Genomic DNA, 143872 nt, shown 5'->3' with positions numbered 1-143872 from the left:
CCCACCGAGATGTGGTCCACAAATCCAGCCCATTCATTATATGTGTGCCACTTGGATGAGGGGTCATACTAAGTTTCAGATGCATCCAAATTTCAGGGGGGCCCACCAAGTGCTTTTATATGTTTTAAGCATGTCTTCACATGATTTTAGATGGTATGGCCCACCGGAGTTCCGTATACAGTTGATTTTTGGGATATCCCATAATTTAAAGGGGACCCATCAAATGCATGGTGTTGATGTTTGGCACATGTCATGGTGGGGCCCACACAGCTTGACCTCATGGGGATGACATGGATTAAACACAAAGGTCAAGCTGTGTGGGCCCCACCATGACATGTGTCAAACATCAACACCGTGCACTTGATGGGGCCCCTTTAAATTATGGGATATCCCAAAAGTCAGCCGTATACGGAACTTGGGTGGGCCATACCATCTAAAATCATGTGAAGAAATGCCTAAAACATATAAAAGCACTTGGTGGGGCCCACCTGAAATTTTTATGCATATGAAACTTGGTCTGACTCCTCATCCAAGTGGGACACACATGATGGATGGGCTAGATTTGTGAACCCCATCTCGGTGGGCCTAACAAATGATTATGAATATTTTAATGGAGGGTAACCCCTCTCAACTTTTGTATGTGGTGTGGCCCAAAAAAGTCACAGATTGACTTGATTTTTAAGCCTTAGGCCCACCAAGGAATGGTGCATCTGATTGATGGGGTAGATGTGGGCCCACTTTGATTTATATATTGTATATCCATATGATCCATTTATTTTGCCAACTCATTGTTGGATATGAGCCCAAAAATGAAACATATTCAAAGATCTGGTGGACTACACCACATGAAAGCAATAGTGATTGGTTATCCATTTTTAAAATCGTCGTAAGGTCAATTGTATTGTTTATTTGACATCCAGTCTGTTTATTAGGTCATACGGGCCTAGATGAAGGGGAAAAACAAAAATCATCTCGATCCAAAACTTTTATGGCCTCCAAAATGTTTTAAACGATTGACGCTCATTCAACACTGTTTCCTATAATGTGGTCTATTTCATATTAGGATATGCCTCATTTTTTGTCTCATGCCATAAAATGATCTTTAAAAATCGATGGATGGCATAGATTAAACACATACATCATGGTGGGGCCCGCAGAGCACTAACCACCAATCATTGGATGGTGTCAGGGGGAGTAGCCAATCTGTTGCCCTTATTTGTAATGTGGTCCATTTAATCTTTCGATATGATTATTTTTTGAAAAATTTCTAAAATGATCTCGAAAAATGGATGAACGAGGTGGGTTGATCCCGAATTTTCAATAAAATTTTCTCAATAATTTCAAAATGCTGATTTTTTTCATCAAAAGCATCATTTTGTTTTCAAAATTTTTCTCAAACGTTGTTAAAAATTTTCAACTTCTCAATATTCTTTTTCATGTGATATTACAAATCATTTAAATATATTACTTTTTGATTATAAAAAAAAAAAAAAAAAAAATCACTCATATAATATAAAAACTATATATATTCAGAATATCAAAAAGATATAAATGAAAAGAAAACACAAACATCAGCTTGATCCAAAACTTCTATGAATGTTATTTTTAATGGCGGACGTTCAATCCCCACTTTGTAGTCCAATTAAGCCTTGGACCCGCCCTATTTTTTAGTTAATATCTTAAAATGATCCGATAAAGGCGTTGAACGATATGGAGAAAGTCAATCCATGACTTGGGTGGGCCAAGAGCTTAAAAATAAAGTCAATCCATGACTTAGGTGGGCTACACCACATAATATAGTGGAGAGGGGTTTCCTTAAAACATTCATAATCATATATCATATATTGGGCCTGCCTAAATGTGATTCACATATCCAACCCACTCATTATGTGTGTCCCACTTGGATAAGGGGTCAGACCAAGTTTTAGCCTCATCCAAAACTCATGTGCGCCCCACTAAGTGCTTTTATATTTTTTAAGGTGTCTTGACATGGTTTTAGATGGTATGGCCCACTTGAGTTTCGTTTACGGATGATTTTTGAGATATCTCATAACCTAAAGGAGACACATTAAATGCATGGCGTTGATGTTCGACACACATCATGATGGGGCCCACAACTTATTAACATCAATTCTTAGGTTCTCGCAGGGTTAATAAGTTGGGTCACAATTTTGACAACAATATTTAGCCCATTTTACGTCTAGCCCATTCACTCTATTTTACTAATTAATACCCTCAATTTAACTAGTTACTCACCCCAATCAGGCTAACTACATGTGAGAAAGACAATGGGCATACAAGATTAATCAACAATTTAAGTGAAATTTGATTTAAACATATGAAGTTATTTACTCTTCAAGCTCGACTAATTCGATTATCTGAAATGGTTAAATGTTCAATTAGTGGATGTGCCTAATAATTTATTAATTTTTTTCACAAATAAATTTCAATTTCCATTTAAAAATAACATTTTTTTCAAAATGTATATTTTTACTCTTAATTTTTCTTTGAAAACTTTTAACAAAATATCATTTTTATTATAAAATATTTCAAAAATAATAATATACAAATTCTTAATCATAAATTTTCACAAATTTTATTTTATTTTTCCCAAAAATTCCAAAATGCCGATTTTTTTCTTCAAAAGCATCATGTTGTTTTCAACTTTTCAATTTTTTAAAAAAATTATATATATTTTTTCAAAATTTAGTGCTTTTATAAATAACTTTTTCTTTTAATTTCGAATGTTGAAAATTTTTAATTAATTTTCAAAATCACAAAATTATTCAACTTATTTATTTTTTGTTTCAAAATGTTTGTTTTTTGATATAGTATTGATTTTTTAATATCATTTTATTTTATTTTTCACTCAAATTTTATTTTGAGTGAAAATAAAATAAAATTTCATATTTAAATTTAATTTTCAAATTTCAAACTCTCATTATCTTTTTTAAAATATTTTCATTTTTCAACATTGTGAAAATTTTAAAATTTTTAAAAATATTTTTAATTTTCTTTTTAGGATATTATTTTTTCTAAAAATAAAATTCTTTTTTTTTTTTTCAAATTTATCAATTTTATTCAAAATTCTTTTTTGTTCCCACAAAATAGATTTTTATTAAATTACGATTTTTATTTTTTCAAAATCTATTCTTTTTCTCAAACATTATTAAATTTTTTTGACTTCTCAATATTCTTTTTCATGTTATATTACAAACCATTTAAATATTAATTTTAAATTAAAAAATAAAAATAAAAATTCCACTCAATTGATATAAAAATAGAATAAAATTTTTTTTTGCATTCAATCAATTGTTAAAAAATAATCTTAGATACAAATATGTACAATTAAACCACCGAAATTCTATTTAAAAACAATTATTAGACTATAAAAAAACTTAATTTTCCATATTCTTAAAAAAATGAAAAATATTAATGTTAAGGCAAAAGCCCTTTTACGACGGACCATGATCCGTCGCAAAAGCAACTGAAAAGCGCGCCATTTGGTGTTTTGGGCGGGAATTTAGGGCGGGCATAAAGGCAAATTTTGCGACGGATTTCGACCGTCGCCTATTAACGACGGACCAAAATCCGTCGTAAATACGTCGTAAATCAGATTTTAGCGACGGATTTTGGTCCGTCGCTAAATTTAGCGACGTTCAAACTACGGATTTTCGACAAACACGGGGTTAGCGACGGACTTTTTCTGTTAGCGACGGATGAAATCCGTCGTTAAACCAAGAGATTTTAACGACGGACGAAGTCCGTCGCAAAAGTACGTCGCAAATTGGCCAATTTGGCGTAGTGAGATGAAATCCTTCATCTTTCCCAGCCTACCCATGGAAGTAATCGGTGGTGCTCTTCACCAATGACCGTATCCTCTTCTCCTCTATAAGCAGCCAATGAGCGAATTCTTATCTGGTTAAAAAGATCTTAGAATTTTAGAGTTGCCAACGAGCAGAATTAGGTACCATCATAAGCAGCTAATTACCAAGATAGCAGGAAAAAAAAAAAGAACCCTAGAAAAAATAGCCTCGTACAAATATTAAAGAGAAATATGCAACAGACAGGTATATTCCCCCACACACTAAATTCTGATAATGACAGCCTCTTACTCTTAGAAATGTTGCAGGGAAAAAGAAGGTGAAAATTGGCATGAAACCAATCATGATAGTTTATAAGAATGTAACAGACAGGTGTATTCCCCCACACACAAACTTATAAGAATGTTGTCTGCGAGTTTAACTTACCGAAAGTCAATCAAAGAGGACATACTCAAACACATATAAAGCATGTTTTGATATATTATGGCCCATGACATTGAAATACAACAGAAAGAAGTTGAAGAAAGAAATATATATGTATATGTATATACTTTTCACCTTTTTCTATTTTTCTCTCAAAATGGTTGATTTCACTTCAATCTATCAAATATCACTCAAATCTTGTGTTTTGATCCAAAATAAGCCTAGATCTAGTATAAATTTAGTTTTTAAGCTTCCTTTATAGCTGTATCAGCCCTGTATCAGTGTCAATGTGGGGTGTATCAACCTGTATCAACTGATATGGGCTGATTTAGCCCTTTTTCTCTGGCACAACCCTCTATCACTTAACAGGGTGGCTTATGATATAGCCAAAACCAAGAGCAACTTACCTATGAAAAGGGGAAATGAATCAAGCAGCTGCATGTCAACATTTTAGAACACAAACACTAAAACCTTAAAAACTGGTCAGTTACAGAGGTAACTACTTGGTGAAATAAAAAGGTACCGAATCTGACTGACCTTGAACTTACAACTTCTACTTGGAAACCAAACACCCTAACCACTAGGCTAACAGCAGATTAGTTGTTAAATTGCCTCTTTTTCTTTTTCTTTTTTTTAATTATTAGAAAGAGGTAGATTTTGGGCCAAAACAGTCCAAGAGGGCCCGACCTAGGACCGGTAGTCAAACCAAGTCATGTTAAACAGTTGTCTTTCTTTTAACTAGGAAAGCAATGCCAAAAAGGTGCCATGGTCAATAAATAGTAATAACCATAAGGTGTGGTCCATCGTACTCAAATCTTACTAAGAAAGGTAAAATATAATCCTTGTTAAAGCATGCACAGAACTTCATGACTAAATGCTCAATGGCAATAGACTCTTAAGAGTTTTGTAGAAGTACAATTTAAAAATCAAAAATGACCAAGCACCTCCAAAAGGCTACAGCAGATAAGCTCATTCATAGGTAGCAATCATGCTAACTTTAGAGGCCATAAAAGCACTCCTTGGCCAGTGGTTCACACAAAGCTTACAACAATGAGTTTGATTTTTTGGTGAACTGCAAAGGGAATACTTCACAAAGTAACTTATAGCTTCTTAGCATTAGGGGAAAAAAAAAATACAATACAACTATAACACACATTGAAAAAAATAAAATAAAAAAATACAACTACCATCATTAACGAGGGAAGGAACATCAAAAGGCAATTTGACAAAGAATGATAAGAAAACAATCACAAGAAATTTCCATTGGCACCTTATCAACATTGTCCCTAGCAAATTGATGTTAGCTTTACAGATCCTATTCTTCAAATCATTTCTATTATATATAACAGGAGGAGAAAATGGACATTTTTGCCCAAGCAATTAGTTTTTAGGAGAGTCATGGCCATCAACATTCTACAAGGCTTTAAATGAGATTTTCAATATGGTCGGAGGTACTTGTGGAATTTTGAAAATCTGCAAGCTTATAAATGGACAGTTGGGATTTTAGCCGCATCAACGTATAGAATGGATTTCCTAAAAAAATTGTTACAACCAAACGCACCCTAAGGGCCTGTTTGGACGCATGCTTTTGCTACTCAGCATTTTAGCGCTACTTTATCAAGTGGGAGATGACCATAATAGCCATCACCATTACCATTCCGGTATGGGCCGTAATGGCTTTTATGGTGCTCTTTTAAAAGGATAGCCTTTAAATATGCAGTATGTATGCTCATATCGATCAGTACATTTTTCCCACAAACCAGGTTTTGTTACATAAAATAGCACTGTTACTTTATCCTTAAAACACTAAAAATGCAGCAAAATAACGTAAAAAAGGCAAAATATTTGATAACATATTTACCTTGCTTGTTGCATCTTTTGGATCCTTTGGGAATCTCTTAGTGATCTCTCGCAGACCTTGACAGATTGAAATCAAACCAACAACAAATGAATAATTAAATGAAGCATTTGTTGTGCCAACTTACCAACTAATAAATGGGAAAATAAAAAAGGACAGGGCCATTTTAATGGCCAGCAATAATGTTCAAACTAACCTGGAATTTATTGCCTTCCGCCACGACTGTGAGCTCTGTCAGACTGGAAAAAAGATAGTACAACTTTTAGCACAATCTTCTAATAAATTACAAAATGGGGGAAAAAAGGGTCAATGTAAAATAAAATAGAAGGCAAGGACACAACTCACCTTAAGCCCTTTTCCCTCCTCCTTTACCCCGGCTTGGGACCGGCAATGCAAGAAGTTGCATTGGCGGAGTTAAAAAAGGGCTTAAGCTCCATTTGGTTTGAGAAAAAAAATTATATTCATAAAGATTGATGTGATGACCAAATGGTGCCTAAGACTTATTATATGCAAATTTACTAAAAGGTATGATAGGAACTCTTACACTACAAATATGATGACCAAGTGACCACCTGTAAAAAGAAAAGAAACGGAATGATTTTACAAAGTGTATTGGTGCCAAAAGGATGGAGAACATATAAATACTCACCAATCAACATAGGCTGGAATCGTCGAGCTAATGCTTTACCCTTTTCAAAATGCATCCTGTGTTCATAAATAGAACCTGAAGGTTCCTAGTGTGTGCCGCCCTGCAATTGGATGAGCTCAAGTGTATTGTGCAAATTTCAAAACAGAGTAATGGGTGTAAATCTTGAAATTTGCATAATACAAACACAAACAGTAAAGCAGGTATAAGTCATAAAACCATCTTTGCCCGAGCCTCGACAATTCAACCAAACAACCTAAACAAAAATAAAAATAAAAATCAATGAGCCTACATGCTCAGGCATGTCAGTAAGACAATTGATATAAGATGGGGACATTTGAGCTGTGAATAAGGTGGGCCGAAGGTGGGGACATTTGAGCTGTGAATAAGGTGGGCCTAGCATGCAGAGCAGGTGCAAATTAAGATGTATTGAAAATAGTCTGATTTAATTTCCAATCAAGGATGACCTGTAACATACACCTGATGGAACAGGTTCTGCCTGTGGGGGCCAGTAGACCTCTTACATGTATAATTAATGGGTTGGGCAATACCAACCAACGGCATCAGGATTCATATTACATTCTCTAATTTTGGGGAGAGAGAAGAGAGAGGGTGAGGGAGGAAAGATGTGATTATATACTTTGCACCTTTTCACCACTAAAAACTAGCAGTGCATTGATGAACAACATTAAAACAATCGGTGCATAACATTGGCAGCGCCACTGCTGCTGCCATCTAAAAGGCCTCAGAAATAACCGTAATTATGAACCCCACAATGCTCCTCCCCCTTTTCCACCATAATTAATGGCCAAGAGAAAGCTGCCCCTGTAGTTAATTTCTTTGGAGATTTTTTTAGTCATGAGATTCTTCTCAGGATATTGTAAGGAAAATCTCACCTTTTACACACACACACACACACACACGTGTGTGTGTGTGCATACATATACACATACACACACACATATACGTACACACACACACACACAGAGACACACACACACACTTTTTCTTAAAAACTTCAACATATAATTATAAAATGAATTACTTAAAATTCTAAATTTTATAGGATACACTACAAGAAAATAGGCCTTTAGCCACAATTTTTTAACCTCGGTTGAAAAAATGGAGGCTAAATGTGTCTTTTAGCCTCGGTTGTTAAGGAACTGAGGCTAAAAGTTCATCTTTCACCTCAGTTGCATAGGAATTGAAGCAAAAAGTCTACCTTTTAGCCTCAGTTGCATAGGAACCGAGGCGAAAAGTCTACCTTTTAGCCTCAGTTGCTTAGGAACTAAGGCGAAAAGTCTAGGTTTTAGCCTCAGTTGCATAGGAACCGAGGCAAAAAGTCTACCTTTTAGCCTCAGTTACATAGGAACTGAGGTGAAAAGTCTACCTTTTAACCTCATTTGCATAGGAACCGAGGTGAAAAGTCACCTTTTAGCCTCAATTGTATAGGAACCGAGGCGAAAAGTCTACCTTTTAGCCTCGGTTGCATAGGAACTGAGGTGAAAGGTCTACTTTTTAGCCTCAGTTGCATAGGAACTAAGGCGAAAGGTCTACTTTTTAGCCTCAGTTGCATCGGAACCGAGGCAAAAAATTTACTTTTTAGCCTCAGTTGCATAGGAACCGAGGCCAAAAGTCTACTTTTTAGCCTCCGTTTTATAAGAACCGAGGCCAAAAGTCTATATTTAAGAATATTGAAAAAAAATTGAGAATATTGAAAGAATTAATAATTTTTAAAATTTTTGACAATTGTGAAAAAATTGAGATTTTTGAAAAAAAAATGGAGCCAATTGGGAAAAAATTGAGAATTTTGAAAAAAAAAATTGAGAGTTTTGAAAAAGATTTGAATTTTGAATTTTTTAAGAACTAAGAATTTTTAAAATTTTTGAGAACTTTTAAAAAATTGAGAAATTTTTTTTTTGAAAAATTAAGAATAAAAAAAATGATAATTATGAAAAAGTATGAATTTTTAAAAAAATTAAGAATTTTGAAAATTTTTGAAATTTTTTTTAAAAAAAAAAGAATTTTGGATTTGAAAATCTTGAAAAAGTTTGAAAATTTTTAGAAATTTGAAAATTTTCAAATAATTAAAAATTCTGAAAAAAATTAAGAAATTTCAAATGAAATCGGATGGGCAGAAGAAAGATTTCACACGAACTTTTTAGCCTCGGTTGCATACAAACCGAGGCTAAAAGTCTAATTCAAAAATATAAATTCGACGGGCGTGAATGGTTGCTTTTTCCCTGACTCCTTTTCTCACTCGCTGTGCGAGCGAGCGAGAGAGATATTCGTTCTCTTTCTAGGAATTTCCCCTGGGATTTTCACACCTCGATCGTCCTTCCTTTTTTTTTTTTTTTTTCATTTAATTTTCTACAAATCTCTTTGATTTCTTCTATCTTTGAAGAACCTGTCAAGACCTCGATCTCTTTCTTCGCTTTTTCGCCTAGGGTTTCTGCTCCCGATTCGTAGATTTTACTCCTTTTTTTTTTTCTCGTTTTCTCAGCTTCAATCTCTGTAAAAGAGCTGGAATCCTTCTTCGCCGCTCCTTTCCAGGGTTCCTGCCCGAGATTTGCTGTTTTGTCCGTTGGGTTCCTGGACAATACATTCAAGAAGGTTGGGAGAATGCAGCAGAGATTGAAGCAGCAGCAATAGCAACAAGCCCTGATGTAGTAGGCGTTGCTACATAAGTAGCAACTCTACCATCCCGGCGTCCTCGCGGCTGCCACGTCTCAGGTACCATTCTAGGATCAAATTTCCCCCCAAATTTCTCAGTTTTCGTGCCTAATGCATGTCTGTGTCATGATTTGCTCAAAAATGCATTTTCTAAAAATCTCGTTTTGTACGTTTTGATTCTCATAATAAATTCCATTATTTCGCTTTGATATTCCTTTTGGGAAGAAATTCCCAAATTCGACCTGTAATGGGATTTCCTAAACTCTGTAATGGGACCAATGATCTAGATGGCCTGGGTTGCTATAGATGTATGCCATGTATACAATGGATGTAGACATAAAATAGTCTTGTCATTCATTATTTGTTGTGAATGTTTAAGGTGTGCACAAGATGTGTTTGATGAAATGTCTCAGGGGAAGAGCTGCGAGACTTGGAGAATGCACGACATTGTTGTTGTGGTGGTGCCAAGCTCTGTATCCCTTTGTTGTTATTTTTATTCTCTGCCCAATTGCGACTTGAAGCCATTAGATTATCAATCGTTTCTGCAACCAAAAGCCAACATTATTAATAAAGAAAATGCTACAAATGATGCAATGTTCAATGTTAAAAGCTGAGAAAATATGAAAACAGACACATGGCATGCAAGCTGACTGTTAGTCGTCCAGGCTAAAAAATCTGGCTAGTCCGCTCATTATATAAGGTAGGCCAAAATATAGAGAAGAAATGGCAATTTGCATTAAATATACACAAGTGTTCTCAACCTGATTAGTGGACCAACCTGCTTTTCTTGGCCAAGGAAACTGCACGTTATGTATGATCTATGTGAATCATGTGATGGATCTATTACATTTGTCACATGAATATTGTGGTTATAAATGAGTGGAATTATCAAATGTCCTTGTCACAAAAAATAAAATAAATTCAAACATCCATGTCACAGAGATAAATATCATTCTCAGTAATTTCTCTGCTAGTAGAATTCAGGGGAGATTTTAGATTTTGAGGTTTTCTCAGGATATTATTGGGAATATCTTGGTGAAACTAAAAAGATTTTAAAAATGTTTGTCACATGAATACTGTGTTACAAATTCGTGGAATTTCAAATGTCCTTCTCAGCAATTTCTCAGCCAGCCAGTCCCCAGACCAAGTAAAAGGAGGGTTGATGTCATGTAGGTAGCTGGCCTGAAGTTCTGTCAAGCAGTCATGAGAATTCCTGTTTCAAATCTTGATAGAAGAAACACTATTTGAGTCATGGAACAACTTTAAATTTTATTTTTATTTTTATTTTTATGCAATCTGTTCATGTATGACAAACATAATTATTGGTCTTTCATCATGGACCTGATGGGAGCAAAAGCCCAAAGTGACCATGTTCTCATACAACTAGAATGCTAAGGTTAATAACATAAAATTCCAAGTTTCTGCACGCTCAATTGACTTTCTAGTCTAACAATCTTATTATATCTCTTTCTTCAAGTCATTTTGAGTCCTTGATCGAATTTGTTGAGTTTTGAAAGCTTTTGCATGATCTTATTTTCTCAACTTTCAAAGACAAGATCAAGTTTTCGAGTACTTGATTTCTCGTGTGATCTTATCAACTTCTCTTTCTTTTTCTTATAACTAAAACTCCCCCTTTAGCATTTCTTAAGACGAGTTGAATCTCCTCAGCTTTCTTAGGCACTAAACACTGTTGTTTTTAGATGTAAATTCTCACTAAAGATTCACAGTCTTCTTGAAAAATAATGTAAAACCAACCCCAAATAAAGGACCCAAAATGAAACACCCACATTTGTTTGAAAAGTTATGTTTGCTGATAATATGAAAAATTTCGGGGTTTTTTCTTCATTCTAGGGGAGATTTATTCATATGTATTTTCTAATTTGCCAAGAGCTAAAACATTTTAAGTTAGTGGGAAGATTTTGATGAGGACATCAAAGCACCATTCATTAGGCTTTGGTTGGAGGAGGGAGGCAAACTGCCTTAGTGGGAATTTAAATGCTGCCAACTCTCTACGAAGCTCTGAGTTCTAACATGAACTGGTTGGTCTTTACTTTGTTCTACTTATTCTAATGTTCCGAAAAATAATTGACATTTTTCTAATGCTATCTATCTCTGAATCAGGTCAAAGCATCCAAAATCTGTGTTGATTATGGACGAGGTTGATGGTATGTCTGCTAGTATTAAGATTTCCAAAATTCCTATCATTTGTATCTGTAATGACCGCTACAGTCAGAAGCTAAAAAGTCTTGTTAACTACTGTTTGCTTCTCAACTTCAGGAAACCTATGAAACAACAGGTTCTTTGTTTGCTTGATGTTGATGCAGAATAGCCTGTGAAGACTTTTCTAACCTCACTTTCATCTTTTTCTACCTTTTTTTCTACCTTTTTAGGCTTGCTTCTTAAAGGTGTCACCGAAGCAGTAGAAGAAGAAGCAGAAGCGGTAGGTATGTATGTACATGCTTTTCCCTTGTCATTCTTGGCTCAAATACATTCAGGCAATCTTAGTTGTCTAGAAAACATTACAAATGCCACATATTTTGTGTATAGACCCAGTACTGATTCGATAAATACCCCCATAAGTTGTGCTTTTAGCCATATAATAATTCTAAACTAACAGTCCCCAAAAGAAAAATGGTCAATGGCCCACATTTGGTTAGAGGAGGAGAATAAATTTAGGCTAGGATTACCTCAAAAAATAAAAATCTTTTTGTCAACATCAAATATTGCATTGTTCAAAGTAATGATTCACCTGGATTGGAATTGCTTAAAGTTACACATGCACATGTTCCTTTTGTGAGACTATTTTGTTGGTCTACTCTTTCCAAATGAGCATTAGGGAAAAGAAAGACTATTTTGTTGGTTTGCTCTTTCCAAATTAGCATAAGGGAAAGGAAAGGTATCTTCTTCTTCTTCTTTTTTTGGGTGGACGCAAGGTCCCCAGATTTATGGATGGGGTTTAGAATCAATGTTCAGCTTATTCAGTGAACCACTACTGCTTGAATTTGTATTAACAGCCCAATTTCTGTTCTTGCACCACTATTACAAATCATCTTGACTCATTGGTATCTCAAATATTTAAACTGACTTTTTTTAATAAATAGTTTCTACCCATGTTATGTGGGTCCTTCAAAAGTGGAGTACCTGAGTTGGATACTCAAACAGCAGGATAAGGTATGGATAAGAGACCTGCCTTCACAAGACTTGAAATGCAGATCCATTCTGTTTTTAAACTGTTGAGCTATCAGTTATTTAGAATTTTAAATGAATATTACCAATTGGGTTGCAAGTCCAGCTTGCTTGATATTGTTGGGGCATCATTTGAACTTGGCTATCTTTTTTGAACAGTAACACAAGAAAATTTTATTAGAACAACTGAAAAGAGGGAAAAATGAGAATAAGCAATGTGGGATGAAGAGAGATCATTGCATTCACCCCTAAAGATGGCATTAAGGAAGAAAAAGACCCAACAACCCAATAATTCCTCCTTTTTTACTTCTAAACTGTAGGCAAACCCATTGCCCAAGACGGATCCAACTGTTTAGCTTATGAAAGATCTCTTCCACAGATTCCAAGCAATTGCTGAAGTACCTGTTGTTTCTTCCTTTCTAGATTGACCACAGCACTGCTAGAAAGGAGAGACACCATATAAATGTTTTCCTGTTGCCTTTCTTTCATCTGTTCTAGGCAAGGTAGAAAGCATCAATCAAACATGGTGCAATCCATAACATGATTATCTTATGAGTTCTGACCAATCCCTTGCTGTATTTGTCATGAAAATTTGGATTTAGGGGATCCGCCGTACCTGATCTTTGCTGTATCCATACTCAGGTACTGTATTTTTATACAATTTTCTCCAAGAAGATAGTCATGCATGTGATTTAGCAATGGTAAGAACTTTTCTTTGACTTACTTCACCAATTTGCTACTGAGCCATTGAATTGCCTATGGATGCGCTGGTAACTTTGAAATCTTTTGCCAAAGAAGAAGAAAAAGAAGGAGACAAGTTTTATTCTTTTGCCAGAGAAGAAGAAGGTGACAAGTTTTATTCTTTTGCCAGAGAAGAAGGTGACAAGTTTTATTATTTATAGGTATGGTTAGGATGTGTTTGGATGATGCTTGTAAATGGGGTTAACTGTAAATGATTTACAGGTAAATGGTTTATAGTCTGTGTTTGGATGCTGAAAATTGCCTGTAAATGCTTTTCTATGGCTTGTAGGTTTTGACCCTTCCACTTTCATGCCTGATTAAAGTTCTCCTCTGGCCTTTGATTTTACAAATGCGGATTGGCTTGTTACCTGAGGTAGATGGTGGAAAAGCTATTTTATTTGATTGCATGTGCTGTACTAATGTTCTGCATTTTTGGAGTCATATCATTTCCAGCAAGCTTATGTTTTTTAATGCTATAAATTTCAGGTTGTATCGTGGTGATCCAGTGCTAAATCCTCTTACACCTTGGGATAGACCTCCATTGAAAAACATTTTCTGTATATATGGGATAGATATGAAGACTGAGGTAATGTGCTATTTTATTTGAATAATAATTATTTCTAAATTCTTCTTTTTAAAAAAATTGTAATTTGTTATGGCTGAGCCAATTGTGGCACTGCATCTGTCTAATCCTGACATTCCTGAGTTAATTTTTGGATTCTCATTGGGTATGAGTGAAGTTTGTGAGTGTTTAACTCCTGATACTATAAATAATAAGTATCATGGATGTGAAGACTGGTGGAGGCAAGTTTTTTTTAGCACAAGGCTTATTGTGAAAAGCATAGCTTGGATCAGAAAAAGGTCATATCAATTGCTTTTGAAGAATGAATATCTTATGATGCATTGTCTTTCATAGGGTAAAAGTCTTATGTTACAATGCATAAGTTTATTTCCCCTGCCTCATCTTGGTTTTTATCAATTTCTACAGGCTGAGAGTCTGCAACATGGACCTGATGAGGTCCGCCGCATTAAGCAAATCCGGGTCAGTGAGAATGTACTATAATCTACATCTTGTCTGTTTTCTCATTCATTATCGGATCCTCTTTTTGGGTTTCCTTTCCAGCACTTCCAACTCTTAATTCTACTCTCTTTCCTTTCCCTACACACATCCATCTGCATTTAATTTCTTATTTGAGAGTTTCATTTCATGTGTTGCAGCCAGCAGGCCAGAGCTACCTATTGAGGTTGCAGGGCCTGCTACACACAATTTGAATGGAGAATGCTAGTGGAGGCAATGATGACGTTGGCCTGGAAGCAGCAGAAGATGGACGGGTAGTGTTATCTCAGGGTTCGCCAAGCACGATGGCACCGGTGATGACGGGCGTAACCATGACTTTGTATTATTTGTAGAACCTAGTGTTGTGTAACAGTTTGATTGAGTTAAACTTTAAATAAACTATCGTTAATTGTTTTGTTGGTAATGTGGCTTTCATGATTGATTGTTTCATGAGTGGATTGAATGAATGAATTAGTAGTTTAAATAAATATTAAAAAATTAAAAAACATTTTTAGCCTCAATTTGTAACTGAGGCTTGAATTTAGCCTCAGTTGTTGATAACCAAGGTTGAAATTCCAGTGGTTAAAGGCTTTAGCCTCGGTTGTTGAGAACCGAGGTTAAAAATAGATTTAGCTTCGGTTGAACGCAATTGAGGCTAAAATTCGGATTTAATCTCAGTTGAAAACAATGGAGGCTAAAATTTTGATTTAGCCTCATTTCAAGAAAATTGAAGCTAAAAAGGTTTTTAGCCTCACTTGAAGAACCGAGGCTATAAAAGTCATTTTAACCTCAGTTGCTAAAACTGAGGCTAAAGCCTTTAGCCACAGGGGTTTCAACCTTGGTTTGGATAACTGAGGCAAAACTGAAGCTAAAGACTTTAGCCTCATTTTTTAACCTTTTTAGCCACAGTTTTAAACCGAGGCTAAAACCCACTTTTCTTGTAGTGATATTCACAATAAAATCTCAAATTCTTACTTTCTTCATTTGCTAATGGAAAAAATAAAATAAAAATAAATCTACAAATTCTTTTTAATAACAAAAACTAATTTAAGGGTCGTTTGGATGGTGCTAAATGGGGCAAGTAATAAATGATTTACTAGCAAATCATTTACAATTGTTTGGATGCTCTAATTTGCTAGTAAATCATTTTATTTTATTTTTTAATCTAAATGCATCCTATGAGAACAAAACATCATACGAGGCGGAGATCCAAAATAATCGCGGTTTTACTATTGCCAAACACTAATCGACCATGAAAGCTAGCTAACCACCAAAAATCTGATGGCAGCAAGCAAAAACCAAGACTTCAACAAACCAATCCTCAACCAAATAAAGATTAACCACTCCTACACAATGGCATTCGCGGCACTTGCAATTTGCTAGTAAATCATTTTCCACTTGTTGTAAATGATTTACTAACAAAGCCCCCTTCTCATTTTCCAGCAAAAAAATTGAGTTTTTATTTACTAGTAAATGAGGAAATGACAACGGCCTTTTTTTTTTAAATTATTATTATTATTATTTTTTGAATGAAAGCCTATAAAGTAGATTTCATTTACCATTTACAGGCTATCTTAACACTATAAATGATTCGCTAATAAATCATTTACAACTTAAAGCCAAACAGACAGGCTATAAATCATTTACAGCCTTTAAGTAATTTACTAGTAAATCATTTACGATGTAAAACATTTACCACCATCCAAATGACCCCTTAAGAAATGATGGTGCCAAATTTGGAGCCTTCATTTAGAACCATGTGATCCATCACTTAGCTTTAGCAGTTGACATTAACGGTAAAAAAATCCTCCATATGTCAAGCAAATCCAGCCATTGCTTGGCCATAGACATGGAAAACACTAAAGACAAGGTGATCTAAACATATGGTTGCTTGGTTGATACAGTACGCATTAACATGCAAAAGTCCTCCTGTTCATTGGCATAATCATCCAATCAGAACCATTCTTACTCTGCATCCAATCCATACTCGGGCTTCTGGATTGATGGCCCAAATCACAGACATCAACTTGGGGCGTACGTCATGTGGGTGAGCCCAATCATGGAGTGCTAACTTAAGCATCCCAATATTTAGGAAATGATCAAGGTGAACTACATATGGCAAAATTCCACTACAATTGATGGGAGAAGATGGGAAGTGGGGCATCTTGTACATTTTTGAAGGCAGCCTTCTTGAAAGAGTCCACTCCCTATCACCAGCTGTTCTATTGATCAGACAACAATAGGATTCGACCATAGCTAGTGGCATTTAAAAGTATCCACAAGTCTAATTGGATTCACCACTGGCAAAGGTAGCATATGATAGTACCTAAAACTCCAATACAATGGGTTGTAGCTAAGGTAGCATTTACAACTAGCCACAGACCAACATTTAGTTGAATGGTGGAGTGGCTTTGTTTTGAAATTACTGAACATTTTAGACAGAGTGGAAATCCAAACCTGAAGCTTCTATCTTAAGATCATTGATCGAATGGTCAGGATATCATCCAACCAGTCTGGCTTTTGGATCATAACCATCCACGGTAAAAGTGGGCACATGCACCTTGTGGACCACTCGAGGATCATCCACAATCTCACACACGTCACATGAGCACATGGTGTGTTTTTTGTTTAGTGTTTGAAGAAGGTGAACCTGTAATTAGCATTCCTCAACCATAAGACATCTGGAAAAATCAATCTTGGGAACCATCACTCTGGAATCGTGTTCCAAGGATCCAAGTGGGGCACCAGTCGACTTACTCTATTTAACGTTGAAGCCAATTGTCTCAAGAAGCCATAAAGGAATGGGCGATTAGCCTTTTCTCAAATCAATCTTGATGACCATAGGACACATATCCATCCACTAATTTCATTATCTGTCACAAAGCAAGCCTAACCAAAGTCTAGACTAAGAGATTTTAGGTTGGATACAAACCAACTTACAATTGAGAGAATTTGAACAGACCATTCTACAAAAGCTTCAACCATTACTGATGAATTGCCAAAACTGCAATATGAAATGTTAAAGAGTGTTGCAGAAATTGCATATATCATGCATCAAATTAGATTGACTGCCCGCCCATCCCATTTGAATTGATGAATTAGCAAGATTTGCAACCTATATATGACTGTGAAAATATAAAACATAGTCTGAAAAACTGACCCAATCACTAGATAGAGAAAGCTACCGAGAAGAAATCATGTCATGTGCAAATTCCTGTCTTCTACAAGGACATGGAAGCAGCAAAGTCTTGAAAGAAGCTGAACTGAATTCAGAAAGAAAATTGTGTAGCATGACTGAAGATACACATTTCCCAGGATCTCCCATGCTAGACTTCGATTCCATGAGAAAATTGTCCATTAATTCTGCATATGTTTCCGAATAGATAAATGCCAAATCATAATGGAGGAGGGAGGATTGACGGATCAAGCATCTGCTCTAGCATGGAAACTCTAATTAATTTCAAAAACGTTAACAGGCATCTAAATAAAAGTGTGGCTTCATAGCTTCTCTTTTTTATCATTTGCCCACTCTCAAATATTTTTATTTCTTGACAAATTTATTCATGAGGAGGATGTCTTCTTACAAGGAGAATCGATGATGCATGGTTATGGATATTGTTATGGACATGGACATGAGGAATGGGGTTAGAATTCCCCAGATAATGCAAAATACTTGTTAAGGTTCACATTTAATATCATCTTCATTACCTTTTCTTTATACTTTATAAAAAAAAAAAAAAAAATTAAAAAAAAAAAATCCTAGTGGTTTTCACAAAAAAACATAACAAAACCAAAAACCACACCACTTGCAAGATGCAGATCAGATTTTTCCACCATGTATGACATGTATGCAATTTCTAAGTGCCTACGTATCATCCATCACACTCTACAAGATATTTCAGACATGATGAAACCCAGAGAGAGAGAGAGAGAGAGAGAGAGGGAGAGAGAGAGAGAGAGAGAGAGAGAGAGAGAGAGAGAGAGAGAGAGAGAGAGAAGCATACTGTTGCAGCTATTGCTGGTGCTTCTTCCTCTTGTGGGCCTTCTTGGACTTTGGCATGTTCTAGCAAGGAGGGCAACGACTAAGAGATCAGCGTCTTCAACAAGCAATGGAAATGGAAGCCATATCAAAAGAGGCTGGAGTGCAGGGACGTTGGGGAGAGAGAGAGACTTTCGGGATTTGGGGATGGGGGGTGCGATTTGGGAGAGAAGAGAGAAGAAGGGTTTTCGGAGAGAAATATTGGCACGCGCGCGATTTGGGGATGGTGAGATTTGGGAGAGGAGGGAAAAAGGGTTCTGGGAGAGAGATTTGGCAGGTGCGATTTGGGGATGCTATTCGGGAGGGGAAAAGCCCTATTTTATTTTTTGCAGCAGCGGTGGCTTATCTGTACACTGGTGGCCACGTAAAAACGCCACTCATTTTACATCTACACTGGTGGTTCATTGTGGCCGCCAGTGACAATGCGCTACTGATACAGAGATTTCTTGTAGTGGGTTCAATTGGTTACACCAAATATTATAAAATTTCATGATATCTTTGTTAGGGGCTGTTGCACAAAACCTTAGGATCTAGCCTCCTAAATACACAAGAATTATAAGATAATAAAGCAATGAAATAAATCAAAGCATAAACCACATAACATAAGAGACTTTTACATGGAAAACCATCAAAGAGGTAAAAACCACAGGATTTCGTCTAGATCAACAATCCACTATGAAGTACAACGTTACAACCGATTACAAGCATACACTGCTTGGATCAAACCTTCTTCACTCACACAAGAGTGAATAAACAATAAGAGAATAAAGAAAAACAGAGATATCTCACTGATTATGAGGATGTAGAAGCGCTGAGATGTTGAGTGCAAATAGATCACCTCTAGGAGCATAACTTCCCTTCCACAAGCTTCCTCTCTCTCTTTCTCTCACACCTTTTATAGCTCTAAACCCTTTAACAAACCCTTGTAAAGCTTTAGGAAAACCTCTTACATTACCTAGAAAGCCCTAGGTAGCTCTAATTTAGAGTTTAGGAAACTCCCTTTCGGATAGGTGCGAAAACCGCCTCAAAATTCTGCAATCCGCATAAAATTGTGGAAGTGAATCTACATAACCTCGGCTGGTCGAGCAGGGTCCTTGACTGGTCAAACGGACCCTCAACCGGTCGAGTAGACCCCTCAACTAGTAAAGCAGCGCAGAGAAAATTAAACCCGAAGTCGCTAGAGTTCGAGTCAAGCCAGGCTTCGACTGGTCAAGCCTCACCCTCGATCAGTCGAGCCAGGCTCTTATCCGGTTGAGCCTGGGAGGAAAAATCTCATAAAATCTGCCCCTTTCTGACTCAAGAGAGATCCACATTATTCAACTAAGCCAGGTTTCTACAAACCTCAAACTTGCCCTTGAGCAATACCTTGGTCATCATATCTGATCCATTATCGTTCGTGTGGACACTCTCAAGCTATAACACCTTCTGTTCCAAAGTATCCCTGATTTAGTGGTACCGAATCTCCATGTGCTTTGACTTGGAGTGTTGACTTGGATTCTTTCTCAAGCGTACAACACTTTGAATATCGCAATAGACCATGTGTTGTTCCTGCTTCAGGCTAAGTTCCTATAGGAACCTCTTTATCCAAAGCATCTCTTTACATGCCTCTGTAACTGCAATATACCCGACCTCTATCATCGACAATGCTATGACCTTCTATAGCTTACTCTACCAAGAGACTGCTCCCCCTACAAATGTGAACATGAACATCGATATAGACTTCCTGGAGTCTATGTCACTTGTCATATTTGCATCTGTATAGCCCTCTAATACAGGTTTTCCATCACCATAGTATAGGCTCAACCTGGATGAGCCTCTTAGATACCGCAGTATCCACTTCACCAATGCCCAATGATCTGTGCCAGGATTGATAAGTTACCGGTTGACAACACCATCCACATGTTATGTCTAGGGGTGTACACACCATAACATATATCAAACTTCATACTGCTGAGGCGTATGGTATCTTCTGCATCTCATCCACCTCTGCATTCGTCTTGGGACACTGCCTGTCGCTCAATTTGAAGTGACCATCGAGTGAAGTATTGATAAGCTTCGCTGCATTCATATTGAACTGCTCTATGACTTTCTCAATATACCGCTCTTGTGACGACCAAAGCTTCCTGCTGCTTCTATCACGGGTTATCTCTATTCCTATGATTTGCTTAGCTAGGCCCAAGTCTTTCATCATGAACGACTTGTCCAATTCATATTTCAGTCTATCAATCTTCTTGATGTCTTTTCATATGATGAGCATGTCATCAGCGTATAATAGCAGAATTAAGAAATCACCATCTGAGAACTTGTGCATGAACATACAATGGTTCGACTTCATTCTTTCATACCCATGGTTTAACATGAATGAGTTGAACTTCTTGTACCATTGCCTTGGAGTTTGTTTCATCCTATATAAGATCTTCCTCAGCCTACACACCATATGCTCTTTGCCTTTGACTTTGAACCCCACTGGTTGGTGCATGTATATCTCTTCTTCTAAGTCACCATGGAGAAAGGCAGTTTTAACATCTAACTACTCTATCTCTAGATCCATGCGAGCCGCCAACCCAAGCAACACCTGTATGGATGTCATCTCCACCACTAATGAGAATATCTCCTCAAAGTCTATACCTTTCCTCTGACCGAACCCTTTCACCACAAGTATAGCCTTGAACCTTATCTGTGAATTCTTCTGCTCAATCTTCATTCTGAACACCCATTTGTTGCTCAGTGTTTTCTTGCCCTTAGGCAGTTTCACCATATCATATGTGTGGTTCTTATGCAAGAATTCCATCACCTCTTGTATAGCTTTCAACCACTCCCCCTTATTCTCATCGGCTAGGGTCTCAGAATAATCTTCTGACTCTCCCCCGTTAGTGAACATAATGTACTCATGCGACAAGTACCTTTTGGATGACTGTTTGTCCCTAAATGACCTCCTCACCCGTGGCTTAATAGGTGGATCAAGTGGGGGCTGCTCCGCTGGTCCATCTTCTGTAGGAACTCCCTCGTCATCTGCATCTTGCTGTACTCTCCCGTCATCAGGCACCACGGGAGGAATAACCAGATCCATGTCCTCTAGCTCACCTAAACTAGGCTGGTTCTTCTCTAGCTTACTAATGTCTTCTATATATTGATCTTAAAAAAAAACCATATCTTTGCTCCTGACAAGTTTTTTCTTGGTCAGATCCCACAATTTATAACCAAACTTTTCGTCACTGTACCCGAAGAACACACACTGCCTAATCTTCATATCGAGCTTGGACCTCTTATCCTTTGGTATATGAATGGATGCCCTACATCCAAACACCCTGAGATGACTGTACGATGGATCCTGTCCAGTCCACACCTTCTCATGTACTTCTCCATTCAACGGGGCTGATGGAGACCTGTTTATCAAATATACTATCGTGTGCATTGCTTCTCCCTAGAACGTATTGGGCAACTTCGCATGGGATAACATGCATCTGATTCTCTCTACAATGGTGTGATTCATTCGCTCAGCCACACAATTATGCTGGGGGGTCTTGGGAACCGTCTGTGTCATGCCTCAGACTCGGTAAACGGACTCACAAGGAACCCGATGACCGGTTTTGGCCGCAATAGCCTCCGTAGTACCCCATTCTCGGCTCCTGAGGTAGGTTCCGATCCTGGGATCCTACAAGGAGGATTTTCATAACAGTATAATCACTTCCAATGCGAGCATACCCAAGATCACAGCAAGTACATCTGAGAATAACAAAGGCACACATCACAAAATCCACTAAAAATTTGAACTTTTACAATCATCCAAAAGGTCCAAAAGGACATACATGAGAATAAAAGGAAAAGAGAGAAATCAGCAACACTGGAGTCCTCACTGCTCAACTCTACTACACGCTCTGCTGCTACGGCGCCTACCTAGAGTCTCCTACACGCATCAATCGTGCATAAGCTTATAGAAGCTTAGAGGGTGGTGTAAGTGTGTGACAATGGTGCACAGAAGAATAGTAGGAGGTATAAGGACAGAAGCATGATCAATGAACATATCACTAGTCTTACTAAGGCTTACCATGAATGCGATGCAATAAGTAATGGGTGCCATACCAAGGCACTGTATGAAGGGGGGCTTGTACAGCCAATGCTAATGCGATGCAAGTATTGTCAGTGCTCATATCCAAGCCATAAGTCAAGTACATTTTTAATCATAAGGAAATCACCGGGGTCCATTACACTGCTGAATGACTGCCGCTCTATAGACCCCGCACAGTCAAACGAGCATAAGAGACCTCACTACCCACTTGTGGACAACCAATCACCAACAAGGCCTGAAGGTAGCGGACCCATTTACGAGCTAGTCAGACTCAGCCAAGCAATGCCTCCTCACACTAGGCAGGTAAGGCCACACCCCTATCCAACCGACTACACGACAGTAGGAATCGTGACCTAACGGTATAAGGCCCTCGTGCGCTCATGTATTCCACCCGGTCACGGCTTTGGAGCAGATCCTTAGTACCATAGAAGTTTTGAAAATTTCACCCACGGGCATCCTATGCACCCGGTATGCTCAACTAATATTTTCAGTGTCCAGACATACGACCATCCACGAATACCCCTGTGGAGGTAAGGCCCTGATGAAGTAAGGGAGGATATCCACAAGCTATGCAATGCTACATGCATGAATCACACAATCACCCATGCATCAATTCCAAGCATTCATCTCTTGGAGAGATAGCAACATGTCCTACACAATGACACAGTCATGGCCAATCATACCTTAACCAAGCATACATATGATGCGTATGCGAGTGGCTCATGAAGATGAATAGGGGTGCCGATGAGGTGACGATGAACTCTCTACCTAACTATGAATGGTCTAGGTACTTAACCAATTCCTAATAAGGAATACAACCTCTAGTGGGGGCCCATATACCTGGGGTAGCCCACGAGACTAAGGACCTAGACTAAGGACCACGAGACTAATGGTATAGGCCTAAATAGATGAAACAAGCCTAGCAAGGGTTTATGGTGAGCCTTTAACCACCAATAGAAGCCCATGAGCCTACCTTAGGGCCACCAATGTGGACATCCAACCACAATTGGTCCCCAAGAGTTAGCCCATCTCTAATTGATCATGGATCAAGGCCCAAGGCCCACGCAACATTAGAAATAAGAAACGGGCAGCCATAATCATATCACAAATACTCATGTTGGGCTTCAGAAAGGCGGCCCAAGGCCTATCTACAACATGGGTCCAAGGGAAACACACATAGCCCAACCCATATATACTGTTATGGGCCCATAGGGGAAAGGTTAGGGCCCAACATAAAGGCCACTAATCTCATATATTGTGGTGGCCTAGTAGGCAGCCCATTGCTCAAACTACATGGGCAAATGTCATGCTCTTAGTCAAATAAGTTGGGCCTACAACCCGGCCCAAGTATTAAAGTTGATTTGGTGGGCAACCAAGGGCCCATCTACTTGTGTAATCCGGCCCACTAACCCAACACAATAGTATGGTAAAAATGGCCCAAGAGTTCAATGGGCCTATCTGGAAAGTTCTACCCCAATTGGGCCTAAAGAGTTCAACAACCGGCTACATTCATGGACCCGATTAAATTCAACTGTGGTGGGCCTCAAAAGTTCATTTATCAAGCCCAACATTTAAGGAACCAAAGGTATAAATTATTATTCTCTCTAAGATCTTCACAATGTGGTGGGCCCCACTCCTCAAAATTTCAGCCTAAAGGCCAATCATAATTATAACAAGTTGCTGGATTTTTTTTAACCCAACAGGTTTATGGGCTTATTGGAGTCCAGTAATTGTTTCGTTTGATTAAGACATCAGCCCAAGTGGTCCAGCTATCAAGTCAGAGGGCCCCATCACATAGGGTTACATCATACTATAGAAGGGAGTAGGTGGGGCCACACTGCTAGACCAAAGTCCAGCAGGTAGCCCACATGGGGCGTCCCATATGGGCCTGGGTATTTGGCCCAAACTGACCCAAATTTACAGGTCGTACCACAATCAGCTCGATTGTCTGTTGGGCCTAAAATTTTACAGAGTGACACTTCTATAGATGGGTCACACCTCCACAAAATTTTAAAATTTTTAAACACTTAAAATATTTTAATTTATTTAAATGAAACAGACCGTCCAGAAAATCGGACTGATCTGGACACCATATTGTAATGGGCCGGTCCAGCCACCACCATGGTATGTATAGGTGTCCATTGGCCCCAAAATTTTGTATGTGGGTCCTACCATGAGTGAACCACCTCTATGTAAAATTTTATGATTTTTAGATACTCATAAATATTTTAATTAAATTAGGAATTTCAATCTGTCCAGGAAGAGATGTTGCTGTCCATGCATTGTTTACCCAATAAGGTGGGCCCAACCTTCATCCAAGAGGGGGAAAATGAAGGTTCAGTATTTTATTCATAAAATAAAGTAAGGTGGGGTCCATAAAAGTGGCCCATCCCTCAGAGAAACCAAGCTGAAGTGTATGTTTTCCCTCCATACATGTGGGCTGGACAGCCCAACAAAGTGGACCGCCCACTCCTATGGGCCTCCTTTTTGGGTACCATTTCATGGGCCATCTGAGGTATGAACCATCACATCTCATGGTGGGGTCCACACCTTGTAATTACACCCCATAATTATAAAGAAAATAATGACAATCATGATCCAAAAATCCATGCCAAAGATTGAACATGACAGTCCATGCAACAGTCCAGGTTTTTGGACAGCAATACATGGCTGGACACATCAGCCTATATCTCAATAATCTCAGCCATAAAAAGGGTGTGTGGCCTTCCTCAGTGGGCCCCACATAAGTCCAGATCACATACTAGGACTAGGACACTTGCATGCATTGATTAAGGTGTCCAATGATCATGGAGTTAGGTGGTAAGAGCATCCCACCTTGCTGGATTTTTATTTTTATTTATTTTGGGACATCCAAGGCCCACTATAAATGGGCCACACACACATTATCATCCATACATCAGAGAAAAGAGAAGAAAGAAAGAGAGTAATCCGGCCATGGGGGTAAGGCCCCACCACTAGTGGGCCCTCCCAAGAGTGAATCATACCCATACAACTACATTGATTGTACATGCAACATAAAATTACTACATGCATGATCTATAATTGCTATCTATGGTTGGGATGCCATCCCAACATGATCCTTAGGGTCTAGATGACCTTAAGATGGAGTGGATCATTAAATACATCATGATGGGGTACATGGAGAATGACCCCATCATGGATCATGACATGCATGTAGGATAGGCCAAAGGGCCACATCCATAGGATCAAATGGGATCCCCACCATGGATTGGTGGGTCCCATATGATCCATCTAGAAAGAGAAATAAGATCAAAGGGTAGAAAAGAAGATCAGCAATTATAATCACCCACCTTAATGGATCCCACTCCAAAGTTACATCAATCTTCTCTTTATGCTCCAAGGGACATGTTTCAATGGGTGAGATGGATTACTAAAGGTTAGATGGGAGGGGATTTGAGGGAGAAGGGGCTGGAGAAGAGGAAAAATGGGGCTGAATTTTTTTCTAAGAGAGAAGAAAGTAGAGAGAAATGAGAGGGAGAGTATGAAAATTTGCTAGAAAAGAGAGAGAGGAAAAGTAATCATCACTCTCTCTCCTAGATAAGAGAAAAATCATTATAGCCTATGGTGATATAAACTATGTTGCTAGGCTAGAGTAGGGATGGGTAGTGTGTGGGTGGTGGTGGTGTAGGATTTGGGGTTTAAGTAGTGTATGGGTAGTGTGTGTTGGAATTTGCACAAAAGAGGGTCGCTACCTTGAAAAATGTGCCCTCCACACTAGGTGGGCCACATGATCATGCTCATAGGCTACAAATGAGATGCACATAACTTATGATCCACACATTGGATGGACACACAAGATGCATCGTTGGAACCACAGCGACGATGCGGTCACAATGGCATAGGTCTCAACTCGATCCGAGTCGGGTCTTTACGACTGGGGTCACGAATGACCGCAAACACTATCCAAGGTTACGGGTCACCGGGATTCGACCAGTAGGATCGTGGTATCAAGATGGACGGAATGCATACTCACACACACATATCCACACCTGCGAACTCAGATCGAGTCTCACAGTCTGTTCATGCCGTATACCTAGGGACTTACAATACTCATGAAAGTCATGATGTATTCACCACCATTGTCAGTGCGGATGCACTTGATTTACCTGTCTCTCTCTCGACCATAACATGAAACAATTTAAACATACTAAAGATCTCAACCTTGGATTTCAAAGCATAAATCCAAACCCTCCTAGATGCATCATCTATAAAAGTGACAAAATATAATGCCCCACCTAAGGTTTTTGTCATTATAGGACCACAAACATCAGAATAAACCAAATCTAGTGCATGCACTTTATTAACATAAGAAGCAGATTTAACCAATGAAAATCTATGTTGTTTCCCTGATAAACAATCAATACAGGTTTTGAGATGTATACCTATCACGTCTGGAAAGAGCCACTTCCTTGCTAGTAGCTGAAGCCCTTTTTCACTCATGTGGCCTACACGCATGTGCCACATGTTAAAAGTTGAATCTTCTGCTACATTCAACCCACCGTTGCACACACTGACACTTGCCTTAGAAAGGATGCAACAATTTTTTCCTCTAGCTGCAATTAATGAACCCTTGATGAGCTTCCAGCACCCTCCAGCAAACCGGCTTTTATAGCCATCATCATCCAACCTTCCCATTGACATTAAGTTGAGGCGAAGGTCTGGGATATGCCTCACATCCCTGAGAACCAATGTGCAACCCACATCAATCTTCACACAAATATCATCCACTGCTACGATCTTCGATATGACAGAATTTTCCATCTTCACGGTCCCAAAGTCACCTAACTTGTAACTTGTGAAGAAGTCACTACGTGGAGTCATATAAAATGAGGCTCCCAAGTCTATCACTCAGTCGGTGTCCTAACTAGTAGCCATGAGACAAAAATCATGATCTGCTGAAAGAATAACTACAACTTCACCATCTGAACCAATTGTAGTGGAATCTAATTCATCTTCCTTCTTCTTTCTTTTTCCTTTCTTGTCGTTCTTATTCTTACTACATTTATGCTTATAGTGGCCTTTCTTGCCACATTTCTAGCATTCAACATCCTTCCTGGAAGTCGACTTGCCTCTTGATTTATCTCGAGCCTTCCTACATTTTCTGTTCTTTCCTCTCCCTCATTCTTGTGCACAAGGGCCTCTTGCTGAGTGGACCCCTGAGACTTCCTCCTTGTCTCCTCATTGAAGAGACAGCTGGTTACCTGTTCTATGGACACATTTCCATCTGGTGTGGACTTACTCAGAGACACCACCAATGTCTCACAACTATCAGGCAATGAGCTAAGCAATAATAAAGCCTGTAATTCATCGTCTAAGACCATCTTCGTAGCGGAGAGCTGGTTCAATATATTACTGACCTCATTCATGTGCTCGGCCATAAAACCACCATCTTTAAACTTGAGATTCATAAGTCATTGTATTAGAAAAATCTTATTGCCAACTGTCTTCCTCTCATATAGCCCTTGCAGTTTCAAACATAGGCTAGCAGCTGAGGTCTTCGTAGACACATGGTAGAATACAGAATTGTCCAACCATTGTCTAATAAACCCCACTACCTTCCAATCCAATTTCTTTCAATCATCATTTGTCATAGCCTTTGTTTTTGCTGATATGCCAAAGATTGGAGCATACAAGTTCTTGCAATAAAGAAAGTCCTCCATCTTAACCTTCCATATGGTCCAGTTAGAACCATTGAGACTGATCATCCTTAATGAGCCACCGTTCATAATTCAGAACCGATCACACTCCATTTAATAAACCTGGACGCTTTGATACCACTTTGTTGGGGGCCGTTGCATAAAACCTTAAGATCTAGCCTCCTAAATACACCAGAATTATGGGATAATAAAGCAATGAAATAAATCAAAGCATAAACCACACGACACAAGAGATTTTTACGTGAAAAACCCTCCAAGAGGTAAAAATCACAGGACCTCGTCCAAATCAACAATCCACTATGAAGTAGAACGTTTTAATCGATCACATGCACATACCGCTTGGATCAAACTTTCGAGGACGTAGGCCACACAAAACCTTAGGATCTAGCCTGATGTAGGAGTGGATAAACAATAAGAGAATAAAGAAAAATGGAGAGATCTCACCAATTACGAGGACGGAGAAGCGCTGAGATGTCGAGTGCACAATAGATCACCTCTATGAGCATAACCTCCCTTCCACAAGCTTCCTCTCTCTCTTTCTCTCTTTCTCTCATACCTTTGACAGTGCTAAACCTTTTAGCAAACCCTTGTAAATCTTTAGGAAACCCTCTTGCATTACCTAGAAAGGCCTAGGTACCTCATATTTATAGTTTAGGAAACTCTCTTTTGCATGGGTGCAAAAACCGCCCAAAATTCCCCAATCCGCACAAAATCGCGGAAGTGAATCTGCGTAACCTCGACTGGTCGAGCGGGGTCCTCGACCCTTGAGCGGACCCTTGACCGGTCGAGCAGACCCCTCAACTGGTTAAGCAGTGTGGAGAAAATTAAACCTGAAGTTGCTGGAGTTTGAGTCGAGCCTCACCCTCGACCGGTCGAGCCTAGGAGGAAAATTCCCATCAATCTTGTGCCAATTTTGATTAATTAAATATGAAAGATCATGAATTTCATGATCTTTTGTGTATCCAAATGCATCCTACGATATAAGTTGAGTTACGAAATATTTTAACTATATGCCTAATTGTTTTAACCTCTCTCTCTCTCTCTCTCTCTCTCTCTCTCTCTCTCACACACACACACACACACACACACAAGTAGGAGTCAACTCTCCATTATCCTAGAGAACCATGGCATTGATCTTCACTGCAGGATTGATGGCCCAACAACCTATGATGTCCTCACCAACTTTGAGGAGCAGTGGGTTGAGGCTTCAAAACCCCCATGGTATTGAAAAATTGATGACGTCATCATATGATGATGCGTTGCTTAAAATTGGTAGGATTCCTGACATCATTGGGGTGCATAACACTCCATGTTCATATGATGATGATCCAGAGACTTGGCATGTTCATGCAAGTAAAATGTATCCATTGGTGGAGTTTGCTTTCACATGATTCTCAAATAAGTTTATATTTATTTGGTCACTTCCCCAACTTGTACAGGTTTTCCATTCTATTTATTCAAATTTAGTGAAATGCTTCCCAAATGACCCAAAAGATCCCACTAGTAGGGTAAGAGTAAACCTTTTAATTGACTATATTATTTACTTTTCACAATTTCTATATTTTTTGTCTTAACTTCTATGTTTAATGAAACAGAACTTTGTATACAGGAAAAATGTATTGATTGATATGAGCATTCATTCAGCTTATGTAAAGGCTATCCATGTTTTCCATTCTACCATATGATTTTCATTGGTAAATTTATATGAGGATATCTGTAACTAAACATTGATTTTGCCACTATTAAAAACTCTAAATTCCTTTGTTTAAATGACCGGTTGAACATTTTCTACTTTTTAACTAAAATTTAGCACATCGTCACGTTTTTATTTCTCGATTTTAGAAGACTCAAGAGGAATTTTGGTACTTTTGTAGGTGCTAACAATCTAATACAAATTGAAATTGCTTTTAAAATTCAATAAAAATCAAAGCAAATAAGAGATTTTCTTCCTACATAATTATTCTAATGTGGCCTAAGGGTGTTGCTACAAAGAAACATTTTTAGAGGATTCTTTTCTAGCAGGTGCTACCCAACTCCCACCTTTGAATTCCATTTTTTATCTGGTATTTTGAATTATGTGGGATGTTTATGATATAATTCCATAAGAAAACATCATACATCAACATGATAGCCATTAGTCAATAGCTAAGATCGTTATAATGGTGCGGCCTTTACCGGCACTTCTATTGTCAGGCCCGTATCCTAGATCGTATCGTTCCACGGGCTTCCGCGATCATCCTGGTTGAATTTCGGTGACCCTCAACGCGTAGCTAGTAGTTGCACGTGGCCTTGAGTCGTATCTCGTATTCCAGAGTCGGCCTGACCTAAGACTTGTATCCTTGCAACTACACCATCGTCGTGGTTCCGACGCTGCATCTCGTGCACTGAGGCAATACCCGAGCCAGGAGATGTGGGCCTGCGGTCAGTTCAAGAAAAATGTCGTGCATTGTAAATTCCAAGAAAATATATCCCATTAATCAAGTACACATTAAACATCAAATGTCAAGTACAACACCATCCCCAAAGTCAACTCTCTCTTACAACCCTTACTTATCAAGTACACCCATCGCTCACTCCCCATCACTCCATCACTCACACCCATCCCCGTCTCTCTCTTTACATCCCATCCTCTCTCTCTCTCTCTCTCTCTCATTTCTCCATTTTTAAGCAAGCTCCCAAGAGAAGCATCCAAGCTCCATGGGAGAGAGCTAGTATGGCCCACCTTCCTACCATCTAATCCCACCCTCCAAAGATCATCTCAACCGTTGAAATGCATCCCTTAGAGCTTTAGAATGCATCGGTGGAAGGAGAAGTCCATGATCAAAGGTGGGTGTTCATAGCATTTAGTTTTCATGGTTTAAGGGCCCACTTATGGTGCGACCCATCTTGATGTATACATTGTATAGGGAGGCCCCATAGTGGTGGGGTCCCTCCCCTTCTCACATCTCTATCTCTCTTTCTTCCCTTTTTTTTTGGGGATAATGTGGCCCACTTGATCAGTAAATCCATGTCATCCAGGCATCCATCTGTACGTGCTAGGTAGGGTCGATCACTGATGTTTGGGTTTTATCAACATCGTCCATTTGGATGGTGCTGTTTGGACCACTGTGATGTATGCATTGATCCACACTGTCCATCTATGTGGACCCCACGCAGCATGCAGCTACTACTGCCTTAACGTCAGCAAGTGGGGTCTAATCATCCACCGTCTATCCGTTTGGGGACGTGAAGCCCACCATGCTATATGGGTTTTATTTACATCGTCCATGCAGGGGCCACCGTGATGTATCTATATGCCACACCGTCTATTGTTGAACGGTGTTGTGCAGGCCCTGCCTTGATGTATTTGTAGCCACGCTATTCATTCTCATGGCAGTGTGTGAGGCCCACCCCACATGTGCTACACGTGTGGGATGGGACCCACCTTGATGTATTTATTTTATATCCACTCCGTCCACCTGTCCAGGATGGTGGGTCCCACTGCTGACTAATGTCAACAAGTTGTGTGGGCCATCTGATGTATGTGTTATATCCTAACCATCCACCCATTGGACGTGGACCTGACTATCACGCCCCAAACTCAAAAAACGGGCTCATAAAATTCCCGATCATTGAATCCAGTGCTGACAGCCTCCGTAGTACCCCATTCTCGGCTCCCAGCGCTCATATGCCAGATTTCAATCATGGGATCTTACAAGGAGAATTTTTCAATGTACATTTTACTCGTAATAAGCATAACCACAAGTTTACCCAAATCACAAAGGCAACATCACTATCACATATCCATTAATATAAATAGCTGAATACAATGCTGAAAGGGAAATACATATATCAATAATCAAAGCTCCTGAAGACAGCTGCATGCTCCAAGCTCAACGCTGCTGCGACCTAATATCACCTGCACGCATCTATCGTGCATAAGCTTATAGAAATCTTAGAGGATGATGTAAGTGTGTATGATGCACGTGTCAAGCATATAAGTATTAGAGTAAGTGAAAATACAGGCAATCCATAAATCGTACAATATCAGAGTATTCTAGAAACATGCTGATAAGTCCATAAATATCATCAGCCTTATCTAGGCTATTCAATGTAAAAACATAATAAGCCAACATCATATACTGAGGGAACATTGTAAATCAACTATGTAATGCGGAGACATAGAGAGCCAAATATCAGATGTCAAGGATGCAATGCAATATGTGGTGCGAATGACCATGTAGGAATGTGGAGTCGAGATCATAGTATCGCAGGTGATGGGGTCCATCACAAAGGACTTCTATCCAAACCAGTCCCATATCTAATTTGGATAGTCAGACTCAATGTGGTAAACTCCTGATCTCAGGTTAGGTATATGTAACAAATAGTTGCGCATCACCAGACCGAGTGGATAGTGAATGAATGAATGAGTAAGATGCTGAGTATACAACTCCTACTCAATAAGTCTACATATTAGTACCATATATCTCTGGGATCATCACCGAGGTCTAGTACACTCTACATGGAATTGCCACCCACTGGATGCGCAACCATGTAAGTGAAAGAGACCTCATTATCTACTTGGCTAGTAGTCGGCCAATATCTACCCTGCACGTCGATAGCGAACCCAATCACGACCTAGTCAAAATCAGCCTAGCTATGCTCACTATCCTCAGGCAAGTAAGGCCACCACTTCTTACCAACCGACCACAAAAAAGTGAGAGATGCGGCCTGCTAGTATTCGGCACTCGGGCGCTCATGTATCAACTTGGTCTCAACATAGGGCATCTCTTAGCCTTGGAGGTTTAGGGACTTTCACCCACGGACATCCAAAGTACCCAGATGCTTGAATCAAACATTTCTTGTGTCTCATCTAGCCATCCATGACATGCCTGTGGAGGATACGGCCCTGATTTCGCTAGGACGTATAGTAATCACAACACATAATGCAAGATGCATGAGTCATACAATCCAGTCATGCATCAATCTTGCACATACCGTGCGCTCATATGAGACAATCTCCGCCTATCAGGGAGTCTCATAACAACCTACCCAATGACATATGCAATGGTCAACCACATCTTATAATAAACATGTAGATGATCCGTATGGGTATGTACATGATGTTATGCTATCACATACTCATAATCGGTATCGACAATCGGCACTGATAATTGGCAACGATATTCGGCCTGATAATCGGCCTCAACAATCGGTCTCAGCAATCGGAATCGGCCTCGATAATCGGAATCGACCTCAATAATCGGAATTAGCCTCCACAATCAGAATCAGCCTCCACAATCAGCTTCGATAATCGGAATCGGCCTCGATAATCAAAATCGGCCTCAATAATCGAAATCGGCCTCGACAATCAGAATTGGTAATTAGCCTCAATAATTAGGATCGGCCTTGATAATCAGCCAAAGAAGTCAAAATGTGAACATTTAAACATCATTGCCCATTAACGTGGACGTTTAACCAACATTGCTCCCAAGGAGTGGCCCACATAGAGCCAAATGTATCGTGGGCCCATGACCTCACACAAGGGCCTAATACACATCACAATGGGCCTCAGCACATTACATCGGGCCTCATCAAAGGTCACGAACACATCATAGTGGGCCTCGCCAAGTGGGTCACAAATATATCACATTGGGCCGAACATATGGGCTTCTCGAGTAGGCCACAAATACATCGAGGTGGGCCTCATGGATGGGCCACAAATACATCAAGGTGGGCCTCATGGATGGGCCACCAATACATCAAGGTTGGAGGGCCACAAATACATTAAGGTGGGCCTCATGGATGGACTAAAAATACATTAAGGTGGGCCTCATATATATTAAGTGGGTCGTATCAACGGGTCGTGCCAATGGGCCTCATAAACATCAAGTGGGCCGCATCAACAGGCCACACCAATGGGCCTCATAAACATCAAGTGGGCCGCATCAACTGGCTACACCAATGGGCCCCAAGTGAGAGCTTGGATTACACCAAAAATCATTTCAATAGTTGCAGGTGTAACATGTGTATCATTGTACACTATCATTCAATGGGGCACATGGCTCACTAATGATGATTAGCACTCTCCAAACATTGTCCAGCACCTTCAACACAATTTGGATGGTGTGGATGAAATAAATACATCATGGTGGTCCCATGCTGGCAAAACATGTGGACGGCTTGGATAAAAAACACATCAAATGTGGGTCCACCACATGAATCATCCAGATGGACGACTGAACACATAAATCAAGGTAGCGCCTCACACGTGTGGATGCAAGGCATCTATCAAGGTGGTCCCCACGTCCATGTATATGGACGGACAGATTAGATGGCAAATACATCACGGTTGGCCCCATAGCAGGTGGATTCCCACGTGGGGTCACTAGATATGTGTAATATATATATATATATATATATATATATATATATATATATATATATATATCATATATATATATATATATATATATATATATTACTTAGGATCCAGGTATGGATGTAAATTACATACACTACATGGGTCCCACCGTCCTGTGCATGGATGACGAGGATATAAAATACTTACATTAAGGTGGGTCCTCAATGGACGGTTGGATGACATACATCGTGATGGGCCCACAGAACTGCTAATGCCTATAGTAGCTATATACCTGGCGGGTGAACTGGCCCACTGTCTAGATGATGGACGGTGGGATATAACGCATGCATCGTGGTGGGGTCCACACACGTGGCCCACCAGCGAAAATGGGCAGACGGTCTGGATCTTAACCCCACTTGCTGACATCTATATACCAGCTATATAGCTGGTGTGTGGCCAGGCCAGCCATTCCACTTTAAATCAGTAGGTGGGTCCCATGTGTGGTCCACCAAATATATATGAATATATATATATATATATATCATATACATATATTATATTATCTTATATAATATTTATATATCTGTATATATATCAAATGCTTGCAGCTAACGTCCAGGGCCTGAACACTTGCTTGACGGACGATGTAAATGGGGTCCACGCGCCACGTGGATGGCCTGGATCAAGCACGCACATCAAGGTGGTCCCACGTCCAGACTATCTGGACAGTGGGGATGAAAACACTTACATCATGGTCAGCGTCCACGTCCAACTTGTCTGGATGATGGATGGTATACTCCACCTAAGATTTGAATCTGCCGCATTCTTCTTAGGGCTGGATGGACGATGGATATCACACCTGCATCACAGCAGGTCCACTATCTTGGACAGTCAGGGGTAAAATAGATGCATCATGTGGGGCCCTTAGATGGTAGGGATAAAACACATATATCACGTAGGCCCCTTAGATGGAGGGTGTAGATACAACACACACATCATGGTCAGCCCCACATCATCTAGACGGTCTAGATCAGACATGCCAGTAGGTGGGTTTCCACTTGGACAGCGATGTGGCCCACAAAATGAACAGCATGGATCATCCATCAAGGTGGGCCAACAGCATCAAAAAAAGGTGAGAGAGAGAGAGAGGGATAGAACGGTGATGATGGGAGGAGCTCCACCACTATGAGCTCCTCCATGATACAATACATACATCAAGATGGGTCCCACCATATGTGGGCCCTCAAATAAAAAAAATCTAATGCTATGAATAACCACCTCGAATCTCTCCTTCTTTCTTCCACTAAAGCATCTTAGAGCTCCATGGAATGCATTTCAACGGTCGAGATGAAGCGTGGAGGGTGGGATTGGGTGGTAGGAAGGAAGGCCACACCAAACTCTCTCATGGAAGCCATGGACAGTTGCTTGGAGAATGAGGGGGAGAGAGATAAGAGAGAGAGAGAGAGGTTGTAAGAGAGAGATGGATGGGTGAGTGATGGGGTGTGATGGGTGAGTGATGGGTGTACTTGATGGGTGGAGAGAGAGAGAGAGAGAATTGACTTTAGGGAAGGGGGTGGTTGTACTTGGGGATGGGTGTTGTACTTGACATGATTGATTAAACGATTTGACATATTTTTTTGGGATTGCAACACATGACATTTTCCTCGAATTGAACACAGGCCCACATCTCTTGGCCCAGGTATTGCATCGGCGAGCGAGAAGAGGAGTCAGAACCGCGATGACGACGCGGTCGCACTGGTATAAGTCTCGGGGTCAAGCCAACTTATATCGATAAGATGTAACCTAGGGATGCGCGTAACTACTATTTACACGTCGCGGGTCATTGGAATTCTACTGGGAGGATCGCGGAAGCCTATGGAATGGTACGGGCTAGGATACGGGTCTCACACCCACCATGACATATGTGGGGCCCACCTTGTATTGATGTAATGCATCCACACCATTCAATCCATGGATGGTGGATGTAGATTGGTTGGTGTACACCAGTTATATAGTTGTTGTATTGATGTCCCAAGTTCTGTGGGTCCCATCATCCCTTGCTGCGTCACACTAGCAAGTTTGTGGCCCGATTATGACATGTGTGGGGCCTACATGATGTATGTATTTTGTATTTACACCATCCATCTATGGACGATGCCATGTGGGCTACACCATGATGTATTTATTTCATCCACACCGTCCATATGTGCTGGACAGTGCTAGACTGTTTGGACGATACTGCCATGCCCCGCTATGATATATGTGATTTATTCCACACCGTCCATCTGTCCAGGGGACATGGACTCCACTTTGATGCATGTGCTTCTTTCCATGTTGTCCATCTCGGGGGTCCACCGTGATGCATGTATTCCTCCAAGTCGTCCATCTATTTTGCCAGCATGGGACCACCATAATTTATTTATTTCATCCACACTGTCTAGATTGTACTGAACGGTGCTAGACGATGTTTGGATAGTGCTGAATTACATGGACAATGTTTGAACAGTGCTGATTTACATAGACAATGTTTGGACGGTATCATGTGCTCCACCATGATGCATGTTGTACCCACGCTGCCCATCTAGTGGGGCCCAATTGTTGTGCTTGTGAGGCCTACTTGTTATGTATGTTAGGCCCATGTGATGGGGCCCACCTTAGTGTACGTATTCTATATTCGCACTGTCCACCTTTAGACGATACCATGTGGGGCTTACCATTGATGTATGTATTGTATATCTATACCGTTCATTTATGTGGCCTACCATGATGTGTGTTGTATGCACACGGTTCATCAACTTTTCTAGGCCCATCGATGTGACCCACTTGATGTATATGAGGCTCATTGGTGTGGCCCATTGAGCGGCCCATTGTGTTATATGTTAGGCCCATGTCATGCGACCCATGTGATGTGTATTAAGCCTATGTGATTTAGCCCATGTGATGTGTATTGGGCCCATGTGATGCGGCCCATGTGATGTGTATTAGGCCCATGTGACACGGCCCATTGTGATATATGAGACCCATGTGTAAGGCCCATTATGATTGTATGAGGCCAATCGAGATTGTATGCAGCCCATTATGTTATGTATGAGGCCTTTGTGTGAGGCCATGGGCCCACTATATGTTTGGTCCTATGAGGGTCACACCTTGGGAGCAATGTTGGTTAAATATCCACATTGATGGGCAATGATGGTGGAATGTCCACATTGTGACCTTCCCTTAAGCCCTTTGTTAGGTCGATTCCAACTGTTGAGGCTGATTTCGATTGTCAAAGCCGATTCCGATTATCGAGGCTGATTTCGATTGTCGAGGCTAATTCCAATTGTCGAGGCCGATTATCGGTGTCAGTTGTCGATACTGATTATGAGTATGTGACAGCTTAACATCATGATATATGCCCACATGCATCATCTACATATTTGTTATGAGATGTGGTTGACTATTGTATATGTCATTAGGCAGGTTGTTATGAGACTCTTTGATAGGCGGAGATTGTCTCACATGAGCGCACGGTATGCGCAGGATTGATGCATGACTGGATTGTATGACTCATACATCTCGCATTGTGTGTTGTGATTACTGTACGTCCTAGCGATATAAGGGTCGTAGCCTTCACAGGAATGTCATGGATGACCAGATGGGACACCAAAAATTTATTACTAGCATTGGGGTGTCATAAATGTCCTTGGATGAAAATTCATAAACCTCCGTGGCCAGGAGACGCCCCAATGTCTAGACCGAGTGGATATATGAGTGCCCGAGTGCCGAATACCAGTAGGCCGCATCTCCCACTGTATCATGATCAGTTGGGAAGGGGTTGTGGCCTTACCCACCCAAGGGTAATGGGCATAGCTAGGCTGAGTTTGACCAGCTCATAATTGGGTCCGCTATCAATGTGCCGGGTAAATATTGGCTGACTACTAGTCAGGCGGATAGTGAGGTCTCTTCCACTTGCATAGTTACGCGTCTAGTGGGCGACAATTGCATATAGAGTGTACTAGACCCCGGTGATGATCTTAGAGATGTACAGTACTGATATGTAGACTTATTGAGCAGGGGTTACATACTCAGCATTTTACTCATTCATTTATTCATTCATTATCCACTCGGGCTGGTGGTGTGCAACTAATTGATATGTATACCTTCTCAATGGCCAGGATTTCGGTTGGGGTGCGCGACCAACCTGAGATTAGAAGTTTACCACATTGAGTCTAACTATCCAAATTAGTTATGAGACTGATTTAGATAGAAATTCCTTGTGATAGACCCCGTAGCCTGCGATACTACGTACTATCAACCTGCTTCACACTCCAGCTTAGTCATTTCATTCGCACCATATATCACATACTGCATCCGCGACATGTAGCATTTTAGGTTACTATGTGACCTAGATATGCCTGATGGTATTCGTGAACTCATCAGGAATTGTATATTGCATTGCATTCTCGGCATTTGATATTTGGCTCTTTATGACTCCTTATTTGCATAACTGATTTATATTGTGTACTTGATATTATATGACTCATGGACTTGTCAGTATTTTCGCATATTCTGATATCGTATGATTCATGATCTTGCCAGTATTTCTGATATTGTATGATTATGGCATTGTATTAAATACTTGGCACTTACCTTGTGTACACACTTACACCACCCTCTAAGCTTTCTATAAGCTTATGCATGATAGATGCGTGCAGGTGGTGTTAGGTTGCAGTAGCATTGAGCATGAAGCATGCAACAGTCTTCTAGAGCTTTGATTTTGATATATGTATTTTTCTTTCAGCACTGTATTCAACTGTTTATATTAGTGGATATGTGATGATGATGTTGCTTTTGTGATTTGGGTAAACTTGTGCTTATGCTGCTTACGAGATAAATGTACGTTAGAAAATCCTCCTTGTAGGATCCCAGGATCGAAATCTGGCGCATGCGCGCTGGGAGCCAAGAATGGGGTATTATGGAGACTGTCGGCACCAGATTCGGCGATCGAGAATTTTGTGAGCCCAGTTTCTGAGTTTGGGGCGTGACATCCATGGGCAGCAATAATATTTGCAGCTGATTTGTGTGGCCCTGTTGTTTTCTATGTGATTTGGGTTGTTCATACTTCCCACTCTACTCTTGTTCATTTACGAGGTTGACAAGCAGTACATTTAAAAGAATATATGTTATGCTTGCCTACTTGATCTGATTAGTACGCTGGCTCGTTTTTTAGGATAATAGGACATTTACCAAGGGGACTTTCTGATGAACATTCCTAATCGATCTTGCTTCTAAATTTAGTTTTATGTTTTTGGTTTTGCAACTCCCGAGTTATTGACTTGATCCTTCACATGACATCGTGCAAGTAGGCATTCAAGATTTGTGACCTGCTTTGATGTTTCTTTTTGTTTTGTTCTTTTCATTTTATGAGTCCTAATTTAGGTGAGATGATGGTGGAGCTGCTCTCCATCCAAATAATTTTTATTTTTTTATTTTTTTAATTTTTTTTATTTTTTTATTATTTTTTTTACTTATATGAAATGTAATGCTAAACTTTTTGTTTGACTTCTTGATATGTTTGTTATCTTAAATTTACAGATGGAGACTTTGGCAATGACTGTTGCAGATGGGTACCAACGATGCTTGGTTGAAATGATGTGTGGACAAAGAGGTTGGAGATTATATATCTTTTATTGGCCAAGCTAGTTTTCAACTTATTGATGTAAATATTATATATCTTTTATTCTAAAGTCATACACTATTTGTTTAATATTCATTTTTAATTATACTGCAACATTCTTTGGGTTTTAAATATATTTTTAAAAAATATAGGATCTAATCGAAAAAAAAATTTTACTGGCTTTTACTAGTGGTTGCATGGTTTTTACTGGTGCTTCCTAAATAAGGGTTCAAAACAGTTCCTAAATAAGGTCGTCGTCTCAAATTTTTTGTGATGGTTTAGAACCATCGTCTCTATTTTTTTTAATTTTTTTATTTTGGAATTGTTCTGAAATTACAGTTTCTAAATCCCTAACTTTTTGTGACAATTTTCAACCATTCCTAATTTTTTGCGACACCCTATTTAAAAATGATTGAAAATTATTCCTAAATGGTTCAGGAACGATAGTCGTTCCTAAATAGGAATTTTGGTGTAGTGTCGAAGAAGCCTCAAATGTACTTCACAAGCCCTAGCTATGCCCTTGAATGCTTAGAAATGATTTAGAAAGCCCTAAGACACCTCTCTCTCTCTCTCTCTCTCTCTCTCTCTCTCTCTCTCTCTCTCTTTCTATCTTTCTCTCTCATACTTAATAGTGTTACAACCAAAATAGAAAACAACTTGCACACTTGCACAATTCTACGTGCATCTTCGATGAGACCTTCAATGGCATTGACCGCCCATCAAGAACTTGTTAATGGAAAATTTTGACTTGTCTTGTGGAATTGAGCAGATGTCGAGCACCTGTCGATGCCACCGACATCTGCTCGATGGCATCCAACAATCTGTTGATCCCTATTACTGATGGATTTAAGACATCAACAACACTCTTTACCATGTCTTCAATATTCATTCATCATAACTCTTTATCAATTCTCATCTCTTCTTCTACATTTCACCGTAGTTTCACCGTTGCTTTTCATACACACTTTATCTTTTATTTTCTTTCAAATACTTCATTTGATGCCCACCAAATGATTGTTTCCGATTGTTCAGTCAACGAAATCTTCTGCTACACTCCATCCACTATGAGGCCACCCATTTCGATGGTTTGAATTGGCATGTATGCACGCCAAACTGTATTGTACAAGACGCAATAACTTTTCACTAGTTTGCGCCACATGCACATCCCAGGCTACCCCCAAGTTTTATAAAATCATAATTCATTCGCAAAACACAACTCATAAAAATACAAAACGTGACTTGTTTGATCCTAAGTAATCTGATCCAGTGGACTCGGGTACATGGGAACTTTCCATGCACCTTATTACATTTGGGTTTGTAGGCATCCACATCTATCTTGATCATCATCCTTCCTCACTTTATATGCTAGCTGGAAAAATTCATGCTTATCGGATGATTCAAACTATCCAATCAGTGTCATTGAGAGGTGGATGGTCAAGATCATTTATAAGAAATGGGTGGTCTCACGGACTATTAGGACCAACCAAATCATATCACTTTTCCAAGGTAGTGGAAGAAGAGTTGACTGGACGTAATGGACGGTCTAGATAGGTCATGTTCATTCCTACAAGTCCTTATGCAAGTAGTGCATGAGAAGGCATCCATGCATTTAGCTCACTATATATTATTTCTCGTTATTAAAAGCACTAAACTCAAGAGGTTAACTCCGCTGCAACGGGTACCTCCGTGTGCTCTTGGTGATATCCGGCAGTAGGGGCCACGTGGTGTATATATCACATCCAATCCGTCCATCTGACGAGTCCCCTCAGGTTACCTTGGCATGCAAATAAGTACAATCGATACTCTGGTGGAGCCCATAAAGTAGAATAAGATCATAGAGAACATTAAGACTTTATTTTCACCCGAGCCCAAATGAGTTGCAAATAGCCTGATTTTTGTCCCGAAAACTCATCCAGGAAATTTAAAGGTCTGGACCGCATGAATTTGCTTTATGTAACAGGGTGGGTCCGTCTTCTCTCAACCTGACCGAGCTGTAGTTCTGCTGAGTTTCCGTTTTCGCTGATTTTTGGTTTCATTGGTAAAGTTAGGCCAAGCTTCTGATGGACGGGTGGGTTATTGTGAATACCTCACGTGGGCCACAGATCTTCCCAGAAGCACCGTACGTAGTAGAGCGTGGTACACGTACCACGAGTAACCGCTCAAAAGCGCAGAGCCTGAAAAGTTTTCGAGCATTGCACACTTAACAGGCCATGCTCCCGTGAAGCTATATGGAACCCACCCCAATATATCCCCGAGAAATTCACACTGTCCATCATTTTGTCCCAAAGGGAATGATCTTATGAATGGTTTGGATAGCATATAAACATCACTGTGGGCCTTGGGAAGGTTTCAACAGTGTGCCTTTCCATCTCCACTGTTTCCTGTCGTGTGCCTGATTTGAGTTTTGGATGTTCATTATTTTTTTAATGTTCATGTCCTAATGTGAGTTGGCTTAACTCATTCGAGTGGATTTCTCAGAGACATCAAAGTGAGCCCCACATGGCTTCTGCGAATAGGGAGAATTGCATGGTTCGGCCGGCCGCACCCATATTAGCAACGGTACATGCTTGTCATTAGAATTTTGCTACGTTATTCATGGGAATGTCTATCTATAAAAGGTGTCCCTTGGCCACCCCACAATGAGCATCTATTAAGAGACAACCAGAGCTAATATAGCATTAAGTTGAGTGATTGCATTTTGACATGGCTTCTAAGCAAATGTATGCCTTAGCCATCATCATGGCCATCCTTCCTGCGATTGCTCTAGCTAAGGAATTCGTAGTTGGAGATGGCACTGGGTGGACCTTCAACTTCGATTATCAAGCCTGGGCTGCCGGCAAGGATTTTCGGGTCGGAGATAAACTCGGTAAATATGTTCTCTAACACAATATTGACTCGTATCATGCATTCATAAACCATCTGGCCAATCTATGCTTTAAATTACCATGTATCGTATCCATATCCTTGACCACCAATAGATGATACCCTAGTACATATTGTATCAGCTGATACAACTGTGTTCTCCGGCATATGATCAGTGTGAAAATTTTAAAGGTAAAAATAAAATAAAATTAAAACAACAAAATTTTAGTTTGAGCCAATAACAAAATAAATATTTTTCAGAGGATTCTGTAGTTGGTTGATATAATTGATTTTCTTTTACATACGGCAAATATCACTCATCGATTTACAGAGCTAATATCCAAAACCCGATACCATACGTGTTGGCTGGCATGTGAACCCATGGACATGGCTGTATCGATCTATATCTGCCTGAATCTCTCTCTCTCTCTCTCTCTCTCTCTCTCTCTCCATGTGTAGCCACGCCCTTTTCTTCTAGTGTCTCTCTCCCCTTTCTCTCATCACGTGCATTGTACTTGCCACATACCCACTATTAAATGATAATATGTTGCTTTATTTGTGAAAAATATTAAAACCGATAATGAATTTTGCAGTTTTCAAATATCCTGCGGGAGCTCACAATGTCTTCAAGGTGAATGGAACCGCTTTCCAGGACTGCACTGTGCCACCGGTGAACGAAGCTCTCATTACTGGAAATGATATAATTACCCTTGCAACCCCTGGTAGGAAGTGGTACATTTGTGGAGTAGCCAAGCACTGTGCCAACGGAGGTCAGAAGCTCGCAATCACCGTCCAATCGAATTTGCTAGCTCCGTCTTTGCCGCCTATTGGAGCTGAAGCACCCAGTTTGGCAAATGAGATCATGGCATCTAAATATCAAGTCCTGATGGTGGGTGCAGTTGCCATTGCTGCGATGTTGATCACGGTTTGAGCAGACTCCATCTTGGCCCCACACTGGACCCAAAACGCCTAGATTGTCCGATGGGCCTATACATCTAGGGAAGCATTGATGGCTGTGATTACTGCATACACCGTCTAGATTACAGTTTGGTGGGACCCATGTCCCTAGTTGCATTTAAATATATATATATATATATATTCTCATCACCGTTGTTATGTTTTTGGAATTAATGATATGTTATCGGTCCTGAAAAAATAGACTTTGCTCATCATTTGTAGTGTCTTTTTCTTTTCACATTTAATATTATATAAATGAATTGTTCCTTACAAATTAGTACAAGTATGAAGGCTACATTTTTCAAGCATATGTTTCGGACATTCAATTGTTATTATGGTTTTGAGACTTGAACGAGTCTGATTCAATTCATTTGAGTCAATTGGGACTTAGCAGGACCTGATCCAGTTCGATAGCAAGAGTCACCCTCCTACCTAGTCACCCCTGAATCTGGCAAGGCGAGTCGGGCTGATTAAACACCGACTCAGGCAAATCCAAACGTGACTCAGGACCCAATGAGTCAATGAGAGTAGTTGAGCTAGTCTTTAACCATGACTCATAGTGAACTCGGCTGCCGAGATTAGTAACAACAAGCTAACTTCATTCCCGTAAAAGAATACATTTTATATTCCACCAACGAATAAGAAGAGTAACGAAAGAAAGGAAAGGAGTTCCTCCGCAACCTACCTGAATTTGTTTTTACAAAACCTCCTTTTACCATATTTGAAATTCACCTATTGTTCGTATTACTAGTCTTGGCTCTTGAGCGGGACCACCAACTTATCATATTTCATGGTGACAATTATGGGCAAAATTGAAATGTTCCACCATAAGGAAAGAATGACTAACCACAAGGGGAGTGCCTCGAAGCTGAAGCGACTAAAGCACCAAGGTAGGCTTCTGTCTCGATTGATCAGAGCACAAAGGTTGGAGACAAGGCAATTAACTCTCTCGACGAAAAGATGTGTTGGATTTTATACAAATTAATGTATTTCTGTATAATGTGGAAATCGAAAAGTGCAAAATAATCAGAAATCAGGACAGGCTGAAGCACGTCTAAAACGTTGTCCTTAAAGCGTTATTTGTACCTACTCAAGTGAATTGAGTATGCTGGTAGGTTACAGGCAAATAGCTTCTAGGATACGATGAGCTTGGTGTGGGTCTGCGTTCAGCAAACACGAAGGCCCACCAAATGGAACTCAATTACTCACTTTCTGGCAGTATTACAGTATAAAGGAAAAAATCCCAAAAGAAGAAGAAAATAAGAGAAAAAACTTCTGCGCAGGTCAGTTCAAATCTTCAGCTACTGGTTCAGTTGAACCGTTCTAGACCACACCGCTAGTCTATTCTTCAAGCTAAGGTTTAAGCCTTGCTATGTTGCTGGAAACACTAGAATATATGAGTGGAGAGGGGCTGACTGTCTCAATTCGTATGGTTTGCTGGAGTTAGTTGAGATTATTTGGAAACACATCCAGGTCCTCCTTTTATAGGCTATGATGGCTAGGGGGTTATGGTCCAGAGACTTAAATTCCATTAAGCCATTTCTGGCTGTTGAAAAACTAGCCGTTTTATGGCTGTTTTCTGACTGTTGTGCATGGACCATTAAGCTGATGCATGCTGACTGTTGTGAGACAACAACTAGCCGTTTTCTAGCTGTTGGGCTAGCCATGCAGCAGTTACAGCTGAACCCTACACTAATAGCTCAGCTGTTACAGTTTCTGCTGCAACAACTCTTTTCAGTCCCTTTATTTATACTGAGAGATCTCTCTCTCAGTCCTTTAGTTTCTCTACTAACCAGCCACCCGCCATAACCACTTAGTCGCACTGCGACTCGCACACGTCTCGCTCCGGTTCGCTCAAGGTCGCGAAGGAGCGACCCTCTGCGACACGATGCGGACATACGAAGTGCAAAGTGCATCACTAGCGTCTCTATAGCCACACTGCCTCACATGCCCACACCCTCGCACCGAGCCCGAGCCCGTGACCGAGTCCGAGTCCTAGACCGAGACCGAGTCCGAGACCGAGACCGAGCCCGTGCCCATGCCCGTGCCTGAGCGGGAGCGTGCGCGTGGGTGTTCTAGTGCTATGCACTGGAACACGCAAGGTTCATAGTCCACGGACTAGGTAGGTAAATATTATAATACTACACATCCTTCATATAAACCACAGGTTTTTCTCTTCTCTTTTCCATGTGGGACTATTCCTAAAAAACCCGTAGAAAAGTGTTTTTCAAAACAACTTTTTATATTATATTATATTTTATTATTAAAATATTTTTTATTAAAATCAATATTTTTGCAACAAGATGAGCCCCCCGAGCTATGCGAGGACATACCTCAGAAATGGAAGAGTCATCTTACGAGGAACGTATACATCACAAGTGAAGGACTGTCATGGCCAGGAGCTTAGGATCCAAGCTTCCTCTATGCTCCGAGTTGACTTGTAACCATTGTCGAGGTGGTACGAGTATTCCGAAGGGGATCATGCCCCATACCCGGAAAAAGAGGGCTTGACCTAATCCTGGCCAAAGATCACAACGGCCGAGGTGGGATCGACAACAATTTCGGAAGCAATTTTCCATCAAAATAAGGACCCTCCAGCATAACCTATTAAGACATGACGGTTTTAGAATTTCCCATAGACCCTATGAATATAGCAACCCTAAATGAGAGAAGGTAAGAAAACAAACCCAAGCTCAAGTCTTTGACTCAGATCTACCCATCTAGCTTAGGCATCAAAGGGTGCAAATCCATCATCGACTCCCCTCATTGTCCACATCTTCCAATTTCCTTTCAACTCCATCACTAGGTACTCCTCTACAATCAATCACATCTGTTCACCATATTCTAACGATAACAAATTGGTGTCATCTGTGGGAATCGACAGTAAAGTCAAGTTCTCACCATCTCCTGCTTAAGCCACTACCTATTCCTCCCTCGATCGCCAAGAGAAAAGAAAAAGTGCTCACTGTAGACTAGTCTGTTGTAACACCCCGGTTCCTGGAACTCAAGTACACTACTCGTTTTCCAAAAACCTGAGCGTTAACCTTTAATGGTGGCTCAAATGTCACATACATTTTTTTTTCTTCTTTACCAAAGTTAGTAATATAGTGGGATGGAAACAATTAAGTATAAGAGAGAGTCCAAATATACAAAACCAAATATTTCTAGCAGTCCGAAAGCTTATACAAACCAATGTCTTAACTTTTAAAAAATACAACAGTATAAATTAAATACAAATGAAGTCAGAAATGGAGTCGCAAGGTCATCTGGTTCCTCCTATTCTACTTGAACACTGACATATACATCATCTGTCTCCTGCATACTGAATACAGTTTAATAGCGTCAATGGCTATCGCAGTGAGGTATAACCCCCAAGATTTATCTTATCATCAAGATAATTAAGCATAGTTATCAGAGACAATGTATAACCACTATAAAAAACTGTTTTTAGCGATGAAATTTTTATTGATGAAAAAAATTTTGTCGATAAAAGTACTATTTTACCGATGAATTTTTTTTGTCGATAAAACAACACTTATATCGACGAACTTTTTTGTCATCGGGAATAATTTTTTTACTGATGAAAATTTTCAATGGTAAGTAATTTTCCAACTATTTTGAAAATTTTCCCGTTAAGAGATTTACAGACGAATATTTTCATCGGTAAAAAGCTAATTTTCCTCCTATTTTAAAATTTTCCCGCAAAGAGTTTTATCAATGAATATTTTCGTCGGTAAGAAGCAAAGAACCACTTTTACCGACGAAAATTTTCATTGGTAAGTGTTGTGTATTTAAGATAGGAAATTTTCTCCCTGACTTTTATTGACAAACCAAAACCGTTGGGAATAATATTTTTACTGACGAAAATGTTTGTCGGTAAAAGTGTTGTATATTTAAGTTAGAAAATTTTTGCCCTGACTTCTACCGACATACCAAAACCGTCGGGAAAAATATTTTTACAGAAACTTTCATCAGTGTAAGTGTTGTATACTTGATTTAGAAAATTTTTGCACTAACTTTTACCAACGAACCAAAACCGTCGGGAATAATCTTTTTACCAACGAAATATTTTGTCGGTAAAAGTCAGGTATATTTCCCTTCTAAAAAATTTGCCCTGATTTTTATCGACGAACCAAAACCGTCGGAAAAAATATTTTTACCAACGAAACTTTTCCTCGGTAAAAGTGGTCTATTTAAGTTGGAAAATTTTCGCCCTGAATTTTACCAATGAACCAAAATCGTCGAAAATCATCTTTTTACTGACAAAATGTTTCATTGGTAAAAGTGATGTATATTTGTAAAGTTTTCTGCCGTGGCTTTTACCGACGAACCAAAACCGTCGGGAAAAATATTTTTACCGATGTTTAGTTTTGTCGGTAAAACTGTTTTAATTTTTAAAATAGAAAATTTTAGCAGTATACGAAAAATTTTGCTGTAAGAGTTTTACCGACAAAATTTTTTGTCGGTAAAAAACACAATCACTTTTACCGATGAACTAAATCCGTCAGTAAAAGTGTACTCTTTTTTACTCAAAAAAATTTGGCCCTGATTTTTACTGACGAACTGAAACCATCAGGAATAATATTTTTACCGATGAGCAGTTTTGTCGGTAAAAGTTTTCTGGTTTATACTTCAAAAATTTTGCCCCGAGTTTTACCGACGAACGAAAACCGTCGGGAATAATATTTTTATGGTAAAACTATGTTAATTTTTAAGATGAAAATTTTCACAGTATTCGGAAAATTTCGTGGTAAGAGTTTTACCGACAAACAAGCTCATCAGTAAAAAAAACCACATCACTTTTATCGACGAAAATATTCGTTGGTGAAAGTGTACTCTTTTTTACTTCGAAAATTTTCGCCCTGATTTTTACTGACGAACTAAAACCATTGGGAATTATGTTTTTACTGACGAAAAGTTTCATCTGTAAAAGTGTTCTGGCTTTTGCTTTGAAAATTTTCACCCTTGCACTTCGAAAATTTCTCCCTTAGTTTTACCGATGAACTAAAATCGTCATGAATAATATTTTTACCGACGAATATTTTCATCGGTAAAACTAATTTAATATTTAAGTTAAAAAAATTTCGCGATATTTGGAAAATTTTGCGGTAAGAGTTTTACCGACGAAAAATTTTGTCGGTAAAAAACCCAAAATCACTTTTATCAATGAAAATTTCGTCAGTAAAAGTGTACTATTTTAACTCGGGAAAATTTGGCCCTGATTTTTGCCGACGAATTAAAACCGTCGAGAATAATGTGGTCGCTAAAAATAGTTGACATAGGTTTGTCGGTAAAAAACCCAAAATCACTTTTATCAATGAAAATTTCATCAATAAAAGTGTACTATTTTAACTCGGGAAAATTTGGCCCTGATTTTTGCCGACGAATTAAAACCGTCGAGAATAATGTGGTCGCTAAAAACAATTGACAGGATTTTTCCCACAACATGCTATGATTCAACCACCTCAACATATAATTTTATGTGACAATAAGAAATGTATATTATGCAATAATACACAGTTGCATAAAAGGTAAATAATAACAGGAATAACACCAAATCAGTCAACAACATTTCGCAATAATCAACACAATAGCTATATTTAACTTAAATGGAGAGAAACACATTGAGATTTACTCACCTGTAAGGTTGGGTGAGATGGATTCCATTCGAACAACATGACACAATCCACGACAATGTATTTCCTAAACAATTTATATTGATAATAAGTTCCTGAATTTGCATTAATTAAGCATAGTGTGGGCCCACTTCTAATTGATTGATCAAAATTTTTAGATTTGATTTTGGGTCCGCACGCTAACTCTAATTTAATTCATTCCGATCCTGTCCATTACCTAAGATCAGTGACCTTTGTAATCCCATGGGTAGGCCCACTTGATCAAATCAAGTGGCTAACTGTCATTCAGCGACACTTAATTAGTCTAGATATGCACAACATACATGAATCTTAAATTATAATGAACTCATCAATCATATTATAAATTTCAAAAGTAAATAGATATGTCTAGGATGTATTTTGACTTTAATGATTTTGATACCAAATTTGGAAGTTTTTTTTTAAAAAATTATATATATATATATATATATATATATATATATATATATAAAATTACGGTTTAATGCTCGAATATTAACCCCATTAATTGGTTATATCCAGATCATCCAATTGACTTTCTCCCCCAACATTAATCTGAGAGGCCAATAGATCGGTTAGATCGGACCATTCTAAGTCCACATCTTCCTCATTACATGATTTTACATCTATCTTCTCTTGATTAGTGTGGCCCACTAGGTGATCGAGCTGATCTAATATTCAAAATTTAAGTATATTTAGATCCCAGAAATTGGATCAACTGTGTAGATTAGATCCGATCTGTCTAATGACTCCACAAAGGTTATAATACATTATTTAATACCTAAGATTTCATCTGATCATGTGATCCATTCGGATCAGATTCCACACATCAAGGTGTCTCACACATATCTCTACGCCAAGAAGATGCACATAAAATGGTGTCTCACACATATCTCTACGCCAAGAAGATGCACATAAAATGGTGTCTTTTTATTGCATACCACAATTTTGAGTGGGTTGGATATGTGAATCACATTTAGGGGAGCCCAATATATGATTATGATCAATGTTTTAAGGAAACCCTTCTCCACTACATTTAGGTGAATTACTCGTTACCCTTACGAGAGTAAACTCTGTGGGGTCCACCATTATTTGTTTATTTTATCTACTCCATTCATCCATGTTAACAGATAATTTGAGGTCTAAAGAAGAAAAAAGAAGCATATCCAAAGCTCAAGTGGACCACACCACAGGAAATAGTGTGATTGAACCTCTACCATTTAAAATTTCTTGGAGGCCATAGAAGTTTTGGATTAAGCTGATGTTTGTGTTTAATATTCATTCATATATTTTTGATATTATGAACAACCTTTATCCATTTTTGGACAATCTGATCAGTCCAGATTGAAGAGTAAATAACTTCAAATGTTTAAATCAAAATTCACTCAAATTGTTGATCAATCTTGTTTGCCCAATATCTTTCTCATATGTAGTATGATCGAGGCGAGTAACTAGTCAAATTGAGGGTAATGATCAGTAAAATAGAGTGAATGGACCAGACATGTAAAATGGGCCCATCATGATGTGTGTCGAACATCAACACCGTGCATTTGATGTCTCCCCATTGGCTTATGAGATATCTCAAAAATCATCTGTATACGGAACTCAGGTGGTCCATACCATCTAAAACTATGTGAAGACATCTAAAAAGAATATAAATAGTATAGTATTGGATGTCATACCATTTTGGGGCCATAAAAGTTTTGGATCAAGCTGATTTTTGTTTTTTCCCTTCATCTGGCCCTGTATGACCTAATTAACATATTGGATGTCAAATAAACAGTACAGTAAGCCTTAGGAGGATTTTAATGATGGATATCCAATTACTATTGATTTCATGTGGTGTGGTGCACCTGAGATTTCTATGGTGGGGTCCACTACAGATTTTCATCTGCCTCATTCTTGGCTCATGATGTAAAATGCTATCTCAAAATGGATGGACAGTGTGGATAAAACAAATACATCATAGTAGGGCCCACAAAACTTAGTGGATGTTGGTCGGTGATCTATGGGTCCTACCATGATGTATGTGTTTCATCCATGCCATCCATCCATTTTTACAAATCATATTAGGGCTTGATACCAAAAATGAGAGGGATGTAAATCTCAAGTGGACCACACCCCATGAAAACAATAGTGATTGGATATCCACCATTAAAACCCTCCTAAGGCCCACTATACTTTTTATTTGATATCCAATTTGTTGATTAGGTCATACAGGCCCAGATGAAAGGAAAAAAATATCAAATTGATCCAAAAGTTTATATGGCCCCCGTATTTGTTTGGCACGCCTGACTAATCCTAGGATCTATCTTTCAATCCCTTCCAATCCCATCCAATCTGCCAGGCCAAAAATGGCCCTAAAGGTAATGATGGTGTTGTTAGTGGATTGTCTTAAGATCCATGGGATTGCTATATCCTAGGTTTAGATCATCCCATCTGTTTGGCACGCCTGGCCAATCTCGGGATTTAACTTCTAATCCCTTCCAATACCATCCAATTCCTTCCAATCCACCCGTCCAAATGAGCCCAACTGTCTTTTTTTATTTATTTATTGAACATTGGCTGAGGAACAACTGTCATTTTGTCTGATAAATTACAACAAATTTGTAAGTTAAAAAGGTTTATAAGTCATTTTTAATGTAATAACTATATCAGGCTGTAGGTGTAGGCTCTTTCTCGGGGACCACAGCTGCTTCTTCTACTACTGTTGTTAGGTAGTTCTCTGACTATGATGATTAGTAGTGTCTTTCCTTGCAAAATATTCATTTTAGTCTAATCAACTCTTTTTGTGAAGTGTTGCTTTTATCATCTTTGATTGTATGTTAGTAGTGGGGTACTGTCAATTTGATATGGATGTTAAGATAAATTTACACAAAAGTAGGTTCGATCAATTTGATCCATCTATTTGTTAGGGCCTGTCATGGATTGCTTATGATTCTATAGAATCTCATTTGTTAGGCAAGTGTAACCATCCTATAACCTAAACCTAAACCTATAACCTAAACCTTAACCTATAACCTAAACCTAAAAAATTCAAGGTGCCAAATCACCTCTTATTGGAACGTGGCATTATTGGAATGTGGATGTTGATGTTAATTTTGTTATGTCTTATAGATGTTGATGTTAATTTTGCTGGCTTGGGATGCAATATGAACAAATAATGACATGCCTTAAGGCATCCATCCCAACAGTGAAATGATATCAACTTTTATCATTTAAGTAACCTATAACCTAACCTAAACCTAAACCTATAACCTACACTTATAACCTAAACCTGTAACCTTAACCTAAACGTAAAACTTAAAACTTAATTGTATTCTCAAATCCGTAAACCTAAACCTAAACCTAAAACTTAAATGTATTCTCAAATCTGTAAACTTAAACCTAAACCTAAACCTATAACCTACAACATTAACATAAACTTATAACCTAAACCTATAACCTTCAACATTAACCTAAACATATACTTATAACCTAAACCTATTCTCAAATCCCAAAACCTATAACATAAACCTAAACCTAAACCTTAACCTAAAACCTAAACCTTAACTTATAACTTATAACCTATAACCTATAACCTAAACTCAATAACCTAAACCTAAACCTACAACCTAAACCTAAACCTAAAACCTAAATGTATTCTCAAATCCCTAAACCTAAACCTATTTTTGTAAGATAGACTATAAAATGTATTCTTGTTACAGTAAAATTGAGAATGCTTTTATGGATTGTAACGATCATATTGATTTATATGTATTGTAGAATGATACTTAGAAATCAAACTTCTTTTTTTGACGGTCTAAATTATCAAATGTCGTTTTGGGAAGGTTATGTGTTGACTGGTAAATATAGACAATTATATATGTTGTTGGGTTGTAAATATTCATATGTGATCATTGAACTTGTGTATGTGGGGGTGTCAATGGGCCACGCTCTATTAATATTTTTGTCTTAAATTATTATTGTAATTAGTTAGTTTATAATTGTGACTTATAATTGTGATTTGTAAGTTAGATAATTAGTTACCCGTTTGAGAATTTCTATGGGGCCATACATAGATATAGTGTGTTTTTAGTGGCATAGAAATCGCTCAAATTGTCTCATTTTGGACAGTTCAAGATTAGATGGATAGTATGCTTTCATATAATCTGTTTAAATGTTCATGTCTGATCCGAGGTTCATCTCCTCGTTTCTCTCTGAATATGTTTCTTCTGTTCCATATCCAATGCCAAATATCTTTACATTGCTTTAGATATTTGGCATCGGAATGCAACGTAAGATCAACTTATTTGGAGAGGCATGTGGAGAAGCTACCGAACTTTTGGCGTTGACATATAAATGGGAATATGAAAGGATTACAATCTATCCAACCTTGGATGGGTAACTAATTTAAATTTTAATTGTATTAGCTTAGAATTGATGGAACAGACCCGGATGTGCGTCGGAGCTATTCGGATGTTGAGTGGGAATTCCTAAAAGGTGGGAACCGCTGTTATGACCATGATGAAGCTGTCCATTTCTTATGGATAGCAATGGAGTGGCCTGGCCATTTGGACAGGCAATGTTTATGTATTTGCTCGAAATTGATGGAGCAGACCTGGATGTGTGTTGGAGCTATCCGAATGTTGAGCGGAGGTCCCTGGAAGGTGAGAACTGTTGTTTACGTTCAGGTAAGATAAGATGCATGATTTTCCTTTTCAACTGTTAGTCCTAGAGTGACAGCACTTGTTTCAATTTTCTTGGATGGATGATGAATGTATTTGCGAATGTAAATGAAAATAAAGAACTTAATATGTGTGTGTGTGTGTGTGTGTGTGTTTGTGTGTGTGTGTGTGTGTGTTATCAATGGAGGATACCTTGTTTAGGGGGACATGAAATTCTTGTAGCTTATGGTATGGTGCCCCAATATTGGTTGTATGTTACTAGTATGCAGTAGATAATACTAGGTTCAATAGTAGATAATATTAGAGAATATCTAAACCCGATCGGAACCCGAAACCGAACCTGATTCCATAAACCTATAGCTTAAACCTATAACCTAAACCTAAACCCAAACCCAAACCTATAACTTAAACCAATTCCCTAAACCTAAACCTATGACCTATAACCTAAACCTAAACCTTAACCTATAACCTAAACCTATAACCTAAAACCTAAAACCTAAACCAAAACCTAAACCCGATCCCGAACCCGAACTCGATTTCCTAAACCTAAACCTTAGCCTATTCTCAATTCCTGAAAGCTATAACCTATAACCTAAACCTTAACCTAAACCTATAACCTAAACCTAAACCTAAAGCCTAAATGTATTCTCAAATCCCTAAACCTATAACCTAAACCTATAACCTTAACCTAAACTTAAAACCTAACCTAAACCTTAACCAATAACCAATAACCTATAACCAAAACCTAAACCTCTATTAACCTTAACCTATAACCTATAACCTATAACCTACAACCTAAACTCAATTCCCTATACCTTAACTTATAACCTATAACCTAAACCTAAACCTCTATAACCTAAATCTAGAACTTAATCTTGACCTATAACCTAAACTTATACTTATAACCTTAACCTAAACTTATAACCTTAACCTAAACCTATTCCCAAATCCCAAAACCCATAGTTATAACCTAAACCTAAACCTTAACCAATAACCTAAACCTATACTTATAACCTTAATTAACCTAAACCTATAACCTATACCTAAACTTATAACCTTAACCTAAACTCAATTCCCTAAACCTTAACCTACAACCTAAACTCAATTTCCTAAACCTTAACCTATAACCTACAACCTATAACCTATAACCTAAACCTATAACCTATAACCTATAACCTAAACTGAATTCCTTAAACCTTAACCTATAACCTACAACCTATAACCTATAACCTAAACCTATAACCTATAACCTATAACCTAAACTCAATTCCCTAAACCTTAACCTATAACCTACAACCTATAACCTATAACCTAAACCTATGACCTAAACACAATTCCATAAACCTTAACCTATAACCTATAACCTAAACCTATAACCTAAACTTATAACCTATAACTTAAACTCAATTCCCTAAACCTTAACCTATAACCTATAACCTATAACTTAAACTCAATTCCCTATACCTTAACCTAGAACCTATAACGTATAACCTAAACCTAGACCTTAACCTTAACCTATAACCTAAACTTATACTTATAACCTTAACCTAAACTTATAACCTTAACCTAAACCTATTCTCAAATCCCAAAACCTATACTTATAACCTAAACTAAACCTTAACCTATAACCTAAACCTATACTTATAACCTTAACCTAAATCTATAACCTATACCTAAACTTATAACCTTAACCTAAACTCAATTCCCTAAACCTTAACCTACAACCTAAACTGAATTCCCTAAACCTTAACCTATAACCTACAACCTATAACCTATAACCTATAACCTAAACTAATTTTCCTAAACCTTAACCTATAACCTAAACCTATAACCAATAACCTATAACCTAAACTTAATTCCCTAAACCTTAACCTATAACCTATAACCTATAACCTATAACCTAAACCTATAACCTATAACCTTAACCTATAACCTACAACTTATAACCTATAACCTAAACCTATAACCTATAACCTAAACTCAATTCCTTAAACCTTAACCTATAACATATAACCTATAACCTAAACTCAATTCTCTAAACCTTAACCTATAACCTATAACCTATAACCTATAACCTTAAACTATTACCGACGATTGTTTGTGTTTGGATGAATGTAGTTTATGTTTGGATTGATTTACTAGTTTGGATTTAGATGGATGTGAATATGAATATGATGAAATATATTATATAACAGATGTATATCAGGAAGAATATGATGAAATATATTCTAATAAGTGTATATCAGGAATTTTGTGCTAGATAATTTTTCTATTTAAAAATGAGACTTTTACCTAGGAAAATTTTTGTAAGTAAAAGTTTTGTAACTATTTTTAGCTACGAAAATTTTCGTAGGTAAAAGTTTTTTACTTATTTTTTAGTGATGAAAAATTTCGTCGGTAAAAGTTTTGTAAAAGTTTTTTACCTGTGAAAAAATTCGACGGTAAAAGTTTTATACGTATTTTTTATCGACGAAAAAATTTGTTGGTAAAAGTTTTGTAATTATTTTTACCTGCAAAAAAAAAAATCGTTGGTAATAGTTTTACACTTTTTTTTACCGACGAAAATATTTGTCGGTTAAAAATTTGTAATTATTTTTTAGCGATGAAAAATATCATCGGTAAAAGTTTAACATTTTTTTTATTGACGAAGATATTCGTCAGTAAACAATTTGTAATTATTTTTAGCGATGAAAAATATCGTCGGAAAAAACTGTTTTCCTCATTTTTTACCGACGAAAAAATTCGTTGGTAAAAATCTTAGCATTATTGATGATTAAAAGTTTCGTCGGTAAAAACCTTTTTTCTCAGTATTTTAGCGATGAAAGTTTTCATCGGTAAAACCTTTTATTGACAAAAATAACACTTTTAGTGACGAAAAATTTCATCGGTAAAGGTGGGTTTTCTTATAGTGAACAAATATTATCCAATGATTATCATGGAAATTAGATAAGGTTCATCATATATGCGTTCATTAAATAAATTACACAAAATTATCTTGTTTAAATGTATGGATGCATGCACATGCTCACAAACATAGGGTTGCACATCCAGTTGGTAAAAAGACGTCCAGCGAGAACTAGCCACCTGGAAAAGTACTCGAAGGTACGCCTAAGGAGAACTAGCTACCCAAAAAAGACTATGTAACAAAGTCGCCCAAGGAGAACTAGCTACCTAGAAAAGTACTCAAAGGTACGCCTAAGGAGAACTAGCCACTCAGAAAAGACTATTTAACGAAGTCGCCCAAGGAGAACTAGTCATCCGGAAAAGTACTTAAAGGTACACCCAAGGAGAACTAGCCACCTGAAAAAGACTATACAACGAAGTCGCCCAAGGAGAACTAGCCACCCGAAAAAGTACTCAATGGTATGCCCAAGGAGAGCTAGTCACCTAGAAAAGACTGCATGTCATGAAAATGCATGATTAGCCCAACCATTATTATTTCAATTTCAAACATTCATTTAAACAAAGCTCAAAGGTCACTATGGGGGGTTTGTCACCTAGCATAGGCCGACAGCTCAGGCATAGTGTCCCATTCCACCATCCTTGGCTCATGAGACTAACAATTTAGATGTTTAAAGGTAACGTACTCAACTAATGGCCAATCATAGTCCAATAAATGAAACTTACCATCGCAAAGTTATACAGAGACAATCAATTAAAGCCACATGAGGCAATTGTTCCATAAAAGCCACAACGGCTGAATATTCCATTTAATAGTGCGATAAGAAGAGATTGTTCCCCATAAGCCACATAGGCATAAATGATCCACAAGATGATAAGTCCACAACATAAATTTATTTAATCCATAACACAAGTGGCCACTAGTTCAAGGATTTCCTAAAAACACCGTCAAGCGAGCACAAGTGGTAGAACAAGACATATACAATATCAATAGCACTTATCCATATAACATGTTTCATTTAAACTAGGATGGAGATATTTGCAATCCATAGCCTGTTCAGATGCTTGAACATAAAACTAATGATTAATTAGTTATGAAGAATTTACTTAAATAGAAACTAGCATTTATAATCACTTTTACCTAACATGAAATTAAGCAATTAATGACATAAGTAAACTAAAAAAATTATCATGATGTAGAAAAGCTTGAAGGGTGATCTTCACCTAGATTGAACAACTTAAATATGTGGCCTGCTAGATGACACGTGACTACAACCTGATACGGTCAAATCTTGTATTTTTATCACTTGGCGGCTACAAGGCTAGAGTAGGCTAGATCTAAGCCCAAGTCAACCGAGCAGGACTTGGTGATTCAACCAAGTTGACTTGGTAGCAACCAAAGATCCAATCTCCATCTCTCTCATTCTTCTCTGCTTATCTTTCCCCCTTCTTCTATTTTTATGCTGGATTGTCCAGCTAGGCCTGGACTAGCCCTAAGCCCAACTTGACTCGGCTGGACTGGATTTCAAACGAGTGGACTCAGCAGCATCCGCCACAGAACTCCCTCTCTCTCCCGTTTCTCTTTTCTCCTTCTCCTCTTCTTCCTCTGCTTCTCTTTTCCTTTCTCTTTCTTTCCCTCATTCCCTGATGGAACTCCAGCTAGTCCTAGGCTAGGCCCATGCCCAACTCAACCCAACTAACTCAGCAGCAATTTAGCCCAAACCCTCTCTTCCCCTTTCTTTCTTACCTTCTCTTCTTTCTTTCTTTCTTCTCCTTCCTTCTTCAGCCACACCCAACAATGGGCCTAGATAGGTCAGACCCAAGACTAGACTCATCTTCATGAATCGACATGAGACTCGGCCCAAACTTAGCTACTGGGTTAGCTGAGCTTATTACGACAACAATAACAGCTATCTGCCTCTCTCTTTCTCCCTCGTTTCTCTTTATTCTTCTTCTGCAATGCCCAACAGCTCGACCAGGGGCAAGACTCGGTCGGTTGAGCTGGTGCGGTACCCATTTTTTTCTTCTTCTTCATTCCTATCCTCTATGCCCCCTTTCTCCTCTTTCTTCCTAATTTTCTTCTTCTTTTGATCATTCTCTTCTTCCTTCCTTTCTGCTAGTAGGACCCAAGGCACGAGACATGGCTCAGAACTGGCTCAGAGTCTGACCGAGTCACCCAGTGGTAGCATCAGCGATGCTCTCTCTCTTTTATAATTCTTTTCTATTTTCAGAGAGAAGTTGCCCTAAAAGGAGGCCTTTTAAAGGCTTGTATTAGTTGGCTTCTAGAGGATTTGGGTCGTAATTAATTAAGGGATTAGTTACGGTTTTTGATTGCTTAAAACGTGATATTTTGTGATAATATAACCGAGTCGCGTTAGCATGGTTATGATCTAAGGTTGTGGATGTACTTTTGGTACCATGGCCCATCAGATGGATGACCCTGATTAGAAAATGGGCCCCATCACTAGATGATGGGTTTCTCGGACGAACAAAGGAGATGATGGGGCTATTCACGGTGGATTCTGATTTATGGACTGATCTTACGATCCAAGGCTTATGGATGGTCCTGATTGGATCACTTGACACTATGAGGTCCACCTTTTAGAAGGATATCATGAAAATCTTTGTGGTGTGTGAGATTTTGAGCCTCAAGCGGTATCTCATGCGACATCTCATGTGTCTGCGAGATATCCTAACAAACTCTAAAAGGAATCCAATGCCCTAGATTATCCGAGTGAAACTCTAGAGGTCATGAACGCCCCAGATCTTGCCAGAGCCGAAATGGTGGGATTCTTTCTGCCTCCCTCTCTCTCTCTCTCTCTCTCTCTCTCTCTCTCTCTCTCTCTCTCTCTTGTAAAACCCTATTTTAGAAGCCTAGGATTCTTTCGAATGCACGGTCAAGATTTGAGAAAGGGTTCTCGGATATGCCAGCTCATAAAGCCAGAAATGGAATTATCATTTTCGAAAGTGAGCCATGCGCACAACTCAGCTTGCGCTGGAGTTCGTGTACACGAGTGCATAACAATAGTTGAGAATGCCTGGGGTTGGTTAGAATTCCTTACCCATGGTCGATGGATGGTTTAGATCTTGATGATGGATCATGAGGGTGGACCGCAATGACTTGAAACGGAAACAGTCCATTTAAATTGTTTTCGAGCGGGAAATGAGGAGAAATCCTCTTTTATTCAAGAGTGTCCGGTCAATCTGGTTTGACCCGTTTCTTCACTCAGTGTACTGCTGGTGCACAATATTTGGTGTACACACGCAGTAGGCGTGGGACCCACAGTGATATATGGTGAGATCCACTCCATCCATTCTCTTTAAAGGTCCCAATAAGGGCCTTTGACCAAGGATCAAGTAGATCCAGGGCTTAGGTGGGCCATACATATTGATTGGAGCGTCAAGTTATGGATCTCCACTGATCTGATGGTCAAGAAGTTTCATGGCACATATTGGACGATTAGATGGTTAATCTTACGGATAAATGACTTGTAATCTACATAAACAATACTCTTAAGATTTAAATGGACAATTTTAAGGTGTAATGGTTGAATTGTTTTAAATTGTTGACCAATTGCCTAATTGCATTGATCACCAGATATAAGGTCTGTAATCCAATTTAGGGGGAATTTGCCGTTATTTCTATAATTAGATGACCCTATATCTCAAGTGAATGAACGATCTTGAATCAAATGGTTGAATTGTTTTAGAATATATCTCTAATTATATATGCGTCCTTTAACTTATTTAGATAAGTCTAATGCCTAATTAGGTAATGTAAGATCTCAATCTACTGACTGATCTTGAATTCAACGACTAATTTTTAAACTTCAACGGTCAGATGTTTTAGGATCTATTTTTAAGTGGAAATCCATAGTAAATTTAGGGGCCACATGACCCAATGATGGGGATTAAGTTTATGAATTGTTATGTTGAGGGTTATGGGCCTATTGAGCGGCAAATTTGACGGTTTATGCTCCAATATTAATAATGAAAGGTTAGATTTATCTATAAAAGAACTTGAAATCCTCAAATAGATTTCTCTAATAATGTGATGGTCCTATTAGGAACTCAATGGATGGATGGTTCAATCCATGGATGACAATTGTACTAGATGATTGAATTTGGGTTAGTGTGAAGTTGAACATTTAAGTAGGCCAAATCTATGTTTACACTAAGTTGAGTCTCCATTGTAACACTTGAGTAGTGTAAAGTACGGTGTGTTACATCCACCCACTAGGCTTAGTCCAGTGAGGCTCAGGCCTCATGGTCACTACCCAAGTCCTAACCGCACTCACAAGTGGTGGTGCAGAAGTCTTGAAACTAAGGCAGCTGGCTTATCTCCCTTGAGAACCAACTAGGAGCTTTGACCAACAATGTAGACCGTATCATGAGGCTATTACAAAGGCACCAGGCATCCCTAACCAATTAGCACGAGGAGGATGAAGCGACAACTGGGCAGTCTTACCTGATACGGTTGCACCCTAAGTTACACTAAGGATAGACCCAAGATGGGGGAGGCCTTATCGCCCCAATGCAGACCCCAATGACTACTGAGCTTGTCGAGTTGGATCTATGCCATACCCTAGACCAAAGGCAATAAGTATGGGGAATCCTACATTGATAGGAGATTTAATAGGATCAAGACCTATCGAGTACTTGTAGATGGGATTGAAGGATCACTTGATTAATCAAATAACAAACAGAATTTTATCCAGCAACAAAATTTTAAAATTCATGAGATTCTCAATGGGATAAAAGGGTCTTTGATGGGATCGAAGGAACTATCTAGTAGGCTTTTTATAAAATTCAGAATTTCTCAATATTTGACTCGATCTCATCAAGTCCTATCATTGGCGTGTCGATGGGATCGACACTCCTATTGATGCTTTCAACCTTCACTTCCTTTTAAATAATAAAGATAAAAGCTTAAGGATCCAGGAATCCACTCGTAGCAATCACAATATCTATTTTATTGATTCAACAATCACAACTCATTTGTAATCAAATTCATGATCTATCCAATCGGAAGATGGAGCGGTTAAACCATTCATAAACAATATTAGAATATTAATTCAATTGATCAATTATCTCATGAAGCATTTAGACATCAATTGCAGGGAATCAAAAGCATTTAAAACACTTTTAGGCATCATTGGATCAATTAATTATATAGATTGATTCGTTCTCTAGGTCAAGGCTAAACAATTGTTAAATCAAGCATTTACCACACCTAGCGTGCACAACAAATCAAGAAATAAACAACTCATAAACTATAAAGTAAAATCAAATCTATTCAATCTAATATCATAATTCCAACCATTATTTGCAGAATCAAATAAACTAAATACTGTAATAACCTACATGCTTCATCCCTTAGCCTTAGCTAAGAGATTAGCCTAACAAGACTAGCTAACATCTTAGAAGAAAAATAAAAAGATGAAATACAACTTGAGAAGAAATCAAAGTGGAAGAACATTGTTGACACTCCACCTAGGCCTTCGCTTCCTTTTCAAGCCTCAGAAGATGCTTTAGAACGTCCTATGGAGTCCTATTTATAGTTGCGGAATCCAACTTTCGCACTGACTTGGAGATTTCCCAAACCAACTTTGAATTTGTGCACTTCTGTTACGCTTCGATAGCACTGAAGTTGCCTTTGATCGCAACGAAGTTGTATTTGAAAATCTTGTGTTGAATCTATAAAATTTAGGAGGAACTGAAGTTGGCTTTAGTGGAACCGATGTCTATTTTTAGAATTATTTTAGGACTTTCTCTTTTTAGACTTAGAATTTTAGAATATGATTTTCCAGTCCAATTTTCACGATTTCTTTTCTTCACTTCAAATCTTCAATTCTCTTCATTCCGTGGTTTCCTTAGATATTTAGCATGTGAATTCTTCATTAATGACTTCCAAATCTTCAATTCTTCATTATCTTCTTTTTTTCTCTAAATCGATCATTTTAAGCGCATATTCACCATAGGTTTCCGAATCACCTTGCATGACAAAAACGTATATAATTAAATTAAATTATCAATTAAATGTGAAGATAATTAACATGATTGAAGAGTTAAATATACAATATTTAAGTCTCAATACACCTCAACTAGCATTTTACTGGTCTCGAGCAAAATATGTGAAAGATATGTCGAAACTAAATGAACAAATTTCCATAAACTTAAGCAATTATCAAAACAAACCAGATTTTATAAATCTAAGATATATTAATGTAAACATAAACACTAGCACTTGGTAAATTTCCTAATCAAATTCAAAGTAGTAATTTGTAATTAGACAATTTTTAAACATTGAGTTATATGTGCATAGTGAAATCTAAACTTAACAAAATCAAAGTTTCAGTCTTATACTTTCATGATAACATTGATAATTAAAATAACATTCAAGATAACCAAAACTTAAACCAAGACTTGCCTTACAGTTCAACCTTATATTAATCTAACCTTTGAATTTTCCATCAACAACTTTCACACTATTTTCACTCTTTTTTCTTTAGTCCTTTCAAGGAACTTCGATAAGTAGCCCTTTTCGATGACAACTATTTTTTAGCTAGGTATTACTTTCTTTTTCACTTTCTTTCTTTTCAATTCTTCTCATCGAACATGATCGATAAATTGCCCAAGTTTGGTTCCTATCATTCTTAATAATAATCAAGTTAATAATTCGATATTAACTAAAAACTTTCAAGATGTAAGCTAGGTGTGATATGTGAAATCATGACTCAATTAATGTTAAAAAAATTCTAATTATAAATTAATAATTCAAACTTAATTTTAGAAATCTATCAAATAACTAAAATTCAAGTTTAAAAATTCCTTAACAATAAGTATGTTATCATTCTAATCTCTGGATTATCTTTAAAATCACTTAACTACATAGAAAATTTTGAAGCTAAAAACTTCAACAATTTAGCACAAATTTGAAGAATTTTTCAAAGGAAACCCTACCCCTAACCTAAAATCTACATTGTCCTTAATGTATAAACATATACGATAAAAGCAAAATTGAGAGCAATGAAAATAAAGGGGAGTAGATGAAAAGTACCTGAAAGGTGACAGACAGAAGGGATAGTGCAATCTTTCTATTAAAAGATGTTCCAGCAACTATACAACTAAATAAAACAAACTAATCCTGGTAAAGCAGTAAATTCCTGATCGTAAATTAAGAAAGCAAGGGAAAGCTACTCATTCATGTCAGCAAGGTCCCTCCTTATTCACAACCTCAAGTGTAGGGTCGTGATGTAGTAATAATCTCGGTAAGACCGAAGTCGAATCCACAGGGACTAATCTTGTACGTTTCTAAAATGAACTAGAACTAGAACTAGAAGAAGATCTAAATATGAATGCAGAATATAAAGGAGTAATTGTGTTGATTGAAACTTGTGAATTTAAAGGTGGGAACTAGGGTGCCAAGGATCTACTTATAGCTATTGGGATGCTACCTTACTTGATTTAAGAGATCTAACTGGAATCAGAGTCCTATCTTATCCAATTGGAAAGAGAGATGATCAAATCTCTGAAATTCTCATTGATCTACCCTCAATGGAAGAGGATTGTGAAGATTTGGATGGGATTCCATCATCCAACCATGCCTAGGAGATGATGGCAAACAACAAGATTTACCAATCCCACAATCTCAAATAAGAAAAAAAGATACTCAATGCTATCACAGCATCTATTGTAATTTGATTCACAATAAACCAATGAAAACTGAAAATATTCCTTAAAGTCAACTAGAAATCAATGAAGTTCAACGTAAATATGAATAAAAGCAAAGTAAACATCCCAATCACGTTACAAGCTTCACCTCTTAGCCCTATATAAGAGATTTAGCCAACCATGGACATGATTGAACTAAGAGCTCTTAAAGAAAATATAAAAGCAACTAAGGAAGAAGAAGAAAAACTCTTGGCAGTGGCTCTTCACCCTTTTGCTTCACTCCTTAAACCATAGATGATACCTAGGAATGTCATAAGGACTCTTATTTATACTTGTGAAGCTCCACCTTACGTACTGACTTGGAATTTTTCGAAACTGACTTGAATTACACGATCCACAGCTTTTCCGCATTATGCTCCGGTTGGACCAAAGTCACCTTCGGTCAAATCCGAAGTCGAGTCCGAATTTGGAAAGGATTTTGTTTCAATAGTTACTCGATTTCGGTCGGACTGAGATGAGTTCAGCAAGACCAAACTTAAGTTGTCGGTCAGACCAAATTAATATTCGGTCGAACCAAATTAACTTTAAAATTCATCATTTTTCGATGGAGCTTTTAGTGCACTTTCGGCCGCACCAAATCCTCCTTTCGGTTGGATCGAACTGGGTTTCAGTCGGACAGAATTGTCCATCAGTCGAACCGAATTATCTTCTGAATTCTATCGTTTGTCACTGGACTGTTTTGTGCAAGTTCGATTGGATCGAACATGGGTTCGGTCGGACTGAACCTGTCTGTCTTTTGCTGAGGATTTTGCATTCTTTCAAGTCCTTTCTTCAGCTTTGGTACTTGGTTTCCTTAGATCTTTGGTATGTGAACTCTTCATTCTTGGTCTCTCAAGATCCATCTTTTGCCTTGGTGATTCTTAAGCATTAAATCCATGCTTTTAACATTCTTTTCAATCAAAGCTCCTAGATTCACCTTGCAACACAAGCATGTATAAAATATACCATTAAGCCTTATCATGTTCATAAAACCAAGATATAAATAGGGAAAAATATGCAATATTTGACACTCAACACTCCTCAGGCCAGTATCTCGGTAAATTTTTCAGTAGACTTCTTAACAAAATCATTCAAAAACCCTTCTTATAGTAGGCTTGGATGCCTTAGAGCTTGAATGTCCAGAGAAATTTATGAACCTCAACATAAAGTTTTCTTTTAATCTCATGAGGTATCCAAAGTGGATAATATTCACAGAAATTTTTTTAATGTTAGTACACCACGGTAAATCAGAAACTATAATTAGGTGAAATTTAGAAAAATTCTTATTATGCAGTGTACTCTCAGCACATTTTGAAGTTTCAGACTTTGGTTCAATTTTCAGCTCCTCCTCCTTTAATGGTGAACATTTTAGATGTGTGTAAGGAGGTGCTTCAGAAAAATGATTCCCTCGTTCAGTATCAACTACTGAAGTATTTTCTCGTAAGGCATCCACTATGTCTTTAATCATGTAATCATTAAAATTTTCAAAGTGTGCTAAGCAATCTTCTAAAGAGTCAGGAAATTTAGTTGAGAGGGGCTCATTCTCCACATTAAAATCATGTGTGTCATGTATGTGGAGTGGGTCAACATCACTATGTTAGAAAAATACCCGTGTCTCTCGATCATTAACTTAAACTGTCATTGAGATCGAATATTCAGAAAATTAAACTGTATACTCATGAACATAATCCAACTCCTCATTCTCAAATTCAGTATACTTCAATATTGAGTTTGAATCACTCTCCTCGCATTATGTTTCTAGATTGGGTTGAGGCTGGGATAAACTAACCTCTTCCTCATCAATAAGGCGCGACTGATTTTCTTGAATAGATGATTCAATCAACTTTAATATTTTCTAATGTCTATAAATGATTGTGTAACATCTAGGTTGAATTATTCTTGAGAATCCATGTATTTCTGAAGTGAATCCTCTTAGATTGTTTCTGATTGGATCTCATAGGTAGGGGATCTAAGAGGATGGTTATTAGAATCCATGATTGGTACTCCTCTCCAATTTAAACTCTGATGCTTCCCCAAATTAAAGTCATACGGATCATATGTGGGAGTATTTGATGGTTGTTGGTAAGTGTTATTACCCACAATATAATCACGTATTGTCTTTTTCTTGATTGATGGATGATAATTGTTCTCCCTCATATGGTTGCGTATGAACTTCTTAATTAGTGGAATATTATATCCCAGTCAGTTCTCTGTTGAGACTTAAATATTGCATATTTTTGCCCATTTATATCTTGGTTTTGTGAACATGATAATGCTTAATAGTATATTTTATACATATTTGTGTTGTAAGGTGAGTTTAAGAGCTTGAATTGAAAAGAATGTTAAAAGCATGGATTTAATGCTCAAGAATTACCAAGGCAATTGATGGATCTTACAAGACCAAGAATGGAGAATTCTCATGCCAAAGACCTAAGAAACCAAGTACAAAAGATGGAGAAAAGATTGGTAAAAGCACAAGTTGAACAGCGGAAAAACAGGATAGTTTGGTGTTACCTAAGCCAACTTCGGTACCACTGAAAGTGCACAAAACAGTCTAGCAAGAAAACAGTTTAATTCGGTGCTACCTAAGCTTAATTCGGTAACACCTAAGTACTCTGCACATACAATTTCAGATGTAATAAATTTTAGATACAACTTCAGTGCTACCAAAGTCGCGTAGAGTTGTAACGCACTGTGACACTCCAAACTCAGAGACCAGGCCCACAAAATATTTTATCGTCGAATCCGGCGCCGACAACCTCCATAGTACCTCATTCTCATCTCCCAACACCCATATACCAAGTTTTGATCCTGAGATCCCATAAGGAGGATTTTTCAGTATGAATTTATTCCGTAACAAGCATAACCCATGAACAATAATAAAGACACCATCACAAAATCCACTATGATAAAAAAAACTTTAAGGTACAATGCACATAAAGGGAAATACAATGATAATAATAACAAAAACTCCTGAAGCTCGATTGCACGCTCCTTCTCCTACTAAGTTACGGCTGCGTCTTGGCGTCACCTGCACACATCAATCGTGCATAAGCTTATAGAAAGCTTAAAGGGCGGTGAGAGTGTGTGCGCAATATAAGTGTGCTCAGAATGCAATATCAAAGTAATGTGAAAAATGTTGGTGAATCCGTGAATATTATTAGTCGTACCAAGGCTATACAATGCAAGGCATGAATGCTATCAACCATATCAAGGTCATGCGATGCAAGGCGTGAATGATGCCAGCCATACCAAGGCCATGCGATGTGAGATACAACTCAAGCATACCAATCCTCATCTGAATCCACATATCAATGCAACTCATCATTGGAGCATCAAATATTAGTACAATTCTCACTCTGGATAATCATTGGGATTTAGTACACTCCAAATAGCACTGCTCCTTCCCCAGGTGTGCAGTATAAGTGAGATAAGAAACCTCACTATCCGGCACATCGATAGCGAACACATTTACGAGCTAGTTAAACTTAGCCTAGCAATTGCCCCTACCCTCGGGCGGGTAAGGCCAACCCCCTTCTAACTAACTATGACACAGTAAGACACGCGACGTCCTGGTATTCGGCCCTCGTGTGCTCATGTATCCACTCGGTCTCAACATTAGAATCATCCTCTGGTACCATCAGGTTTAGAGATTTTCACCCAGGGACATCTATGTCGCCTCGATGCTATTAACACCATTTCCGGTGTCCAATCCTGCCATCCAAGAAATGCCTGTGGAGGCTATGGGCCTGATTTCGTTAGAGTGCACAGAAATCATGTCACACAAATGTGACATGCATGAATCACACTATCCAGTCATGCAACAATCCTTTGCATACCGTGAACTCATGTGGGGTAACTCCTCCTATTAGGGAGTCTCATAATAATCCACCCAATGGCATGTGCGATGATCAATCACTCCTCATATCAAGCATACATATGATGCACATGGGCATGGATCATGAAGGTATACTAAGCATGTTATATGATGATGATGTACTCTCCTCATATCAAGGATGGGCCTAGGTGGCCGACTCATATCAAGAATGGGCCTAATGATCATAGGGGCCTAATGGTTTGGGTTAGCCCACTAAGGGGAGGTGAGAATGGGCCTAACAATGGGCCCTAGGGAGAGTTACAATGTGGATATTTAACCATCATTGCTCCAAAGGCATGGGCCATCATAAACATTATTACTTACATCATGGTGGAATCACATATCACAATGGACCTCATATATATCACATTAGGCCTCACAGAAAGGCCTTACTCATGGGCCTTATATACATCACATCGGGCCTCACTCATGGTCCATATATACATCACATTGGGCCTCTCACACGGGCTAATATACTTCACAATGGGCCTCATATACATCAAGTGGGCCGCATCACACGATCCTCATATACATCAAGTGGGACCCACTGTCCTATTTGGATGGTTTGGATAAAACATTATTATTATTATTATTATATCCACACCATTCATCTATTTATAGAGGTCATTATATAGCATTACCTAAAAATGAATCATATCGAAAGATCATTTAGATCATACCACAAATAGTAGTGGAGGTAATGATTTTTACCATTAAAAATTCACAGGGGCCACCTTAATGTTTATTTTCCATCCAATCTGTTCATACGGGCACAAAGACCTAAATTAAGAGGAAAAACAAATTCCATATCGATCCAAAACTTCTGACCCCAAACGGGTTTCAATGACAGACGTTCAATCCTCCACTGATTATTGCAGTGTGGTCCACTTGATAGGTAGATCTATCTTATCTTTAGTCTCAAGCCTTAAGATGAGCTCACAGGTGGATGGACGGTTTAGATCTAACACATAACTCATGATCAACCCGAAGGACTATTGACGTTAAACAATAGCTATATATTTAGTGTGGTCTGCTGGCCCGCTATCCAGATGAATGATTAGATATAATACTTACGTCAAGATCAGACACACATAGCTGCTGACGTCAACACAACAATTATATAGCCTGTGGGATCCACAAATGGATAGTCTGGATTTAACACATATGGACGGTCTGGATGTAATACACCTCATGATCAGACCCACCGAACTTGCTGACATGAAATACAGTAGCAATACATATAATGGGGCCCAGCAGATGGACAGCTTAGATACCACACATGCATCATGATCAGACCCACATTACTTTGTTGATGTCAATACAACAGTTGCATGGCTGGTGGGGTCCATAAATGGACGGTTTAGATGTAACACATACATCATGCAGGACCTACAAAGCTTGCTGACATCTAGCTACTTAATGGATGGTTGAGTTATAACATATACTTGATGATCAGGCCATAGACCTCGCTGATGTCAATACAATAGTTATACTGTTGGTCCCGTAGAGATGGATGGTCATAGATAAAGCACATGCCTCATGTGGGACCCACAGAACTTGCTGACGTCAGTATAGCAGCTACACTGCTAGTGAGGTCCACACAGATGGACGACGTGAATGAAGCACATACATCATGTGGCCCCCACGAGGACGGTGTGCTCTGCTTGAGATTTGAATCTGCTTCATTTTGGGCCTGGGAGGCCTAGATGGACAGTGTGGATTCACACGTACATCATGGTGGGTCACAAATGGCCTGTATAACATACATGAATCAGGTGGGTCCACACGTGTGGCCCACCAGCAGCTTGTACAAAGTTGATATTTGTATTATCCCTTCATCAAGGTCTACCCAAATGGCAGCATTGCTGCCACTGGACAGTCAGCAGGGTGACCCCTGCTTGGTGGATGGTCTGGATTAGGTGGGCCACACACAATCACAAGAGAGAGAGAGAGAGAGAATTATGTGATGGAATGGAGCTCCACCACTATGAGCTTCCTTGGGCTACAATACATACATCAAGATGGGACCCAAATAGGATCCATACCATCAATCGGTAGGCCTCACTTGGTCCATCACAAAAATCACAATCTAATCCTACAAACACCCACCTTAGATCTTGGACTTCTTTTTCTGCCAATGAGTTCTAGAGCTCCAAGGGTTAAGATTCAATAGTTGGGATTAATTTTAGAGGGTTGGATGATGAGATTGGGTGGTAGGGACGTGGACCTTCTCTTGAGTTCTTCTCTCCTTAAAATTTTTCTCTCATGGAAGCTTATGATGGAATGAGATGGAGAAAGAGAGGTGATGGGACGAAAAGGATGGAAGGAATGAATGTTGTAAGAAATGACATGGAGGGTATGGGCTTAGTTGAATTTTGGATGAGAGAGGGATGGGTGGAGAGAGAGAGAGAGTTGACTTTAGATAAGGCTTGTGTAATAGAGGGATGGGTTGTGTACTTGACTTAAGATTGATTGATTGATGTGATGGGTTGTAGATATTCTATCAAAATTCGCAACATGTGGCATTTTTCTTGAAATAAATGCGGGCCCACAACTCCTGGCCTGGGTATCGCGTGGCGCGTGAGACACGGCATTGGAACTGCGGTGACGATGTAGTCACTAGGGTACAAGTTTGGAGTCGAGTCGACATAGATATACAAAGTGCGACTTAGGATCGCACGCAAATGCCGATTATAGGTTGCGGGTTACCGGAATTCGATCGGGAGGATTGTGGAAGTCTAAGGAATGGTACAATATAAGATACGGACCTTACACATAGGGCAGACACGGATTGTGTAACTTGAGGGAAATTTCAAGTATGTAAGAGGATGATTCACAACTATAAATAGGAGTCCTTGGGACGTTCCTAGGCATCTTTTAGGGTTTAAGGAGTGGAGCAAAAATGTGGAGAGCTACCGTCAAGAGTCTTTCTTCTTTTTCCTTAGTTGTTTTTATGCTTTTCTTAAAAGATTTTAGTTCAATCATGTCTATGATTGGCTAAACCTCTTAGCTAGGGCTAAGAGGTGAAGCTTGTAGCGTGATTGAGATGTTTACTTTTCTTTGATTCATGCTTATATTTGACATTCATTGATTTCTAGTTGATTTTAAGGAATATTTTCAGTTTTTAATGGTTTGTTGTGACTCAAATTACAATAGATCTGCAATAGCTTTAAATATCTTCTTTTATATTTGAGATTGTGGATTTGTTAAATCTTATTGTTTGTCATCATCTCCTGGGCATGGGTGGGTGATGGAATCTTTTCCAATTCACCACAATTCTCCTTCATTAAGGATAGATCAATGAGAAGTTCAAAGATTTGACTATCTCTTCTTCCAACTAGATAGGATAGGACTCTGATTCTAGTAGGATCTCTTGAATTATGCAAGTAGCATCTCAATTGCTACAAGTGGATCCTTGGCACCCTAGTTCCCACTTTTAATTGATACTTTACTCATCACTCAAAAATACTCATTTAAATTCAGATTTCTACTTTAGTTCTTCATCTAGCTCTAGTTCTAGTTAAATTCAGAAGACATACAAGTCTAGTCCCTGTGGATTCAACCTTGGTCTTACTGAGATTATTACTACACCGTGACCCTACACTTGGGGTTATAAATAAGTTTTTGGTACCGTTGCCATGGACTAACTATTCGTTGTTCTGAGATTAACTAGTTTTGGAATTAGGTTAAGATTAAGGTTTATTTATCTTTCTAATTTTAAATTAGGAACTTTCCTAATTTATTTTTAGAAACTAACTTACTTTTCTTTTTTGCAAGATCTTAAGATAGAAACTTCTAATTTGGTAACTTCCTTCTAATTTTCTCTCTTTCTTTTTCTAGATTTCTAATTACTTAGTTCTCTTTCTCTCTTAGGTTTAGGTTACCTTAGTTACTTGAGGGCTGAGAGTGTTTCATGCCCAAGTAGGTCCATGATAACACTAGACGTCTCTTGAGTGGAGGAGGATTGGTTGAGGGGTTATCTATTCATCACAGGATTAGACACCACCAGAGATTCTTAAAGTTAACTGAAGTTATGGCTACCAATCAACTGGCCAATCAACCTCCAAATCCACCTCAAACTAGGGTTGAGGAAATCCATGATAAAAACGAGGTGCATCAAACACCCCGCCTCATACTTTACGAGATTATTTACAACCGGCGGGGATAAGCACACCTTCATATATGGTTTTTCTAGAAAACACAGGAAACATGAATATTAACCCAGGTGTGATCCAACTCCTTCCAAAATTCCATGGACTTGAATATGAAAATCCATATTTACACTTGAAAGAGTTTGATGAGATCATAGCCACCTCATATTTAATTTCCTAACGTGTCTGAGGACACAGTCAGGCTGAAACTCTTTTCCTTTTCTTTAAAAGAGAAAGTTAAGATGTGGTTGCATTCATTACGTACACGATCTATTGGTAGATGAAATGACATGACAAGGGAGTTCATAAAGAAATTCTTTCCATACCATAAAACGAACACCCTCAGAAAATTAATCAAGAACTTCGCCCAAAAGGAAGATGAAACATTCTTCCAATGTTGGGAGTGGTTCAAGGATCTTGTCAATTCATGCCCACAACACGGTTTTGAAATGTGGTGCATCACAAACTTCTTCTATAATGGATTGACATCTTTTATGCGCCAATTGGTCAAGACAATGTGTAATGGGGAATTTGAACAAAAATGCTAATGATGTATGGGATTATTTTAACAGACTTTCTGAAAACGCACAATCATGTGACATCTCTCCAAAACCTAGCACCACTTTTAAGCCTACTCAATTAAAGGAGAGGAGTGGAATATATCTTCTAAAAGAGGAAGTTGATATAAGTGCTAAAGTGGCTAATCTCATACGGAAACTCGAGGCCATGAAACTTAAAAAGGATAAGGCTAAGGAAGCTGTTTGTGGTATTTGTGCTTACAATATTCATACAACTGAAAATTGTCCAACAATACTTGCTTTTCAAGAAATTCTAAATGAGCAATCGAATATCTTAAACAATTACCAGAGGCCTTTCAATGGACCCACCTCCAATACTTACAATCCTAGTTCGAGAAATCATCAAAATTTCAGTTGGAGGAATGGACAAACTGCTACTCCTCAAGGATTCTCTAATCAAATTCTAAATCAAGGGAAACCTCAAGAGGATCCGGTTCTAAAGTATCTTGAAAATCAAGAACTTTTCAATCAGGGTATGCTACAAGCCTTTTAAGACCTTACAAAGGCCATACAAGGGCTTGAGACAAAAAATACGATTGGAGAAAAAGGAAGCCTTTCATCTCAACCTCTTCCCAATCTAAAACAATAATATGAGGTCGGTGACCCAAACTCTTCAAATCGGATGGAGCAAGCTAAATCTATCATCACTCTGAGGAGTGGGAAGACCATTGATAAAACCATTTCGGTTAGGATTGAAAAGTCTAAGGACTCGGAAGAGGACAACAATGATAGATCTAGCACTACTTCACAAGATTTAGAACTGGAACCTTAAGGCAAGCTGATTGCTCCATTTCTAAAATGGTTGATTGCACCAAAACCTCTCTCTAACTCTTAGGACATTTTAGAGGTGCTGGAACAAGTGAAGGTTAACATTCCTATACTGGATGTCGTTAAACAAATACCTTCATTTGCCAAATTTCTGAAATACTTATGTACGACCAAAAGATGGTAAAATATTCAAAAGAAAATCTTCTTAACAGAAAAAGTGAGTGCCATCCTAAAGCAATATGTGCCACAAAAGTACAAACATCCTGGTAGTCGAACCATCGCTTGTGTAATTGGGAATTATCGGATAGAGCACACACTTCTTGACTTAGGAGCGAGCGTAAATCTGATCCTATACTTGGCCTACGAACAACTGGGTTTTAGTGAATTAAAACCCACCCGAACCACATTACAACTTCCCGATCGCTTAGTTCGTGTACCGAGAGGGATAATTGAGGATGTATTGGTCCAAGTTGACAAATTCTACTACCCAGTAGATTTTATTATCCTAGATACTCAACTTATCATGGACACGAGCACTCAAATTCCAGTCAATCTTGGTCACCCATTCCTTGCCACATTAAATGCAATCATTAATTGTAGGAATGGAGTCATGAATTTTTCTTTTGGAAATATGACGTTAGAGCTCAATATCTTTTTTAATATGAGCAAACAGGTAGAGGATGATGACGATGCCCATGATATTAATTTGATTGATTCTTTCATAGAAGATAGAACAATTCTGACCTTATTCTCTGATCCTCTACGGACGTGTCTGGCCTACTCCCATGATTTAGATGATGATACAATTAGGGAGATGGGAACCATGCTGGATACTATGCCGGTACTTGAAGTTATCTAGTGAAGGCCACAATTTGAAGAATTACCCCAAATTGATGTAGTGCCTCTACTGTCTAACCTCAAGGCACTAAAGCTTGACTTAAAACCTTTACCCTTTGATCTGATATATATATATATATATATAGGTCAAGGTGAGACAGACCTGGTGGTGATTTCTTCCCACCTCGAGCAAGAACAAGCGAGTATGTTTATCTCTACTCTCATTGAGCACAAAGGAGCCCTTGGATGGTTAATTGTGGACCTCAAGGGAATAGACCCTTTGATTTGTTCTCACCGCATTTATCTGGAGGATAATGCGAAGACCTCTCGATAACCACAAGGTATATTAAATTCAAACATGAAAGAAGTGGTTAAGGGCGAGGTTCTCAAGCTATTGGATGTGAGTATCATATACCTTATATACGATGGCCAATGGGTGAGTCCAACTCAGGTGGTTCCTAAGAAGTCCGGAATCACTATTGTAGCCAATGCTGACAATGAACTAGTGCTAACTAGAGTCACTACTGGTTGGAGAATGTGTATTGACTACAAGAAGTTAAATACCATTACAAGAAAGGGCCAGTTTCCTTTACCCTTCATTGATTAAATCTTGAAAAGGCTAGCTAGTCATTCTTATTATTGTTTTCTTGACAGGTATTCAGGCTACAACAAGATAGAGATAGCTCGTAAAGATCAGGAAAAGACCACATTCACATATCCATTTGACACCTTTGCATACTTAAGGATGTCATTCAGACTATGTAATGCTCCCACCACTTTTCAGCGATGCATGATGAGTATTTTTTCTAACATGGTGGGGCAATATAGGTCTTCATGGATGACTTCTTTGTCTTCGGTTCATCCTTCAGCGATTGTTTAGAAAATCTTAAATGTGTGTTAAAGCGATGTGAGGAAAAGAATTTGGTACTGAATTGGAAAAAGTGTCACTTTATTTATTCGTAAGGGGATTGTCCTTGGACATATCATCTCATCCAAAGGAATTGAGGTAGATAAAGCTAAGATTGATCTTATCTCTAACTTACCTCCACCCAAGAACATACGAGACATGCGATCCTTCTTAGTACACGCTGAGTTTTACAGGAGATTCATAAAGGCTTTTAATCACTTCTCTCGTCCTTTATACAATCTACTTCAAAAGGATGTACCATACGAGTGGACTGAGCAATGCTAGGAAGCTTTTTCTAAGCTCAAGGGCATGTTAACCACTGCACCTATCATGCAGCCACCCAACTGGAACCTTCCTTTTGAGATTATGTGTGATGCATCTGACTATGCTCTTGGGGCATTCTTAGGCCAGAGAAAAGAGAAGAAGCCCTACGTTATTCATTATGCAAGTAGGACTCTAAATCTTGTCCAAGTGAATTATCTACTTTAGAAAAGGAACTCTTGGACATGGTATTCGCTTTGGACATATTTAGATTCTACTTGATTGTATCTAAGATCATCATTTATACCGGTCATGCGGTACTAAAGTACCTTCTTTCTAAGAATGATGCTAAGCTCCATCTAATAAGATGGATCCTCTTACTTTAGGAATTTGATTTGGAAATAAAAGATAAAAAAGGAGTAGAAAACGTAGTGGCTGACCATCTTTCGAAACTTGACCTCCTTGATTCCCTTGAGGCAGCACTTATAAATGACATGTTCTCTGACGAACAATTGTTTAAAGTCTCCCACTCACCTTGGTTTGCTAATATTGCTAATTATTTTACCACAAGTTTCATGCTAACACATTGGACAGTAAAAGATAAGAAGAAATTCTTCGCTGAGGTATGCAAATTCTTTTGGGATGATCCATATTTATTTAAATATTGCCTAAACTAGATTCTAAGGAGATGTGTGCCAGACAATGAACACCAAAGTGTCATCTCCTTCTGTCACTCTCAGGCCTGTAGTGGTCACTTGTTTTGTTAAAAAAACCACGACCAAATTTTTATAGCACGGCTTTTACTAGCCCACTATGTTCAGAGATACTTATGAGTTTTGCAAAGCTTGTGAGTGTTGTCAAAAGTTAGGAGTATTGTCCCATCGAAATATGATGTCTTTGAACCCCATTCTCATAATTAAAGCATTCGACTATTGGGGCATCGATTTCATGGGACCATTCCCCTAATCCTTTAGGAATTTATACATTTTTCTAGCAATAGACTATGTCACTAAATGGGTCAAAGCAATCCCATGTCGGAATAATGACCATCAAACAGTCATTAACTTTTTAAAAGAGAAGATCCTTTCTCGGTTCGAAATGCCTCTGGCCATTATTAGTGATGGAGGTTCACATTTCTGTAATAGGTCATTCGCAAACTTAATGAAGAAATATGGTATCTTTTATAAGGTGAGCACTCTGTACCACCCATAAACAAATGGGCAAGTTGAGATTTCCAATAAGGAAATTAGGCACATTTTGGAAAAAATGGTTAACCCTAACTGAAAGGATTGGTTAATCCGATTGACTGATGCTTTATGGGCTTATCATATAGCCTTTACAACTCTTATTGGAATGTATCCTTTTAGACTTGTCTATGTGAAAGTTTGCCACTTGTAAAATTAGAACATAGAGCCTATTGGGCTGTTAAGAATTTGAACTTCAATTTGGACAACACTGGCTCACTGCGCAAATTACAATTGAATGAACTCGAGAAAATCTGGAATCACAAATACAAGAACTCGAGAATTTACAAGGACATGATGAAGGTGTTTCATGACAGGAACATCCTTCGAAAATCATTCTTAACTGGCCAAAAAGTTCTTTTGTACAATTCTTGATTCCGGGTAAACTCCAATCTCGTTGGACCGACCCTTTCACTATTACTAATGTCTATCCTCATGGGGCCGTTGAAATAAAGAATCCAAACAATGGCAATGTTTTCAAAGTAAATGGACATCATTTAAAGCCATTTGTTGAGAAATTTGATTCAAAGGACATACCCATGCCTCTATCTGATCCTGTATATCATGATTGATCTCCTAGTCTGATGGAGGTATAGTTAGATTTATTTACTTTTATATGATTTACGATTAAGGTAGTTTGCTTTCAGTTTGTTTAGTTTTCTTTTGTGTTAAACCATCTTATACTGTGATATGTGGAAAAATTTTAAATTTCCTTCCTCCAGGTACTATCTTTCCATTACTACTCCCTTCCTTTGTGTCATCTGATGTGCATTACATGTTTAATTCTTTTACATTAAGGACAATGTAACTTTTATTTTGGGGGTGTGGATTAGGTAAACTAATCAGTATTTAGTTTAGTTTTAAGCAGAAATGGTGAAATTTTTATATTTTTCAAGCTGAAACTTGTTTGGAAGCGATAGTTTATGTAATTAAGAATGCATTGAGTAGGTTAATAAGATGAAGATTAAATCTTGAATTGTTGGAGTTTGATAACCCCAGTAGACTTTCACCAAAGGTTCTTGAATGATTAAGAGGAAATTTGTATATCATGTTGAAAAGGCCAAGCTATATGTCCTGGGGGGAGTAAATAGGACTATGTCAAATTAAACTTTTAACAGCAAAAACTAAAGAATATGATAGCCAAAAAAATAAATGAAATAAATCGCAATATAGAAATGTAAAGCAACCTCAAATTCAAGTCTTGAGAGGCTGATACAAATGTTGTTCTAAGGACCATGTTGCACCATAAAAACCAAGGGTTTATGGTAGGACAATCTTACTAGAACGATAAGTATTAATATCCCAAACTGAAGAGGAACAATAAAGGAAAATATCAGAAAGTAAAGTCTAAACTATTACAACATTCCCACAATGCTTGAAATGTAAATATTACAACATTCACATCCACATATACATCCCACAATTCTGAATGATAAAAGATAGGAAATATTAAAGGAACATTTAAACCACAAGACACAAAGAATTATAGTGGTTCGCCTGTGTGTACACCAACTGTTAAACAACAGCCACACAGCTACTCAACTCCTAATATCCTCACATAGGGGATATCAGCGTTCACTATCAAAATAGGTTTCACAGGTTCACCTAAAACCTTCACAATTGTGTCTTTTATATGGGCTTACACAATTCAAAAATCCCACTTTCTAAGTTTTTTGGCTCTCCTCAGATAACCAACATAATGAGATTTTTCTAGCTTAACCTTAAACAAAACCAAAATAATTGAATTTACAATAAATGTAAAATACCTGGATTTCTCCTTTTATTGTAGGCCGGAAGAACCAATCGGAGTAGAAGTTCGAATGTGAAGTTCAATGTCCAATACTCACTTTAATATGGTTCTAAGTTCTAATTAATTTTAAATTAAACCAGTTGGGCTAGCTATATTTGATTTTGATTCCAAGAAGAAGGAATAAAACAATTCCTCTTTTCAATTTAGATTAGAATATAGAAACAAAATTTAATTAAATAAGCTAACAAAAGAGAATATTAAATAAGTACAATGTAGCTTAAAAATAAACACAAACTGATCTTAGAGTGATGTCTTGATTTTACTTGAACTGAGTTATCAATCTTTGAAATTCATCGTCTATTTATAGATGCAAAAATCACGCCTACGACTAGTCCTGAGTACTCCACTACTGGTCATAGATGAAAGGATTTTTGAACTTTCAAGCAGGATTGAAACAGACGGTTACACGATTGGTCGTAGGGTGTTTACGACTGGTCGTAGAAAACCCACGACTAGTCGTGGGACTCAAGGATTCATTGCTGTAGTTTGAGTCGAAGAACTAGGACTGGTCGAATTACTAGTCGATACTGTTCACACGACCGGTCGAACAAAGTCCAAGACTGGTCGTAGATGAACAGAAAATTCTGAACAATTGCAACAAACTTAGGACTGGTCCTGGATTTTCTGAGACTGGTCGAACCAGTACTAGGACTAGTCGAACAAGGTCTAGGACTAGTCTTCGAACAAACCAAATACTTATAAAGTGATTCAATATGAATTATGTATTCAAAATGACCTACCCTAAGGTCAATCTAAGGTCTATCATACTCGAGACATGAAGTATGAACATTGAAACTTCATTTAATCAGATGAAGGTTAACCTTTGAACCTTATGAAGCTTGAGATCTCTACTTGATGTAGCTTGATCTTAAGATCTTCTATAGCTTGGATTTGACTTCTTAGAATGTACTTCATTTTTTAACATCATCTTTAGACTTGAAAAAGCACTCTTCTTATTGACGTAGTTCTGAACCAAATCCAGAAAACAAAAGAAGAATTAGAGGGCCTGGATGTTAAGATGCAATCGTCACCTATGATTGATCTTTCAAGTCAATTTATCGAAGTGAAAAATAAGTTAAATCGCCTCCAACTGATGGAGGAGGTTTTCTGGAGGCAAAAATCCAGAAACTCTTGGCTTGAGGGAGATCGAAACACTAATTTCTTTCATGCTTCGGTTAACGAAAGAGTTAGAAGGGCTTCCATCAACTCTATTAAAACTGCGGCCGGGGTTACTGTTTCATCTACTCCTAACATTAAAGCTAAAGCGGTTCGCTTTTTTGAAGATCTGTTTAAATTTGATTCCATCAACGACAACCCGAACTTTCTCCAGGCGATTCCCCGCGTCATCACCCAGCTTGAAAATGACAGGTTGTTGACCCCCCCATCTCTTGAGGAGGTCAAAGCAGCTGCATTTTCTCTGCCCAAATGGGGCTTGATGGATTCTTTGCGACTTTCTATTCGTCATGCTGGGATATTGTTGGAGAGGACGTTCTAGCTGCTGCAAAGGATTTCTTGGTAAGGTCCCCGCTCCCTAGAGCGTTCACGTCCAACTTCATCTACCTTATCCCCAAATTGCAGTCAGCCTCAACTTTTGCTGACTTCCAACCTATTAGCCTCTGTAATGTTATTTATAAAATCTTTGCTAAATTGTTAGCTAATCGGTTGAGTCTTCTATTGCTTAAGATAATCTCGTAGGAGCAAGGCACTTTCGTTCAGGGGAGATCAATAGCGGAAAACATTGCACTTGCTCAGGCAGTGATTCGGAATATCAACAAAAAAGTTAGGAGCGGAAATCTCATCATCAAACTAGACCTTAAAAAGGCGTATGATAGGGTGAACTGGGGCTACCTCAAGCAAGTTCTCTTCAAATTCGGCTTCGATCAGCGGTGGGTTCAGCTTATGGAAAATTGTTGGGAAAATAACTAGTTCTCCATTCTCATCAACGGAGAACCGGCGGGATTCTTTAAGTCATTTCGGGGTCTAAGACAAGGGGAACCCCTCTCCCCTGCATTGTTCATCATCGCGATGGAGTCCTTTTCAGCAAATCTCAACCTCATGATCGCTAGTGGTGGTTGTCAGCCTTTTGCAATCCGGCAGGGGCAGCCCCATCACCTCTCATCTCTTATACGCCGACGACATTCTGCTATTTACCAATGGGAAGAAGGAAAACCTCACCCTTATTAATCAGTTTCTGACCTTATTTCAAGAAGCTTCTGGTCAGAAACTATGCCCACGGAAGAGCACCTTCATTTGCTCCAAGGCGCTCCCCCTCTCTAGGGTAAGAGTCACGGAGCGAATCCTGGGTTTCAGGAGGGCCTCCAACGGTATCACTTATTTGGGCGCTCCTCTTTGCGTCGGCAAGATTAGAGCCTTGGCTTTTCAATTTCTAGTGGACCAGGTGGATAGGAAGATCTCTGGCTAGGTCGGTAGGCAGATCTCCCAGGCTGGAAGGGTAACATTAATTCGGCATGTCTTGGGTTGCTTTCCCATTCATATTATGGCTGGTATGCACATCCCGAGCTAGGTGTTAGAGAAGCTAGAAAGAAGCTTCTCCAATTTTTTCTAGGGCAAAGAAAATTCCACTAGGTGGCGTGGGCCAGGATTGCAAGACCCGCCGAGGAAGGAGGGCTGGGAGTAAGGATATTAAAAGAAGTGATGGACGCCCACTGGCTTAAGCTAGCTTGGTCAGTAAAATTCGGGGATCAACCGGGTCTTTGGGGGAAACTCATGCATAACAAAAATAACAGGGATATCTCTTCGGAAGTCCTTCCTCCGCTATGGAAAAAAATCAAATCCCTACAGCCTCTATTGATGGAAACAGTCTTGTGGAGTGTGGGACGAGGTGACAGAAATTTCTAGACTGAAAACTGGCTGGGCAGGGCCCCCTCCACCGTCAGATGGACTGTCCTATTCCCCTAGAGTTGCAAGATTTAAAAGTAAAGGATGTTATTTGATCCTCTGGACCGCTCCCCCCCTCCCAGGTCCTCGCTATCCTTCCTTAACACATTACTGAGGAAATCTTCAATGGGGGATTTTCTACGTCAGATGCAAACTCAGATTGCATCTAGCCTCTCAAGAACTTAGGATCCTTCTCCCTGTGGTCAGCCTGGTACCTATTGAGAACGTCCTCCCCTTCTATTACTTAGGCCAGTTGGATCTGGCATGCTCAGCTGCCCCCAAAATTCTCTGTTTTCATGTGGAGACTCCTCCTACAGGCTACCCCGATGGAGTCCCATGTCCAAGCTAAAGGTGTTGCTCTCGCATCCAGGTGTTCCTGCTGCCTTGAAGTCACAAACGCTAATCCGCAATCGGAGACAGTTGAGCATCTTTTCCTGTTCGGTCAGCAGGCGAGATTTCTCTGGATCACGTTTGGTCAGTGGTGTGGGGTTCCCCCTCTGGTTCACAATTCTGTCCTTGGGAAACTAGCTCACTAGAGATCAGCAGCAGCGCCAGATGCAGTGCCCAAAATGGTCAGATTTTTACTCCCTATTCTCATCCTTTGGGAGCTCTGGCAATCCAGGAATGAGGCGATTTTTGGCAACTCGCCTATGTCCACCATGAAATCAGTGATCCGTGTTAGGTGGTGGGCAAAGCGCATCTTTGGGGCAGAGATTTTGGATAGTACTGTGGACCTCGTCGAGCTCCTTCATTGAAGTCGGATGGTTCTCAGTCTCGTGATGGTGAGGTCCTGGTTAAATGGAGATTCCCGTCCCCTGGATGGGTCAAATTAAATGTCGATGGCTCGGCTCTTGCGAATCCCAGGCCGTCAGGTGGGGGCAGGGTTTGCAGGAACGCCTCCAATGCTTTCTTATTTGGTTTTTTGGCGGCCTATGGGGTTGGTCCTAACAATTTGGCGGAGCTTCGTGCTATTCATGATGGGATGGTGCTATGTTTGGAACAAGATTTGGAGAGAGTTATGGTTGAGTCGGATTCAAAGTTGGTGATTGCGTGTCTCACCTCTTCCTCCAAGTTTCCTTGGAAATGGAAACCTTGGATTTCAAGAATCAACTGTCTTCGGTAGCTGGGCCAATTTTCCTTCTTCCACATTCTCAGAGAGGGGAATGGTCCCGTTGACAGCTTAGCCCGTGTTGGGAGTTTGCACCAATTATCTTCCGTTCACCTAAATTCCATAACGATTCCGTCTCATATCCGTGGGATGCTTGTCTTGGATAGGCTCGGGATTGGGACTATCCGAGTCCCCAGTTAGTCCTGATGCAGTCGTTGCTTTCCTTTCTGTCCAGTTTCCGTTGTACATAGGGGCCACTCAGTGCCCTTTCATAAAGGTCCCCTCTTCTTATATTTTTGGTTGAGACGGGACCCGAAAATTTTCTTCGGTGTATTGCTCTGTAAGACTTTCTTATACGAAATGATACAAATCAGACTTTTTGAAAAAAAAGAAAAAAAGAAAAAAAAATGGTCCCATCATGGATGAACCATGCCCAAAAAAGATCTCTTCATTTGGTGATCAACACTAACATTTCTATTTTTAGTGGGTAAATATAACTAGTACTCACCATGTATATGCGATCATCATAGGAGGGTTATAGGGTCATGATTGTTAGGTTTTGGCTGTTATGGTCCTCAGGTCGGATTAGGGTTAGAAAATACCAACCAATTTTGAACTTGGGTTTACCAAATTTGAATCGGGTTACTTTGGATTGGGAATAGTCAATTGTATTTGAGTTGGGTTAGATAAGATCGGATCCAGTCAGGTTACGTCAGTTCAGTATCGTAGTTGGGTCCCTATTCATGGCTCAACGGTAAATCCTATGAGTTTCAACATTGAGGTCATCATGGGTTCAAGAACCCATGTGATGTGTGTGGGTGTGAGGGTGTGTAAAACAAATGTTCACTATTGCAGATGTGGAGTGGCATCGGTGCCACCATCATTTACAATGGTATTAGTCAGACGTGGGGCCTACATAAGGGATGTATCACAGCCAGCCTGTCCATCAGATGTGTCACCCCAATAACCCCCAAAGGCCCAAAAATAAGTTCGATCCAAAACTCAGGTGAGCCACGGCACAAAGAATGATGTGGGAGGGTATTCTGACCTTAGCTTTTTTTCACAACCCACCCGAGTTGCAAAGCCCTACAGTTTTTTGGCATGACCCTACATCTACATCTAGACCAGATGAAGAGTATAAATGTTGTCCATTTTACATATGCAATAGGGTGGGTACCCCATTGTCGATTTGACATACACAATAACATGGTCGGGACCCTGGTCGGGACCCCACGCAAATCCGAGATGGATCTCCCCTTCCACATTGTTCCCTCTACTGTGGCCCACAGATGGTTTGTATCGGCTTGATTTTTTTTTTTTTACCCCTGTGGTGTTTTGGGTGAAGCATATGATGGATGTGTCACTACGTCAAAATTGTGAATTTGTGATGAATCAGACTGTTACAAAATGTAATTAACGACAAAAAATGAGCTATCAAAATTTTTGAGTATATAAAAAATCTCAGTTTGTGAGATAGTATCCCGAAGTTTTTTTAAATATGCCTCGATTATCGCCTCTATGAGAAATAAACTTTAGTATTAATTAATTTGTTGCCCAACACTACCCAATATCATTGCAGCCATATCGGATGTCGCCATTTGAGCTAAAGGAATTAAAAAACTAAGGTTTCATCAAGCCCAATACTTGACCATGGGGTGCAGCGGTACTTTTTGTAAAGAAGAAGAATGGCAGCATGTGTTTATGCATATACTATCGTTAGTTAAATGAAGTGACGATTAAGAACAAGTATCATTTGCAGCGTATTGACAGTTTATTTGATCAATTGGATGGAGCATGTTATTTGACATAGATTGATTTAAAATCAGGATATCACTAACTGCGTAGTAAGGAGTCAGAAATCTATAAGAGGACTTTTAGGGCACGCTATGGGCACTATGAATTTTTGGTTATGCCATTGAGGCTAACAAATGCCTCAGATGTGTTCATGGACTTGATGAACAAAGTATTTGAGCTGTATGTTGATCAATTTGTCATTGTATTTATTGATGATATACCAATATATTCAAATACTAGCGAAGATCATGAGATATATTTGAGAACAATGATATAGACTCTGAAGAGCAATCAATTGTATCTCAAAATCCCCAAGTGTGAATTCTGAAAGGAGAGTGTTAAATTTCTAAGGCATATAATAACAAAGGGCAATGTTGTGACCCTCGAAGGCCTTGTAAGCCTCTATCATAACCGCCTCCCTCGCTACTACATTGCCCACTATATCAACCGCCTTGGCCTCTGCCTTCGTTGACCTTGCCTCCACCTTGGCTAACTTGGCCATCAACTCGGCCTTTTCGTGCCAATCCGCCGCCAACGAAGCGATTTTGGCCTCATGCTCCTCCTAGGATACCCTTAGGACATCACGGAGGGACTTGACCTCAGCACGAAGAGTCTCATGGGCTTTCGTGGTTGCTAGAAGCTCTGAGGCCTTTGCGTCAAGATTGCACCTAGCAGCGCCAAACTTACGATTCTCCTCATTGACACGGTCCTTTAGGTCGAATGAGAACCGACAAATCACAAGGGTCCCAAGGGCCTCCTACGAAAGCATGAAAAATCAGATTAGCAAAGGGACAACGGAAAATGACAGCAACCCAACCGAAAACTCACCTTAATATGCGAGGTTGCCATGGCCAAGAGGAGGAGGTTGGGGGAAGTGACAGCATCGAGTTCACTTCCTCCTTGGGCACATAGCCCCGACCCTAGTTCACACACACACATGTGTGTGTGTGTGTTAAATGTGAAATCTGTATCTACTTAATATTTTGGATCATGCTTGAAATAATGAAAAAAAAAAGAAGAGTAGGACCGCGTGAATCTTGACTATGTATATCAAAGGCGTGTTGCTAAATCTGAAATTAATATCTGCTTAATTTTTTGGATTATGTCTAAAATAATCGGAAAAAAAATGGTAGAATCGCATGAATGTTGACTGAATAAAAGAAAGGTGCGTTACACAGCAAGGGCCCGATCGTCTCGTGTGAGGTGGCGCCGTATCTAATCCGTTTAGATAAAAAGCTGAAAAGTAACCTTTGAATATCAGACGTGGCTTTAGTGGAACGAATCGGTTACTCACCCTGCCAATAGCCATTGGCTAGTGGTCGGTACTCTGTTGGGCCCCACGATGATGTGCGTGTTTCATCCATGCTATGCACCCATTCTTCCAGATCATTTTATGGTATGAGCCCAAAAATAAGGTTGCTCCAAATCTCAAGTAGACCGCACACCATTGAATCAACGCCACCATTAAAAACTTCTTCGAGGCCACAAATATTTTGGATCAAGCTGCTATATATTTTTTCCCTTCATCCAAGTCTGTATGATATAATCAACAGGTTAGACGTCAAATAACCATTACAGTGGGCCTTAGAAGGTTTTTAATGGTGGATATTCAATCAAAATTGTTTCCCTGTAGTATGGTCCACCTAAGATTTAGATTTACCTCATTTTTGGGATCAAGCCCTAAAATTATCTTTCATGGTGGGTCCACATAGCACGGACCACTAGCCACCTGGTTGGTGGCAGCATCACTAGCCAAACCGAGTTTGGCTTTAGTGGATCCAATGCCGTAGGGCCCAAGGTATGTGCATGTCTTGCATCCGTTCCATTCATCCCTTTCTCCAGCTCATTTTTGGGTACTACCCCAAACATGAAGCGGTTCAAATCTCTAGTGGAACACACCATGGAAAGCAGTAGTGATTGAATGCTGACCATTAAAAACTTCTCACTGGCCACCGAATGTTTATTTGCCATCCAACCTGTTGATAAGGTCACACAAACCTAACCGAAGGGATTACAAAAATATCAGCTTATGCAAAAACTAGTCAATCACCACTGTTTGATGTAGAGGGTTCACCTGAGATTTGGATCTGCTGCATTTTTTTAATAATGCCCCAAAATGAGCCAACAAAACTTCGATATAAGATAAATGCATCAAGGTGGCCCCACGGTAAGTCGAATCCGGAAGCTGCCTGAAGCGGATTGTGGTAGTGATAACTCGTATGCTAATGGGGCGTTTGGATCACAATGTTATATGAGATTAGGTGGGATGGAATTGCATTTGGTACCATGCAAATTCCACCGTGTTTGGGGAGAATGGGAAAGACTGGGATTAGGTTAGATTGATTTCCATTTGGTCGCTATTGGATTAGGATGACTCCAGTCCAAATTGTTGAAAAGTTTTGTAGATGTGATCAAGTTTTGTAGGTCCCGCCATAATGTATGTACCATATCCACATCGTTCACATATTTTTTGAGATTATTTTAAGGCATTGGCCCAAAAATCAAGTATATCCAAAGCTCAAGTGGACCTCACCATAGAAAGTCATGGGGATTGAACGCCTACCATTGAAAACTTCTCGAGGTCTATTAAAGTTTTAGTTCAAGCTGATATTTGTGTTTTTCCTTCATCCGGGTCTGTTTGACCTTACGAACAGATTAAATGGCAAATAAACATCACGATAGACCCTAGGAAGATTTCAACGATGGGCATCATTATCCCACGGTTTTCTATGTTGTGGTCTACATAAGCTTTGGATCTCCTCATTTTTAAGCCCATGCCATAAAATGAAGTTGCAAAATAAATGACGGTACAAATATAATACATTTATGTTATTTTCAATTATTCCAAACAATAGTTGATATATCTATTCAATGGGAAAGAAACTAACAACCGAGTACCACCATGACACAAACAGGGCATGGAGTTGTGTTTATGTCATTGTATCCCATAATAATAGGGGTAATCTCTTTCACATGTAATAATTATACTTTTTTGAATTCACACTTAATCCCATCTAATATCATGCGCAAGACACTCCCTAAGATAATTGATTAAACATTGACGAGGTCAATGTGATTTATATATTTTATCCACGCCTTCCATTCATTTTATCATATAATTTCGGAGCTTGTGACCAAAAGTTAAACATATCCAAAGCTCAAATGGACCACACGGCAAACCATGTAAATTGAAAGTCCACCTATTGAAAAATTGTCAAGGGCCACGAAAATTTTGGATCAAGCTTATATGCTTGTTTTCCATTCATTCATATTTTTGTGATCTTATGAATATGCTGGATGTCAAATGAACATCATTGTAAGGCATAACAAAGTTTCAATGATGGAAATCATTATTCCCACTGTTCTTGTGATACGGTCTACTTGAGATCTAGATATGCTTCAATTTTAGTCCAACCCCTTAAATGAGCTGAAAAACAGATGGACAGCGTGGATAAACCACATGCATTTAGGGTAGGCCAAACAGAGTTTACTCAGTACTATAACGGTGTACTAAGTAACTCAGTAGGTAATCCGATTTGGAAGCTGCGTCTGTGAATCTTCGGGGAAAGGGCCCTCTCATTCTCAATTGTGGGGTTGAGATTGCACTCAACGATCCGGAGTGTAGACAAGTCCATGATAACTGTCGGAAAATTATTACAAGGAAAAAGTAATCCGTCTTCAATTATTAAAGGTAACGCTGATGTACATCCTAGGTACACTGAGGCTCTTACTGTGCCAACGTCATATATGACATTCTGGTTAAATATTCATCAATCTGGACCATCCATTAGTTTTTACTTAATTTTCCTGGGCAATACTAGTAAAAAAATCAATATTAAAAGTTGGATGCTATCTTTTCAAACATTGACCTCTCATTTTATACGTTAGTTTCCAAAATCATGGACGGATGGTTTCACCTGATCAACGTGAATATTTCTTCATGGCTAACGAAACTTTGGTCAAATCTGATGGATGATTCCGATCGTTGATTTTGATCATTCATCTGTTTAAACCAAGAGATGTATTAAGAGCGTCAATCTTCCCTAGACATACTGAATAATTTTGTAAACTGTACTTTAGATGAGTATCTATGTTTATACACATGCACGTGTAGGATGTATACATGTCATCCATATTTACAACGCAGACGGGCCAATTCATGGGCCTCCCTTTCGATGCCACACACCCTGAAATTCACATGGTTCAATAGATCCCAACGGTTCGATGAATGAATTTTAATTTGAAGGTTGAAAGGAGTAAGATTTCCTGATAATATGGTCTTTGGGCCGTACTCATTCACATGGGGATTGTTCACCATTAGATGGAGAATGCATATTCTAAAATGTGTTGGTTAAATAGATGGACAGAGTGGATATAGCACAGACATCATGATGGCCCCCACAGAGGTTAGGTCACAGGAGATTCATGTAACCCCGAGTTTCAATAATAGTCTATTGGGCCTTTTTGTCATTCTTTTCAGATTTGAGTGAGTGGTGTGATATTCCGGTTCCAAAAGATAAGGCTGAGAGTTCTCCGACGCCGTGGAGAAGCATCCAATAATTTTAATTTCTGGTAGGGTTCTCTCTCTTCTTCCCACCCATTTTGTTCGTTTTGGTCATGCATTGAGGCACACCAGGGAAGTGGATTGCTTGGCCCACCATGATGTCCGTGTTTAATCCACACCATCCATTCATTTTGGTAGCTCATTTTAAGGCGTGAGTTGAAAAATAAAGCAAATCCCAAGCTCAAGTAGACCATACTTCAGGAAACAGTGGGGATAATAACACCTATAACGAAAATCTTTCAACAGCCAACCATTATGTCTGTTTGCCATCCAACCTGTTCATAAGGTCACACATCCTTTCATGAAGGGAAAAAGCAAATATCAGCATGATCTGAATCTTCTGAGGCCCTCAAGAAGTTTTCAACGGTATATATTCAATCCTCACGATTTCCAGTAGTGTGGTCCACTTGAGCTTTGGATACGCTTCTTTTTTAGGGTCATACTAAAATGAGCTGGAAAATTAAATTGACGGATGCATGCATGGATAAAACACATCCATCACGGTGGACCCACAGGGTCATGCCTCAGGGATAGCCTTGGGGCAGGTGTTGAACGCAATCTAAATCCGCTCACCACTCACCAGCATTTGTCCTCCCATGGGGTCCATTGCTTTAAATTTTATTTTATTTTTTCAGAATAATTAAGATATGCATGACAACTGCACATAGCTGCATAGATCTCCTAGGATATATTCTACTTGTATAAATACTGGGAATTTCAAAAAATATTATGTTATTAATATGATATTTACATTCCAATACTATTTTTCTGAATTAAGTTTTCATTAAGCTATCTTATTAATCAAATTATTGTCAAATGGACTTTTTTGAGAACTCATCATATGTGATGTGACTCCGAAATCTGAAGCGTCCACGTGAAGCAGCACCTCACTGAACCCCGGGACCAATTTTGACTTTGAACAAAAACTTTGGTGGGCCATGAAAAATAAAAATAGTTTTCTCCCTGATTTGCATTTCTCTTTGCTATAGCCCAACATAATTTTATATCAGGGCGAAAATTTGTCCCTTGGGGTTTCATGAGATTCCCCATCACATGGATAGTTTGGATTAGACGCCCATAACACGTGCGTAGGTGTGCCAGTGAGCATGACTCAGATAAGTAACTTATTTCATATAAGTAAATTTGGTTTATGATTAATTATAAGTAACTTTTTTTTACTTAAAATTACTTAATTATTTTAGCGATTATTATAATTATTTTTTAATCTTTTCTACTTTTCATGAGCGACTAAAGAGAGACATCACGAGAAACCAAAGAGAGAAGTTGATCAGTATGTCTTTGCCAAATATACTTATCTGCTTAATAGGTAGAAACTAAGATAAGCTAATTGAGAAATAAGTAGCTTATGTTAAGTAACTTAAGATCCAAATGCCACCTTAATAATAATTTAAATATGTACCTATATGAGTAATGCTCCCCTACAAACCATAACGCAGGGAGTTATATGTCCACATAAGAAAAAAGTGTTTAACACCTAATTTGCCCCCACACAATCTGCTTTCATCTTAACGTGAATTTCTCACCAAAGGTTTTCATGAGTAGGAAATCCAAGCGAGGCCCACCATGAAGTTTGTGAGAAATCTATCCCTCCCATCTATTCTTCGAGCTTATTTTAAGATATGAGACCAAAAACATATATATATATATATATGTGTGTGTGTGTGTGTGTGTGTGTGTGTGTGTGTATAAAATAATGCTCTCCTACAAACCATAGCGTAGGGGAGTTATATATGCACTGCATGAAAAAAATATTTATACCGAATTTGCAATCTACACAATTTGCTTTCATCTCTAGTCGATTTCTAGCCAAAGGCTTTAGTGTGAAGGGAACCTAAGTCGGGCCCATCTTTATGTTTGTGCAAAATCTATTTCGTCCATCCATTTTTTAAGCCCATTTTAGGACATGCAACCATAAATGACGAGGATCCAAAATTCAAATGGGCCACACGTGATGAAAGAGTGGGAAAGAAATGCATGTCGTTGAAATATTCTTGGGCTGTACCTTGATGTTTATATGCCATCCAATCTATCTATAAGTTCATTCCAATTAGGATGAATTGAAAATACGAAAAACTTAGCCTAATGCCAAACTTTTATAGCCATGTGAATGTTTCAGCAGTAGTCATTCATTCCCCCTTGTTTCCTCTTATGTGGCCCACTTCAGTTTTAGATCCACCTCATATTTGGTCGCATGTTCTAAAATGAGCTCTCGAAATATTCTTGGGCTGTGCCTTGATGTTTATATGCCATCCAATCTATCTATAAGTTCAATCCAATTAGGATGAATTGAAAATACGAAAAACTTAGCCTAATGCCAAACTTTTATAGCCATGTGAATGTTTCAGCAGTAGTCATTCATTCCCCCTTGTTTCCTCTTATGTGGCCCACTTGAGTTTTAGATCCACCTCATATTTGGTCGCATGTTCTAAAATGAGCTCTTGAAACAGGTGGATAGAGTCAATTTATCACAAATATCACGGTGATCCCCACCTTGCTTCCTGTCCATGAAAGCCTTGGGGCAGGAAATTCGTGTCCAGCTAGAAGCGGATTGTGACAGGCGGGAGTGGTACTACCCCAAAACTAGCTAGAGATGGACGATCCCATTAGGGGCTCCATAGGGCCAACATGATATAAGTGTTTTATCTAATTCGTCCATCCATTTTGAAAGACCATTTTAGGGCAGGATCCCAAAAAAGAGGTAGATTGAATGTTCGAGTGGACTACACCATAGAAAGCAGTGGTGACAATGACCCCCACTGTTGAAAGTTTCTTAGGGCCCACCGTGATGTTTTTTTGACATTCAACCTGTTCATAAGGTCACTTGGCCTTTAAGAGGTTTTCAGTGGTAGGCATTCAATCCCCAATAATCTAGTGGTGTGGTGTCAAGACCCAAAAATCAGCACCTGAGTACGGAGACTCCGGTCTCGAGTTTTTGGCCGTGAACCTAGTAAAAATGCATATGGGTGAGTTCCCACGTGCTCACGCAATTTGGTTAACATTCGTCCATCATCAATAATCAGAGTAATTTTAAATCAACAGCATCAAAAGTTAAGAAGAGATAAATAAACTCGTAAATGTATGTATAACATCAAATTATACAATTCCAATAGTGGTGATTGGGACTACACAAGTCACAATATGCATACCCAAAATGAATAAGTATAAAGTATTATATTTTCGCCCAACACTTCAAAACATTACGACGGTGGTGCAAGTGGATCTAAGCCTACCCATTTGAGATCTCGGTGGTACCTGCATCAATAATATCGCCTGTTTGGCGTTTAAAAATCTCATCTTAAGTGAGAGTGAGTGATCAACTGAGTGTTACTATTATCCTAAGTTTCGCATGTTATCAAACTGATACAGGCATAAGCGATGATAGCATATCAAAACACAAAAACCCTATCTCTAGTTCTTAAAATATATGAATGTCTTTAAATGTGTATGCATGGCTCGAGATCAATCATACCAATATAGAACCCCATCAACATTATCGCTACTGAGGACGTCAACATATGTGCAATGGTTAGCCCACACACAACCCAACAAATGTTATGAAATGCATGATTAACTGAGTATTTATTAATGTTTAAGTTAAATAGCCAGATGATGATGAAGGGATACTGCCGTCGAATCTTGGGTCTTTATTTGGATCACGTAGTTCGTTGTGTCACTAGGCGGCTCCTCACCAGTATCCCTTGATCCACTTTAGGTTTCATTGTCCCTAACTCCCTATAACTTAATCGAATTTATAGTAGGGCTAACCACCCAAGGATGGCCATGACTAGAGATAAAGGTCATCACCCGACCCCAAGTGTGGAGAAAGCATACCACACATATCATCATCATCATGATAAGGTCACGACATTCATATGTGCTCGACGGTCAATACGGGGAAGCTAGTCACCTAATGTTTTACCAACATGGCGGGCTCCTCACGTAATGTTTTGCCAATGTGGCAGGCTCATCACCCTAATGTAGGCCGACAGCTCGTACGCAGTGTCCCATACCATCATATCCGACCCTCAAGTCTTATTGCATCGTATCATGCTAATAGGTATGAATGAACCTCATTTGCTAGAAACATGGTATCCCAGATTCCATATTGTGTTACAAACATTGGTCAAATATGTCATCTATCCGTGCAATGGACAAACTAATTGTGCAAGTAAAACCCTGTACAAACTGGCAATGGGTGCAAGCATCCAATGTAGTTCCAACTACTACTGATTGCCTAAGTTCCACCTCAGTCAGGCACATTAGTTGGGATGGCCAAATTCGACGAGTATCCCTTGTTTCAAGATTAGCCAAGGTTCGATCTCTTTCTATTATAGCCTACTTTATAGAATAGGACTAATTTATGATGTAGCATTTATTTAATATTAACAGTGATATCCACCTTAACTCTAATAAAGCAATGTATCTCAAAGAAAACATCAATTAAAATTTACAAGTATATGTATTCAAGTCACAACAAAATATGGAAGGAACATGACCAAGGCTATAAACACATTAAACACCCTTGAAATATACCATTATCATCACAAACCATAATCAATCACAAACAAGCCAAGCATTAAAATGAGTAAGCATTTCGTCATACATGTTAGTTACCAATACTAACAAAATCAAATATTTATAAGGAAAAGCATTTAGGGAATAATCGACTTAAGGGTTCTTACTAAATCAAAAAGGATCATAATCTATCACCCTCAATGGTTAATAAATGAAAACCTAGGAAAATAATCTACATCTTAGGAGGATTTCTTTAAATTTGTGGCACTTCTACGGTTAGGGTTTACAGCAAAATCACCAGTACCTAATCAAATGTCAAAGCCAGTATGAGATACACATGATTTAATCTAAAAGGACTTTGATTATGAAGAATGACTCAATCCTTATATCTATTGTTAACGAAAGGGGTGTGGCGGAGGATTCAGAAGCTGTTAGAGATTTTATTAAAGGGGCGAATGACAAGAAGATATTAAACCTCACAAGCACTCACCCACCATCACACACACACACACACACTCTCTCTCTCTCTCTCTCTCTCTCTCTCTCTCTCTCTCTCTCTCCTCTCTAGGGCACAAATTCATGTGGGGGTGAATGGCTTCCCCAAAAAAAAGAAAAAACATTTATAACACCAGAACTATTGCAAATAGCCCCAATAGCCAAGGGTTAAGGCTATTAACCCTATGAGAGGTTACTTTTCACTATTGCGGCCCATAGAAAAGTGCATGCATCGATTTAAGTCATGGAATATGTGACTTTAGTAGGGATCTATGTAACAGTACAACCATTCCGCATCTAGATGTGTCAATCAATGGTTAAGGACCTATTTCAGTTTAACGGTCACTGATGGCCGATCAAGGTCACGACTATACGAATATAGCCAACGTATTATCTTACATCATTATCTTATTTTTGGTCATATTTTAACGGTCTAAAAGCCACAACTTTGTCAAGATTTAGATGAAGAAAATTAACTTAAGTTCTTGACAAATCCTAAGGGCATTCATACATCTCATGCGCTCGCCTTCCTAGCCCAAGTTGAGTGATTCGGTGCATCATCTTAGTTCAAGGTCCCGCGATGGATGTCAAGCCCTCTAAGATGAAAATCTTTCTATAGTTTTGGGTTTAATGGCCCACTGACGAGTGATGTCACACCCCAAACTCGGAGACCGGGCTCACAAAATTCCCGATCGCCGAATCCGGCGCCGACAGCCTCCGTAGAACCCCATTCTCGGCTCCCAGCGCCCATTCGCCAGGTTCCGATCCTGGGATGCTACAAGGAGGATTTTCAACTTCAGTTTGATTCGTAATAAGCATAACCAAAGGCATAACCCACAAACAACAACCAAAAACTCCATCACATTTCCACTATAATCAAAAACTTTACAAGTACAATGAGCATAAGGGAAATACAATGATGATAGACCAAAAGCTCCAAAAAGATCAGCTACGCGCCCAAGCCTCAGCGCTGCTGCGATCCTACGTCACCTGCACGCAACGGTCGTGCATAAGCTTATGGAAAGCTTAGAGGATGGTGAAAGTGTATGCTCAAGGTGATAATGCAGCTACGCAGTATCAGAGTAATGCGGAACATGCTGATGAATGTCAAGAATCCCATTAGCCGTACCAAGGCCATGCGGTGCAAAGAATGATGTCGGCCATACCAAGGCCATGCAATGCGAAATGCAACACAAGCATACAAATCCTCATCTAAGTCCACATGTCAATACGGCTCAAATCTGGAATACCACGGTCTAGTACACTCCAAGCCGATTGCCGCCCCATCGCGCACAATAAGGTGAGTGGAAAAGACCTCACTATCCGCCGCCAATATCGGGCTCGGCTCGTCAATAGCGGACCCATTCCTCGAGCCGGTCAGACTCTAGCATTGCCCCTCACTCTCGGGCGGGTAAGACCGCACCCCTTCCAATCGACCACGACACGGTGGAAAGCGCAACCGTCCAGTAATCGGCACTCGGCGCTCATGCATCCACTGCAGACGTTGGAGCAACCTCCTGGTACCATAAGGGTTTAGGGACTTTCACCCAGGATATCTATCGCACCCCATGTAGAACGTATTTTCAGTATCCAATCCCGCCAACCACGATACGCCTGTGGATATCTTGTCGGTCATCCATATCAGCACAACGAATGCATGAATCACACTATTCAGTCATGCAGCAATCCTGCGCGTATCGTGCGCTCATGTAGGGCAACACCCCCTATACGGGAGCCCCTAATCAATCTGCCCGAAGGCATATGCGATGATCAGTCATTTCTCATATCAAGCATACGTATGATGCATATGGTCATGAATCATGGAACTGAGCATGCTATATAGAATGGATGATAATCATAACAAAGATGGGCCTAGACGGCCTACACATCAGACGTATGAGCCTAACAATGGGCCCTAGGGAAATGCGGACATTTAACCACACTATACTTGCAATGTGGACGTCAAACCACCATTGCTCCCAAGGCATAGCCCTGACGTAAACATCATTACATAAATCATGTTGGGATCGTACATTGCAATGGACCTTAGGTACATCCCATTGGGCCTTAAATACGTCAAATGGGCCATATCATATGGGCCTTATATTCATCAAGTGGGCCACATCATTGGGCCGCGCCAATGGGCCCTATGTGCATTGCAATGGGCCATAACCCGTGGGCCTTAGAATGCATTAAATGGGCCTAATCTCATGGGCCTTATGAGTATCAAATGGGCTACACCAATTGGGCCCCATATGTACATCAAGTGGGCCTCAACCCATTGGCCCCATTACGTCTTAATGGGCCTCGACCCATGGGCCCCTAATGCATTAAATGGACCTTATATATGTATATCAAAGTGGGCCTCGCATATACATCAAAGTGGGCCTCAACCATGGCCCACAAGTGAACTGAAATGGGCCTCCCACCATCAATAAATTATATGCAATATAATATATATATACATATATATATATATGTAACATATAATATTATATATAATATAATATTGTATATATACATATAACATATAATATTATATAGAATATAATATTATATATGAATATATACACACCAACACACACGCACCCACACACACGCACACGTACACCCATCCACACAGTGGGCTCCACATTTACAGTGGGCTCCACGTCCACCGTCCAGGCGGACGGTGGTAATGAAGCACATACATCTATGTGGGCTCCATATGGGGCCCACCATAATGTTTATAATCCATCCAGACCGTTGATAAGGTCACATGGGCCCAAATGAAGGGTGAAAACAAATTTCACCTTGATCCCAAACTTCTGTGGGCCCAGAAAGGGTTCCAACGGTAGAGTCCAAATCACACTGTTTCCTTTGATGTGGGCCACCCGAGTCTTGGATCAGTCTGATTTTTGGGGTGGGCCCACGTCAGGGGTTGGCCCACCCTATAAACGGATTAGATGGCAAATGAACATCAAGGTGGGGCCCACGGCTACAGCCGTGGTGGCTGTACGTCCACCCGCTGGGCGCTGGCGCGCAGGCAGCGCTGCTGCCTTCTGACACAGCAGCTGCTGCTGCTGTGTTGATTAATTTTTTTTGATTTTATTTTTGATTCTTCAGGGATTTTGCAGGTGGGGTCCATATCCAATGAATCTACGCCGTCCAATGTTTTTCCATGGCTCACCACGAGCAAAACAAGTCCAATATTGGACATATTTCAATGTATAACCAATCAAGGAAGTTTTCAATGGTGAAAACCACCATTTGCTATGGTATGGCCCGCCTGAAGGTCTGATGGATCCCATCTTTCAGGTCAATGCCTAAAAAGAGCTTGGGAAAGGAATGGATGGTGTGGATTTAATACATACATCAAGGTGGGGCCTACATGAGTGGACCACTCCAAGGCTTGGAAAAGAAAAGATGATATTTATTTTTCTTTCCAGCAACGTCCAGCGTCCCTGGACGCTGGACTTTCCATGTACTTAGGAGGTGGGCCCTGCTTAGGTGGGCCATCAGGGGATGGATGGCAGGGTACTTACACATATAAAGTGGGCCCCACTTTTAAATGATTTGGATAAAATACCTACCTCATGGTGGGGTCCATTCAAGTGGGCCACATAACCTCATTATTACCAAAAAAAATAAATAAAATAAATAAGATAAAAGGGAGAGAGATAGAGAGTGAGACCGTGTGATGGAGGGACCCCGGCACTATGGGCCCTCCCTTGCACTAAATCATACATCAAGTGGGTCTCATTACATGTAGGTCCATGAAATCGAAATTCGACGGTGGAGATCCCTTCTCCACTTAAAATAAACGGTCTAGATGACCCTAAGCATGTAAGGAAATAAACATCATGATGGGGTCCATGGAGAATGGCCCCATCATGGAATGATCATGATGATCCAAGTGGGCCATCGGCCACATCTTAGGGTCCAAAGCGAGATCCAAACCATTGATCGGTTGGCCTCACTTGGCCCATCTTAAAAATATCAAAATCTACCCTATCAAGACACCCACCACTTGATCTTCTTGCTCCCTTGGCTTCCTTAGCTCCTTGTGCTACTCTTTGATGGAGGAAGATGAGAAATGGATGGTTGAGATGAGAGATGAAGGGGTAGGAAAGGTGGGCCTCACAAATGCCATTTTCTCACCATGGGGAACTCATACGTATGGGACTTGCTTATGGGAGAGTATGGAATGAGAGAGAGACTTGTAAGGGAGAGAGAGAGAGAGAGAGAGAGAATGATGGGTGATGGAGTGATGGATGGGAGAGAGGGATGGGTGTGTAAGAACTTTATGACTTTTTTGGCAAAAGTTGTAAGAAAAGCATGGGTGGTGTAAGAGCTTTTTGACTTTTGGGGCTTGCTTAGGAAAGGGTGAAAGTTGATGTGTACTTGACATGATGGGATTGATGGGATTGATTGATTGATGTGACACCTCGTAGAGATTCCCTCGGAATTCGCACGCGCGACGTTTCCTCGCACCGAACGCTGGCCCTCATCTCCCAACCAGAGCATCGCATCAGCGCGCGAGTCGCGGCATCGGAACCGCGGCGACGACGCGGTCGCTAAGGTATAAGCCCTGGGTTGAGTCGACTCGGGTTGACGGCACGAGAATCCAGGTCGCGCGCAAATACCGGTTAAGGGTCGAAGGTTGCCGGAATTTGACCGGGAAGACCGCGGAAGCCTATGGAAAGGTACGGTCTAGGATACGGGGCTTACAAGTGATCTTAAGCTTATTTGGATAATCATGGCATTTCTAAAATGAATTTGGTAGCGAGATTTCTTATGTATGATGATTAGGTTTTGAATTAAGTTTATAGTGTGACCTATTCGCAGTTAACAAAAATGATGATTCGATCCTAAGCACCTTACACAGTTTGTTCTTAGGCTAATAGAGTAATTGGGTCAGTTCGGTTTGTTAATCAAGATGCACCCCTAGTTGTTTTGACTTTAGGTAGGTCTTTATTTAGTAACAGTTGTCTTGATTAGTTAGTGATAAGTTGGATAGATATGGGCCCTAGATAAATAGGTCACAAGGTTAGGTCTAAGAGTTTGTGATCGGGTGTATTCATTAGCTTTCTACGATTATTGAATTTGTACGATTCTTCATTGATAACACCTGCGTATAGGTTAACATCAAGTGTTAAAGAATATTAAATGATAAAGTAAACTAATTCTATCATTTTTAAAATTTAAAATAGCGAAAATCCGAGACGTTACAATCTACCCCCCTTAAAAATAATTTCATCCTTAAAATTGCATGATATCAATAAATATATATATTCTCATTTTGTACACCTAAGTTTTCATTAATTTAACGTTCATATATGTACTATGGTGTGTAATAACTACACTATCTTAGCTTATTGCAGTCTACCCCCCTAAAAAACTTTCACCCTCAAGATTCCCTTAATTTTTTTTAAAAGAATTAATATTCATGAAATTAGTTCCCCTCTATCTAGAGTAAAAATTTGTATTTTTAGTGTTTGGTTAACATGAAGAGACAATTGTATCGGACTTGAATCCGATACATTGATCCTTTACCTGACCAGGGTTGAAAGCTTGTTGTATCATTTCCTAGTCCTGATAGATCTTCGTCTTCTGCTCGATCAAAGCAGTAAGTCCATTAGTAGTCGCCTAAGATTGAGAATCGGGTCAAGTTGTGAATGCCTCATAAGTGTATAGTTCCGTAATTCCATAGTTCGATCATTCTAGATGTTTGAAAAATATCTCAAATAATTGAAAAGTTTAAGTTTCGGATCTACAAAACTTTCCTTCAGGTCTTATTTAAATATGTTTCTTGTTTAATTTATATTCAACTTGGTGAGTAATGAATTTTCCACGGTGCTTAAGTTTATATGACTCTCCAAAAAAGATTCTTAATGGCCTAAGATATCAACTCTATATTCCCGTTTCGATCCTATAACCTATGGGTTATGGGCCCACTAGACTTTGGTTATGTTGATTTTGAAAAGGAAGGAAGAATCGGAAGTTATAACATGTTATGGAGGTTTGGAGAGATTGCGACGCAAGGAAGGGCTTGGAGAAGGGAAGGGAAAGAACATTATCTTATCAACGTGATATAAGCCTTGAATCCACCAGGTATAATGGCTCTTGAATCCACAAGGGAATTAGAAAAATCATAATATTTTATTCAAATCCAGCCCTAAAACAAAATTACATTACTTTAAATAATAATACGCAAACCCTAATCAAGAGTTCTAATTTGACTAAACTGGAATAGAACAAAATTGTAAAACATGATAAAAATAAAAATAAAAATTTCTAATTTAATCATGCGGGATAATTTTTGACTTGATAAGAAAAAATTTCAAGAAGAACCGAAGACTAAAACCTTAAGATGAAAAAGTTACGTTGGTTCCTATCGGTGACTTGTAGTTGTAGAAATTTTCAATTTCAACTGGTAAGTTGCTGGTAATATTTTTGGTATATTCAATTACTGAATTATTTTTATAATTGTAATGGTAATTTATCATCAATTCTATTTTTATCACATCAAATTTCATTTTATTTCGAATTTCAAAAAAATTATAAAAAATTCAGAAGTATTGGCTATCTAAAATTGATGACTTTTCTGCTTAGTTCCAAAACATCCTAAATTCAACATCATTTAAGTTTTATTTTTATTATTTTATTTATTTATTTATAAAACTATACTTACCAAGCTTCAATCTGATTTTTAAATTACCCCAATCAGAGTTATATTGAAAAAGATATGTATTTTTGAAGTCAGTATATTTAAGCTATCAAAATGGAGATCACCCTCGATTTTAGGGGTCAACTCTCAATTTCTATTTAATTAGGGATCAACCCTCGTCTTCTATTTAATTGAGGGTTGACCCTCGATATCTGTTTAATTGAGGATCAACCCTTTATTTGTGTTTTATTAAGGTTTGACCTCGAGCTGCTTTCTCTAAATCCCTTTACATTTGGGATTCTTGAAATTCCAAAAATGGATTTTCTATTCTTCCTTACCTCGGTCCACCCACTTAAGTGGTCTTTATATGAATTTAGGCTAATCAAAGTTTTTACTGACTCAATTTCGTCGACCAAGGGGATCCTAAGATACAAATTACTACGTCTAAAGTCAAGTAAACTTAGGAATTTGATCCTGTGGTTCCCATTTCTAAATCTCAAGTTCCAAAAAAAAAAAAAAAAATTGGTAAAATTTTATCCTAAGGTTCTTGTTTCTAAATTTGAAGTTTTAAAACAATGCAACCTGAAAATTTTGGTCCTAGAATTCTTTGTCCCTAATTTACTAAATTTCTTACATTACCGGATACTCCTAAAATAGAAAAATCCCTATTAGGGTCCAAACTTCTAATCTTAAGCGCCTTAATATTTAGTGATTGTTGTCTATATAGTCCTCATTCCCAAAGTCCTGGTTATCACAATAATCCACTCTAATACCATTTTATCATGTCCCGAAAATCGGCACCTGAGTACGTAAACTCCAGTCTCGAGTTTCCAGGTGTGAAGCTAGCTAGTAAAAATGCCCCTGGGCGAGTTCCCACATGCTCGCGCAATCCGGTTAACATTCGTCCATCATCAATAATTAGAGTAGCTTTAAATCGATTACATCAAAAGTTAAGCAAAGATGACTAAACTCAGGAATGTATGACTAACATTCTAATTGTACAATTCCAGTAGTGGTGTTCACCCTAATGGGGACTACACAAGACACAATATATGCACCCAAAACGAATAAAGTGTAAAGTATTATATTTTTGCCCAACACTTCGAAACATAACGATGGTGGTGCAAGTAGATCTAAGCCTACCCATTTGAGATATCAGGGTACCAGCATCCATAATATCACTTGTTTTGTGTTTTAAAATACCATCCCAGGTGGGAATGATTGATCAACTCGATGTTACTATTATCCTAAGTTTCACATGTTATCAAACAGATACACGCATAAGTGATGATAGCATATCAAAATGCAAAAACCCTACCTCTGGTTCTTTAAATGCATGAATAATATGAAATGCATACGCATGTCCCAGGATCAACGATACCAATATATAATCATATCAATATATGTGCAATGGTTGGCTTGCAGCACAACCTATTAAGAATAAATAATTAGTCGACTATTTATTAACGTTCAGGTCAAACAACAGGTTGGCAAAGTAGGGATATTGTCACCGAATCTCGGGTTTCAATACCCCCTAAGTCTCGATAACTTAATTGGATTTGTAGTAAGGCTAATCGCTTAGGGACAACCATGACTAAGGCAAAAGTTGTCACCCGACCCAAGTGTGGAGAAGGCATACTACCCATATTATCATCATCATGATAGGGTTGCAGCATTCCTATGTGCTCAACAGTCACTACGGGGAGTATCGGCACCCAATGTTTTACCAACATTTTGGGCTTGTCACCCAATGTTTTGCCAATGTGGCAAGCCTGTCGCCCCAATATAGGTTGACTGCTCTAACACAGTGTCCCATACCAGCATATCCGACCCTCGAATCTTGTCAGATCATATCGCGCTAATGGTTAGGAATGAACCTCATTCATTAGTAATATGATATCCTGAATTTCATATTATGTTGCAAAGATTGGTCATATATGTGATCGAGCTGCACAATGGACTAATATGATTATTGAAGGGGAACCACACATTGGGATTAGGTGTAAGCATTCCATATAATTCCAACTATTTCAGATCACCCGAGTTCTACCTAGGTCAGCAACATGAGTCGGGATGGCCGAATTCGTCGATCATCCCTTGTTTCAAGGTTAGGCAAGGCTCGACCTCTTTCTATCAATTTATAGAGTATGACTAATTAGTGATATAGAATTTATATGATATTAACAGGGATCGAAAGCTTGGATCTATCAAAGTAATGTATCTCAAGGCAAACATCAATCAAAATTTACAAGTATCTATATTCAAGTCACAACAAAATATGTAAAGATCCCAAGACTCAAAACACATTAAATACCCTTGAAATCTACCATTATCATCACAAGCTCTAATCAATCATCACCAAGGCAAGCATTAAAATGAACAACTATTTCATCATACATATTAGCTACTAATACTAACAAAATCAAAGATTTCTAAGGCAAAGCATTTAGGACAGAATTGACTTAAGGATTCCTACCAAATCAAAATGGATCATAGTTTATCACCCTAAATGATTGATAAACGGAAACATAGGATAATAATCTGCACCTTAGGAGGATTTTCCCCATTTTGTGGCACTTTTAGGGTTATGGTTTACAGGAAAACCACTGGTACTTAATCAAATACGAAAGCCATTATAAGATACACATTATTTAACCTAAAAGGACTTTGATTAGGAATAATGGCTTAATCCTTACCTCATATTGTTGACGAAAGGGGTGTGATGGAGAATCTGGAAGCCACTGGGGTTTTATTGAAGGGGGAATGGCAAGAAGATGATAAACCTCACAAGCACTTACCCACCTTCACACATACTCTCTTTCTCTTCTGACGCGGGGATGGACGTGATGAGGTCGACACCTCTTTCCTCAAGAGACATCTACTCCGAATCCATAGAGCTCTCTAGACTCCTCACAGAACTTCCTTGAATCCACGAGGGATAGAAGTAGAAATAATTTCTAGTAAATTCAAAATAACTTGATTAATAATAATAAAAAATTACAAGCCTTTAAATAATGAGCTCAAACCTAATATGGAGTTTTAGATTTAGACTCCAACTCAAACACCCTAAAAATGTGACTTACTATAAATAGTAAACTTACTATTTATAGACAGTCTCTATTCCTACTAGAGTTCATGGTTTTCGGCCAATAGTAGTAAGTGTCCAATTTGACCCAACCACATTATTCTCCTAACTTTTTAAAGCCCTTTTCATGTTAGGCACGATTTCTAGAACTCAAAGGATCAAATGTTATACTTAAACTAACACTAACTATTTATAATAAAATGAAAACAAAAGGGACTTTTGACTACCAATCTGATGGAATCTCATAAATCCGGCATGGGCATCCCAACATGGTAGGATTAGTTGGATTAAGTAGGTTCTGCTACCCTAAAATCATATATAATATGTCGAAAAACTCATCCTGATTTGCAAGATATGATTGCTTTAAGGTTTTGATGGTCCGTATCATTTAATTTCACCTCCAATCACGCCTTCTCTAGTCCGTCTTCACCATGAAAGTATTTGCAACCCACTCTAAATCTCTCCACTCTAGGGAACAAAATCGTGTTGGGAAAGGGCTGCCCAAAAACAACCCCTTTATAGCACCAGAAATGGTGCAAATGGCCCTCATGACCAAGGGTTAAGGGTATTAACTCTATAAGAGGTTAATTTCCATTATTGGGGCCCATAGAAAAATGCATGCATTGATCTAAGTTATGGAATATTTGACTTTAGTGGGAATTTACGTAAGGGTGCGATCGTTCTTACATATGGATGCGTCAATCAACAGTTAAAGTCATATTTCAGTTCAACGACCATTGATGGACGATCGGAGCTGCGGCTATACAAATATGGCTTGCATAATATCTAACGTCAGTGTCTTTAGTTTAATCATAATTTAAAATTCTGAAAGCCACAACTTTGTCAAGATTCGGATGGAGAAAATTAACTTAAGTTCCTGACAAATCCTAAGGGCATTTATAAATCTCATATGCTCACCTTGCTAGCCCAAGTTGAGTGATTAAATGCGTTATCTCTGCTCGTGGTCCAGCGATGGACGTCAAGCCCTTTAAGATGAACACCTTTATATAGTTTCAGGTTTAGTGGCTCACTAACGAGCAATGTAGATCTTGTTCAGATAATTATGGCATTTCTAAAATGAATTGGATAGAGATATTTCTTGTGCGCGATGATTATGATTTAGATTATCTAAGTTCATAATGTGACTTATTCACAATTAGTGGAAATGACGATTTGATCCTAAACACTTTAAATTATTAGTTCTTAAGATAATAAAGTAACTGGGTCAGTTCAATTAGTTTATTAATCAACATTCATCCCTTGTTGTATTCGCTTTAGTAGGTCTTTATTTAGTTACGGTAGTCTTAATTAGTCAGTGATAAGTTGACAAGATCTACGACATAAATCAATAGATCACAAGGTTAGATCCAAGAGTTTGGTGATTGAGCGTATTTATTAGCTTCTTACGATTAATGGATCAAATTTCTGCAGTTCTTTACTGATAATACCCGCATATAGGTTAATATCAAGTGTTAAAGATCAGTAAATGAAAAAAAAAAACTAATTCTAACAATTTTTTTTTGAGAATTTTAATAATTCAAAATACAAAAATCCGGGACGTTACATGTGGTCCGCTGGATCATTCAATTGCTTCATTTTTTAGTTTATGTCATAAAATAAATTTTCACAATGGATAGATGGTATGGATAAAAGACATACATCACAGTGGGCCCACATATCCTGATAGGACCGTCTGCCTCTAGCTAGGTCTCGACAGGGTGGTACCTAATCCACACCTGACTTAGTTAATGTCATCAAGTTCTATAGGCCCACCATGACGTGTGTTATATTAAAAACTTTGATCCATTTGGCCATATTATTTTAGGGCATGAACCCAAAAATTTAGCAGATCCAAAGCTCAAGTGGACCATACCACATAAAAAAGATAATAATGAGGACAACAGTTGAAACCTTTCTAAGTCTCACCATGATGTTCATTTGCAATCCAACTGGTTCAAAAGGTCACACATACTTTAATTAAGGGAAAAAGAAAATATATCAATTTGATCCAAGAATCCCATGGCCCAAGAAGATTTTAACGATGGGCGTTCAATCCACACTATCTTCTCCAGTGTGGTCAACTTGAGCTTTGGCTTTGCCTATTTTTTGGCTCATGCCCTAAAATGAACTCTACGGTTTGAATATAACATCAAATACATCATAGTAGGGGCCACGTAACTTGGTGTACTATGAGGTCAACCTCATGGGAAGAGCTGTGGGGGCCCACCGTCGTGTGTGTCGAAAATCCACCCCATCATCTAGATGCACCATTCGATGGTGGGCCATGGGTTTAAAAATCAAGTCAATCCATGACTTTTGTGGCCCACACCACATACAACAATTGAGAGGGGTTACCGTCCCATTAAAACATTCATAATCATTTATTGGGCCCACTGAGATGTGGTTCATAAATCCAGCTCATCCATTGTGTGTGTCCCAATTGGATGAGGAGTCATACCAAGTTTCAGCTGCATCCAAAACTCAGGTGAGCCCCACCAAGTAATTTTATATGTTTTAGTCATGTCTTTGCATGATTTTAAATGATATGGCACACTTGAGTTCCGTATATGGCTGATTTTTGGGATATCCCATAACCTAAAAGGACCCATCAAATGCACGGTGTTGATGTTTGACACACATGATGGTGGGGCCCACACAACTCCACCTCATGGGAAACCATCTTGACATCCATTCCAACCATCAAACATGTGGTCCTTGTTCAGCTGCATGCCTAAAAATCACTCCAATTCATTACTTTTTCTTTTTTTTTTTTTTCTTTTTTTTTAAGTCTAATCCATTACTTAGGAGGGGCACATGAGCAGGAAAAGTTGGTAGGGAGGGCGTGCCCTCTCAAGTGTTCCCTATTCTGTACGTGGCCCACCTAAGTCATGGATTGACTTGATTTTTGCGTCCATTATCAAACATACATGCTTGTCTGACGCAGGTTAGAGTGGATGTCCCGAGCCCATCATGATGACCCATGCAACTAATTGTGGTGCAATCGGTTAGTTGTGGGCCCACCGCGATGTGTTGACATGCACCTAACCATCATGCATGTCGTCCACACCCTGGATTCTAATTGAGGGCACCCCGATTCTCAGACGCGGATTACCTACTGACGGCTTCACTAGTATCTCGTTACTGAGTGACGTCACCAAGTTTTGTGGGCCTCACCATAATATATGCGTTGTATCTAAACCGTTCATCCATTTGGAGAAATCATTTTTAAACATGAACTAAAGAATGAGGTGTTCACTCCCCAAGTATAGGGTTGTGATGTAGTAATAAACTCGGTAAGACCGAGGTCGAATCCACAGGGACTGAAACTTGTACGTTTCCTGAAACTAGGTAGAAATAGAACTAGACTAAGATATGAACTAACCAAATAGAATTTAAGAAACAATTATGGAATAATTATCTAAAACTTTAAGGAATTCAAAGGAAGGAAACTAGGGATTCAGAGGATCCACTTGTAGGGATCAGGGAGATCTTATGCCTGCATTAAGATTTATGGAAATCAAACTGAACTTACTTGATATAGTTTTCAAGAGGTGAAAGGTGTATGAATTAGAATGGATTCCATCATCTAACCATGCCTAGGAGACAAAGCAAACAACAGGATTAAACTAATTCACCAACCAAACCACATGTTATGAAGGTTAGGAAGGAAACTACCATTTAACCATGCCCAGGAGACGATGGTGAACAACAGGGCCTCCTGACGTCATAAACATTGAAAGAAAAAAAGAAATATTTAAAGCCATTGCAAATCCATTGTAATTTCAGTCACAACAGACTATTAAAGACTAAAAACAGTCCTTTCATAATCATCAAAGAACAAATTCAGTTCATGCATTCATATTTAAAGCATAAAGTAGTCTCCCATCTCGCTACAGGCTTCACCTCTTAGCCCTAGCTAAGAGGATTAGCCACACATGGATGGGCTGATTAAATAACAAAATAAAAATAAAAAGGAAAGGAAAAGAACAAGAAGGAAAGAGAGGGAAAACCCAGCCTCTGCTCCCTTTTCTCTCTCTGCTCCCTTTTCTCTCTCCGTTCCTCTCCACACACTACCACTGTGCAGCAGCAAAGCCTCCTCAGCAAAGCCTCCTTTCAGCCATGTCCAGCAGGAGAAAAAACACCGTTCTCTTCGCATTTTTCTTCCTTCAATCCTTTTTCCCAACCAAAGACCACCTCCAGCCGACCTCCCTTTCAATGCCTTACACTTTCTCTCTCTCTTTTTTTTATAGCACTCTCATCAGCACCCAATTTCCGTCCTCCATGCGGAAGTTTTTCGCATAAGAGACTGTGTTGGAGTCGGAATAGAAGAGCTTTCGCAGCAACAGGCGGAGGACCCGCATTTGGCGCAATAGCCGATCTGTTTCAGCTATCTGATCCATTCGAACTTCTTGGACAGGATCAACACCTTGTCAGCATAAGTCTGGATGGTCTGGATCATCGACCTGATGTTGATCAGAAGCGCAGAAGGGCCCACAGCGGCCGGGTTTCCCAGACGTCCGCGAAACAGGGACCGCCTATCAGTTCTGCTGGATCCTAGCGGGGTCCTCAATCAGGGTCAGATGAGAAATCCACTCCGTCCATTTGATTCCCGGCGAAAAACAGGTTAGGAAAAACGGAATGTAGATTAGATTCCGCGCGGCCCACTGGATTTCTCCTTTCACCATTCGTCTTGTGTTTGAACGGTTGATTTCTAATCTATACTGCCTTCTGAAATTTTCTCTCCTAGGTCCACGTTAGCTGCGCTGTTAGGGTCTACTGAACGGTCCAGATTGACCTGAAAACCTCGGATGGTGGCCCACTACAAGCTCAGAGCGATCGGTTCACGAAACAGAGCCTTCTCTGTTGCGTGCGGGAGCTTGCGGTCAAACGCTGCTTGACCGCTTGTGTTGGTTCAGTGCACCGCGCGTCTTCAAGTATATGGTGCACACGCACTGCAGCATAGGGTCCATTTTGATATATTTATGAAATCCGTTCCGTCCATCCATTCTGTCATATCCTATAAACCGTCCATACCAATTTTGAAGTATATTCAGATATCAGGCGGGCCCCACATAATGATTAAAGGGGCTGATCTGTCCATTGGGCCACTTCTGGAGGGATCTGAGGGTTGAAATCCGTCATGTTCGGTTAATTTGTGGTCTTTAGGCCACATATGGAGTTTCGAACTGATCGGATGGTGGGAACCCTATGATCTTGCATTCTGGACACTTTTCAGGCCACTTGAGCTTCAGTTCCTCAATTTTCTTGGATCCCTAGCATGCACATCCATCGATCTTGGTCTCCTGGGGTCCGTCCCTTGCCTTGATGCATTTTGAACGTTAATTCCATGCTTTTAGCATCCCGATCCAGTCCCAGCTCACAATTCGACCTTGCAACAGAAACATGATTAAAATGAGCTATTAAATGGTGCCATATTCATAAATCTAGGCAACAACTGGGTCTGATATTCAATATTTGACCCTCAACACAACCCCCAACCAGCATTTTGCTAGTCCCAAGTAAAGTATGCGAAAAATAAGTTGAGAATTATAAGACAATTTCTACAAACTCAAGAGAGTTATGAAAAACAATTCAGTATTCGAATTCTGAGATTCATGAATGTTGGCATTACTTTCTCCTGAAATCAAGCTCATGGTAAACTTCATAATCAAGCTCAAATATTAATCCATTAATTAGAACGATTCTAAATATTGAGTTCCATGGATGTAAAGTCTAATCTTGACTTATCAATCATTAAGAGATCAAATTGTCAATTTCACGACATCATTGGTAATCAATAAAAAAAAATAAAAAAATAAAAAATAAAAAATAAAAAATCATAACTACCATCACCTAAACCAGAACTTTGCCCCACAGATCATTCTTTCATTTTTCTAGTTTTTTTTTTTTTTTTTTAATTTCAAGATGGGAATCAAATTTTCACTTATAAGGAGCAAACCTATGGTGAAACTAGTCGCCCATCTCTTTCCAACTGTTAATCATGGCGAATTCTCACCTATAGGGAGCAAACCCATGGTGTAATTCTTTTTTATACCCTGATGGCCAAATCTTTTAGGCTGGTTTTTGTCATGCTCAGTGATTACCAAATTAACCCTTCAGTTTCAAACTGAAATCTTAATGTGTAAGCGAGATGTGACATGTGAAATCATGACTCAATCAATGTTTACAACTTCTAATCATGGATTAATAATTCAAACTTAACTGTGAAATCTAACGAGCAACTGAATCCAAGAGTAGTAAATCACCCATATTCACTTATCTTGTAATTCTAAATCCAAGATGGCCCTCAAAATCACTTCGAATTCACAAGAATGTTCAGAAAAAATTTTAAAAATTTTCACAATTTTTGCTCAAGATGAAGAAAACACTGATTAGGTAACCTAATCTCCCACCCCCAACCTAAAAGCTACATTGTCCTCAATGTAAAAGAAATAAACATGCGATGCACATGGGACCACGGAAATATAAGAGGAGTGATGGAAAGATAGTACCTGGACGAAAGAATCAAGAGGCTTTCCAAAGATATCTACGTAATAGGGGGTCAGCACAAGAGAGAAACCAACAAAAATAAAATAAAAATAACAAAAATGAAATCCTACCTACACCACTTTCGTAGGTACTCTCGATTGCATTAGCATATGCAACAAGCCTTTAAACCCCTAGGTTACCCCTAGTGGACGAGTTATAGTCTCGTGAGGGTTTGCAGTAATGTTACCCACAAACATTGGACTAACTAATGATATAAACAAAATGAAATGAAGAGCTGGGATGCCTCCCAGGAGCGCTAAGTTTACCGTCTTCAGCCAGACAAATAAAGCAACTACTCTAGTCCTAAGAAAACAGGAAACCTACCTATACCTCCATCAGACTAGGAGATCAATCCTGGTAAACAAGATCAGTCAGAGGCATGGACATGTCCTCTGAATCAAATTTCTCGACAAATGGTTTCAATCGATGGCCATTGACTTTAAACTCCTTGCCATTGTCGGGATCTCTTATCTCAACGGCCCCATGAGGAAAAACAGTATCAACAATGTAAGGGCCGGTCCAACGAGATCGAAGCTTACCCGGAAAGAGATGTAATCGAGAATTGTACAAAAGGACCTTCTGACCAGGCATGAATGATTTTCGTAAAATGTGTTGGTCATGAAATGCTTTCATCTTGTCCTTGTAAATTCTCGAATTATCGTACGCATCATTCCGGATTTCTTCAAGTTCATTCAATTGAAGTTTGCGTAGCGAGCCAGCGTTGTCCAGATTGAAATTTAGATTTTTGATCGCCCAGTACGCTTTATGTTCCAGCTCCATAGGCAAGTGACAAGCTTTCCCATAGACAAGTCTAAAGGGAGACATTCCAATAGGGGTTTTAAATGCAGTACGGTATGCCCATAAGGCATCGGTCAATCGAATTGACCAATCCTTACGATCAGGGTTGACCGTCTTCTCCAAGATGTGTTTAATCTCCCTATTAGAAATATCGGCTTGCCCACTTGTCTGTGGATGGTATGGGGTGCTCACCTTATGAGAGATACCGTATTTCTTCATTAAGCTCTCGAATGGTATATTACAAAAGTGTGAGCCCCCATCACTAATGATGGCCCGAGGCGTTCCGAATCGAGAAAGGATGTTTTCTTTTAGAAATTTAATGACCGTGCGATGGTCATTCTTTCGACACGGAATCGCTTCGACCCATTTAGTGACATAATCCACGGCGAGCAAAATATACAGATTCCCAAATGATTGGGGGAATGGTCCCATGAAATCGATGCCCCAGCAATCAAATGCTTCAATGATAAGGATGGGATTCAAAGGCATCATATTTCGATGGGACAATGCTCCCAATTTCTGACAACGCTCACAAGCTTTGCAAAACTCATGAGTGTCCCTAAACATAGTGGGCCAGTAAAAGCCACACTGCAGAATCTTGGCCGTGGTCTTTTTAGCAGAAAAGTGACCACCACAGGCCTCTGAGTGACAGAAGGAGATGACGCTTTGATGCTCATCGTCTGGTACACATCTCCTTAGGATTTGGTCTGGGCAATATTTAAATAAGTAAGGATCATCCCAGAAAAAGTTGCGCACCTCGGTGAAGAATTTCTTCTTATCTTGCGCAGTCCACTGTGTTGGTATGGCACCTGTAGCAAGATAATTAGCAATATCAGCGAACCAAGGTGAATGAGAGACTCGGAACAGTTATTCATCAGGGAACATGTCGTTGATATGAGTCGCCTCAAGGGAATCAGATGTATTAAGGCGAGAAAGGTGATCGGCCACTACGTTCTCTACTCCCTTTTTATCTTTAATTTTCAAATCAAATTCTTGGAGTAGAAGGATCCATCGTATCAAATGGGGCTTAGAATCATTCTTAGAAAGAAGATACTTAAGTGCCGCATGATCTGTGTAGATAATGATCTTGGATCCGATCAAGTAGGACCTAAATTTATCCAAGGCGAACACTACAGCTAAGAGTTCATTTTCCGTAGTCGAGTAGTTTACCTGGGCAGAATTTAAAGTTCTACTTGCGTAATGAATGACGTAGGGCCTCTTATCTTTTCTCTGGCCTAGGACCGCCCCAAGAGCATAATCAGAAGCGTCGCACATAAGCTCAAAAGGAATGCTCCAGTCGGGTGGCTGCATGATAGGTGCAGTAGTTAACGTGCCCTTGAGCTTGGTGAAAGCTTCCTGGCATTGCTCAGTCCACTCGTACGGCGCATCCTTTTGAAGAAGATTACATAAAGGACGAGAGAGGAGACTAAAGTCCTTTATGAATCGCCTGTAAAATCCTGCGTGTCCTAAGAAGGATCGCACGTCTCTGATGTTCTTGGGTGGAGGTAGGTTAGAGATAAGATCGATTTTTGCCTTATCTACCTCGATTCCTTTGGACGAGATGATATGCCCAAGGACAATTCCCTTCTGAACCATGAAATGGCACTTCTCCCAATTAAGTACCAAGTTCTTTTCTTCACATCTTTTCAGCACACATTTAAGACTTTCCAAGCATTTGCTAAAAGATGGACCATAAACAGAGAAGTCGTCCATGAAGACCTCTAGATATTGCCCCACCATGTCAGAAAAAATACTAAGCATACATCGCTGAAAAGTGGCAGGGGCATTACATAGTCCAAATGGCATCCTTCGATAGGCAAAGGTGCCGTAGGGACATGTAAATGTGGTCTTTTCCTGGTCTTCAGGGGCTATCTCTATCTGGTTGTAGCCCGAATACCCGTCAAGGAAACTGTAATAGGAATGACCGGCCAACCTTTCCAGGATCTGATCAATGAATGGTAAAGGAAAGTGGTCTTTCCTCGTGACGGTATTCAATTTCCTGTAGTCATTGCACATTCTCCAACCAGTAGTGACTCTAGTTGGCACGAGTTCATTATTAGCATTGGCTACAATGGTGATTCCGGACTTCTTAGGGACCACTTGAGTTGGACTCACCCATTGACTATCAGATATAGGGTATATAATACCTACGTCCAATAGTTTAAGAACCTCGGCTTTAACCACTTCCTTCATGTTTGGATTTAGTCTACGTTGTGGTTGCCGAGCGGTTTTTGCATTATCCTCAAGATATATGCGGTGAGTACAAATCGAGGGATCGATTCCCTTGAGGTCCGCTATCGTCCATCCCAGGGCTCCTTTATGCTCAATGAGAGTAGATATAAGCATACTCTCCTGTTCTTTCTCCAGGTGGGCAGAGATCACCACCGGGTATGTCTTATCTTGACCTAAATAGGCATATTTCAAATCAGAGGGCAAAGGTTTTAGGTCAAGCTTCGGCGGCTTGAGGTTAGACGGTAGAGGCACTACATCAGTTTGTGGCAATTCTTCAAATTGTGGCCTCCACCGATTAACTTCAAGTACCGGTGCAGTATCAAGCAAGGCACACGTCTCCCTAATCATGTCATCATCAAAATCATGGGAGTGGGCCAGGCACGTCTCTAGATGGTCGGAGGATAAGGTCAGAGGTGTCGTATCTTCCACGAAAGAGTCAATCATGTTAATGTCGTGGAAATCGTCATCATCCTCTGAGTTGCTGCCGTTATTGAAAAAAATGTTTGACTCCAATGTCAAATTTCCAAAAGACATGGTCATGATACCATTCCTGTAATTGATAATTGCATTTGACGTGGCAAGGAATGGGCGACCAAGAATGACGAGAATCTGAGTGCTCATGTTATTGATGGGTTCGGTGTCCATGATGATAAAATCTACAGGGTAGTAAAATCTATCGACCTGGACTAACACATCCTCAGTTATCCCTCTTGGTACACGAACAGAGCGATCAGCAAGTTGTAGTGTGGTTAGGGTGGGTTTTAATTCACCCAAACCTAACTGTTTGTATATCGAGTAGGGAATCAGATTGACGCTCGCTCCTAAGTCAAGAAGTACGTGATCAATTCGATGGTTCCCGATTACACATGATATGGTTGGGCTACCGGGATCCTTGAATTTCTGTGGCACGTCTTGCTTCAGGATGGCACTCACTTTCTCAGTTAAGAAGATTTTCTTTTGAATAATTTTCCGTCTTTTGGTCGTGCATAAGTCTTTCAAGAATTTGGCATATGAAGGTATCTGTTTAACGACATCAAGTAGAGGAATGTTAACTTTCACTTGTTTCAACACCTCTAGTATATCCTGAGAGTTAGAGAGAGGTTTTGGTGAAACCAACCGTTGGGGGAACGGAGCAACTGGCTTCTCTAGAAGTTCCGGTTCTACTTTTTGTGGGTCATCACTGGATCCATCATTGTTGTCCTCTTCTGGTTCTTGAGGCTTTTCGGGCCTAACCGGAAGAGTTTTATCAATGATCTTCCCACTCCTAAGAGTGGTGATGGATTTAACATGCCCCATCTAATTTGAAGAGCTGTGATCATTATTCTCGTACTGCGGTTTAGGATTGGGGAGAGGTTGTGCAGGAAGCATCCCCTTTTCTATAACCGTCATACGAGAATCTATCTTTTGCATAAAATATGTAATTCCCCGCATTGCCTGAGCCAGTTCTTGTATGGGATTTTGAACCGGTTCCTCTTGAGGTTTCACTTGATTTGGATTTTGATTGAAGAAACCTGGAGGAGTCGCCGTTGGTCCATTCCTCCAACTAAAGTTTGGATGATTTTTTCAGCCAGGATTGTATGTGTTGGAGTTAGGTCCAGTAAAAGGTCTTTGATAGTTATTTACGGCATCGGCTTATTCATTCAACACTCCTCGAAAGGCAGGTATTGTAGGACAGTTTTCAGTTGTGTGAATGTTGCAATCACAGATGCCGCAAACAATTTCATTGACCTTATCCTTCTTTCCTTCCATGGCCTCAACTTTCCTTATGAGCGTAGTCACTTTACACTTGAGATCATCCTCTTCTTTCAAGAGATATAGTCCACCTTTCTCCTTTAATTGAGTCGGCCTAGACATGGTGTTCGCCATTGGGTAATAGTCCCATGATTGTGTTTTTTCAGCGAGACTATCGAGGTAATCCCATACCTCGTCAACATCTTTGTTGATGAACTCTCCATTACACATTGTCTCGACCATTTGGCGCATGGAAGATGTCAATCTATCATAGAAAAAATTTGTAATGCGCCACGTTTCAAATCCGTGTTGTGGGCATGAACTGACCAAATCTTTGAACCTTTCCCAACATTGGAAGAATGTTTCATCTTCCTTTTGGGCAAAGTTCATGATCGCTTTTCTGAGGGTAATCATTTTATGAGGTGGGAAGAATTTTTTTATGAATTCCCTCTGCATATCGTTCCATGTGCCAATGGATCTAGGACGCAGTGAATGTAACCACGTCTTAGCCTTCTTTTTAAGGAAAAAGGAAAGAGTTTCAGCCTAATTGTATCCTCAGATACATTAGGAAAACATAATGTAGCTATAATCTCATCGAACTCTTTCAAATGTAAATATGGACTTTCTGATTCAAGTCCATGGAATTTGGGAAGGAGTTGGATAACTCCTGGCTTGATGTCCATTTGTCCCGTGTTTTCAGGAAAAATCATGCATGAGGGCATACTCACTCCCGCCGGTTGTAGATAATCTCGTAAAGTACGAGGCGGGGGTGCCTGTTGCACCTCATTTTCATCTTGGGTATCCTCCACCCTTGGTGGAAGTAGAGGAGGTTGGTCTTCAGTCATAACTTCAGTTAACTCAGGGGATTTCGAGCGGTGTCTAGTCCTGCGATGAATAGTCAACCCCTCAACCAATCCTCCTTCAGTCAAGAGACATCGAGTGTTGTCACGGGCCCACTTGGGCATGAAACACTCGCAGCCCTCAATCAAATTCAAAGTCTAATCCTAAGAAAGGAAAAGAAAATCTAGAAAGAAAGAGAGAGTTTGGAAAGAGATTACCAAATTGAAGTCCTAAGTTAAAAACCTGCAAAATAAAACAAAAATAAGTTAGATTCTAAAAAGAGAAGAATGATCCTTCAAAAGAAAATTAGCAGTAAATTAATTTCTAAAAGAAGGAATTCTTAAAAGACAATGGAAATTTCTAAAATAAATTAGGAAAGATCTAAACTAGAAAGGAAATTATTAAAAGAGAACTGAAAAATAGAAAGTAGGGACGGAGCTTACCGAATTAGAAATTTCTATCTTAAAGGCCTACTAAATAAGAAGGTTAGTTCCTAATCAAAAATTCTAAAAATAAATTAGGAAACAAAATTAGATTCTAAAAGTGTTAGAATTAGAAAGTTACTAAAATAAAATAAAAATAGAAAGTTAATTTCTAAGAAGGGAAAGAAATAACCTAAATTCTAAAAATAAACTATTTCCTATAGAAGGGAGGATACTAGAATTAGAAAATTTCTAAAATTTAAACCCTAATTCTAAAAATATGAAAAAGTAGAGAGATTAGGAAGGAATTACCAATTGAGAAACTTATGTCCAGATCCTATAAAACAGGAAACAAGTTAGTTTTGAACTCAAATAAAAATAAATAAATAAATAAATAAAAACTAAGGTTAGTAAAATCCTAATCTTAAACTAATCCTAAAACCAATTAATTTCAGAAAATCGTAACCGTCAGTCCCCGGCAATGGCGCTAAAAACTTGTTCACTCCCCAAGTATAGGGTTGTGATGTAGTAATAAACTCGGTAAGACCGAGGTCGAATCCACAGGGACTGAAACTTGTACGTTTCCTGAAACTAGGTAGAAATAGAACTAGACTAAGATATGAACTAACCAAATAGAATTTAAGAAACAATTGTGGAATAATTATCTAAAACTTTATGGAATTCAGAGGAAGGAAACTAGGGATTCAGAGGATCCACTTGTAGGGATCAGGGAGATCTTATGCCTGCATTAAGATTTATGGAAATCAAACTGAACTTACTTGATATAGTTTTCAAGAGGTGAAAGGTGTATGAATTAGAATGGATTCCATCATCTAACCATGCCTAGGAGACAAAGCAAACAACAGGATTAAACTAATTCACCAACCAAACCACATGTTATGAAGGTTAGGAAGGAAACTACCATCCAACCATGCCCAGGAGACGATGGTGAACAACAGGGCCTCCTGACGTCATAAACATTGAAAGAAAAAAAGAAATATTCAAAGCCATGCAAATCCATTGTAATTTCAGTCACAACAGACTATTAAAGACTGAGAGAAACTATTCCTTTAATAATTAACTTTAAAACCAAGTTCAGTTCAAAATTTTAAATTAAATGCATGAAATAGTGTCTCCCATCTCGCTACAGGCTTCACCTCTTAGCCCTAGCTAAGAGGATTAGCCACACATGGATGGGCTGATTAAACAACAAAATAAAAATAAAAAGGAAAGGAAAAGAACAAGAAGGAAAGAGAGGGAAAACCCAGCCTCTGCTCCCTTTTCTCTCTCTGCTCCCTTTTCTCTCTCCATTCCTCTCCACACGCTGCCACTGTGCAGCAGCAGAGCCTCTGTTCACTCCCCAAGTATAGGGTTGTGATGTAGTAATAAACTCGGTAAGACCGAGGTCGAATCCACAGGGACTGATACCTGTACGTTATCTAAAATCAAGTAGAAATAGAACTAGACTGAGAAGTGATATAATTTAGGAAATAATTGTGGAATAAGTATCTAAGACTTCAGAGAAAGGAAACTAGGGATTCAGAGGATCCACTTGTAGAGATCAGGGAGATCTTATGCTAGTATCACAAATTATGGAAATTTACTGAACTGCCATTGATATAGGTTTCAAGAGATGAAAGGTGTATGAATTAGAATGGATTCCGTCATCTAACCATGCCCAGGAGACAAAGCCGACGACAGGATTAAACTAATTACCAACCAATCAACAATGTATGAGGATCAGGAAGGGTACTGTCATCCTACCATGCCCATGGAGCAATGATGAACAACAGGGCTTCCTGATTTCATAATCATAAAAAGGGAGAGAAATATTAAAAGCCATTGCAACTCCATTGTAATTTCAGTCACAACAGACCATTAAAGACTAATAAAAGTATTCCTTATAATAATCATCAAAGAACAAATTCAGTTCATGCATTCATATTTAAAGTATAAAGTAGTCTCCCGTCTCGCTACAGGCTTCACCTCTTAGCCCTAGCTAAGAGGTTCAGCCAGACATGACTGGCTTGAACGCAAAGCGAATAGAAAGAAAAAAGAATAAAAAAAAATAAGAGAGAATAAGAAAAGAACTTCTTCCTTTCTTCCTTACGTGCGCCAGAACGAGCACCCCCCTGACGTGCCAGCCCAGCACCTTCACGTTCCAAAAGAACTTTCCCTGCCGATGGACCAGCAGCCAAACTCCTCTCGTGCACAGCAGCAGCAACCGAAAAATCCCTCCCTTCCGTTTTCTCTCTCTCTCTCTCTCTCACGATAAATCCAAGACCGAGCCAAAGATCCTCTCTTTCTTCCCCCCTCCGTTCCTTTATATCCTGGTCCCCTGGTGTATCAAACACTCCATGCCGAAGTCTCCGTGTTGCGTAGGGAGAGAAGGATGGCTTCTTACGCAGCTGCGTTCGCATTCGCAGTGGGATATGCAAAATATCCTGCGTTTGAGTTGTATTTGTGGCGGGATATCAAAGCATCCATCATTTCCGAGATCTTGGCTAGAATATTAGCCTCGTCGTGGACCTATTAGCCGGTATGGATCCCTCAAATTACTGATGATCGTGGCCCACTATACCCCGCAAATCTAGGCCTCGACCGGACGCGGAAACAGAGACTCCTATCTATGACGCTGCGACGATGGTGGGCCCCATTTCACTGTCTTTTTGAAGAATCTGAGCCGTCCATTGCATTCTACTCGAAAAATCAGGTGGGAAGCACTACTTTTGGACTAAATTCCATGTGGCCCACAATGCCTTCTATTCCGCCGTCCATCTTCCGTTTGGACGGTAATCTTCCTGTTATTACGTTCATGGGCCCAAAAGGACACCTAGGTGAGGCTTATAGGCACCCCTTGGACACAATGGAAGGTGTGGATCATCTAAATCCATGATGATGGTGGCCCACCTGCACCAGACTACAAGGCTCTGTTCGTTTACGCTACAGAATTTGAAATTCGAGTCTAGGACGGTCAAAACCGTCCTGGGGTTTCCGTGCACGCCCGGTGCATCCAAACTATACACGTGCGATGCACCTGTAGGTCCCATGCTGATGTATATGAGAGATCCGCTCTGTCCATCCTGGTTGCCATATGATTTACATGGTCGACACCAGAATTGAAGTATTTCAAGATATCAGGCGGGCCCCAGATTGATAAGTTGTGGGCTGATCTGTCCGTTGGGACATTTCCAAGGAGATCCAATGGATGGAAATTTTGCGTGTACGGTTCATTTATGGTCCTCAGGCCACGTATGGAGTTTCGAACTGAACGGACGGTGAGAACCCTGTGATCTTGCAATCTGGACACTTTTCAGGCCACTTGAGCTTCACTTCCTTGATTTTCTTGGATCCCTGGCGTGCAAATCTATCGATCTTGGTCTCCTAGGGTTCGTCCCATGCTTTGGTGTCATCAGATCGGTAAATCCATACTTTTTAGTATCCTTTCCCAGTCCACGCTCATGAAGACGCCCTGCATCACAAATACAATTAAATTAGGCTATTAAACGGTGTCATGCTTGTAAATCCATGCAATAAATGGGTCTGATATGCAATATTTGACCCTCAACAGCCTCCTCAGTAAAGCCTCCTTTCAGCCATGTCCAGCAGGAGAAAAAACACCGTTCTCTTCCCGTTTTTCTTCCTTCAATCCTTTTTCCCAACCAAAGACCACCTCCAGCCGACCTCCCTTTCAATGCCTTACACTTTCTCTCTCTCTTTTTTTTATAGCACTCTTGTCGGCACCCAATTTCCGTCCTCCATGCGGAAGTTTTTAGCATAAGAGACTGTGTTGGAGTCGGAATAGAAGAGCTTTTGCAGCAACAGGCAGAGGACCCGCGTTTGGCGCAATAGCCGATCTGTTTCGGCTATCTGATCCATTCGAACTTCTTGGACAGGATCAACACCTTGTCAGCATAAGTCTGGATGGTCTGGATCATCGACCTGATGTTGATCAGAAGCGCAGAAGGGCCCACAGCGGCCGGGTTTCCCAGACGTCCGCGAAACAGGGACCGCCTATGAGTTCCGCTGGATCCTAGCGGGGTCCTCGATCAGGGTCAGATGAGAAATCCACTCTGTCCATTTGATTCCCGGCGAAAAACAGGTTAGGAAAAACGGAATGTAGATTAGATTCCGCGCGGCCCACTGGATTTCTCCTTTCACCGTTCGTCCTGTGTTTGAACGGTTGATTTCTAATCTATACTGCCTTCTGAAATTTTCTCTCCTAGGTCCACGTTAGCTGCGCTGTTAGGGTCTACTGAACGGTCCAGATTGACCTGAAAACCTCGGATGGTGGCCCACTACAAGCTCAGAGCGATCGGTTCACGAAACAGAGCCTTCTCTGTTGCGTGCGGGAGCTTGCGGTCAAACTCTGCTTGACCGCTTGTGTTGGTTCAGTGCACCGCGCGTCTTCAAGTATATGGTGCACACGCACTGCAGCATAGGGTCCATTTTGATATATTTATGAAATCCATTCCGTCCATCCATTCTGTCATATCCTATAAACCGTCCATACCAATTTTGAAGTATATTCAGATATCAGGCGGGCCCCACATAATGATTAAAGGGGCTGATCTGTCCGTTGGGCCACTTCTGGAGGGATCTGAGGGTTGAAATCCGTCATGTACGGTTAATTTGTGGTCTTTAGGCCATATATGAAGTTTCGAACTGATCGGATGGTGGGAACCCTATGATCTTGCATTCTGGACACTTTTCAGGCCACTTGAGCTTCAGTTCCTCAATTTTCTTGGATCCCTAGCATGCACATCCATCGATCTTGGTCTCCTGGGGTCCGTCCCTTGCCTTGGTGCATTCCGAACGTTAATTCCATGCTTTTAGCATCCCGATCCAGTCCCAGCTCACAATTCGACCTTGCAACAGAAACATGATTAAAATGAGCTATTAAACGGTGCCATGTTCATAAATCTAGGCAACAACTGGGTCTGATATGCAATATTTGACCCTCAACATGAGGCAGATCTAAACCTCAAGCAGACTCATCACATAAAACAGTTAGAATTGAACTCCTACCATTAAAAGCTTCTCAGGGCCCACAGAAGTTTTTGATCAAGCTGATATTTGTATTTTCCCTTCATCCATATCCACGTGAATTTATGAACAGACTGAATCTTCAAAAAAAATAAATCATGTAAGCCCTAGGAAGGTTTCAACAGTGGGCATCACTGTCCGTTAGTTTTCTGTAACAGGGTCCACTTGAGTTTTGAATCTGCTTCATTTTAAAGCTCATGCTGTAAAATAATCTTGCGAAAATTGATAGACCGTGTTGATACAACACATACATCATGTTGGGCCCACAGAACTTGGTGACATCACTTCAGCAGCGTGATAGCTGCTAAAGGCGTCAGTAGCTAATCTGCGTCCCGGATTCTCATACAAGACTAACCATGTTGCGTATATGCCCTCCAATCCATCAATGTGAAATACCTACCCCAGGTGATGGTAGACTTAAAAATTCAGGCTATTTTGAGACTAGGACGGGGGTGTCCACTTCAACTCTTCCTGCACGTTGTTGGGCCACAAGGATTGGCCAGATTTTTGGAGGTTAAATCAGATAACATATACATGATAGTTGAAGTGGATGTCATCAACAGATCACATGGAGCCTCGAACAACCTTTCACCACATTTTGATGAAAAACGTTGGCGCTTTATAATTTCCAACATATATGTGTATATAGAGAGAGCATCCCTGCCAAGTTCGGTTACGGCAGGCTCTACAGTCATGTGTACGTGAAATCCATTCGGACCCAGGTGAGCTATACCAGTGAAAATTGTTTTCAGGGGACACTCACCATTGATTTTTATAGAGTCCAGCATGTTGTGTATGTGAAATCTTATACTTCTATTATGTGTATCACCCAAATTTATGGCCAGGGCCCAAATCCCAACCTATTATGCAATTCAGGTGGGCCCAGGTGTGCTCAAGAGTGGTCATTCGCTCTCAACTGGTTCCATTGGTGTATCCCACCAAAATTATGGATTCCCCTGGATTGTTTGGCCCTGGACCAACATGATCCAATGTATCTAATGTTCCGAGCAGATTTCACATATAATCATATATAGCCGAAAGAATAACGTAATATTTCTTTCTGACGTCGATTGTATTCTTTTTCTATTTTTCAGAAATTCCGATGGCAGAGAGTGTTGTTCAATTCTTGTTAGAAAACTTAAGTGCCCTTCTAAAAGAAGAAGCATCTCTACTAAAAGGAGTACGCAAGGAAGTTAAAGAAATCGAGACGGAACTTAATAGAATGCAAGCCTCGTTGAGGGATGCTGATAGAAGAAAGGATAGCGATGAAGAAATGAAAACATGGGTGGGACAAGTAAGAGACGCTGCGCATGATGTGGAGGATATCATCGACGAGTTCTTGCATCGCATGGACAGGCCACGACGAGGGGGATTCAAGGGTTTTCTCATTGACACTATCTATATCCCCAAGAATATCAGCGACAGGCGTCAGTTCACTAGGCGACTTCAAGAAACCAAGGTTAATGTTCAGAATATTTTTCAGGGAAGACCCAGCCAAATAGAAGAAGTCACCAGATCCTATGATGTTAGCGAACTGTGGCGACGTGATGTAGAAACTTCTGTTTTCAAAGCGGACAGTGACATTGTGGGGATGACGAAAGAAATAGATTTGCTAGTCGGATGGTTAGTGGAGGAAGAACAACGGCCCACGGTGATTTCAGTGACAGGGATGGGTGGGGTGGGCAAAACCACTCTTGTGGCTAAAGCCTATAAGAATCAACAAGTAAAGAAGCACTTCGACTGCTACGCGTGTGTTTCTGTCTCACAGTCTCTTAGAATTGATGAGCTACTACGAAGCATCATAAAACAATTACTTGAGGCTAAGAAAGATGTTGTTCCAAATGACTTAGCCACCAAAGATGCTGGCGAGTTGAGGCGGATGGTTAGAGGACTTCTGGAATCAAAAAAGTACCTCATTATCTTGGATGATGTCTGGACTATGAATGATTGGAATAAATTAAATGTCATATTTTCAGAAGTAGGTTAGTAGTTACGACGAGAGACTCTCATGTGGCTTCTGCAGCAGGAAAGGGAAGTCGTGTCTGCAAGCTTCAGCTTCTAGATCAAGAAGAGGCCTGGGTGCTCCTGTAAGGAAGCATTTCAGAGTGAACCCTGTCCTTTAGAGTTTGAGCCATTGGCTCGATCTATAGTAGAAAAATGTGAAGGCTTGCCACTCGCAATTGTTGCCATGGGCGGCCTCCTGTCATTGAGAGACAAGACTGCATTGGAATGGAATCAAATCTACAAAAACATGAGCTGGCAGTTGACAAACAATCAAATGCTGGAACCAGTAAAGCGCATCCTGTTGCTTAGTTTCTATGATCTGTGGTATCACCTTAAACATTGTTTCCTGTATTGTTGCATGTTTCCTGAGGATTACTTAATTCACCGCAAGCAGCTGATTAGGTTATGGGTGGCAGAGGGTTTTGTGGAGGAGACAGGTAAAATTACAATGGAGGAGGTGGCAGAAGAATATCTGAAGGAACTCATCCATCGAAACATACTTCAGGTTGTTGAGACGAATGAGTTTGGAAGGTTGAAAACATGTCGAATGCACGATATTGTGCGTGAAGTGGCATTATCCATAAGTGAAGAAGAAAAGTTCTGCATGACAAACAATGAGCTGCAAGCAAGGCAAAATGGCAAAGTCCGCCGCATGTCAATCTACAGTAGTGGCGAAATTAATCATTCGAGCGCAGGTACGACACATCTTCGTTCCCTCATGGTGTTTGATGGAAACATGTCATTTTCATCTTCTTTAAATACGATGGCATCAAGCTTTAGATTGCTGAGGGTCCTAAATCTAAGAGGGATTCCTATCGAAAGCATACCAGATGAAGTGACTAACATGTTCAATTTACGGTATCTAAACTTGAGGGAATCTAAAGTTAGGGAGCTTCCCGAATCTTTATGGAAGCTACAGAACCTTCAAACACTGGACGTCAGGAATACGGAGCTAGAGAGGCTACCCAGTGGGAATGTGAAGCTACGGAAACTACGACACCTGTTTATTTATCGAATTACTGACAGGACTTATAATAGTTTTGATTACTACAAAAGCATCCAAGTTGCTATAAGAATATGTAATTTAACAAGTTTACAAAGTCGATATGATATTGATGACAAAGAAGTGGAGATTGTTAGAAAAGTTGGGAACTTAACCCAACTTAGAAGTCTTGGCATTTCTAAGGTCAGAGAAATTGATGGAGTTGAGTTGTGCAATTCAATCGGAAAGATGAAACACCTTCTGAAGTTGGTTGTGTTTGCAAGTTCAGAGGAAGAAACACTTCAATTGGAAGCACTCTCCACTAACCCTCCACCGCTTCTTCAGAAGCTTTGCCTGAACGGGCGTTTGGAGTAAAGAAAAAAATACCCTTTTTTAATTTCAATTGATTGCAACATAAACACTTCATTAGGCGTTTACAGAGACAAGTAATTTAAACATAAAAACATGAATACAAATCTCCATAAAATCTGCTGTTGCCGATCTCCTTCAACGGCCTTATCACCAACCTTATCACCTCCACCGATTGAGGCCTTATCACCAACCTCATCACCTCCACTGATTAAGGCCTTATCACCTCCACTGATTGAGGCCTTGTCACCTCCACTGATTGAGACCTTATCACCAATCTCATCACCTCCACTGATTAAGGCCTTATCACCTCCACTGATTGAGGCCTTATCACCAACCCTATCACTTCCACTGATTAAGGCCTTATCATTTTCACTGATTAAGGCCCTATCACCTCCACTGATTGAGGCGATAGTTGCTGAGTTGTGACGTGTACTAATATCCTCCCGCAAACTATGCCGGGGTTGGAGGCAAAGTTTGGTTCGAAAATAATGAAGGGCGACCTTTGACATTGGCTTAGTAAAAAGGTCTGCAACTTGGTTAGCAGTGGAGATATGTCAAGTGATAAGTAGACCAAACGCAACGCGTTCACGCACAAAATGATAGTCCAACTCGATATGTTTACTTCGTGCATGGAACACAGGATTAATTGTCATATGAAGAGCACTAAGGTTGTCGCAATAGAGTATGGGAGGAGAAGCCATTGGAATGCGGAGATCTTTGAGAATGAAGGTCATCCATGTGAGTTCAGCTGTTGTGTTAGCCATGACTCAATACTCTACTTTGGTGCTTGATCGAGAAATTGTATGTTGCTTCTTTGCACACCAAGAGATGAGATTTCCTCCAAGGTAGGTACAGTATCCAGTAGTGGAACGTCTTGTTGTAGGACACCCTGCCCAATCAGCATCTAAAAAAGCAAACAAATTAAGTGTAGGGTTTGAAGAAAAATGTAATCCTATGTCAATAGTTCCTTTGACATATCGTAGGATACGTCGAACCATTTTCAAATGTGCCAAGGTAGGAGCATGCATGAATTGAGATACATAGTTAACACTAAATGAAAGATCAGGGCGTGTTAGTGTGAGGTACTGTAATGCTCCAACAAGTCCGTGATGGTAACTAGGGTCTTCCATAAGAGTTTCAGTTGATGAGGTTTTTGTCTTAGCTTCGAGAGGTGTACTCATGGGCTTGCAATCTGTGAGACTCGTATCCTAGCCCATACCGTTCCATAGGCTTCCACGGTCCTCTCAATCGAATTCCGGTGACCTGCGACGTGTAGATAGTATTTGTGCGCGACCTTGAGTGTTATCTTGTAATTCCGAGTCGGCTTGACCTAAGACCTATGTCATTGCGACCGCATGTCGCTGTGGTTCCAACGCCGCATCTCATACAACAATCCGAGTTGTACATCAAAGGATATAGGTCGCGATCTATTCGGACCATTGATTGTGTTTTGGTGGGGCCCACCTATCACAATGGCACTTTTCCCAAGGCTAGGGTGACATCACCCTAAGCTATCCATACTTTTTAGTCAAAGCAATAATGACCCTAGCCCATAATTATTCCCTTTTCCCCAAAACACTTATTACCTAGCTAAGATAGGGAGAGAGAGAGCTATCATCATTACTCTCTCTCCATCTCTCTCTTCCCTTTTTCATTCTCCATTTCTACCATGGTAGCAAGACTTTGGACGTCCCAAGCTCTCCAAAATTTCTAGCCCTTTCTCACCTTAGATCCCCCATATCCTGCCAAAAAAAAAACTCATCTCCACCATTGAAGAAGCCCCATTGGAGCTTTGGAGCATCAAGGAGGAAAAAGGAAGGTGGGTGCTTCTCCTTCTCTCTCTTTCTTCTTTTTTATTTTTTTATTTTTATGTTGCTGATGAGGTATGGCCCACCTTGATGGTGATCCACGTTGTCCATGTGAGACTCACCTAGAATGAGTTTTATTCACACCGTTGAGTGTCCCTGGATGGATGCTGGACGTGTAGTGAGTGGTGATCAGACAGTGGGATGCACGCTGGACGTGCCATGGGAAAAAAAAATAATATCAGTTTGGTTTGAATCTTTTGGGTGGACTGCTCGTGCAGGCCCCACCTTAAAGTATATGTGTAATCCACGCCGTCTATTCTATTCCCCAACTCATTTTAGGCGTCGAGCCAAAATATGAGCCTAATCTGATTTCCTGACGGGCCATACCATAGAAAACAGTATTGTTGCTGTTGAAAACCCACCTTGATGTGCTCCTCGCCAAAACATAGTGGATATTGGAATCGTTTGGACGGTATTGGGCCATGGAATCCAATGAATGGAGTGGATTCACCTGATGTGGGCCCCACAGGAGAAAAACCTCAAAAAAACTCTGTTTAAAAAAAAAAAAAAAGGACCAAGAGGCAGCAGGTGCTGCTGCTAGCGCCAGAGGACGCTGCACAGCACTCCTGCGTTGGGCTTGAATGCATGGACATGGGTCCCACTTGTAGGCCCCACCGTGATGGGTGTTGTTTATCAACACTGTGAATTTGTTCGACCCCCTTTGGGACAGTGGGCCCTCTCAAAAATCAGCCATATTTGCAACTTTGGTGGCCCACATCACAGGAAACAGTATAATTGAACGTCTCCCATTGAAACCCTTTTTTTGGGTAACAGAAGTTTTGGATCTACCTGAAATTTGTTTTGCCCCTTGATTCAGGTCTCTGTGACCTTATGAGTGGATCGGATGGAGAATAAATGTTATGGTGGTCCCCACGTGGGACCCACCCTTTTAGAAGTGACTTGGCTGCTGTGCTTGCACAGCTAAATAGCTGTTATGTTGGCGTCATTAAGAGAGGTGGGCACCGTCATATCCCACTGCCCATTCACTGCTGGTGGGTCCCCCACGTGTGGACCCACTCGGCATGTGTGGCATTCATCCACATCACCCATATCATGGTGGACCTCACGGTGATGCACGTGTGGATCCTCACCGTCCATGGCTTGGACGGTGGGCCACATCAATGTATGTGTTTCATCCAGCGTCCATCTATGTGGACGCTGGTTGCTGTTTTATAATAATAATAATAATAATATAAATAATAATATATAATAATAATCATGCATATTATATATAACCAATATATATATAATATAATATTATTATAATATGTAATATTATATTATTACGTTATTGGGAAGGGTGGCCCATCACGTGGGACCCACCTAATGGATTTCATTCTCATCTTCATTGGACCGTGGGACCCACTCCACACGTGTGACACATGTGGAGGTGGGGGCCACCTTGATGTATGCATTCTACCTTCACACCGTCCATGTGGACGGTGTGGTGTAAGGCCCGCCATGATGTGTGATATATATACATGTCGTCCATCTATTTGCAGGGTGCGGGGCCCACCCCACACGTGATGCACGTGTGAGGGTGGGTCCTACCTTAGAAATGTATTGTATACCCTTACCGTCGACGTGGACAGTGGTAACCTACCTGTTGAGTGAGAGGATTGGCTGGCCTACCACACACACCAGCTATATATATTGCTGACGTGAGACGTCAGTAAGTTCGGTGGGACCCACCTTGTATGTATATGTCTTATCTGCACCGTCCATATGGACGGTGCCATGTACGTCCCACCATGATGCTGATTTACCTGGACAATGTTTGGACAGTGCTGATCATCGTCGGTGGGCCATGTGTCCCATGGAATGGTAGTATACAGTGATACACATGTTACACCTACAACTATTGAAATAATTTATGGTATGGTCCAAGCCCACTTAAGGCCCATTGGTGTGGCCCATCCATGAGGCCTATCATGATGTGTACTTAAGGCCCATACGATGGGGCCCACCTGCTTGAATCTGAGGCCCATGGGCAAGGCCCACTGTGATATATTCGTGGCCCATGGGCAAGGTCCATTGTGATAATGTATTAGGCCCGTTGGTGCGGCCCATTGTTACGGCCCATGTGATATATTTAAGGCCGTGTGCGGGGCCCACCTGTTGTGTATTTGAAGCCCATATGATGAGGCCCATTGTAACATATTTCTGGCCCATGTGCAAGGCCCACCTGTGATGTATATTTAAGACCCACCTGTGATGTATTGAGGCCCATGTGCAGGGCCCACTTGTCATGTACTTCTGGCCCATATGTTATGGCCATTGTGATATATTTCTGGCCCATATGTTGTGGCCCATTGCGATGTATTTCGGCCCAAATGATGCAGCCTATTATGATGTATTTGTGGCCCATTTAGCAAGGCCCACCTGTGATGTATATTTGTGGCCATGGTGTTGTATATTAGGCCCATGTGTAGGGCCATGGGCCCACTATATGTTTAGCCGTATGAAGGTCACCCCTTGGGAGCAATGTTGGTTTGACGTCCACATTGATAGGCAATGATGGTTAGATGTCCTCATTTATGACCTTCCCTTAGGCCTTGTTAGGCCCATTCTCTTCATGGATTAACCCAAATAAGTGGGCCCCATTCGCCGTAGACGAATAACTCCGTGCTATCGGATTTGATATAACCATGGTCAAGTGTCAATCCTTATACTATGGTTGATCGGCTGATCATCTATGGACCCTGCTTTGTTTATCTACCGATTACCGATTCCAATTGTCGTGACCGATTTGCCGACTCTGATTATCAATCGATCCCGATTGTCGTGATCAATTTACCGATTCTGATTATCGACCGATCCGATTGATGTGACCGATTTACCGATTCTGATTATCGATTGATCCCTATTGTCGTGACCGATTGTCGATTCCGATTGTCCTGCCGAATTGCCGACTCTGATTATCGATCAATCCCAATTATCGTGACTGATTTGCCGATTCTGACTATCGATCGATTCCGATTGTCGTGACCGATTTGCCGACTCTGATTATCGATCGATCCCGATTGCCGTGACCGATTTACCGATTCTGATTATCGACCGATCCGATTGATGTGACTGATTTGCCGATTTTGATTATCGATTGATCCCAATTGTCGTGACCGATTATCGATCAATCCCAATTGTCGTGACCGATTTGCCGATTCTGATTATTGATCGATCCGATTGTCGTGACCGATTTGCCGACCTGACTATCGATCGATCCCGATTGTCGTGACCGATTTACCGATTCTGATTATCGACCGATCTGATTGTCGTGACCGATTTGCCGATTTTGATTATCGATTGATTCCTATTGTCATAACTGATTTGCCGATTCTGATTCAAATTTGTCGAGGCTGAGTATCGAGGCCGATTTTGATTGGTCGAGGCCGATTGTATATGCCGATTTCGATTGTCGAGATCGAGTGTCGAGGCCGATTTCGAGTGTCGATTTCGTTTGTCGAGGCTGATTTTGATTGCCGAGGCCGATCGTCGAGGCCTATGTGATGAGGCCCATTGTGATGCATTTGAGGGTCAGGCAATGAAGCACATTGTGATGTATGTTAGGCCCATGTGAAAGGCCAATTGTGATGTGTATTAAGCTCTTGAGTGAGGCCCATGGTGTTGTATATTTGGCCCTCGTGTGAGGTCATGGGTCCACTATATGTTAGGATCTATGAGCATCATTCCTCGGGGGCAATGTTGGTTAAATGTCCACATTGTCAAGGTCGATTGTCGATGCCGGTTATTGATACCAATTATGAGTATGTGACAGCATAGCATCATAATATCTACCCATACGCATCATCTGAGTGTTTGTTATGAGGTGTGGTTGATCTTTGTATATGTCATTGAGCATGTTGTTATGAGACTCCCTGATAGGCGGAGGTTATCTCACATGAGCGCGCGGTATGCGCAAGATTGATGCATAACTGGATTGTATGATTCATGCATCTTGCATTATGATTATTGTACGCCCTAGCGACATCAGGGTCATAGCCTCCACAGGCATATCGTGGATGGCCTGATGGGACACCAAAAATTTGTTCTACATGGGGTGCTATAGATATCCCTGGGTGGAAGTCCCTAAACCCTCTCGGTTCCAGAGGTTGCTCCAACGTCTAGACCGAGTGGATGCATGAGCACATGAGGGCCGTATACCATTAGGCCGCGTCTCCCACTGTGTCATGGTCGGTTGGAAAGGGGTGCGGCCTTACCTGCCCGAGAGGAGGGGGCAATGCTAGGCTGAGTCTGACCAGCTCGAGGAATGGGTCCGCTATCGACGAGCCGGGCCCGATATTGGCAGGCGGATAGTGAGGTCTCTTCCACTCACCTTATTGCGCGCGATGGGGCGGCAATCTGGTTTGGAGTGTAATAGACCCCGGTGATGATCCCAGAGAGTAACCGTACTGATATGTGGACTTATGGAGCAGGAATTGCATATTCATTCATTCATTCATTCCTTCACTATCCACTCGGGCTGGTGGTGCGTAACTATTTGTTACGTGTACCTTCGCATGACCAGGATTTCGGTTGGGCGCGCGACTAACCTGAGATTAGGAGTTTACCACATTGAGTCTGACTATCCAAATTTAGGTATGGGACTGGTTTGGATAGAAGTCCTTTGTGGTGGACCCCGTAGTCTGCGATACTACGTACTATCATCTCGGCTTCACACTCCCGCATGGTCATTACATTGCATCCACAGTACTTAGCATTTTGGGTTACTATGTTTCTGCATTTATATGGCTGATCTGAATTGCGTACTCTGATATCGTATGACTTAGGGGCATACCAATATAATTCTGCTTACTCTGATTTCGTATGATTTATGATCTTACTAGTGTTTCCGATATTGTATCATTATGGGTTTATCAGTATTTCCACTTACTCTGATTACTCTGATATTGCTTACTTGGCACTTACCTTGTGCACACACTTTCACCACCCACTAAGCTTTCTATAAGCTTACGCACGATAGATGCGTGCAGGTGATGTTAGGTTGCAGCAGCATTGAGCCTGGAGCGTGCAGCGGTCTTCTGGAGCTTTGATTTCGATTTATGTATTTTTCCTTTCAGCATTGTACTCAAATGATTATATTAGTGGATATGTGATGATGATGTTGCCTTTGTGAATTGGGTAATCTTGTGGTTATGCTTATTATGAGTTAATGTACAAAAAAAAAAATCCTCCTTGTAGGATCCCAAGATCGGAATCTGGCGTATGGACGTTAGGAGCCGAGAATGGGGTACTACGGAGGCTGTCGGCACCGGACTCGGCGATCGTGATTCCTGTGAATCCGATTTCCGAATTTGGGGCGTGACACAATCTACCATGTTAGATCGTTCAAGTATGGTAAGAGCATAGTGTGACTGAGACAGATGAAGACTATTAGAGTTGGGGAGATTTCTATGCCAAGAAAATGATGAATTGGTCCCAAGTCTTTCATTGCGAATTCACTGCTCAGTAGTTGAATGAAATTTGTAACAAGTAATGGAGCGGATCCTGTGAGCAGTATATCATCTACATAAAGAAGCAAAATTAGTGTTCCATAATCAGAATGAAAAATAAATAAGGAAGGATCTGCTAGACTGCAAAAGAACCCGTATTTAAGGAGAAAGGTACTGAATCGATCAAACCAAGCACGAGGTGCTTGTTTTAAACCATAGAGAGCTCTTTGGAGTTTGCAAACATATGTCGGGTGTTGAGAATCCGTCAGTCCTGGAGGTTGTTGCATATATATATCTTCAGAGATTAGACCATGCAGGAATGCATTTTTTACGTCTAGCTGACGAATAGGCCATCGCTGAACAAGAGCTATAGTAATGATCATGCGAATTGTTCCTGGTTTGATAACTGGAGAAAATATTTCAGTGTAGTTTACACCATCAATTTGATGATATCCTTTTGCAACAAGACGAGCCTTGAGTCGATCTAGAGAACCGTCGGGTTTTAGTTTTGATTTGAATACCCATTTAGATCTAATAACGTGCATGTTAGATGTGCGAGGAACAAGTTTCCAAGTCTAGTTTTGATGTAATGCCGCAAGTTCCTCATGCAAGGCAGCTTTCCACCCAGGATGTGCTAAGGCAAATCTAATATTGTGTGGCTCATGAGGTACACCGATAAATGTGGTTGTAATCAAAGCATATTTTGGATTGGGTTTTATCACACCCAGTTTATACCGAGTGACCATAGAATGAGATATTGGTGTTGAAGAAACTGGAGTAAGGTGAGATAACTTTGATGGTCCAGACATGAGTTGTGGAAGTGGCGCTGGTTAAGACTCGTGCGGTGGAGGTGTTTCAAGTAGTGCTGAACTATGATTGTGGGTAAGCATATCGGAAGTCTCTGAAAGGGAGGATGGAAAATCTGGTAGGGCAGTGGAACTGAGATGGTGGGATGGTGGGGTTGGATGATGCATGTCTGTTCCTGGTAAGGGACTCAAACAAGGTGGTGTTGAAGATGCCAAAGAAGGTCCAACAGGAAAGCACATGTCAGTGTGTGGTAACCAAGAATCAAAGATGCTAATGACCTGTGGCTTAGTAGATGTGATGTGAGAAGTGTTAGCAATCTTATAAGGAAAGACTAACTCATCAAAAACAACATGCCGAGAGATAAAAAAAATTTTGCTTAAAGGATGAAAGCACTTGTATCCCTTGTGTTTATCACTGTAGCCTACAAAAATACAGAGAATTATTTTTGAATCAAACTTGTGATGTCGCGTGTCCTAAGTATAAGGAAAATATTTAGAGCTAAAGATACGAAGTGAAAAGTAAATAGGATGAGCTCCATGCAGCGCAAAATATGGGGTTTCAAAATTAAGGGCAGATGTAGGTAATCGATTCATAAGGTAGACAGTTGTAGTGAGAGCTTCTATCCATAGAAATAAAGGAGCACCACAATGAAATAACATAGTCATACCTAGTTCTCTTAAAGTCCTGTGTCGTCTTTCAACCACACCAGTCTGCTCAGGTGTATACGAGGAAGATATCTGATGAATAATGCCTGTGGAAAGAAAGTGAGTTGAAAGTTTGGAGTTGATGAACTCACCGCCTCCATCTGAATGGAAAATTTTAATTTGTTTGTTGAACTGCCTGGCAACGTATTTTTCAAATGCCAAGTATGCATTAAAAAAATCAGATTTATGACGTAAGGGAATAATCCATGTATATTTAGAGAAGTCATCAACCAAACAAGCATAATATCTGAATTTTGCAATAGATAAAACAGGAGCGGGTCCCCATAAATCACAATGAATTTTTTCAAAAATACTAGAACTTGAATGTTTAGAACAAGAGAAAGGTAAACGACTAAGCTTCCCTAATTGACAACTATCACAAAGATGTTGAGATTTTGTTGCCCCTAAAAGATCAATTAGCCCCTTATTTTTTAATAACTGTAAAGCCGAAGACTGAGGATGGCCTAAGCGTTGGTGCCAAACTTCTGCAGTGCCGGATTTGAAGCGATGAGAAAAATATAGTTCTGGCGAAGATGGTAGAACATAAAGATCACCCCTGCGTCTCCCTGTTATCATTGGTTGTCCTGTTTCCCGATCCTTAATACAAAAATCAGCGTTAGAAAATTCACAATTAATAGGAAATTGATTAGTTAACTGGCTTACAGAGAGTAAATTATTTTTTAAATCTGGAACTAGCAAGACATCATGTAGAGGTAAAGCAGCTTTTTTTTGTTTTATACACGAGTCACCAATTGCAAGAATTGGCAAGGAAGATCCATCGCCAATTAGAACTGTGTCAGTACCAGAATATTTACGAATATTGGTTAACATACCTGGCTTACCTGTCATATGATTGGAAGCTCCAGTGTCTGTTGTCCATTCTGTATTTGCGATGGTGTTGTCCAAGGTAAGTGCTGCAAGTGCTTGTGGGATTTCATCATGATGAGTAAATTTTTTGGGTACCCACCAGCAGATCTTTGCAACATGACCCATTATCCCACAGTATTGACACTGTTGGTCACGGTATTTATCCCTCTCTGCAGGAGTCATGCGACGCTCACCTGGTGGTGGAGGACGGTGCTGTGAATTGGCAAAAGGAGGGTTGTTTGTGTAGCTCCGATTGGAGTCCTTATGTTGTTGTTGTTGTGCCTGGAATCCACGCCCACTGGATGTGAACTTCTGTGGGGTTCCACGATAGCCTGAGGAAGTTTGCTGAGATCGTTGCTGCTGTTGACCATAGAATGTCATTTGATGAGTGAGAGATGAGGCCGGTACATCTGTATGACTAGAAAACCAATTGCGCCTTTGATCAAAATTTTGGAGTTGAGAAACCAACTCAGAGTATGATGGTCGTGGGGGCTTCAACATGGTTGTTGTGAAAGTTTCATATTGAGGACCAAGACTGGTGAGAAGACAGAAGACTTTTTCTTGGTCTGGAACAGGTTTTCCAATAGCTGCTAGATTGTCACATAGGCCTTTGAATGTACGAATGTGGTCTGTAATGGTTTTATCATCTTCTTTTCGAAGATAAGTTATCTATTGCCGTAGTGTAAATTCTCGTTCTTGCTAGTCTTGGGCATATGCATTCTTGAGTGCGTCTCATACCGCATGAGCTGTGTCGAGACCAATGACGAGTCCGAGAGTTTTCTCTGAGAGTGTTCTGATGATCCACCCACGAAGGAGACGATCAGACTTTCGTCAGGCTATGAAAGCATCTGTTAACTGTGGAATAAAATTTTCTGCATTTGTAGAACTATTTGAATTTGGTGTGGTGTATTTAATGGGAGCAGGATCTTCATTTGTGAGATGGCCGACCAATTCTTGATTCTCTGCAAGGGCCAAGGCTTGTTCACGCCACAATGGATAATTATTTGAGGTGAGTCTGAATGTAATGAAGTTGCCAACGTTGAGAGATAGAGTAGCCATTGCGGAAGAAGGGGGCGGAAAATAAGAGAAAGAAGCTTTGACGTGGTAACGATGCTAAGTGTTCACAATGGCTCTGATACCATAAAGAAAAAATACCCTTTTTTAATTTCAATTGATTGCAATGTGAACACTTACATTAAGCGTTTACAGAGACAAGTAATTTAAACATGAAAACATGAATACAAATCTCCATAAAATCTGCTGTTGCCGATCTCCTTCAACGTTTCTCCATTGATTGAGGCCATATCACCTCCACTGATTGAAGCCTTATCGCCAACCTCATCACCTCCACTAATTAAGGCCTTTTCACCTCCACTGATTGAGGCCTTGTCACCTCCACTGATTGAGACCTTATCACCAATCTCATCACTTCCACTGATTAAGGCCTTATCACCTCCACTGATTGAGGCCTTATCACCAACCATATCACCTCACTGATTGAGGCATTATCACTTCTACTGATTAAGGCCCTATCACCTCCACTGATTGAGGCGATAGTTGCCGAGTTGTGACGTATGCTAATATGGAGAAGGTGCCTCAATGGCTTAGCTCCCTTGTGAACCTCGCCGAATTGTCGTTGAATTGGTTAAAGTTGGGAGAAGAAGATCCGTTTTCATCACTCCAAGCATTGCCGAATCTAGTTGAGCTTCGACTTTGGAATGCTTATGAAGGGCCGCAGTTGTGTTTCCCTGATCGACGGTTCACTAAGCTCAGGAAGCTTTCTTTAGTGAATATGAAACAACTAAATCGAATAGTAATAGAGAAGGGAGCATTGCCATGCATCCGAAAAAGCTAACTCTGACCAAATGTGGAGAGTTGAAGACCCTTCCAGAAGGGATTGAATACCTCACCGTACTCCAAGAGCTCTGCTTAGAGAACATGCCAATGGAATTGACAGATAGGTTGCAGCTGAAAGATGGAAGCGAGGAGGACCGTAGAAAGGTGGGGCACATCCCCATCATCCTGCGTGAACAGTGGACAGAAGAGGAAGGATGGGCCACGGAACGACTCAACTAGTCGCTCGTCCGTCCTTCATTCGTTGATGAGGTACGTTTAGCTGTACAAAGTATGCTTTCTCTACGAATATGCAAAATTACAAATTTATTTTTTTAAATATACTGCGTCATGAGTAACTCACTAACTCAGTAGGCTAAGTGTTCCTAATAAACTCTGTGGGGTCCATTGTGATTTATGTATTTTATCCACTCGGTACAGCCATTTTAACAGATAAATTTATAGCTTGATCCCAAAAATTAAGTGAATGATGGCACAGGAAATAGTATGAATTGAACGTCTACCGTTGGGCCACATACATAAGTTTTCCCTTCATCCATGTCGGTGACATATAAACATCACTGTTAGCCTTAGAAAGGTTTTAATGGTTGAAATCATTATTTCCACTGTTTCCTTTGGTGTGGTATACTTGACCTTTTGATATGCTTCAATTTTGGGCTCAACCCCTTGTAATGAGCTGAAAAACGGATGGACAGTGTGGATAAACTACATACATTCATGGTGGCCCAACAGAATTTACCCATTACCATAAAAACGAGCTGAATTACTTAGTACGCAATTGGATTTCCAGATTTAGTGCGTGGTCCATCCTTAGTAGGCGCCATTTGAATCGAGGCCGCAACCTTTGGCCGTGTATCCACACCGTCCATCCATTTGGAGAATGATTTTAGGATATGATCCAAAAACTTGAGTGGCCCTCACCACAGAAAACGGTGGGGAGAGTGACGCCTACTGTTCAAACCTTCCTGAGGTTCACCATGATACTCATTTGAGATCCAACCTGTTCATGTGTTAACGCAGACATGAAAGAAGGGGAAACACAAATATCAGCTTGATCGAAAACTTCTGTGACTCTTAGAAGTTTTTAACGGTAGGCGTCATTCTCTCCACTGTTTTCTTTTTTCTTTTTTCTTTTTTATGGTGGGTCCACTTGAGCTTTGGATTTGACTCATTCTTTGGCTCATGCCCTAATATGATCTCTCCAAATGGATGGACGGTGTGGATACAAAATATACATCATGGTGGGGCCCACAGAACTTGGTGACGTCACTTCACTGGGGAGTTTCTCTACTCGACCTTTCAGTAGCTAATCGGCGTCCATTTGAATGAGGCTTAAATCCCTAGCCCTTGCCACCACACGGACGGACGGACGGACGTGGCAAACATATATTAGATTTGGACCTTTGAATTGTTGTTGGCCGAGGATGGTGCTTTACCCTAAAAACCACACCCTGGCAATCATCTTAGGAACTAGTTGGATGAAAGATGTTACCTCAGAATGGTATGACCATAATATAGCGGAACCATTTCTGTACTGCAACCTTGGATGGGTGATGCATCCATTGGGCCCATCTATGTTGTGGACCTCATCATGGATGGACCATGTACAAAAAATAAAAAAATGTAGAGAATTTTAAGTTTTCTGTTTGGAAGAATATCTCCGGTACGTGGGCTCTTAGGTACAGTATTTCAGCCCAACCGTGGTTAAAATAGTCTAGGACTAAAAGCCCATTGGCCAGCCTGGCCCCATTGGCCCTACTAACATGCTCATAAGGTGGGCAGGCTGGGCTTACACTTGGGTCTTACACTCATGAACCAGGCCCAGACATGCTTGGGCCTGGCCCATGTGTAGGTTCTCATATAAATCCGTTGGTGCATCTGTCATGAGTATGTTGTTCTATCAATTAGCGATCTATTGTTGTATCTGTTATGGATCTATCATTGTATCTGCTACAAATCTATTGTTTGTGTTCATGCTATTAATCTATTGCAGTGTAGCTCTAGCATGAGTTTTGCGGAGATTAGCAAGGTATTGAACATGAAAAGATGCGTGACACCGAATGTAATGACTTCATCAAGGATGTAGAGCTGAAGGGCGTGTAGTGACCTCACCAAGGATGTGGAGATAAAGGGTAGTATTTGTCTTGGGTGAGAGGCTTCAGAGGCCATATAAGTCTATTGGGTGTATTTTTAGCATGGAATTTCTTGAACAATAGTCTGTTTCTATGATAAGTGTGTTTCTCTATGCATAAACATCGCTGGAAATGGGTTTTATATATCCATGGCTACAGGCATTGCTTAATATGGTTGTTATTTGGGCATGGCTATGGGTATTGCTAAACATGGGTTTTTTTTTAATCAGAATGGTTGAAAAGTTAGCTCTAGAGACATGTACTATGTTGCATATGTGTATTCGGACATGGTTGCTTTTACATCATATGTGGTTTTCCTTTTCACACATATTTACTATTTGTATTATATGTGAAAATTGTTTTGAGACGAGAAGCAGTGTTTGTGTTTATGGGTATGTCAAACGTGTTTCTTTTGATGCCAATGGTTATGCCATGGGTAAGTGAATATAAATTTTCGTGGTGGAGAGAAAATACTAATGGCATTTTAAGGACATTGGCTAGGTCATATACATGTCCTAATTGGAGTGCAATATATTGTCTGTCAAGGAAATTGCTGAAATATTTGGCTTTCAACATCTTTCCCTAAGCAATTTCACCTTCATGGCAAAACTAGCCCACATGTTTGAACACAGGACAAGTACTTAATATCTGTTCAGTCCATCGATGAGCAACTACAGTATTGTGTTTCACAGAAAACTAGGGTAACTGGTCCAAATACACTGGTTTTAGGCGGGGTACTGTTTACCTTCCCCATTGAACTTATAGCCTTGATTTTCTATCATGAATATTAATAAGGCTACGTTTGGATCCAGAGCCCAATGCAGTGCCACAGTTGTGATCATACTATATTAAATTATTAATATTATGTGACAATCATTAGTAAGTTATTAATATTACACAGCTGTGTTTGGATTGAATTTGGCTGAGGCATTTTGCAGTTCTGCTTTTTAAGCTTTGCTTGCCTAAGGCTTATTGATCTTCACACAGCCGGTATTCCTTTTGATGAAGCCTGGACTTTTTTGGGCGGCCTATATTGAACCTCTGCTAACTCCAAGCCACTCGACAAATGAAAAGATTCTGCTCTTTCTGATGGAAAATCTCCTGAAAGCCTGCCCTTAGAACCGGATTACCAATAGGCTCTTCTGGCAAATTATGGTTCGCAGAGCGCCTGGTCCTCCCTCCTCTCTACCGATAGCATATAAAAATTCAATCCTATAACATCAGACCAGGAATGATGAAATCCTTCCCTGCTGAGCCATGCGATCCTTCCATGTAGCGCCTGGTGGACAGACTCTTACCTGGCCTTCTGACAAATATATGCTGCACTCAATGTCAGCTGCTCCTCCCTACTCTCATTCAATTTCACGTACACAGTTTTTCGAGGTGTACCTACAAATATTTAATGGATTTACAAAATGGCCCAAAAACATCAACGTTCCAAATTCAATAAACAAATTCCAATTTTCAGCAAACAAATTCCTATTAGCCAAAGGCACTTATATTTCGTAGGGTGATTTCCTATTTACAATCTGAGTGGCTTAATTTGAGCTGATATATGCCACAATTGCAAATTTTGAGTGCCTGGATATCAACCATTACACTCTTCTAGAGTATCAAACAAGTGCCATTCTTTCATTAATAGCCTATTTGCGGACAAAAATCCGAGGGCTACGGTGGTCCCACGGATGATGATATGTAGAATAGTGCATCCCTGCAGTCCATCGGATCAACAGTGAACCCATTTGAACAAACGAAAACAGAGTATACCCTGCATTCCATCCATGGCGCGTCCAGAAGACGACTGTACACTACGCCAAAATTGCCAATTTGCGACGGATTTCGACCGTCGCTGTTTACTGGGTCTTTTTTTGACGGATAAAATCCGTCGTTTAATCTGCGATGGATAACGTCCGTCGTTTCATAGCGACGGATAAGATCCGTCGTATAAAATATAAAATCCGTCGGTAAATTTCAAAAAATTAGTCGTGACAAAATATTAGTGACGGATAAGATCCGTCGCTAATATGAGTAAGCGATGGACCTCAAATCGATCGTTGATTTTCAACGGTCAGAAATTAGCGACGGTAAGATCCGTCGCTAATATGAATAAGCGACGAACCTCAAATCCGTCGAGGTTCAACGGTCAGAAATTAGCGACGGATAAGGTCCGTCGTTAATATGAGTAAGCAACGGACCTAAAATCCGTCGTTGTTTGTTAATGTTCACAAATTAGCGACGGATTTGGTCCGTCGCTAAAATATCTGTAAATAAAACAAAATATTGATAAATTATTATTATTATTTTTTTAATCTTGCACCTGATAGTCGTTCAAAAAATAATTCACACTACTGTTTGATAAGAATCCTATTCACAAAATTGGTAACAACTCAATTAAATAAAAGAGGAAATGACCCAAGTGGTCCACTCCAGCAAAAATTGACTTAACCTACTAACTAAACATTTCCCCCTCTTAAACTAGGACCCGTACAAAAGAAATTACCCAAAACTTCAACTGTTGGCTATGCCTTGCCTTGAATTGGCTACTTAGTATCTGCTCTTGTTCAACCTTCTTTTGAGCCCTTCCTACATATATTACAAACCAGATTCAATCCAAGAAAAGAATAGTTTAGTCAACCCTTCATATATTACAAATAACCAGCTCAAATCCATGAAATGTGAAGAGTTTAATCAACTGAAACCAATTAACAAAATAAAATATTAGAATTCATCCTAGCCATTAGAGGTTCAGGTAAGAGCATTTCTTAACTTCATAGCATTCACTGGGAGAGCACAATACAGTTTGAAAGGATCTTTAGATGTTGGAATCAATACACAACAGTGCAAGGCAATCTGCATTTAATGCACTAGTGTCTAACGACATGACCAAAGGAAAGTGTAGGAACTGGGAAATTCCTATTTCCCAACAATTTGAACTCTTTTATGAGCAGGGATAATGCATCAAGTTCAGCTAAGTTGGACTGTAGGTTATTGTCCATCCAGTGGACAACTTCTAACCTATCGTGCATGCAACATCCAACTTGTCCAAAAGGTGGGCCTACCATGAGGAGCACCTTGTGCAAAAATCAGCACAATCCATGCATCAGATGAACCCTATATGTATAGATGCCCTGACCCATAATTCAGGTTAGTCCCACATGCATGTTGACTATTTGAGACTACATGAAGAAACTTGATTTGTATACGAAAATATCATGTGTTTGGTCAAGCACATATTGTCTATTTGAAAGGGGAAAAAAAAAAGGAGAAAATGTACCCATTTAAATAGATATCCATGGTTTAGATTCCATGTATATGAGACATTCATGCCAAAGATCCTAGTAACCAATGAATAAATAGAGAGGCAAACAATTCCAGAGCTAAGGAAGAGCTCCAGGTGTAATGGAAAAGAAGAAAAGATAAATAGATTCCCAAACATGCATTGCAACTAAAACAAATACTGTTAGTAGTAAAATGCAAGAATTTGGAGATCAAACTAAAGAAAAGAATCCAATGCATGTGCAGTTCATTACCAATGTCCTTGTAAAATCTCACCTGAATCAGTTGATTTCAATGACTGTCAAGTTGGGGAAAAAAAAAACCATGATTGTCAATTGCATTAACATCTTTAGTTTTGCGATAACCATCACCATTGGAGTCAGCCATGTATGCTGTAAAAGATACAAAACTTGAAAATGCCCACAGAAGTGCTTAATGCAAGTGCAAGGGATGATATTAGACTAAAAAAATCCCAGATAACTTTGGAATGAAAAAATAAGGAAAAAAATAGCAAATTCAATCACATAAACCGAACACTTGCAACCGTCCATCACACAAATCGCATTAAAAGAAGAAAAAATAAACATTAAACTATCTATTCATTTCCTACCAAAACATGCCAGGTTGGTATTTGTTAAATCTGAATTCCAAAGTATGAATCTGAAGTTGGAAAACTAGTGGTGAATGGATGTTTGGTTTATCCAAAAGGTATCCAGTTTGAAGCTGAAAGGCATAAAAAGTACATCTTCCAAGTTCTTTTACTCGGTCTTCTACTCAAAACAAAATGTTTACTATTGATCCTAGTATTATCTACTACATACTAGTAACATATAACCAATATTGGGGCACCATACCATAAGCTACAAAATTTCATGTCCCCCTAAACAAGGCATCCTCCATTGATAACATATATATATATATATATATATATATATATATATATATATATATATATATATATATATATATATATATATATAATAAGTTTCTTTTTTTTTCATTTACATTCACAAATACATTCATCATCCATCAAACTATTAACAACATTTACAAAAAATAAAATATATCCAACCAACTCTTAATAATAATTTGCAACTTAACCTGCTGAGAACCGTTATGCACCGTAATGTCTTACGGCAAAGCGGATTCTAAGGAGTTACAAGTTGACCCTAACGACAGCATATAAATGAAGCGATAAAGATATAAATGATTTGAGATTAATTAAAGGTTTCGAGAACTTACATTCACCTCGCTCTTATTGCCAAGTAGTCCTGACGAAAATGCATCCACACTATGAGAAGGGAAAAAAAATTGTGGCTGCACCGATACGATCTAGTATGAACAGTTGCCTACGTACCCAATGTTTGGAAGATTGGGATCAAGCCACTATGTAGTTCTTAATATT

At 39.7% G+C, this 143872-nt stretch overlaps 5 protein-coding genes and 2 non-coding genes across 11 annotated transcripts; 5 read left to right on the top strand and 2 right to left on the bottom strand.

Annotated features, from left to right (window-relative positions):
• Nucleotides 1-9003: 9003 nt before the first annotated feature.
• On the top strand, nt 9004-14832 carry LOC131232853 (uncharacterized). 5 transcript variants are annotated; one of them, XM_058229351.1, is made up of 8 exons: nt 11073-11463; nt 11546-11589; nt 11815-11868; nt 13253-13311; nt 13409-13512; nt 13641-13724; nt 13838-14393; nt 14570-14832. In XM_058229351.1, the coding sequence occupies exons 1-6, from the start codon at nt 11420-11422 to the stop codon at nt 13645-13647; spliced, it is 312 nt and encodes a 103-aa protein (XP_058085334.1). In that variant the 5' UTR covers nt 11073-11419; the 3' UTR covers nt 13648-13724; nt 13838-14393; nt 14570-14832. The 5 variants fall into 5 exon arrangements, 3 of the variants coding, with proteins under 3 accessions (XP_058085332.1, XP_058085335.1, XP_058085334.1); XR_009164961.1 differs by lacking the exon at nt 11073-11463 and adding an exon at nt 9004-9484 and having other exon boundaries at nt 13641-14393; XR_009164962.1 differs by lacking the exons at nt 11073-11463; nt 11546-11589 and adding an exon at nt 9005-9484 and having other exon boundaries at nt 13641-14393.
• Nucleotides 14833-42920: 28088 nt separating this feature from the next.
• Nucleotides 42921-44010, top strand: LOC131232414 (blue copper protein 1a-like). The gene is made up of 2 exons (XM_058228634.1): nt 42921-43083; nt 43673-44010. The coding sequence occupies exons 1-2, from the start codon at nt 42921-42923 to the stop codon at nt 44008-44010; spliced, it is 501 nt and encodes a 166-aa protein (XP_058084617.1).
• Nucleotides 44011-73337: 29327 nt separating this feature from the next.
• Nucleotides 73338-73444, bottom strand: LOC131234260 (small nucleolar RNA R71). Its single transcript, XR_009165663.1, has one exon. It is a non-coding gene; the product is annotated as a small nucleolar RNA R71 (small nucleolar RNA).
• A 15606-nt stretch (nt 73445-89050) lies between these two features.
• On the top strand, nt 89051-124138 carry LOC131232413 (probable disease resistance RPP8-like protein 2). Its single transcript, XM_058228633.1, has 2 exons — nt 89051-89776; nt 123246-124138. Exon 2 carries the CDS (start codon nt 123254-123256, stop codon nt 124136-124138), a length of 885 nt encoding a protein of 294 aa, XP_058084616.1. The 5' UTR covers nt 89051-89776; nt 123246-123253.
• LOC131234234 (small nucleolar RNA R71) lies at nt 116145-116251 on the top strand. The gene has a single exon (XR_009165638.1). It is a non-coding gene; the product is annotated as a small nucleolar RNA R71 (small nucleolar RNA).
• Nucleotides 124139-124339: 201 nt separating the features above from the next.
• LOC131232411 (disease resistance protein RPM1-like) lies at nt 124340-125512 on the top strand. The gene has a single exon (XM_058228632.1). It carries the CDS (start codon nt 124340-124342, stop codon nt 125510-125512), a length of 1173 nt encoding a protein of 390 aa, XP_058084615.1.
• Nucleotides 125513-134306: 8794 nt separating this feature from the next.
• LOC131233046 (uncharacterized) lies at nt 134307-135950 on the bottom strand. Its single transcript, XM_058229614.1, has 2 exons — nt 135181-135950; nt 134307-134935 (listed from the first exon to the last, which is right to left on the bottom strand). The coding sequence occupies exons 1-2, from the start codon at nt 135704-135706 to the stop codon at nt 134889-134891; spliced, it is 573 nt and encodes a 190-aa protein (XP_058085597.1). The 5' UTR covers nt 135707-135950; the 3' UTR covers nt 134307-134888.
• Between the last annotated feature and the right edge of the window lie 7922 nt (nt 135951-143872).

This window comes from Magnolia sinica, chromosome 18 (assembly GCF_029962835.1).
Source record: "Magnolia sinica isolate HGM2019 chromosome 18, MsV1, whole genome shotgun sequence".
Classification (NCBI taxonomy): domain Eukaryota; kingdom Viridiplantae; phylum Streptophyta; class Magnoliopsida; order Magnoliales; family Magnoliaceae; genus Magnolia; species Magnolia sinica.
Note: the sequence above shows the minus strand (reverse complement) of the source record. Positions and strands in the feature narration are given on the sequence as shown.

What these genes read in the sequence shown, in the direction of transcription:
- LOC131233046 (XM_058229614.1), bottom strand. Translation starts at nt 135,706, where the DNA reads ATGTTGAAGCCCCCACGACCATCATACTCTGAGTTGGTTTCTCAACTC. An exon ending in AGCTTCCAATCATATGACAG is followed by an intron (nt 134,936 to 135,180) that starts GTAAGCCAGGTA and finishes TTTTGTATTAAG; the next exon opens with GATCGGGAAACAGGACAACC.
- LOC131232414 (XM_058228634.1), top strand. Translation starts at nt 42,921, where the DNA reads ATGGCTTCTAAGCAAATGTATGCCTTAGCCATCATCATGGCCATCCTT. An exon ending in TCGGGTCGGAGATAAACTCG is followed by an intron (nt 43,084 to 43,672) that starts GTAAATATGTTC and finishes TGAATTTTGCAG; the next exon opens with TTTTCAAATATCCTGCGGGA.
- LOC131232413 (XM_058228633.1), top strand. Translation starts at nt 123,254, where the DNA reads ATGGCAGAGAGTGTTGTTCAATTCTTGTTAGAAAACTTAAGTGCCCTT.
- LOC131232411 (XM_058228632.1), top strand. Translation starts at nt 124,340, where the DNA reads ATGGGCGGCCTCCTGTCATTGAGAGACAAGACTGCATTGGAATGGAAT.
- LOC131232853 (XM_058229349.1), top strand. Translation starts at nt 11,420, where the DNA reads ATGCTGCCAACTCTCTACGAAGCTCTGAGTTCTAACATGAACTG. An exon ending in GATTATGGACGAGGTTGATG is followed by an intron (nt 11,590 to 11,814) that starts GTATGTCTGCTA and finishes CTACCTTTTTAG; the next exon opens with GCTTGCTTCTTAAAGGTGTC. An exon ending in ATGCATGTGATTTAGCAATG is followed by an intron (nt 13,312 to 13,408) that starts GTAAGAACTTTT and finishes TTGCCAAAGAAG; the next exon opens with AAGAAAAAGAAGGAGACAAG.